The sequence below is a fragment of the Vulpes vulpes genome, chromosome 15, assembly GCF_048418805.1.
Source record: "Vulpes vulpes isolate BD-2025 chromosome 15, VulVul3, whole genome shotgun sequence".
NCBI lineage: Eukaryota > Metazoa > Chordata > Mammalia > Carnivora > Canidae > Vulpes > Vulpes vulpes.
The window spans coordinates 56,471,475-56,590,601 of NC_132794.1; the positions used below are offsets into that span (position 1 = coordinate 56,471,475).

Sequence of the window (119,127 nt, forward strand, 5' to 3'; positions counted from 1 at the left end):
AGGCACTCATAGTAGAACTTTAATACCCCACTTACATCATAGGACAGATCATCCAAATAAGGAATCATTAAGGAAACAGTGGCTTTGATTGATGCACTGAACCAGATGGATTTAACAGATATATTCAGAACTCCATCCTTTTTTTTTTTTTTTTTCTTTTTCAGAACTCCATCCTAAATCAGCAGAATACATATTCTTTTCAAGTGCACATGGAACATTCTTCAGAATAGATCACATATTAGGCCACTAAACTAGTCTTGGTAACTTCAAAAAGATCAAAGTCATATCATGTATATTTTCTGGTCACAATGCTATGAAAGTGAAAATCAACAAGAAAGAATCTGGAAAGAGCACAAATACATGGTGGTTAAAAACATGCTACTAAACAATGAGTGGGTCAACCAAGGAATTAAAGAAGAAATAAAAAATTACATGGAAACAAATGAAAATGAAAACACAAAGGTCCAAAACTATTGGGGTGCAGCAAAAGCTGTTCTAAGAAGGAAGTTTACAGCAATATAGGCCTATCTGGAGAAGCAGGAAAATCTCAAATAAACATAAAAGGCTAGAAAAAAGAACGAACAAAGCATAAACCCAGCAGAAGGAAGAAAATAAAGATTAGAGCAGCAACAAATGACGTAGAAATAACAGCAACAAAAAATAGAAAAAATCAATGAAACCAGGAGCCGGTTCTTTGAAAAGATCAACAAAATTGATAAATCTCTAACTAGACTCTCTAGCTGGGAGTGGGGGGGGGGGGGTCGGAGAGAACTCCAACAAAATCACAAATGAAAGAGGAGCATTAATAACCAACACCACAATATACAAACAATTGTAAGAGAATATTATGAAAAATTGTATGCCAACAAATTGGACAACCTAGAAGAAATAGATAAACTCCTAGAAACATATAATCCATCAAAAGTGAAGCAGGTAGAAGTAGAATATTTGAACAGACCAATCACGAGCAAAGAAATTGAATCTGTAGTCAAATAACTCTCAATAGGTAAAAGTCCAGGGCAGATGGCTTCACAGGTGAGTTCTACCAAATATATATATATATATATATATATATATATATATATATATATATATTTATTTATTTATTTATTTATTTATTTATTTTTCAAGTTTCAGATATTTATTATTCAGTGTAAACCCCAACACAATACACCAACATGATTTCATGCATTTAGAGGGGAAATATTTCCTGGATAAGTGGAAAATTGTGCGGATGGCTTCTGGAAGACCTTCATTCTAAGCAGGTTTATAGTGAAACATTTCATTTAGAAGTCTGGACCTTCATTCTTCAGTTTGCTATAATCTACATTCACTGAGTAGAACTTATATTGATCATTGGGACCCAGTTTGTTCCAAGGTTCTGGGTTATTCTTCCTATCCCAACTGACATCTGGATTGAACATTGCCAAGCACAACATATACAGTGCTGCTCCAGTACCTCCTGCCTCAATAAATATGAAGAGGGGGATCAAGCTCTGATGCTTCTTGGCCTGACCCATGATCTGGTGTAACATGGTTGCGGCAGAGGTCTCCTGTGCAGGGGAAGAAAAAAACCGAGTTTCTGCAAGGCCTGGAACTAAGTAATGCCTCTCTACCAAATATTTAAAGAAGAGTTAGTACCTATTTTTAACTGTTCCAAAAAACAGAAGAGGTAGGAAAGTTTCCAAATTCATTCAGTGAGACCAGTATCACTCTCATACCCAAACTAGATAAAGATACTACAAAAGAGAGAGAGAGAGAGAGAAACTACAGGCCAATATCTTGATGAGCATACATGCAGAAATCTTCAACAAAACACGAGCAAACCAAATCTAACAATACATTTAAAAAAATCATATACCACGACCAAATGGGATTTGCTCCCAGGATGCAAGTGTAGTTCAATATTCACAAAACAAGAAACAACAAGAGTTGATGAGGATGTGGAGAAAAAGGAACCCTCATACGCTGATGGAATGCAAACTGGTATAGCCAGTTTCCTCAAAAAGTTAAAAATAGAACTACCCTATGATCTAATAATCAAAGAACTGAGTACCCAAGAATACAAACACAGTAATTCAAAGGGATACATACACCTCTATATTTATTGCAGCATTTGTTACAATAACCAAATAATGGAAGTAACTTAAGTGTTCATTGATAGATGAATGGATAAACGGAATATTATTGAGCCATAAAATGAAATCTTGCCATTTGCAACAGCATGATGGAGCTAGTGCGTATAATACTAAGTGAAATAAGTAAGTCCCAAACAGACTGGGAATTGACCTCAGTCTGGCTAGATCCCACAACCCTGAGATCCGGAGTTTTACGTTCAATAGAGGCACCCAGCGCCCCCTAATGGCTATTTTTCAAAGTGGTATTTCACTGTGGTTTTTATTTGTATTTCCATATGCAAATTCCATTTCAACATATAGTTAATGAGCATCTTTTCATGTGTTATGGGCCATTTTATCTTCTTCTTTTTTTTTTTTTAAAGATTTTATTTATTTATTCATGAGAGACACACACAGAGAGGCAGAGACGCAGGCAAAGGGGAGGAGAAGCAGGCTCCATGCAGGGAGCCCGAGGTGGGACTTGATCTCGCGTCTCCTGGATCACGTCCTGGGCTGAAGGCGGCGCTAAACCGCTGAGCCACCCGGGCTGCCCCCATTTTATTTTCTTTGGAGAAATAGTTCATTTGCCCATTAAAAAAATATATTTGTTTATTTAAAGGAGTGAGTGAGAGAGAGAGCACATGAACAAGGCAGAGGGAAAGGGAGAAGCAGACTCCTCTGCTGATCAGGGGGCCAGCGTCCAGGCTCCATCCCAAGATCTACGGTCATGGACCTGAGCCAAAGGCAGACACTTAACTGACTGAGCCACTCAGGCACCCCTCATTTGCCTATTTTAAAATTGGGTTGTTTTCTCTTTATTAAGTTCTAAGAGTTCTTTATATATTTGATACAAGTCTCTTTTCAAATACATAATTTGCTAACACTTTCCCCATTTTGTGGGTTGTCTTTTCACTTTCTTGTGGCACAAAGGTTTTTAACCTTGACAAAGCCCATTTTAAAAAATTATTTTGTCATGTGTGCTTTGGTCGTCTTCTTCTTCTTCTTCTTCTTCTTCTTCTTCTTCTTCTTCTTCTTCTTCTCTAAGAGGGAGAGGGGAGGGGTGGGACAGAGGGAGAAGGAGAGAGAGAATCTTAAGCTCCATGCTGGGCATGGAGCGCGACACAGGGTTCCATCTCACAACCCTGAGATCATGACTGAGCTGAAATCAAGTCAGACACTTTGTGGACTAAGCCACCCAGGCACCTCCTCTATGTTTTCTTCTAAGAATTTTATAATTTTAGCTCTTATAATTGTGCCTATGATCCAACTTAAGCAAATTTTTGTGTGTAGTATGAGGAAGGGATCCCATTTAATTCTTTGCATGTGGGTATCCAGTTGTCCCAACACTGTTTGTTGAAGAGATTATTCTTTCCCAATTGGATTGTCTTGGCATCCTGTAGAAAATCAGTTAACTGTAAATGTCAGGTTTATTCCAGGCTTTTAGCTCTACCTCACTGATCTATATGCTTATTCTTCTATCAGTAACACACTGTCTTGATTACTGTAGCTTTGTAGTAAATTTTGAAATCAGAGCATGAGTTCTCCAACTTTGTTCTTTAAGATTGCTTTGGTGATTCTGGGTTCCGCACATTTCTATATAAAATTTAGGAATTTGTTAATTTCTACAAAAAAGCCAGGTTGGATTTTGACAGGAATTGTGTTAAATCTGTAGATCAATTTGAAACGAATTGCCTTCTTTTACAATATTAAGCCTTCTGATCCATGAACATGAAATGTCTTTCCATTTATTTAGATCTTTAAAAATTTCTTTGAGCTATGTTAAGTAGTTGTCAGAGTATAAGAACTAGTGCTGTGGTGGTAGAGTGGGTTGTTGTTGTTAGGATGTTTAGCTTCCCCTATTGCACATGAATTGCATGGGGAAGAGACCACCAAGTAAAAATCTATGTTCTCTTCAGACAGAACAAAAGTAGATACAGTGAGTAGTAATTCCTTAGGCTTGGTTGATAAATTAGGAACTCACAAAGGGAGGCAGAACATAGTTTAACTTTAACTTTTCTTTTTCCTTCTGCTTTTTTTGCAGCTGTGGCACTTCCAGGGTAAGGAAGGATGAATAGATGACTGGTAAATGGGCAAAGGTTAGTGCTATTATGGTTTTCTCTTATCTGTGGAATGCCCTCTATGATCAGGTGTCTCTCCTTTATGAAGCACTTTTATGGGAAACCTGTGGTGGACTTCCACACACCTTTCGATGCCAAAGGTAATCTTTTCTCTGGGTAACTTTGGTGATCTTTCCTCACCTTTTCTGTCCTCTAGTTGTACATCTTCTCTTTTTGGCAGGGTGGAGGTGAGGAATGAGGGGGTGTGTTGGGGGGTGACTGTCATTCAGTGGTCAGTTTACTCAGACAAGTTTCTTTCAGACAATTCACAACTGGCTACCTGTAGTGAGGGTTTCCATTTGGCTTATGCACTCTTGACATGCCTAGTGTTTGAAGTACACTGTAACTAGCTCTGACTCCCCTCTCCTTGTCTTGTTGTCATAGTAGTTCTAGCCAGTCTCTTGCCTTCAGACTTCTCCAGATAAGAATGGGCATTAAGTCTAAGACTCCTGGGAATCTTATCAGGCTCTCTCAGATCTCCCAGCTCTGCTCTGATAGTAAGTAGCCTGGGGTAGGCCTAAGAGTTTCTGTAACTCAGCCAGCATTCATTCAAGGAATAAATGCCAGTATCACCTGTTGCAGGCAATCCCAATATCTGTGAAGATTCTCTTGGAATTCTACGTACTTAACTTGGGGGAGAGTGTGTGGAAGAAGGAAAATGAGCAGAGCTTTTACTAGCCTCTATGACCTTGTGTGAGTTAGGAAAAGGACCTTACTCCTCAAGATACTTTACTGCCATCTGCTGGAAAATTGTTTTAACATTACATAAATTTCTGATGACTGTAGGGTGAATGGTGCCCCCTGTAGTTGTGCAGTGTACATGTAGCACAGCTGTAAAGAGTGTTTCCAAGAGGAAAAAAATCTTAACACCCTTTGCTTCTATGAATCCTTTTCAATGACTCCTTCTGTAGCAAATTTTTTTCTCATTTGTAGATTATGTGTGATAAGGGTTTTTATCTTTTTGTAAATCCTGCATAGATGAATTTAGCACCTATCCTCCCAATGTGGAAGTATTTGTTGCCATTTATCTTCAACTTTGTGGCCTTAGATGAAATTCTGAGGAAACAGAAAATTCCCATTTTACTTTCTGTTATTGCCATTTGTTGGTCAACTCTTAGGCAGAATGCAAGGTAACTTACAGGAGTCCAGAAACAACAGCTCTTTCTAAGTGAAGTACAAAATATCTACAATAAACTTTCCTCTGCCTAAAAAGTTAGTAACCAAATTTACCTGGACCAAGAATGGGTCAAAGAATCTAAAAAAGTCTCAGTTAATATGTTAGAGCCAAGTACATAATTAATGGATATTAGACGAATGAAGAAATGAACAAGAAAATGAATAAATGAATGACAAAATGAAGACCATATGAGAATCTGAGTCATTTGTTTTAATTCATCAGGTTATTTCTGTGAAAATCTACCCCACATCAATTGTATTAGTTTCCTGAGTCTTCAAAAAAAGTTACCACAAACTGGGTGGTTTTAAACAACAGAAATTTGTACACTCACAGTCTTGGGGCCAGAAGTCCAAAATCAAGGTGTTTAGGAAGGTTGGTTCCTCTTGGAGGCTAAAAGAGAATTCATTCCATGCCTCACTCTTCTGGTGACAGCTAGCAATCCTTGGCATCCTGTGGCTTGTAGCTGTATAATTCCAATCTCTGTTTCCATCTTCACACGGCTTTTCCCCTGTATCTTTCTTGTGTCTCTAAGCTTCTTCTCTTTTCCCTTATAAGGACACAGCCATTGGATTTAGGGTCTATCCTAAATCTAGGGTGATCTTACCCTGAGATTTTCAACTTAATTATGTCTGCAAAGACACTGTTTCAAATAAGGTTGCATTCAGGGGTACCAGGGATTAGAATTTAGATGTATCATTTGAGGGTGCATCATCTAACTCACTACCTAGTGAAAATTTCTCATATTTTGGTCTATACCTCTGTCCTGCAATACAAGTGAATGATTTTTTCCATAGCTGCTTTCCAGCAGATCATAGGATTCTATTTGGTCAGTGCAAGTTTGCTTTGACTTTCCACCAATATCACTACCAATTATGAGGAATACATCCATCACTGTACCCACACTAATGAGGTCACATAAGGTGTCTGGACTTTGGATGATAACAAGCTAAAGAAACTCACAAATAGAAAATCATCTTGTCCCTAATATTCTGAGAGATACAGTCATCAAATTAATTGAGATGTAAAAAAAAAAAGTGATAGTCTCTTTGAAAATATAGAGAAACAAGAGGCACATTAGAAGATTCCTTCCTTGTTAGCCCAGTGATTTTTTCCTTACACTAAAAAATTTTAGAGTATTCCAATTTCTCAAAAGCCTCTACTACAAAAATGAAATAAGAAAAATCTTGTTCTTCAGCAAATATGTATAACAATAGCTTCCAAACTAGAATGAACCCATTAAAATACTTTTCTTTTTTTTTCATATATAGTATCTTTTGGTAAGCAGGGAGACCTTGTTTCTTCTCACTGAATTGTGACTGAAAGTGCTTTGCCACTGTGCAGCTCATCTCAGGATCTGAATAGGCATCAGCTTCATACCATGTGCTTTCTAGTCTGAACAGAAGGTGCTCACAGTACAAAAGGATTCCTCCATGAATAACATTCATTGTTTCTTGTCTATTCCTTTTTCTTCTGCTGAGTTAAAGTATTCTTTCTGAAGAATATTCTTTGGGTTTCAAATAAAAATTTTATCAAATATAAACACATAAAGGGATCCCTGGGTGGCTCAGCAGTTAAGCTTCTGCCTTCGGCCCAGGGCATGATCCTAGAGTCCCAGGATGGAGTCTCACATTGGGCTCCCTGCATGGAGCCTGCTTCTCCCTCTGCCTATGTCTCTGCCTCTCTCTCTGTGTTTCTCATGAATAAATATATAAAATCTTTGATCGAGTCCCGCATTGGGCTCCCGGCATGGAGCCTGCTTCTCCCTCTGCCTGTGTCTCTGCCTCTCTCTCTCTCTCTCTCTCTATCATAAATAAATAAAAAAACAAATCTTTAAAAAAAATAAAATCTTTAAAATATATATATATATATATAAACACATATGGAGGGAACACTCACAAAGCCATCGCCAAGATTCTAGACTTAACAATACTTTGTCAACAGTATTATGTAATCTTTTTTTTTTTTTTTGGTGAAATATTTTAAAGAAAACCCTAGACATTGTGCCATTTCATCCCTATATATTTTAGTAATCTCTGAAAATTATAGACATTTTCTTACATATCATACACAACACATACTCAGCAATAATTCTTCAGTATCATCTAATACCCAATCTATGTTCAGATTTCTCTGTCTCAAAAATGTCTTTTTGTGGTTTTGGTTTCATTAAATCAGGATCCAAATAAGACCTACACACTAAATTATATTGTTGTGTCTTTTCAATCTCCTTTAGCACAGGGTTTTTCATCAGTGGCACTATTGACATTTTGGAGCAGATAATTCTTACATGTGTGGGGTGTCCTGTGCATTGTAGGATGCTAAGTAGCATCCTTGACCTCTACTCCTTAGTTTCCAGTAGCACTTTTCACATTGAGACAATAAAAAATGTCTCCAGAAATTGTTAAATGTTCCCCTCAGGACAAAACGTCTCTGGTGAGAACACTGATCTAGCATACTCCTTCTTTTTTTAAAAATTAATTTTTAATATTTTTATTTTTGGGGGGAGGGAGTAACAGAGGGAGAGAAAGAGAAAGAATCTTAAGTAGGCTCCATGCCCAGTGTGGAACCTGATGAGGGGCTCAATCTCACAAGCCTGAGATTACAACCTGAACCAAAATCAGGAGTTGGACATGTGGCTCCTAGGTGGCCCCTCTTTTTTTTTTTTTAATGTGACATTGACTTACAGAATAAATCAGATGAGTTATCTTATGGAACGTCCCACATTCTGAATTTGTCCGCTTCCTGATGGGATCATCTAATTTATTCCTCTCTTTCTCCTGTCATTATAAACCAAGTTAAGAGAGGCAAAATTAGTGTCTCAGGCTCAATATTTTTGATGAAAATACTTCAGAGTTAGTGCCATATTATATCAAATCAGGAAACTAGCATATCTAATTGTGTTATTACTAGTGATGCTAAGATTAATCAGTAGGTTCAGATGGTGACAGTCTGAGCCCTTCATTGTAAAGTTCTCCAACAACCTTTTATTTAGTGGTTTCATTTATTGATGATTTTTACCCCTATCAACTATTTCATTAAGTTTAATTTTAGAGATTTTCTAATTCTGTGCTTTATAATTTTATTTTATTATTATTTTTAAAAGATCTTATTTATTATTACCTACTTGTGGGAATTTTAAAAAATATTTTATTTATTCGAGAGAAAGAGAAAAAGAGAGAGAGAGAGAGAGAGAGAGAAAGGCAGAGACACAGGCAGAGGGAGAAGCAGGCTCCATGCAGGGAGCCCGATGTGGAACTCAATCCTGGGACTCCAGGATCACACTCTGGGAGGAAGGCAGATATTCAATGGCTGAGCCACCCAGGTGACCCTGTGCTTTATAATTTTAACATATAATTAAAAATGTTTAAAGTTTTTATTTAAATTCCAGCTAGGATACAGTGTAATATTAGTTTCAGGTGTACAACATCGTGATTCAACACTTCCATACAATACCCAGTGCTCACCACAAGTGCACTCCTTAATTCCCATCACTTATTTCACCCATCCCCCATCCACCTCCCCACTGGTAACTGTCAGTTTGTTCTGTATAGTTAAGAGTCTGTTTCTTGGTTTGCCTCTCTCTTTTTTTCTTCCTTTGCTCATTTGTTTTGTTTCTTAAATTCCATATATGAGTGCAATCATGTGGCATTTGTCTTTGACTCATTTTACTTAGCATTATATCCTCTATATCTCTCCTTGTTGCAAATGGCAAGATTTCATTCTTTTCTACGGCTGAGTAAGTAAGGTATATATATACCACGTCTTTGTACATTCATCTATCAATGGAAATTGGATTGCTTCCATAATCTGGTTATTTTAAATAATGCCGCATTAAACATAAGGGTGCATATATCTTTTTGAATTAGTGTTTTTGTATTTTTTTCCAGAGGAACTTATTTATTTATATAAATTCCAGAACAGTTAACATACAGTGTTATATTAGTGTGTACAATATGATGATTCAAGCTTCTATTCTATATTATTCAATACGCATCAAGATAAGTGTATTCTTAATCTCCTTCACCTATGTCACCCATCCCCTCACTCACATTCCCTCTGATAACCATCAGTTTGTTCTCTATAGTTAAGAGTCTGTTCTTGGTTTGTCTCTCTTTTTTTTTCTTTGTTCATTTATTTTGCTTCTTAAATTCCACATGGTTGTGAAATAATGTAGTATTTGTAATATTCCATTGTGTATATATACCACATTTCTTTATGCATTTATCTATTGATGGATACTTGGGCTGCTTCCATAATTTGGCTATTTTACATAATGCTGCAATAAACATAGGGTTGAATATATCTTTTTGAATTAGTGTTTTCATATTTTTTGGGTAAATACCCAATAGTGGAGTTACTGGATCATATGGCAAAACTATTTTTAATTTTTTGAGGAATCTCTCTAGTATTTTACACAATGTCTGTACCAGTGTGCATTTCCACCAACAGTGCACAAAAGTTCCTTTTTCTCTACATCCTCACCAACACTTGTTGTTTATTGTGTTTTTTTATTTTAGCCATTTTGACAAGTGTGAGGTTATATCTTGTGGTTTTGATTTATTTCCCTGATGATTAGTGATGCTGAGCATCTTTTCATGTGTCTGTTGGACATCCGTATGTCTTCTTTGGAAAAATTTCTCTGTGTCTTCTGCCATTTTTTAAATTGGATTATTTGGTTTTTGGGTAGTGAGTTGTGTAAGTTCTTTATATATTTTGGATACAAACCCATTATCAGATAAGTCATTTGCAAATTTCTCCTTCCATTCAGTAGGCTGTCTTTTAGTATTTTGATGTAGTCCCAATAGTTTATTTTTCCTTTTTTCCCCCTTGCCTCAGGAAGCATATCTAGAAAAATGTTGTGAAGGCCAATTACTCCCTGTGCTCTCTTCTAGGGGTTTTATGGTTTCGGGTCTTACATTTAGGTCTTTAACCATTTTGAGTTTGTTTTTGTGTATGGTGTGAGAAAGTGCTCTGGTTTCATACTTTTGCATGTGGCTGTCCAGTTTTCCCAACATCATTTGTTGAAGAGACAGTCTTTTTCCCATTGCATATTCTTGCCTCCTTTGTTGAAGATTAATTGACCTCATAATTGTAGGTTTATTTCTGGGCTCTCTATTCTGTTCCATTGATCTATGTGTCTATTTTTCTGCTAATACCATACTGTTTTGATTACAGCAGTTTTGTAGTATATCTTGAAATCTGTGATTATGATACCTCCAATTTTATTCTTATTTTTCAACATTACTTAGGCTATTTGGAGTCCGTACAAATTTTAAGATTATCTGTTCTAGTTCTGGGAAAAATGCTGTTGGTGTTTTCCATTAGGTATTGCATTAAATGGGTAGATTGCTTTGAGTAGAACATTTTAACAATATGTCTTCTTCCAATCCATGAGCATGAAATATCTTCCTATTTGTTCGTGTCATCTTCAATTCCTTTCATCAATGTTTTATAGTTTTCAGACTACAAGTCTTTCACCTCCTTGGTCAAGTTTATTATTTTTTAAGGACTTACTTATTTTAGAGAGAGAGCATGAGTGGCAGCAGGGGCAGAGGGAGAGGGAGACAAGCAGACTCTCTGATGATCAGGGAGCCTGATGCGAGGCTTAATCCCAGGATCCTGCGATCATGACCTGAGCCAAAATCAACAGTCAGATGCTTAACGGACCGAGCCACTCAGGCACCCCTTATTGTATTATTTTTGGTATAATTGTAAATGGGACTGTTTTCTTAATTTCTCTTTCTGCTACTTCATTATTAGTGTATAGAAATGCAACAGATTTCTGTACATTGATTTTGTGTCCTGTGACCTTACTGAGTTAATAAAAACTTTTTAGACCATCTTCAATTTACAGTGGAAAGTACAGCGAGTTTCCATGTATCCCCTGTCTCTATACTCACAGTTGCTTCTGCTATTGACATCCCACACCATAGTGTGTATATTTGTTACAATCTATGAACTCTGTTGTCACCCAAAGACCATAGTTTACATTAGGGTTAACTCTTGGTCCTGTCCATTCTATGAATTCTGGCAAATGTATAATGACATGTATCCACCATCACTATATCAAACTGGGTGTTGTATCTAAAATGTCATTGTCATAGTGCTCTGCCTATTTATCCCCCCCTCCCATGAATCACTTTTGATGTATGTTTTTCTATTTAGGTTCTTACAGTTTGAAGGTAATATGAATTTAGGCTTTATATCCATGAGTGGTACAGGTCTGGGTTATGATTTCTTCAGATTTTAGCTGACAGCAGCATTCACTGCTGCTTCTGATAAAGTCCATTTACCTCAAGGGCATTTACCTCATTTACCTCAAGGGCAGTCCTCATTTACCTCAAGGGCAGTCCTTTGTGGCTCCTGGGGTTATGCAGGGACTTTGGTTTTAGCTCTCTTTCTTTTTTTCATATTAGGATCTTATTTTTAAAGTCTGCATTTACTTAAAAAATTTTTTATTTAAAAAATTATAAAATACACATACTATACAATTTTACCATCTTAAGTATTTTTTTTAAAGATTTATTTATTATTTTAGAAGGAGAAAGCCCAAGCAGGAGGGCCAAAGGGAAAGAGAGAGACTCTTTTTTTTTAATAAATTTATTTTTTATTGGTGTTCAATTTACCAACATAAAGAGAGAGACTCTTTTTTTAAAAAAAATTTATTTATTTATGATAGTCACACACACACACACACACACACACAGAGAGAGAGAGAGAGAGGCAGAGACATAGGCAGAGGGAGAAGCAGGCTCCATGCACCGGGAGCCCAACGTGGGATTTGATCCCGGGTCTCCAGGATCGCGCCCTGGGCCAAAGGCAGGCACCAAACCACTGTGCCACCCAGGGATCCCCAAGAGAGAGACTCTTAAGCAGACTCCACACTGAGCATGGAGTATGACTCTGGGCTGGATCTCATGACCCCAAGATCATGACTTGAGCTAAAACCAAGTATCAGAAACTTAACCATCAGATGCCACCCAGGTGCCCCCGATCTTAACTATTTTTAAGTGTACAATTCAATGGCATTAAGAATGTTCACATTTTTGTGCTACCATCACCACCATTCATCTCCAAAATTTTTATCTTCCTTAAGTGAAATTTCATCCCCATTAAACAGTAACTCCCCACTCCTCTTTCCCCCAGCCCCTGGAAACTATCATTTTACTGTTTATCTCTGCGAATTTGACTATTTTAAGTACTTAATATAAGTGGGATCAACAAATATTATCTTTCTGTGACTGGCTTATTTCACTTAACATAATATCCTCAAGAGTTTGTCCATGTGTCAGAATCCTCTTTCTTTTTAAGGCTGCATAATATTCTATTGTACATATATATATCACATTTTGTTTATTTATTCATCCCTCAATGGACACTTGGGTTGCTTCCACCTTTTGGCTATCGAGAATAATGCTACTATGAGCAAGGATGTACAATCAGCCTCCTGTCTTTCATGGACTTAAGACTTAGTGTCTTTTCCTCATATATGTATTTAAGCCCTATCCCCTCTATCCCTGGGGCACCTGGGTGGCTCAGTTAGTTGAGTGTCTGACTCTTGGTTTTGGCTCAGGTCATGATCTTGGATCATGGGATCCAACCGCCGTGGGCTCTGGGCTGAGTGGGGAACTTGCTTCTTTTCCCTCTCCTTCTGCCCCTCCTGCTGCTCTTGCATGTGCATGCATTCTCTCTCTCTCTCAAATAAAATAATATAAAAAAACCAAAACCCCAAAACAACTCTGTCGCTCAGCCCCTAAGACCTATTTCCAATTTCAAAACCTCTCTGAGTGATGTAGCTTCTGCTCTCACTTGTCAGTGTGACTGAGTACAACTGTGCAGGTTATATACAAAGGCACCTGGGCAAGGTGGTGTGACTCAGTAAAATCTCAGAACTCAGGGGCACCTGGGTGGGTCAGTTGGTTAAGTGTCTGCCTTCAGCTCAGGGCATGATCCCAGGGTCCTGGGATCGAACCTCACTTCAAGTTCCCTGCTCAGCCAGGAGTTTGCTTCTCCCTCTGCTTCTCTCTCTTTCTCTCTCTCTCTCTCTCTCTCTCAAATAAATAGATAATAAGAACTCAGAAAGTTATGCACCCACAAGAGTGAATCTACTCAGACGGTGGTCCATTTTCTGATTTGTACAAAGGCACCTAACAGTTTGGCTACCTTGCTTCCTGTTATGGCTTTTCGTTTCTGCTTCGGGTCTGGCTTCTAGAGTTTCTTCTCTTGTTTTTGAACTTATCTAAATATTCGTTTTGTTATTGTTGTTTGTATTTTATCTTACAGGTTTAGAATAAGAAGAAAAGTATTTTCACTGACTGAAAGTTATGAACTTTATTTTTACTTGAAAACAATGCATTTCTTTGGTATATCTTTTATTCTTCCAAATTTCTTTTATAAAAAAAGAAACAGGGCAGCCTGGGTGGCTCAGCGGTTTAGTGCTGCCTTTGGCCCAGGGCGCGATCCTGGAGACTCGGGATCAAATCCCACATCGGGCTCCCGGTGCATGGAGTCTGCTTCTCCCTCTGCCTGTGTCTCTGCCTCTCTCTCTCTCTCTGTGTGACTATCATAAATAAATAAAAATAAAAAAAAAGACTTAAAAAATTCTTTAAAAAAAGAAAAAAAAAGAAACAGGGGATCCCTGGGTGCCTCAGAGGTTTGGCACCTGCCTTTGGCCCAGGGCGTGATCCTGGAGTCCCCGGATGGAGACCTGCATCAGGCTCCCTGCATTGAGCCTGCTTCTCCCTCTGCCTATGTCTCTGCCTCTCTCTCTCTGCCTCTGTGTCTCTCATGAATAAATAAATGGAATCTTAAAAAAAAAAGAAACAAAAGAGTTAAATTATAAACCCATTAAATTAAGAGCAAAAAGATAAGAGTCAAGTAATGAAAGGTGGATATAATGCTGGGAGCATATTTGTGCTAAGGGGAGCTCCTGAAAATGAAACTTACTTGCCTATTTCAAGGATCAAGAGAAATATGATGGACTATATTTAAGGCATATTATTTGGTTATTGATATGTACACAAAATATAACTTGATAGTCTTTAATTTTCCCATACAAACAAAAAGATAAACAAACCTTATCTTATCCCCATACTATGGAGAGGCACTACTTACTAATTTTTCTGATATTTGAATATTTCTATGTACAAGACTACCTTTCATAAGTTTGTGTTTCATTACAAGAACCAGAACATTCCTGATTTATACAAAGGATTTGTTCCTGCCTTCCCTTGCTATAACACCTGACAGGTAGCTATGGGACATGTTTTCTGCTCAGTCTCATTGGCTCTATTTGAAGTGGAAGGTGAAGTATTTTGTTCTTAAGGCGAAAGATTTTAGTTTTCCTTCTGTCACTTTCTCTTACACAACGACCTAGTAAAATGGAGTCATGACTTTTGCATATCTTGTTTGGATGGATGTGAAGGTAGAAGCCACAGCTTTAGGATCCTAAACCTGCAAGTGAAGTCAGATCTAAGAAGTCAAGTCCTAGTTTTGAGGCTTAAAGTTTTTTTGTTTTCTCTTTTTGTTGGCCACAGAGCATAACTAGAGAGCCTAAGGCTGTTAAAGCTGCCTAAAGGCCTGGCAGCGGGGAGAGTTACTTGAAAGTAACTATAAGCTTCAACGTGGATGGAACTGGAGGGTATTATGCTGAGTGAAATAAGTCAATCGGAGAAGGACAAACAGTGTATGTTCTCATTCATTTGGGGAATATAAATAATAGTGAAAGGGAATATAAAGGAAGGGAGAAGAAATGTTGGGAAATATTAGGAAGGGAGACAGAACATAAAGACTCCTAACTCGGGGAAACGAACTAGGGGTGGTGGAAGGGGGGAGGAGGGCAGGTGTTGGAGGGGAATGGGTGACAGGCACTGAGGTGGACACTTGACGGGATGAGCACTGGGTGTTTTTCTGTATGTTGGTAAATTGAACACCAATAAAAATTAATTTAAAAAAAAAAAAAAGAAAGTAACTATAAGAAAGTCTAGTCTCCCCAACCACGAAAAAAGAGCCTCTCTTCACTGGCAACTTGATCAACCTATGTGTAACGCATCTACATTCAATTTTGCATAAAGTGGCTGATTTCAGAGCAGCCAAAGTAAGGAGTGAAATTAACTTGATGAATCTCAAAACAACATTATAGTGGGAAACTGATCCTCATGCTTTTGGTGGGGTAACAAAGATGACCTGAGATGAGATGGATGTGATCAGAAAGAGAAGGACCAATTAAGAAAAAGAAAAAGAAAAAGAAAAAAAAAAAAAAAAAAAAAAAGGATGGGTCATGGGATACATTAGCAATGTGAAAAAAAAATAGTTTACCTCTATGGCTTTGTTCCCTGGGGAGTTTAGAGATGCAGAATATAATTCTCCCAACCTTAGCTCACTATCCTCATTGTTACCTCTGATATTGGTTTCTTTCTTTCTTTTTTAAAAAGATTTATCTATTCATGAGAGACGCAGAGAATGAGAGAGAGGCAGAGACACAGGCAGAGGAGAAACAGGCTCCATGCAGGGAGCCTGATGTGGGACTCGATCCTGGGATTCCAGGATCATGCCCTGGGCCAAAGGCAGGTGCTAAACCGATGAGCCACACAGAGATCCCCCTAATATTAGTTTCTGAAGTAGTCTTGTAGGGGTGGGACCCAGGGCATAAGATGGTCTGCTACTGTCTTTATCCAGGCTCAGAGAAAGGCATCTTATATATCATATGTCAGAAGAGATTGAAGATTGGGTAGTGATGTTTTCATGAGAACTTAGGTCTGCAAGTGGGCTTGTTTAGCTTCCTTTGATTATAAGGTAGCCTAGGTATTAGCAGTTTCCTGGCTCGAGAAATTCCACTAAAGAAAAATTTAGCCCTTAATAGGATTGCTGCTCCATCTAGGCCACCCTACTCCCTCAGTGGATCCCAACTCATGGTTTACTGGTGATTCCTCTTCCAATTCCTTCATTCTTTTAATTCCCATATCAAGTGTCCATCTAAAACTCCTACATCTAAATTATTGCAGAGTGCCATCTGATTCTTTGGGGAAGAAAAGCAGATGGGAATATGTGCTCCTCCAAGTTCATCTCCCACATTCTCTCTATCACATGGATTGAGTGTACAGCATGAGTTCTAACCACATTTTCAGCAAATCCCTTTTCTCTACTTCATTGGCCATAGGATAATTTTACCTGCAGTACAAATATAACAGCAATTTACATTTTCCTCCCAGTAATTGGCTGTAGGAATCAAACTCTCTTACTAAACTATGCTCACTGTATCATAACTTTATCACAGTGCCTGCCTGCAATGTAATCTGATACTCCCCCCTTCCTGAAAATAATTTTATTCTTGTGCTTACTTTATTCTTTTCAGTACAAACTCCTTTTCATATACTTTCATGTTTTGTTGGATTTATACTGTCCTTTTCCCCTCTTTTCTCAACCGAGTCCAGATGCTGGGGTGGGGTGGGGTGGGGTGGGGGTTAGTGACAGTGACGTTAATTCTGTGCTTCTCCTTTTCTAGTGGATTCTTTCCCAGATCCTTGACTCTTGACTTCTCCTCTCTCCTGCTCTCATTACTGGCATCCCCATCTGCTTTGTCCTTTCTCTCGTTTCCTTTGCCCCATCTCCTAACATCCTCTAAGAAATATGTTTAACAGGAAGAAGGTCTCTGTACACTAGTATTAATTTCTTTCTTGGCTGTATTTTTAGCTTTTGTGTAGTCTCTGAGATTTCTGCTATAACAACATTCCATGGAGGATAGCTGGACACTAGAGAAAGGAGAAGGAAAGTAGGGCAAAAACAGGAAGAGCAGGGAAGGGTAGGGGCCCAAAGAGATCCCAAACAAGCTAACATGGGGCATTAGGGAGTAAACCCTAAAAATAAGCACATCTTTATAATATTTAAGCATTTTTTAAAAAAGACTTATTCATTTATTTGAGAGAGAGAGAGAGAGAGCATGAGTGGGAGGGGCAGAGAGAGAGAGAGAGAATCTCTAGCAGACTCCCCACTGAGCACAGAGACCCGCCACCAGGCTCCATCCCAGGACCCTGAGATCATAACTTGAGCAGAAACCAAGAGCCAGATGCTCAACTGATTGTACCACCCCGAAACCCCTATTTTAGCATTTTAAAAATGCTTTTTACATTTGTTACCTGATTTATCTGGAACATAGGTATGCTTTTTCACATTTTGCAAATGAGAAAATTTGGGCTATAAATTAAGAGTAACAAAAATGATGCAGCTTATAATAGTGGATTTGGGATTTGAGGCTTCTGACTTCAGCTCTATTTCTCTGTCCACAATCTGCAGTGCCAGGAAAGGCAAGGGTTTGAATTTAGGGAGAATGCAAGTCACCTTACAATAAACTGTGCTTTTCACAAATTCAAAAAACCAAAAAGTCAAGACTTAAGCTCTAGATTATCATGATTAACTTTCCTGTGGTAACCGGATAATTTAAAAAATTAGGCATGTTTATAACAGCAGCAAGGAGCAAATTACTTTCCAAATGAGGAATATCCCTAACAGTCAAATTTAGTAGTCAATAGAAGAATGAGTAAAACTGTAGAAGAATCAATCTGCTTAAAAATAAATACAAGATCAGCTTTTAAAAATTCCTGAAGCATTGATAGCATTAGATCTAATTTCCACGTGAGCGGAAAGCTTTGCTACCCTCCTGCATGGAGGCAGGAAGATGAACATAAAGACCATTTGAGGTCCCTTCCAGCAAGGCAAGTGGGGTGAACATATCAGTGGGTCATTTGCACTTTTTGTGATCCCCAAATCTTACAGATTCTATTATTCTCTGTCCTTTCTATGCCTTCGTGAACTGCTCAGTTTGCTTTAAAGCACCTCCAGAATTGCTAGGGCAGACATTCAGAGCAGGGAGTTTACTGAATGTAAGGTCTCTAGGAAACAGACTGCTGTGTCACTGCATTTGGAAAGCAATCATTTTAAGATAGTTTTCAGGTAAGTGAAAGAGGAGCACAACAAACGGATAGAACTGCCTCTGTCATCCGATCTCCTGCAACCATTCAGATGAGAAGTGTGTTCCTGTTAGGAATCTGAGCAGAGGCTCTGGTCAGGAGGTCTCTATTTTGCTTGAATCCTGCCCCAATTTAAGGGTCAAATTGCAGTTCTCCCCCAAAATTGCTATGTAGTAGGTTGTATCATTTAGAAAATTCCACCAAAGCACCAGAATGTCTGAGATAAGAGAGCTCTTTGTAAATTAAGGAGAAAAATAAAGAACATCAGCATAATCCTATCTAACCAAATCTGGATAATGTAAAAGGACTTCCAAATAACACCACTTAACTCCTCCCTTGCCAGAAGTACAAGAATCTGCACTCTTTTTCAGTAAAGCAACTAGCAATCCCTCATGAACTTGCTGTGTAAACTGTGGAAAGGAGAAGAAAACAAAATGGGACTAAAATACAGTAACATGAGAAGATGGCAAGGAAATGTCCCACTCTTAAACATCTGGAAGAAAAGAAAAAGATTTGTAATGCCAAAATCTGCTTCAAGAATGTCCTCAATTGGGGCAGCCTGGGTGGCTCAGTGGTTTAGTGCCGCCTTCAGCCCAGGGCATGATCCTGAAGACCTGGGATCGAGTCCCACATCGGGCTCCCTGCATGGAGCCTGCTTCTCCCTCTGCCTGTGTCTCTGCCTCTCTCTCTCTCTGTCTCTATCTCTGTCTCTCTCTGTCTCTCATGAATAAATAAATAAATAAAATCTTTCAAAAAAAAAAAAAAAAAAGTCCTCAACCCCACCAGGACCCAGAATCCATTGGCCCTGACATCTCTCACCACTCTTCACCTCCATTGTGTCCTTACTTCACTCCTTTCCCAGCTTCCATTCATGAACCTTGCATACACTTCCTATTTCTTTGCCCCTCTTCACTTTCATACTATTTATCTGGCAAAACCCTAACTAATCACAATAAGTTCTACTGACTTTACACTTCAAAGCACTGGGGAGAAACGCACAACCATGCTGACTAGAATCAGTTTAAATTTGAAATCACGGACACACTGTGGCCCTCCATGTTCCCTGGCTATTTCATTGTATCACCTGCTCCCCTAGACAGCTAGTTCACACCTGCCTCCCCCTTTTATTCTGCAAGTTACCTTGCTTACTATCTCTTTATATGAATAATCAGAAGCAACTTTCATGTGCTCCCATTACCCCAAATCCCCAAGACTCAGATTTGTTAATTCCTTGGAAGGTGGCACCCAGTGCTGTCTTCACACTCCTGCTCTTGTCATTTACTTCAAAGGCAGACTATTTACTGGAGGTTAAAACACCACGAAGATAGCACTGTCCTGGGCATGTTCCCTTGCAGCAGTGTCCCTTTGTCTTATGTTGCTGTGTCTCTTCTATCTGAAGTTTCATTTCGTGAGTGCAAGCCTATCTAAACTGGGGGCCAAAAGTTTGTCCCCTGCTTACATTTCTGCTGAACTATGTGCAAGTCACATATTGCCTTGGGCCAGTTCAGGGAGGATGCAAGGCATACAGTCTGCTTTTGGTTCTCACTGCTGTTAACCTTGTCCATCTGCCACCCAGAGCCCTGCCCATGGTTTGCAGATACATGTTCCAGGGGTGGGGTTTGACCATACAGGTCAGCACCTGTTAGGGCTGCCCACTGAGCGCGGCTCTGCTTCCTGCTACCTCCCCTGATGTCTGCCAGAGGAAGAGACCATAGTAGGATTTAGGAAAACAATACTGGGCATATTCATAAGAGCTACTATTTAACAAATACCTTATGTACCAGAAGGCCTACATGCATTAGCTCACTTAATTCCACTGCCACATTCCAAGGTCAGTTTCATTGTCCTCACTTTTGATGTGAACACCCTGCCATTTCAAGGGCCTCAGCTTCAGGTTTGTGGATAGCACCTTCTCTGGCCAGAATATACATTTCCCCAGGCACAAGGCACAGGGTTGTCCTAAACCATTTAAATTTGTATGGAAAGAAAGGAGATATTGCCTCTATCTCAAAAGCAGGCAGAAGTAAGTATAGGCTTAGAAACTAACAATTGTGTTACTAATAAGAATACCTACCTAAGTTTCCTCTGAGAATACCTGCATTTAGGTTTCCTCAAAGTGCATTCCATACCCAGGGAGGCTACAAATTTTACTTTTTGTAAAGGATGCTGTTAGGTCATTTCACCGGAACAAAAGTGACAACAATGAGTAGTCAAGTTTGCCCACTTTCTAGACTGAAAAGCTATCTAGCTTTGAAATACTAGCTTTCTTAGATTCTTTAGTTGCCTGCCAACCCTCCTCCCAATCTTTTAAAAATTTTGTAAGTTCTGGGCATCTTGTTGAAACCACTACATTAAAAAGACTAAGATTTAGAGAGGGTTAATATCTTGCTCAAAATCAGCCAGGACATGGGCCTAAATCTTAAGATATAAATTCTAGACATTCTCCATCATAGAACGCTGTAAAATTAAGCTGCTAAAAACTCACAAAGACTTGGGCAGCCTGGGTGGCTCAGCGGTTTAGTGCCGCCTTCAGCCCGGGCCTGATCCTGGAGACCGGGGATCGAGTCGCGCTCCCTGCATGGAGCCTTCTTCTCCCTCTGCCTGTGTCTCTGCATCTCTCTCTCTCTCTGTCTCTCATGAATGAATAAATAAATAATCTAAAAAAAAAAAAAAAACTCACAAAGACTTTGGGAGACATTCCTTAATAAGGCCCCAAGGTTCGACATGCCTGTATGTATTTTTATGTATTTTTTTCTGTAAAAAAGAAACTGGGCCTAAATCTCCATGCAACTGTAGACTGGAAAAATAAATACTGATCTGTTTTGTTCCTTTAATTCTGAATTCTAGCTCTTAGTAGCTTAGAGTCATAAACAATTTTTAGACATTATTTAGTCCAAATCCGTCATAATTTTTCAGGATAAAGGAAAACTCAGAATAGTCTTATTTAAAACATAGACAATAGCCTTATTTAAAACATAGACATGCTTTTAGATATGATGCTATTTTCACAAACACATTATTGATAAATGAATCTACTGAGACAAAAATAATATTAGAGTAAGATATCTTTGAGGCCACAACTAGTCATCTTTATGTTAAAATTATAGGTTTGAAATATATATTGGGATGAAGGTGAAATAATCTATTTTACAAAGACTATGAAAGTACGATAAAAGTTTTGGCTTTCATACAAGGTTTGAGTTTGTTTTGTAGATTCTTCCTCATAATTAGATTTAGAGTTTAGATTATCTCATGTGACTCCCTTACAAAAACAGAAGTTTTAGCCAAGCACTCACATGCAAAATAAAAAACAAAAAACTTTTCCCTCAGGGTCTAGCCTAGCTATAGTTTTAGCTGGAAGTTTAGTAATGCATCAACACATACACAGTAATTAAATCTAGCTTCTAACAAACTTGAAGTTAAATTTTAATGACCTTTTATAGCTGGTTAATAAATTGTATGTAAATAAGTCATGGATGGAGACCTTAGTTTATATAAATTTCACAAAACAGCACTTATGGATACACTGCAAAGAAAAAAGGCCTGGAGGTCTGTGTTCTAGATCTAACTCTGCCACCATAGATCCTTGGCCATATCAGTTAGCTTCTCTGACCCTCAGCTTCTTCATTGGTAAAATATGCTGGTTACTTTTGGTAATTGTAACTAATGGCTGTAGAGTGCTTACATCCCCAAAGCTCTTTTCCATGCATGTTCTAACTCAATTCTTACAATTTCATGAAAAAAAGAAGGATAGGTACTATTGCCTGTATTATACAAGTGAAAAAACTGAAGCTTACGAAGGCTAAAATATCCAATCAAAGCCACACAGTTTATAAATAGTTTGGCACAATTCTGTGTAGGTAGACAACCATGCCTATCACCTCTAAAAGTCCGATATAATAAAGCCGTGTTTAGTCATTACTCAATTATAACCAGACTTTTAAAGGACCTTAAACACTATTCAACAGGTACAACACGTTCTCTAGCCTGCAGGACTGAATGCTCTTGTGATTCCACTGTAGGAGGATCCAATTAAGTGCTAAGTTAATCGCCAACTTTATAGCCAAGCTAATAGAAAAGCCACATTACACTGGCTCTGTCTTGCCAGACCAGCCACTTTGAAGATTTGGTGCTCATTTATGTCCCTTGATACTAGTTGGAATCTCAAGGCTACTGTAAAAAAAAAAATGCATTCTCTCTCCCATTGCCCTGTTACTAAAATGTGTTAAGTCACGATAGTAGCCAGAGCATTTGCAAGTAAACAATGTAGAATATTCAATTAGTTTAAGAAATGATGCTGTTTATGTGTCTCCCAGCTCTTTCCTCAGATATCTGACCCTAGGCATTTGGTAAATCCTAAGAAGCCATTATTTCAGCAGCTCTTGGTTTCTACTTGAAGTCAAGCCAAATATTACTTTTGCATGGCATACATTTGTATTTTTCAAAGGGCTTTCACACTGGGTATTTCATTTTATCCTTACGCAACGTTAATGTGTAGGTTGAAATTGTTCTCTGTGGTTTTAAAACAGGTATTTATTTATTTAGTCTCTAATTTTTTGACGGCTTTTAACCCACTGGGGTATTACTAATGTTAAAAAATGAATACAGTAGGAGGTCACAGAACTTCCATGTAGAAAATAGAATGAACAGTAACCTGTGCTAATCCCACCTGAAGTTGTGCTTGGAACCAAGGAAGCTACAATAAAATAATAGAGCATTACATTTCAAAAGTTGTAAATCAGCTTTAAAAATATAACCTAGGATCAGTAATCAAATTTAAAAATTTGAAAGGATAGCAAAAAATTGCTAGGAATTGGCAAAAATACCTTTGCAGTAAGAATGCCAAAACACTTAAGGATTCTGAAGGAGGACAGAATAAATTAACACTAATTCTTTTTAAAACATAAAATAGGAAATAATTGAACACAATTTTACTCAAACCCATGGATGTTCATTGTAAGAGAAGAGAATGTGGAATAAGGTTAATAGGTGTCATGATTTAATCAATAGCCCTTTTTATAATAAACTTTTTTTTAAAAGATTTATCTATTTGATAGAGAGTGGGGGGAGAGAGAGAGAGAGCGAGCGCGCAAGTAGGCAAAGTGGCAGGCTGAGGGAGAGGGAGAAGTAGGCTTGCGGCTGAGCAGGGAGCCTGATGTGGGGCTAGATCCCAGGATCCCAGGATCATGACCTGAGCCAAAGGCATTTAACCAACTGAGCCACCCAAATGCCCCTATAATAAAATTTTAACGGTCATTTGAAAGTGTTAGTTTTCCCTTTTTTTTGTTTTTGTTTTTCTTTTCTTTTTTTTTTTTTTTTTTTTTTTTTTTTAAGAGAGAGAGTGAGGCAGAGGGGCAGAGAGAGAAGGAGAGAGAGAGAATCCCAAACAGGCTCCCCACTTAGCTCAGGGCCTGACGTAGGGCTCAATCTCATGACCTGAGATCCTGACCTGAGAAGAAATCAAGTCAGACACTTAACTGACTGAGCTACCCGGGCACTTCAGTTTTCCTTTTTATAAAGAAGAAACATATATTAGTATGTACTTTGGAAAAAATACCTGGAGACATATACACCACTTTATTAGCAGCACTTGAAAAGGAGAGACTATTATTTGTATGGATTTGATCTAATCTGACATGAAAGTTTCTAAATATTCTTGAAACACATGTGAGAGTGTTCTCTTTCATAAGACAGTAAACTTAGTGTCCTTTAAAAATTCCAGCTGAAGAGCTACTGATCCACCCGTAAACTTACTGTCCCTTGAGATATTATTATAAGTCAATGTGTTTCAACCATGGGCCCATCAAAATCTGGCTTCGTGTCTCTCATAAAAATCTAATGGATGAAGAGAAGGAGGAGAGAAGAGAATAAGATCCAGAAATCACAAGATGGAGAGTAAGGTATTATGGTCAGATTTTTAACTTACCCAGGAACAGAGTGAGTAGCATTTTAAGTCTAATGCCAATTATAGTTTATTTCAGAATATTCAGGGCCTCCTAACTGTTTACTATCTGGAAAGGCTCCAAGAAAAAGCCTTATTCCGTTCACTGACCCTTTGGGAGCATCCTGGCTCTGGGGCTGAAGTTGTTTTCATCTGTCCCCTCTGGGTGCAGTTAAGGGGCCACCTAGTGACTGGACTGGGAATTGCAGCTGTCCTAGAGTGCCTCCCCCACGGACTCCACTTCCCCCCCATGCACTCTAGGACGCTTGTCAGTTCAGATGTGGAGTGAAAGCAATGAGATTGGCAAACTTCTCCCGGATGGAGACTCCCTTTAACAACCCACTTTGCAAGTCTGTCTCCTTGTCCAGGCTCTTTCACGGAGCCTTCAGTTCTTACGTTATCTAACAGGATTACCAAGAGGATAAACTAAGTTATGTAAACACATAAATGTAGTTTTAAAAGTTACTGTTATCGTTTTTGTTAGCCAAACCCTTGGAATAGGTCAACAAAGAGTTTTGTTAAGTGCGAGTGTCATAAAATCAGAGATGTTAAAGTAAGCAAGACTTGCAAACTGTGGTTCAGACTCTTTAAGAATGAAGAGACTGAGGCTCTGAGAGGTAAACAGGAGGGACTTCATGGGGGCTGTTCTACTCCCATTCATTTATTTATTGACAGATATTGTTTACTGCATTTCTACTCAGAGCTAGGTTCCAGGGGGGAAGCAAAGATGCACAAGAAGCACAATATCCAGAGGAGAGCCAGACTTGGAAGCAAGTAAAAATGAGTGGAAGAGTGCAGTGGTGGAGCTGTGTAAAGGACCTGCTTGTGCTAGACCCACCAGAGACGCTGGTACCCTGTAAGACAATGTGCTTTAAAAAGCACACAGAATAGGGGCTTCTGGCTGGTGCAGACAGTTAAGTGTCCAACTTTTGGTTTTGGTTCAGGTGTTGCTCTCAGGGTCATGATCTCAGTCAGGGTCATGAGATCGAGTTGCTAATCAATGCTTAGTGCAGAGTGTGCTTAAGAGTTTCTCTCTCTGGGCAGCCCTGGTGGCGCAGCGGTTTAGCGCCGCCTGCAGCCCAGGGCGTGATCCTGGAGACCAGGGATGGAGATCCACGTCGGGCTCCCTGCATGGAGCCTGCTTCTCCCTCTGCCTGTGTCTCTGCTTCTCTCTCTCTCTGTGTGTAAAATCTTAAAAAAAAAAAAAAAAAGAGTTTCTCTCCCTTTCCCTTTGCCCCTCCTATCCACACTGAGGGTGTGTGCTCTCTCTCTCTCTCAAATAAATAAATACATCTTAAAATAAATACAAAAATAAAAAATAAATACATATTTTTAAGAAAGCACACAGAATCAACAAAATGGTATAGCCATACAAAGGAATATTATTTAGATTTAAAAAGGAAGGGAATTCTGACACATACTACAACATAGATAAAACTTGAGGACATCGTTCCAGTCACAAGGGGACAAATGCTGTATGATTCTACTTATATGAGGTATCTAGCCAGATTCACAGAGATAGAAAGTGGAATGGTGGTTGCCAAATGCTGAGGGAGGGGTAGATGGTTAGTTACTGTTTAATGGGGACTAAATTTCAGTTTGGAAAGATGAAAAAGTTCTGATGATGGTTGCACAACAGTGTGAAGGTATTTAATATCACTGGACTGTATGTACACTTAAAACTGGTTAAGATAGTAAATTTTATGTTATAAATTTTTTACCACATAAAAAAAATTACATAGAAGCATCACCTCCCACAAGTCAGAATGGCTAGCATCAAAAAGACAAGAAAAAACCAGTGTTGGTAAGCTTGTGGAGAAAAGAAAACACTCGTGTGCTATTGGTGGGAATGTAAATTGGTGCAGTCACTATGGAAAAGAGTGTGGAGGTTCTTTAAAAATTGAAAATAGAAATACCATATAAACTGGTAAGTCCACTGCTGAGTACCCATTTTATTTCATTTTATTTCTACCCACAGAAAATGAAAACACTAATTTGAAAAGATACATGTACCCCTATGGTTATTGCAGCATTGACAACAGCCAACATATAGAAACAACCTAAGTGTCCATTGACATATGATTGGATAAAGAAGATATAGTATACATGTACAATAAAATATTACTCAGCCATAACAAAGAATGAAATCTTGCCATTCATAACAACATGGATAGACCTAGAGGGTATAAAGCTAAATGAAATAAGTCAGAGAAAGACAAATAGCATGTAATTTCACTTATATGTGGAATCAAAACAAGCAAGCAAACAAACAATAGAAAAACACTCATAAATACAGAGACCAAACTGGTGACTGCCAGAGGTGGGTAGAGGGATGGACAAAATAGGTGAAGGAGATTAAGAGGTACAAACTTCCAGTTATAAAATGAATAAATCATGAGGATGAAAAGTATAGCACAGGGAATATAGTCAATATTGTAATAATAGTAATATTGTAATAACTTTGTATTGTGACAGATGGTAGCTACACTTACCATGGTGAGCATTTGAGTATAGAATTATTGAATCACTATGTTGTACACCTGTAACTAATATAATACTGCATGGCAACTATACTTCAATAAAAAAAAAAAGTTGCGTTGCACACAAAAACGAAAAGTACACAGAAATCAATGAGAATGAACCAAGTATAATTCCACACAATATGACATGGAACTCTCACAATGTTGAGCAAAGAAAACCAGACACAAATAGAGGCAGACCATCTGCTTTCTATATAATGCATGTATTAAGAGTCAGGGTGGTGGTCACCTCTTGGGGAGGCAGAGACAGGACAGCACGGGCTTCCAGGGATCTGGTGATGTTTCTGTTTCTCAATCCAGGAAGGAAAGCTTATTTTGTAAAAATTAATTGCATTGTATACTTATAATTTATCCAGTTTTCTGTATGTATACTAAAACTCAAGTTGTTGCTGTTGTTGACTTATGGGACATAGACAAACTAAAGAAGAATTGGTAGGATAGTAAAGGGACTTCCTTCATAGAAGGAAAGGTTGAATATTTTCAGGGTGGTCAGAGTAGTTTGAAGTCTTCAAATATCTGAAAAAGTGGCATGTGGAAGAGGAAGCCAATTTTGCTTATTATATCCAGAGGGGTAAAACTTGGAAGTGATGGGGAGGGGGTAGAGGAAGACAGAACTCAGGTCATTATAAAAGATGCTTCAATTGCAGGTTAGAATGGGATCTCTCAAGAGATCATACGGTCAAGTGGAATGAGCACTGACTTCCAGGCCAGCTGGAATTGGACATGAACCCTGGTTTTGCCACTTTCTTGGAACTAAGTATGTCACTCTATCGAGTCTCAGTTCCACAACTGTAAATTAGGATTAGTGCTAACTACCTTGATGGGTTACTTTCAGGATTAGTATATACAATATGCCTAGAATAGGTCTTGGCCCATAGGAGGTGCTCAATAAATGGCAGAAATTATTTTCAGTAGAAAATTCAATACAGGAATGAAAAATCAAATTAAATGTAACACATGACATAAATTTCTAAATATCAGTTCCTTTCAACCCCAAGAATCTATGATTCTTTATATCTTTCTTTGTAATTTTCTCAAGGTCATACAGCTTTTAGGTGGTGAGGCCTGCTTTCTCTGAGATGGGTCTACTCTTGTGGGCTGCCTTGGGCAGGGTTGCTAGCAGTAAGTCATTGCCCATCAGGGCCAATTAGATAATCACATCAGCAACAGACTCTGGGGATAGGATCCTGTTCCTTTAAATTCTGAGTATGCTCTGGGAAAGTTCAAAGAGGGGAAAACCTGGGAAGGTTGTTCAAATGGTGAGCTACACACAGAACAAATTACAGCTTGAGGATACCATGGACCTCGGCGTGTGAGGGGGTACATGGAGAATTGTCTTTTAAAAAATAGATTCAAGAAAAAATGTGAAAACAGGCCTAGCCTGTCTCACCATTTTTTCAGGTGTAAATAAGAGATATCACTTTGAAAACTAGTCTCTTCAGTTGTAGGCAAAAGCAGTGTACTCAATCTGCAAAGGCAAGACAAACCTGGGTTGGGCTGAGTTTTCCCAAAGCCTCCTTTTCACCCTGCTTCTTCCCGAAGGAAATGACTTGCTGGAGTGGGGCTTCTCAGATTTACTCGAGGCTCCCTGCTGACCTCTGTTGAATATTTCTGCCTCAGATTTACCCTGGAAACAAGGAGAGCTCCTGTGACAAGAGACCTGAAGAAACAAACACCTAGAAAAAGTCTCTTTGTCTCAGGTATCACACACTCGAGACAGGCTGACCCTTTGAACTTGTGTATTTTCTACAGGCTGCTCAAATGTTATATCTTGGCCCATTCAACTTTTGGTGTGAAATAAAAAGTAAATAGTATGAATTTAGCTCACTATAGCTTTGGCCTTAGCCAAAGGAAAGAAATACCAACAGCTTCCTTTGGCAAGTAGCAACTTATTTTAGCGTTTTCCCTCTTCAGACCAAAGTCCTTGGTAGAAACCAACGTTGCAGTCCAAGCCCACACAAAAACCTCAGATTTTAGTCATATGTCTCACAAGGATATTACATCATTTCTTAGTTTACCAAACGGAAACAATGGCAGGCTCAAAATTACTAACTTGAGGGGAGTGTAATGAAAAGACTATTTACAAAGGTAAACAGGGTTTGGGGGGGAAGCAACAAGGGATAGTATCCTAGGGTGAGTAGCTACAAGCAAAGGAAATGGAGTACAGTAGTTAGTTACAGCAGTGGTTCTCAAATTCTGTACCATCAGAATCTCTTGGAGGGGGACCCCTGGGTGGCTCAGTGGTTGGGCACCTGCCTTTGGCTCAGGTTGTGATCCCAGGATCCAGGATCAAGTCTTGTATCAGGCTCCCTGCGAGAAGCCTGCTTCTTTCTCCCCTTCTCTGCCTCTCCCTCAATCTCTCTCTCTCTCTCATGAATAAATAAATAAATCTTAAAACAAACAAACAAACAAAAAAAGAATCTCTTGGAGGACACAGATTGCAGGGCCTTACCCCAGAGCTTCTGTTTCAGTAGGTTTGAGGCAGTACTAGAGTAACTATTTTTCACATTCCCTGGTGATGGTAATGTTGCTGGTTTGGGGGAAAACTGTGGAGAAGGCAGTTTGACTTGAGCTGTGCCCTCCATAGGGGGTTCAGGCAACCTGAAGAGACCCAGCAGGGAGGATGCTGAACCACCTTCTCTCCAAACCCCTCTGTGGTTCTACTTTAATTAAATTCAACCGGCAGCCAACAGGTGAGGGAGCCCATTGATGTTCAGAAAGCTCAGCCTCCAGAACACGGATCAGATTGGAGAGTGGATCTGAAGGAGTAAATGGAAAATACCTAGCTCTTCAACCCCAAAATATCTTCAAGTACCTCACCATTTTTTTCAAACTATCTTATATTTCTATCGTACTTTCCAGTGTACATAGAACATTCATATACATGATGTAATGATTCTCACAGTAACCCCCTACAGGGTTGGTGGGAATGACATTTCTGCTCATTTATGAATAAGGCAACTGAGGCTCAAAATTGGTGAAGGCTGCACATCTTATAAGAGCTGGGATTTCTTTTTTTTTTATTTTAATATTTTATTCATTTATGAGAGAGAGAGACAGAGAGAGAGAGAGAGAGAGAGAGAGAGAGAGAGAGAAAGGTAGAGGGCCCCTGCACAGTGAGGAGCTGGATGTAGGGCTGAGATCAGGACCTGAGCTGAAAGCAGAACCTTAAGCAACTTAGTGAGCCAGTCAGGCACCCCAAGAGCTGGTATTTCTTCTTCTTCTTTTTTTAAAAAAATATATTTTATTTATTTATTGGAGGGAGAGAGAGAGAGAGAGAGAGAGCGAGTGAGCACAAGCTGGGGGGAAGGGAAGAGGGAGAAACAGTCTCCCTCTGAGCAGGGATCCCAACACCAGGCTCCATCCTAGGACCCTGGGATCACTCCCTGAGCCAAAGGCAGAAGCTCAACCACTGAGCCACCGAGGTGCCCCTTGATTTGGAGGCTTTAAAGAAGACCATAAACTACAGCTCTAAGCCCCTCTATGTTCAGAACGTTTTGAGAAACAGTCACATGAATTAGACATGTTGAGACAGAAGTGTTACCTTTGGTGGGAGTGAGGCCAGAGTGGAGGAGTCACATGTCAGAGCTTACAACCACACTTCCTAATACTCTGCCCTAGACTTCCGGGGAGGCAAGGGTGGGTGTACATGTGTATATTTGGGAATCAGGGTAGGGATGCACTTGTCTGGTGGGCAGGCTACTCCCCGGACAAGGTAGTGAAGGAGCTGAGCATGCGCACTTCCTTCCCCAATGCCCCAAAGTCAGGTAAGTCAGTCCCTCCTTGGAAAGAATTGGGAGAGGATAAGCAGGAAGGCAAATGCTCTTCACAATTCTGAAAAGGTGGAAGTTTCTGTTTTACGGAGCTGGGAGAGGGAGAAAATGGCTTCCTCCAGGAATGATGCCCTTTAAGCATCTCACTCTTATCACTATGTAAGAATAACTGATGTAATTAACTCTGTCATATGATCTAGGTACTGCATTTTTATTTCTTATTTATTTATTTTTAAAGATTCTATTTATCTTTTTAAGACAGACAATGAGAGAGAAAGAGAGAGGAAGCACAAGTGAATAGAGGGGCAGAGGGAGAAGCAGACTCCTGCTGAGTAGAGAGAACCAACATGGGGCTCAATCCCAGGACCCTGGGATCATGACCTGAGCCACCCAGGTGCCCTGGTACTGTATTTTTAAAGACTTGACTCTCATTCTACTACACTAGAATGGCCTCAGGCCTCAATATACTCTCATTTCTTTGGTATGCTACTTTTGTTTCCTTTAACCAAATTCATTTCTGATCCCTTGATCATTTTCTACAATGCTCTGGACCACCGCCTGCTTGAATACTGATAAAGTTCCCATGGTTTCCTTCTGAGAAGATCCTGCTTATCAAATCTAAAGCCTCTCTCTCTTTTGTCCAGGATTGGGTAGACTATTGGGAAAAGTCCTTACAGAGATTTCCTGGGAACTGGAGTTTTAAAACACATGTCTGTGGGAAAATACTCTCCAACTACTGAAGGGGCTCTGTTTTTGCCTCTACTTATTTCTTAAGTTCTTTGGGGAAAAGAAAATATTATAGGTCAAATCTTTTTACAAGTAAGTACCACTGAACTGTTCAAATATGTGGTATGGATTAGAATTTTATTTCATTGACTATAACTTGAATTAGGTTAGATATAAGCTGGGTTGTGGAGGACTCAAATAGTTTTCATTGCAAAGGTACTTGTAGAGGAATTTACCTGGTAAACACCGGATCTCTTCCAGCTAATGTTTTTACCAGACTGATTCAGACTGGGGAGCAGGAGTGGGAAAATGCTGTGGACACAGTCTGCTGGCTAGCAGTCAAGGCAGAGCAAAGAAAACATAGGCAAAGGTCTGTGTGAAATATGAATCTGAGTCACGGAGGGAGAGGAAGAAAATAGCATGTGTCATTCTGAAAAAGCTCTTCTTAGGGCAGTTTCTTTTGGCTGTAATCACTGCCTCTCCCCTGGAGAGAGTCACAGGGCTTCTCTTGGCTCTTCCTGCCACATTTTCAGACTTAAAAGGAAGCCACCTTCAGGCAAATTCCCTCTTCCCCTCAAGAAAATAAAAGGAAATTGAGAGTCTTGGTCTCTGAAGAACTTAGGTCAGGTTTTGAACGAGCTCAGGGCCCTTTCTTCAGGGGTTGGGATTATCTGCAGTTCCAACTGGGGCTTGCTCCTCTGGTGCCCCTTTGAGTATGAGGGTGGAACTGTGTTCTTTAAAGTAGCCTAAATTCCCACAATTGCAGTCCCCAGAACTCTATCCAGTATGTCTCCTTTTCTAGGCCTTGCCTCTCAGTCTGGAGAGTTTCAATTTCTGCTATTTGCAAGCCTTCTCTCTTGAATTTTTTCTCTGGTTGCCCCCTATTTACTGTCATAAAGGTATTAATTTTTCTAAACACGTTCTTTCTCTTTCCATTTCTGCACAAATCTCTAGTCACTAGTTCCAGAAAGATCCAGTAGCAAACTGTCAATAACGGACAAGCATTTCTGAAATTCATTTAACAATTTTACAATTTTATTGAAATATAATTTATATACCATAAAATTCACCCATTGTAAGCATGTAGACAGTGGTTTTTAGTAAATTTACAGTGCTGTGCAACTACTGTTATAATCTAGATTTAAAACATGTCCAAAACCCCATGAAATTCCTTCATGAGTATCTGCAGTCCATCCTCAGTTTCACCTCCAATTTCAAGCTACTACTGATTTGATTTCTGTCTCTGAAGATTTGTCTTTTCTGGTCATATCATAGACATGGAATCATACAATAAGTCAATTTTTATAACTAGCTTCTTTCACCTGGCATAATGTTTTCCAGGTTAATCCATGTTTTAGCATGTATCAGTGCTTCATTCCTTTAGTTTCATTCCAATAGGTGAAAAGTAGTCCATTACATGGACATATGATTTTGTTTATCCACTCATCAAAATGGACATCTGAGTTGATTCCAGCTTTTGGTTATTATGAATAACCAAACTGCTGTGAACACTTATGTACAAGTCTTTGTGTGAACATATATTTTCATTTCTCTTGGGTAAACATCTAGTAGTAGAATTTTTAGATAGTATGGCAAATTTGTTTACCTTTTTAAAAAACTACTTAGCTGTTTGACAATGTGGCTTTTCCATTTTCCGTTCCTTCGAGCAATATGTAAAGGTTTCCCTACATCCTCTTTAACACTTGGTATTGTCTGACCTTTGATTATAGTTCTAGAGGGTGTGTAATGCTATCTTATTGTGGTTTTAATTTGAATTCCCCTAGTGACTAAGAATGTTAACTATCTTTTCAAGTGCCATTCATATATCCTCTTTGGTGAAATGTGCATTTCTTCATTTTTTAATTGGATTGTTACTCTTCTCATTACTAAGTTATGAGTTCTTTGTGTATTTTGGATACAGCTCCTTTACCAGATACATAATTTGTAAACATTTTCTCATGACTACATCTTATCTTTTGAACTTATTAAGAGTTTCATTTAATGCCCAAAAGTTGTCATTTTGATGAAGTCCAATTTATCAGTTTTGTGTGTGTGTATCACACTTGTGATGTCATATTTAAGAACTCTGCATATGAAGGATTTAGCCAATGTTTTCTTCTAGAACCTTTATAGTTTTGCATTTATATTTAGGTCTAAGATCCATTTTGAGGTAATTTTTGGGTATGGTGTGAGGTAAAGGTCTAGAAGTTAACTTTTTTTGTATATGGATATCAAATTGTTCCAGTATCACTTTTTGAAGAGCGTCCTTTATTCCATTGAACTAACTGTCTTGGCTACTTCACTGAAAAACAATTGGCCATAGGGGTGCTTGGGTGGTGCAGTTAGTTAAGCATCTGACTTTTATTTTATTTATTTATTTATTTATTTATTTATTTATTTATTTATTTATTTTAAAAAGATTTTATTTATTTATTCATGAGAGACCCAGAAAAAGAGAGGCGCAGAGACACAGGCAGAGGGAGAAGCAGGTTCCATGCAAGGAGCCTGATGTGGGGACTCGATCCTGGGTCTCCAGGATCACACCCTGGGCTGCAGGCGGCGCTAAACTGCTGCGCCACTGGGGCTGCCCAAGCATCTGACTTTTAGTTTCATAATCTCAAAGTGATGAGATTGAGTCCAGCGTTGGGTTGTAAGCTCAGCATAGAGTCTGCTTAAGTTTCTCTTTCTCTCTACCTCTCCCCACCATGTTCTCTCTCTCTCTAAAAGAACTAAGTCTTAAAAAAAAAATCAATTGACCAGGGAATCCCTGGGTGCCTCGGCAGTTTAACGCCTGGCTTCGGCCCAGGGCATGATCCTGGAGTCCCAGGATCGAGTTCCACATCAGGATCTCTGCATGGAGCCTGCTTCTCCCTCTGCCTGTGTCTCTGCCTCTGTGTGTGTGTGTGTCTCTCATGAATAAATAAATAAAATATTTAAAAAATCAATTGACCATATATATAAGAATTTATTTCTGACTCTCAATTCTCTTCCATTAATATATATATTTCCTGTTTTTACACCAATACCACACTGTCTTGATTATTGTAGTTTATAGTAAGTTTTAAAATTGGCTACTTTAAGTCATTCAGCTTTGTTCTTTTTTTTTTTTTTTTTTTAATTGTTTTGGATAGGGATGCCTAGGTGGCTCAGCGGTTGGCCGCCTGCCTTCAACTCCGGGTGTGGTCCCATGGTCCCGGGAACGAGTCCTATGTCCGGCTCCCTGCATGGAGCCTGCTTCTCCCTCTGCCTGTGTCTCTGCCTTTCTCTCTGTGTCTCTCATGAATAAATAAATAAAATCTTTAAAAAATTGTTTTGAATATTCCACATAAAAATTAGAATCAGCTTACTGTTTATGCCAAAAAGGCTGCTGTAGTTTTTGGATAGAATATATAAATTAGTTTAGGGAGAACTGCAATCTTAACAATATTGATTCTTTCTAATCCATAAAGATGGAATATCTATCTATTCACTTAGATCTACCTATCAATAGAAACAAAAATTGAAAAAATTAAAGGGAGCCACAATAATAGTTTGAGACTTAAATATGTACTTTCCATAATGAATAGAAATCGATAGAAGATTAATAATGAAATAGAGGTCTTGAACAACATTATACACCAGTTAAACTAATAGACATATACAGGACACTTTACCCAACAACAGCAGAATACACATTCTTCCCAAGTGCAGATAAAATAGTCTCTAGGACAGAGTATATATTAGGCCAAACACAAATCTTAATACATTTAAAAAGGTTACACATACATGCAAAGTATTTTTTCTGACCACAATGGAATGAAACTAGAAATCAATAACAGAAGGAAAACTGGAAATATGTAGGAAATTAAACAACATATTGCTAAACAACCAATAAGTCACAGAAGAAATCAGAAAGGAGACTAGAAAATACCTTGAGATAAATAAAAATAAAAGCACAACATACCAAAACTTCTCAGGGGCAGCAAAATAGTCCTATGAGGGAAATTTATAACTGTAACCACATACATTAAAGAATAAAAAGGACTTCAAATCAATAGCCTATTTAAACATAAGGGACTGGGAAAAGAAAACTAAACCCAAAGCTAAAAGAAATAATATACACTTGAGCAGAGATAAGTGCAACAAAGATAGAAAAACAGTAGAGGAAGGGGGAACTGGCTGGCTCAGTTAGTGGAGCATGCAACTCTTGATCTCAGGATTGTGAGTCTGAGCCCCATGTTGGGTGTAGGGATTACTTAAAAGAAAAACAATACAGAAATCAACAAAACTAAAATTTATTCTTCAAAAAGATTAACAAACAAAATCAAATCTTTAGCTAGATTAAGAAAAAAAGAGAGAAGACTCAAATAACTAAAATCAGAAATGAAAAAGGGGGTGTTACAATTGATAACACAGAAATAAAAGGGATTACAGCAGTCCCCCCTTATCTGTGGTTTCCTTTTCTGCAGTTTCAGGTACTTGTGGTCAACCATTGTCCAGAAACAGATGATTCTTCTCAGATATCATCAGAAGGTCAATGGTAGCCTAACACTACATCACAGTGTCTACGTCATTCACCTCATTTCATTTCATTATGTAGGCATTTTATCATTTCACATCTTCACAAGATGAAGAGGGGTGAGTACAGTACCCTTTTTCGAGAGACAGGGAGAGAGATAACATTCACAAAATTTTTATTACAGTATATTGTTTTAATTGTCCAATTTTATTAGTTATTGTGATTAATTTCTTGGTATGCTTAATTTATAAATTAAGTTTAACATAGGTATGTATGTATAGGAAAAAACACAGTATTTGTAGAGTTTGGTACTACCTGTGGTTTGAGGCATCCACTGGGGGCGTTGGAAAGTATCCCCTACAGATAAAGTGGGGACTACTGTGTAATAGATTACTATGAACAATTGTGTGCCAATGAATTGGATAACCCAGAAGAAATGGATATACTCCTAATAACACGCAACTTACCAAAACTGAATCATTAAGAAATAGAAAATTTGAATAGATCTATAATTAGTCGGGAGCCTGAATCCATAATCCAAAACCTCCCAACAAAGAAAAGCCGAGGACCATATGGCCTCACTGGTGAATCTACCAAACATTCAAAGAAGAATGAACACCAATCCTCTTCAAACTCTTCCAAAAAATTGAAGAGGAGAAAACACATCTAAATTCATTCTATGAAGCTAGTGTTTTCCTTATACTAAAGTCAGACAGACACTACAAGAAAATGCCGACCAATATCCCTTATGGACATTGATGCAAAAATCTTTACCAAAATGCTAACAAACAGAATACAATAGCACATTAAAGGGTTATACACCATGATCAAGTGAGATTTATTTCTAGAACGTAAGGATGATTCAATATCCAAAAACCAATCAATGCAAATATATTACATTAACAAAATAAAGAAAACAGCTCATTGAGATTTATAATATAATTATGAATATGCTTGGATTCATGCCTGGCATTTTGCTATTCTCTATATATCACATCTTTTTACTTTTGGTTCTCCTGTTCCTCTTTTATTGTTTTTTGTTATGTTTAATAGCCTCTTTTAATATCATTTTAATTCCTATGTTAATATTTTACTATATATTTTTAGTTATTTTCTAAGTGGTTACTTCACTAAAAATTACAGTATGCATCTTAATATATCACAATTCGCTTCAGATTAATAATAACTGGAATAAAATACAAATCCAGTAAAATATAGAAATTTTGCTCCAATACAGTTCCATTTATAGCTCCTTCATGTGATTATTGTCATATATATTACATCTGTACATGTTCTAAATCCAACAATACAGTGTTATGATTCACTTTATACAATCTTTTGTCCTTTAAAGGAGTTCTTACAAAAATATTATAGTCCTTTATATTTACCACTTCCTGTGTTCTTCATTTTTTTGTATAGTTTGAATTAATGTCTAGTGTCAGTTCCTATTAGCCTGAAGAAATTTCTTTCCCTTTTTTTAATTTTTTATTTTATTTTTCATTTTTTTTAAAACTTTAAAAAAAATTTTTATTCATTTATTTTTGATAGTCACACACACACACACACAGAGAGAGAGAGAGAGAGAGAGGGAGAGGCAGAGACACAGGCAGAGGGAGAAGCAGGCTCCATGCACTGGGAGCCCGACGTGGGATTCGATCCCGGGTCTCCAGGATCGCGCCCTGGGCCAAAGGCAGGCGCCAAACCACTGCGCCACCCAGGGATCCCTCTTTCCCTTTTTATTTTTTTATTTTTTTATTTATTTATGATAGTCACACACAGAGAGAGAGAGAGAGAGAGAGAGGCAGAGACACAGGCTGAGGGAGAAGCAGACTCCATGCACTGGGAGCCCGACGTGGGATTCGATCCCGGGTCTCCAGGATCGTGCCCTGGGCCAAAGGCAGGCGCTAAACCACTGCGCCACCCAGGGATCCCCCCTCTTTCCCTTTTTAAAAAAATAAACTTTATACCCAATGTGGGGCTTGAACTCACAACCCCAAGATCAAGAGTCACATGCTGTAACAACTGAGTCAGCCAACACCCCTGAAGAAATTTCTTTAACATTTCTTCTAAGGTAAGTCTACTAATAACAAATTCTTTGCTTATCTTGAGATGTCTTTATTTCACATTCTTTTTTTAAAAAACAGGAGAAAAGCATACAGATCTATTTAGTATGTTTCATGTAACACAGGAGACTTCATAAGGAAATGAAGTCCCTCACTCTGATTTTTAAAGGTTGATTTTGGGATGCCTGGGTGGCTCAGTGGTTGAGCGTCTGCTTTTGGTTCAGGGCATGATCCTGAAGTCCCAGGATTGAGTCCCACATGGGGCTTGCTGCCGGGAGTCTCCTCCTCCCTCTGCCTGTGTCTCTGCCTCTCTGTGTATCTCATGAATCAGTAAATAAAAGATCTTTTTAAAAAAAAGGTCAATTTTGCTAACTACGTAATTCTTGATTTTTCAGTTCTAAAATTATGATACCAATGCCTTCAGGCTACCATTTTTTCTGATGAGAAGTCAGCTATTAATTGAATTGGTTTTCCCTTTAAAATGACAAATTGTTTTTCTTTTGTTTGGATTTTTTTTTTTTTTTATCAAATAGGAGAAAATTTCAGCCATTATTTAAGTATTCTTACTACCCTACCCTCTTTTCTCGCTTCTTTTGGGACTCTCATTACCTTCATGTTAATATACTTCATGATATCCCACAGATATCTAAGGCTGTTTCTTTTCCCTCATTCTTTTTTCTCTCAGTTTTAAAGACTGAATAATTTCTTTTGATCTTCCTTCAAGCTCACTGCTTATTTCTTCTGCCATCTCAAACTTATTGTAGAACTCCTCTAGTAAATTTTCAACTATTATACTTTTCAACTTCAGAATTTACATTTGGTTCTCTTTTTAAAAATAGATTGCATCTCTTTATTGAGTTATCTATTTGTTAAGTCATCGTTGTCATATATTCTTTTAGTTACTTAAACATGATTTTTTTGAGTTCTTTGAACATATTTATATAATTGCTTTGAAATCTTTGTCTTCTAAATCCAACATGTAGGCCCACTCAGAGACAGTTTATATCAATTGCTTTTCCCCCTGCATATAGGTCATATTTTCCTGCTTTTCTTAAACTCTCATAATTTTGTTGTTGAAAGCTGGACACTTTATGTTTTTATTTTTTAAAGTTTTTATTTAAATTCTAGTTAGCTAACATACAGTGTAGTATTAGTTTCAGGGACACAATTTACTGATTCAACACTTCCATACATCTTGCAGTGCTCATCACAAGTGCCCTGCTTAGTTGCCATAACCTATGTCACCCATTCCCCCACCCCACTCCCCTCTGGTAACCATCAGTTTGTTCTGTATAGTTAAGAGTCTGTTTCTTGGTTTGCCTCTCTCTCCCCACCCTCATCCTCATTTGTTTTGTTTCTTAAATTTCCCATATGAGTGAAATCATACGGTATTTGTCTTTCTTGGCTTAGTATATTCTCTAGCTCTATCCATATCATTGCAAATGGCAAGATTTCATTCTTTTAATGGATGAGTGATATTTCATTGTATACATATACCACATCTTTGTTATCCATTCATCAGTTGATGGACACTTGGGCTGTTTCCTTACTTGGGCTATTGCAGATGTGCTGCTATAAACACTGGGGTGCATATATCCTTTTGTATAAGTGTTTTTGTTTTCTTTTGGTAAATACCTAGTAGTGCAATTGCTGGATCATGGGGTAGTTCTATTTTTTTTTGGGGGGGGGGTAGTTCTATTTTTGAGGACACTCTATACTGTTTTTCAGAGTGACCACACCAGTTTGCATTCCCACCAACAGTGCAGGAGAGTTCCCCTTTCTTCACACCTTTGCCTACGCCTGTTGCTTCTCGTGTTGTTGATTTTAGCTATTCTGACAGGTGTGAGGTGATAGCTCATTGTAGTTTCGCTTTGTATTTCCCTGATGACTAGTGATGTTGATAATCTTTTCATGTGTCTGTTGATCATCTATATGTCTTCTTTGGAAAAATGTTGACTCATGTCTTCTGTCCATTTTTTAATTGGATTATTCATTTTTGGGTGTTGAGTTAGAGAAGTTCCTTATATATTTTAAATATCAACTCTTTATCACATATGTCATTTGCAAATATCTTCTATTTTGTTTTTTTTTGTTTTTTTTTTTTTTAATTTTTATTTATTTATGATAGTCACACAGAGAGAGGGAGAGACACAGGCAGAGGGAGAAGCAGGCTCCATGCACCGGGAGCCCGACGTGGGATTCGATCCCGGGTCTCCAGGATCGCGCCCTGGGCCAAAGGCAGGCGCTAAACCGCTGCGCCACCCAGGGATCCCTATCTTCTATTTTGAAGGTTGCCTTTTAGTTTTATTGTTTCCTTTGCTGTGTAGAAGTTTTTTATTTTGAGGAGTCACAATAGTTTATTTTTGCTTTTGTTTCCCTTGCCTCAGGAGACATAACTAGTAAGAAGTTGCTATAGCTGATATCAAAGAGGTTAACTGCCTGTATTCTCCTCTAGATCTTAATGGTTTCATGTCTCACATTTAAGTCTTTAATCCATTTTTAATTTATTTTGTGTTTGGTGTAAGAAAGTGGTCCAATTCCATTATTTTGCTTGTTGCTGTCCAGTTTTCCCAACACCATTTGTTGAAAAAAATTTTTTTTTCCCCATTGGATATTATTTCCTGCTTTGTCAAAGATTGACCATGCAGCTGTAGGTTCATCTCTGGGTTTTCTATTCTGTTCCATTGATTTATGTGCCTTTTTTTTGTGCTAGTACCATACTGTTTGATCACTACAGCTTTGTAATATAATCTGAAGTCCAGAATTGTCATCCCTCCAAGAAAGGGAGGGATTTTAGGTAAAATTCTGTAGCAAATCTAGTTTCTGATTTCTACCCTTAGTGATAATTGTTGCTGTTTTTTTTTTTTTTTCTTTGTTTAGTAACTTGCCTGGACTAAACCTTTGGATAGCTCTCTTTTTAGAGGTCATCCTGTACCCACACAGCTTAGTGGTCAGCCAGAAATTGATCAAGGTTGCTCAAATGCCCAGAACCAGTAAGACTTCCAATCTCTGCTACTAGATGAATGTGTGGTTTGGAGAGAACTTTCACATTTTAGGCAGTTTTCATGTCTGCCTTTTACTTTCCAACAGGCCTTGTGTCTCCTGCATGTGTGCATGCAGCCTTTGATCAGTTAGGGATGGGTGGAGAGCTACTATCCCTGGCTGTTTCCTGATCTCTCTTTTATTTTTTATTTTTTAAAATATTTATTATTTATTTATCTATTTACGATAGACATAGAGAGAGAGAGAGAGGCAGAGCCACAGGAGGAGGGAGAAGCAGGCTCCATGCAGGCAGCCTGACGCAGGACTCGATCCCAGGACTCCAGGACTGCACGCTGGGCCAAAGGCAAGCGCTAAACCGCTGAGCCACCCAAGATCCCCCTGATCTCTCTTTTAAAATACTGCTGCGTCCTTGATCCATTGCTCACCGTAATCAGGACTGCAACCTCAGGCCAGCAGATACCACTGGGCTTTTCAAGCTTGTCTCCAAAATAACTGAGTTCCCTCCAGCAGTGAAGCTAAAGGAGCATGAATTGCTCCACCCTGACAGTTTACAGCACCAATCAAACTTACAAGGCAGTGGGGCATGGAGAAGCAACCCAGGGAATGACACAGACTCGTCTATTTTTTTTTTTTAATTTAAAAAAATTAGGGATCCCTGGGTGGCGCAGCGGTTTGGCGCCTGCCTTTGGCCCAGGGCGCGATCCTGGAGATCCGGGATCGAATCCCACGTCGGGCTCCCGGTGCATGGAGCCTGCTTCTCCCTCTGCCTGTGTCTCTGCCTCTCTCTCTTTCTCTCTGTGTGACTATCATAAATAAATAAAAATTAAAAAAAAATAATAAAAAAATATTTAAAAAAAAATTTAAAAAAAATTTAAAAATATTTTACTTATTCATGATAGTCACACACAGAGAAAGAGAGAGAGGCAGAGACACAGGCAGAGGGAGAAGCAGGCTCCATGCAGGAGCCCGACGTGGGACTCGATCCGGAGACCCCGGGGTCACGCCCTGGGCGGAGGGCAGACGCTCAACCGCTGAGCCCCCCAGGCATCCTGACTCCCTCTATTTTTACCTGGTGTGTAGTAATGAGTGGACATCAAAGCGTGAGAGGGACCCGCCCCAGCGGCTTCCCCAAGGCGGACCCAGCGTCGTCTGCGCGGCGAGCGGTTTCATCACGCGGAGTCTCGCGCCCTCCGGCGGCCTCTCTCGAGAACGACCCTGTCCTTGTCCGCGCTGGACGCGAATAAAGATTTCTTTTTCAAACAAACAGGAAGTGTCTACGGAGGCCGGGCCGGCGTCTGGGCAGGGGCCGGGCATGAAGGCGGGCGGCGGCCCGATCGCGGGCGGTGGCGGCGGCGGCGGCGATGAGCGACATAGTGGAGAAGACGCTGACGGCGCTGCCGGGACTCTTTTTGCAGAACCAGTCGGTTGGCGGGCCCGCGGGCGTCAAGGCTTCTTTCTCTTCGCGGCTGGGCGGCCTCGTCCGCGGCATCACAGCGCTAACCTCCAAGCACGTACGTGCTCCCGCGGCCGGGAGGTCAGGGGCGCCGGAGGGGGGTGTGGGCGGGGTGGGGAGGCCCTCGCGCTGGGAGGCCTGGCCCCGCCGGAGCTCCGGGGGAGCTTAGGGGCTGCGTTAGGCGTCCAGTCGGTCCGGGCGTCTGTCTGGAAGCGTCAGTTTCCTTCCGGGACCGACAACTGGCAGGCCGAGTTGGCCCTGCCCCTGAGTCATTATTGAGCCTTCTCGTATTTCCTGGAACGTCGACGTGGACAAGTACCCATACGTATTCTATAGGTTGTTTCGAGGATTAGATGGGCCACCAAGCGAGTGAAAACACCAAGTGCCGAGCCAGTGCCAGCTTTGTTTACCTTCTACAAAGTTCCTTTACAGGTCCCTTCACACGCCGGAGCAGACCCTGCCGTCTGAACCTATCGTTCAGCATCCTTGGGGAGCTCGAGGTTCTTAGGTTAGACCAACCGCGGGGGGAGGCAAAGAAAAAGCGTTCATTCTCCCAAAATGTAAAATTTGTTGTCGGCCTCAGGTGGGCGTTGAAAATCAGCACTTGTAATAGAGGGTATTAAGCGTCCGCAGACTTTGGGTAGGTGAACGGGTTGTGCAAGATAAATGTGTTACGTCGTAATTTGTTCAAAATATGCTTATGGGAGAGGTTATGTGTTAGACACTGAGGGAAAAGAATAAAACTTATTTCCTTTTTCCCAAGGAATTGGATGGAGCTTAAGACAGATATAAGCAATATACAATGACAGATAAGTGCCCAGAGAGGAGAAATGACAGAGAAGGATTTCCTTCAAAGTGCCCTGGGGGTTTAAAACATTAAAAAAAAAAAGATTTTATTTATTTATTCATGAGAGACACACAGAGAGAGAGAGGCAGAGACATGGGCAGAGGGAGAAGCAGGCTCCATGGAGATCCCTGGGTGGCGCAGCGGTTTGGTGCCTGCCTTCGGCCCAGGGCACGATACTGGAGACCCAGGATGGAGTCCCGCATTGGGCTCCCTGCATGGAGCCTGCTTCTCCCTCTGCCTGTGTCTCTGCCTCTCTCTCTCTCTCTCTCTCTCTCTCTCTATCTATGTCTATCATGAATAAATAAATAAAATCTTAAAAAAAAAAAAAGAAAAAAAAAAAGAAGAAACAGGCTCCATTCTGGGAGCCCAACGTGGGACTCCATACAGGGACTCCAGGATCACGCCCTGGGCCAAAGGCAGGCGCTGAACGGCTGAGCCACCCGGGCTGCCCTAAAACATTTTTTTTTTTTTTTTAATGTGAAATAAGATGATATGCCACTGGATGCTGTATTTCTGCTTCACATTCAGAAATCATTATTATGGACATACTATTGCTTGTCTCAACGCTTTGTCCTTTACTAATTTTTGTGAGATTCTGAGTGAAATTTAAAAAAAAGAATTATTTTTGATATTAAATTGCAGTTTGAAGCTGTACATAAGATATCTAAATGTGGAAATGTGGCAGTACTTCACTAGTGGTTCTTGATAAGCTACCTAATGGACATCTGCTGATCCAATGTGTAACTTTTTTTTTTTTTTTTTTAAAGATTTTACCCATTTATTCATGAGAGACAGAGAGAGAGAGAGAGAGGCAGAGGCACAGGCAGAGGGAGAAGCAGGCTCCGTGCCGGGAGCAAGATGCAGACTCAATCCAGGACCCCAGGATCACTACCCAAGCCAAAGGCAGATGCTTAACCACTGAGCCACCCAGGCGCCCCTGATTCAATGTGTAATTTAAAGATAGCATTATGTTAGCCAAAAATGAGACCAATATTCAAGTGTGCTAAGGAGGTGAAACACTGTGCAGACAGAAGTGATCACAATGGTGTATTTATTGTGTGTATGAGAGAGATGAGAAGTGAGAGAAAGGATGTAAGGAATAAGGAGAAAATAAGAAGGAAGCATATGGCTCTTATGCTACTTGTTATTCTATGAAAACTTTTTACTTTTATTTGTTTATTAAAATTTTTTATTTTTTTATTATCTCTACACCCAATGTGGGGCTCAAACTTGGAACCATAAGATCAAGAGTTGCATGCTCTACTGACTGAGCCAGCCAGGCGCCCCAGGACTTTTTTTTTTTTATTTTTTAAAGATTACTTATTTATTCATTCATGAGAGACACACAGAGAGAGAGAGAGGCAGAGACACAGGCAGAGGTAGAAGCAGGCTCCGTGCAGGGAGCCTGATGCGGGACTTCATCCCAGATCTTCAGGATTGGGCCCTGGGCTGAAGAGAGCACTAAGCCACTGTGCCACCTGGGCTCCCCAGGACTTTTTACTCTTAAAGAGAAAGTGTGAGAACCTTATCCTGGACCAATTCATGAAAAATTTCTTTTCTTCTTTCTCTCCACCTTTAATTCAAAACAAAACATTTTCTGCTAAACTGTCCTTGAGGGCACAATAATTAAGTGAAGGAAAAAGGCATGATGGATTATTCTTTCCAGGAATGATTGGGAGGGTTTGGAGAAATGCCTTTAGGCCAATGTTAAGCACATAATTTTTATAACTGTCCTTCAAAATAATGTGATTTTTTTTTTTGTCATTGAAAGTATCATATTTTTCCTTTCAAGAAATATTGTTACAGTTTGGAAAGACAGTTATTCATGCATTTAAATACTTTCATTTTTTCAGGAGGAAGAGAAATTAATCCAACAGGAATTGAGTAATCTGAAAGCAACTGTTTCTGCTCCTACTACAACACTGGTAAGTCTGTATAGCTAGTGCCAGCACATTTTATATTTGAAATCTGGTCCACTATGGAGTCTATAGTGGCATCTAATTGATCAGTTACTAAAATCTAATTTGTTATGGTCACAGTCAGTTATGGATGATAGCAAGTCAGACATCAGCTTGAGCTTTTTATTATTGACTGGTGACACTGAAGCAAGACTTGCTTGACTGATGACAATTCAATACCAACGTGATGATAATTACATAAATGTGGCAATACTGATGGGACTCCAGCGCCTTTCTTATTGTTTTAATGTTGTGCACTGGGAAAAATTTACCATATATCATCTGAAGTAATACTTTCAACCCTGAATTATATGTGAACAAGGTAGAAACATGGTTTTCTTACTGTAAAACTATATTGCACAACACCTAAATCGAGTTCCAGTTATTTTAGAACTTGAGTTCCATGTAATTTGATTTTTCAAACAGCATTCATTTAGCAGCTGTTTAATGAGTAGCCGCTCTATGCAGGTCACTGTTTCTACATAGTTAGATTAAGACTTAAATTTTTTTCCTTTTAATTAATTTTCATGTTTCATATAATGAGATTTTGCCAAGCAACATTATTCAGCAAATATTTAGTGAGTACCTCCTGTGTGTACATCACTGTGGGAGTATTTTCCCTCTTCTAATAAAAATATTGGGGTGATCATTTTGCATGAACACATGCTTATGTACATAAATAACACTTTTAAAGTCTAAGAGTGTATATATATCCTTTTATGATCATAGTAATGTGGACAAATGAAGCTCAAAACCTAGCTTAATCTGATATATTTATGTGTATATGTATAGATATGTCTGTGTGTGTATATGTATGAAATCATTGTGATATTTATTCATGATATTTGATAGAAATGTAGCAGAAGTGGTTTCTGTCTTTTTACTTTGTTTTATTTCTATTTTTTATAATTGACATACCTGGAGAAATAAGATAAGTTAGGGAGCCAGAGTTCGGAAGGAAGATTTTATAATCATTATGACCATCCAGCTCTGGACATGCTTTCTTTTTCTTTTTTTTTTTTTTTTGAGAGAGAGAATGAGAGAGAGAGAGAGAGGGCGTGATGGGGTAGAAGGAGAAGAAGAGAATCCCAAGCAAGCTCCACGCTCAGCATGGAGCCCCAGGCAGAGCTTGATTCCATAACCCTGAGATTATGACCTGAGCCAAAATCAAGAGTTGGGCACTTAACCGATTGAGCCACTCAGGTGCCCATCTGGGCATGCTTTATAGTCTGTCCCTGAGGTGGTTGTGTAGAAGTTGTATGACAGTTTGGTAGAGAAATTATAAAAAAAATTTCTGTATTGGGAAATGGACTTCTCTAAGAGAATAATAATGTATGCATGTATAATTTTAATAAAATAGAGCTCATCATGACTTTTGAAAAACTCTGAGATAAAATGTTTGAAAACCAGGATTAGTACTTAATAGATTAGATGAACACTTTCACTCCTAATTGATGTGGAAGCTTTTGAAGAGGGACTTCTAGTATCTTTTAAGCTTGTTTTTTCAGTACTTAGTAGTCTTAATATACTAATGATTTAACTTTTATTACTTTAAACATAAGTGACCTGTATTAAAAATCTTTTTCTCCAAGCTTGATTTTCCTATCGTTTTAAAAAAAAACTCTTCATATTTACATATATAAATATGATATACGTACATAAATATGAATGAAATATTAAATATTATTATCCTTGCTTTAAAATATTTGTTATTTTCCAGGTATTTTGTGTAATATACTAACCTTGATTAATTTTTATATATTAAAATAGGTGTGAGCTTATTTTGAAACACATTTTATTTATAATTTTATTTATGATTAAAACTTATTATAGATATTGAGAATGCAAATATTATACTGAAAACATTTATACAATGCCTTAAACAACTTAATTAGCTTATATTTTAAGTATTGAAAGACCCAGTTAAAAAAATTAAATATTGTTTATATAATAGCTATACCAGAGTTGTTTAAAAAGAATGTCTGTAAAACAGACTATTGCATATTACGTACAACAAAATAATTCTGAAGAAAGTCCGTGTGTAATTTGGTTTTTAAATGTGAAAGTTATTTTCTTTACAAATTATTACCAAGTTGTGGGAATTTTTTTTTTAATATTTTATTTATGAGAGAGAGAGAGAGGGAGAGAGAGAGAGAAGCAGAGATACAGGCAGAGGGAGAAGCAGGCTCCATGCAGGGAGCCCGACGTGGGACTCGATCCCGGGACTCCAGGATCACGCCCTGGGCTGAAGGCAGGCGCTAAACCATTGAGCCACCCAGGGATCCCCGACTTGTGGGAATTTTATGGATGTTTTTATTTGGCAGAGTATATTAAAATGATGTGTTCCATTCTAGAAGCCAAGTCATATTACTATTGGTGAAATTTTGTCTGAGGACCATGTGTCTCACATTATAACCAAATTTACACATTTAGAATTAGACATAGCTACAATTAGGGTGTGCCTGGGTGCCTTAGTCAGTTGAGCATCTGACTGTTGATTTTGGCTCAGGTCATGATGTTGGGGTTGTGAGATTGAGCCTGGTGTTGGGCTCTGAGTCCAGCATCGGGCTCTCCACAGGGAGCCTGCTTCTCTGTCTGCCTATGTCTCTGCCTCTCTCTGTGTCTCTCATGAATAAATGGATAAAATCTTAAAAAAAAAAAAAGTTAAAATAATTTTACTAAAATCAATACTGTTGGTGAGCTAAGTTTTGGAGCAACTTTTATTTATAAAGTTTGACTTCAGGTTATGAATTTATAATATATGTATTGGTTATTTCTTTAGTGCCAGGATTAAGGGATTTCCCCTGTGAAATGATTGCAATATAATTTAAAAAAACAAAACATTCTACTTATTTATGCAATTACTGGTTATTTTGCTTTGCAGAAAATGATGAAGGAATGTATGGTGAGACTTATATATTGTGAAATGCTTGGATATGACGCTTCCTTTGGCTATATACATGCAATCAAGTTGGCACAACAAGGAAACCTTTTAGAAAAAAGAGTAGGTATGTATGTGTTTAAGATTTTTTACTTAATACTGTCCTTAAAGTTCTAGTTACTGTGTGAAATGAGTGGTAGCAGGTATATAGTGTTTTTAGAACAGTGCCTTGTAATTTTCAAAGCTTTAGAAGAGAACACTTCAAAAACTTAAAGCCTATAAGTGAAATCAGTCTTACTGATTCATGGCATTTTAGAGTTATGGAGAAGATTAAAATTTGCCTGATTTTGGGATAGTTAGATGACTATATGTATTTTTCAAAACTCATTAAACTATACACTTAAAAATGAGGAATTTTCTTATGTATAAATTATACCTCAAGAAAGCTGATTTAAAGTTTGTCTCACCTAATCAGTTTAATGATTAAAAATGTTTCTTTATAGAATAAAAACTGAAATTGACTTGAATAATTTAAAAAATACTGTTCTCAGTTTCATAAATGTTAGCTGTGAAGGTTAGAGGTATCTTTGGAAAAATTTTGTCTCTTTAATCAAACTATTAGGAAATGTCCTTTAAATTAAGGACTTAAATCTTTTTCATGTAGGTTTAGCAGTGTATCAGAATCCAAGAAGAAAACACTTCAGAGTAATATAGGAGTATAGCATGTTCTTTATTCAAAGGAGTTGGTAGTGTCATATTTTCAAGGACCAGCATTCTTCACAAATTATATTCACCTGTGCTGTCAGATGCTGGGGTGGGGAAGATTCTGAGACTAGGTGCACCCAGCATTTTATTTTTATTGAAACTCAGTCCTCTCTTCTTCTAGATTTGTTGTGTTCTTCCCTCCAAGGGAAATGTCCTCTGGCATCCTGTCTCTCCTTTTTCATATTCCAAATTAAGTTTTAACTTTTTGGTGATCACTTGGGTGGCTTTTACCGTCTGTCATCTTATGGTGTTGTCTTTTCGTATATTAATGATTTAGCCCTCAAATTAATTCTAAGATCTCTAAAGGCCAGGAAATCTCAAAAACAACAGATGATCAATATCAGATGGTTGGTGCTATAATTTTGTACAGGTGTTGCTATGTTGTACTTCTTAGAATTTAATATAATTTTTTTCATTTTCTTTTTCTTTTTTTTTTTAATATTTTTTTCTTTCTTTCTTTATTTATGATAGTCACACAGAGAGAGAGAGAGGCAGAGACACAGGCAGAGGGAAAAGCAGGCTCCATGCACTGGGAGCCCGACGTGGGTTTTGATCCCGGGTCTCCAGGATTGCGCCCTGGGCCAAAGGCAGGCGCCAAACCACTGCGCCACCCAGGGATCCCAATTTTTTTTCATTTTCTATTTAATTTTATTTTAAAAATATATAAAGTATTACATTGTTTAGAAGTTAAGACCTTATAAAAAGGTATAATCAAAGAAGTCTCACTTTTATCTCTATCCTCTTCCCCTTTTACCCAGGTTGGCCCTTATTCCCATAGGTAATATTTTCATTAGTTTCTGATAAATCTTTCCGTTGTTTCTTTTTTGCAAAACAAGTAAGTGCACCAGTACACACTCAAACACTCTCTTACACAAAAGATAGCATGGCTATATAGATTATTTTACATTTTGTTTTGACATCTTTATTTATACAGTTGCATCATTTTCATTGGATGGGTGGATTGCCCATAGTTTTTCCACCAAGTCTCTATTGATGGACATATGAGTTATTTATTCTTTGCTCTTGTAAATAGTGTTGCAGTGAATAACCTTGTACGTGTTATTGATAGTTATAGCAGCTTATTTTAATAGTGACCTCAGAGTCATTTTTGTTGAGATTTATGACCTTAGGGAAATATTTTATTGCCTTGTAGAGGGACATATGTCTGTAGGTATCAGACATTTTTTATGTGTGCTAATGAGTAGAAGGTTTATTTAAAAAAAATTTTTTTTTTTAAGATAGCATTTAAACTTTCTATATGTATTCACTCTGGTCCTATTGCCTCTTCAACTCCCCTGAGATTTCTGAGACTAGCTTTGGTGCTTTCTCTGTTGGAGATGGCTTCATATTTTTTATATGAATTTTGTTGAAAAGTTACGTTTCAGTACCTATTAAGTCAGGCATGTTAGGTACTTTATCTTGTGAGATAGAATATTGAGGCTCAAAGGTTAAGTCACTTGTCCAAGGTTATACAGTTAATAAATGGTGGAGCCAGAATGTAAACCCAAGTTTCTGTGAGTCAAAGCTTATATTCTTATCCTATATGGCACTCTTTTATATCAAACATATTCCATAATCATAGTCATTATTCTTTGTCTTCTGGAACCTTTTCATTTTTTGAGTCACTAAATATTTTCACATTTCCTGACTGTCAAAATAGTTAGGGTATTCTTTGTAACAGATAGAGGTAAGGTTTTGTTGAGATAGTCTTTGAATTTGTTCATCTTCTCCTACCTTGATATTGGTGACTTGGGTGTGAGTGATAACTTAGCTTATCACATGAGTTCTCCGCAATCTGGTAAGACCTAATCTCTTTAAATGCTGAGGTTTTTCTCATTTCTTTCTTGCCCCTGGTTAATTCTATTTTCTTTCTCATGCTCTGCTCCTCTGATCTTCAGTAAAGATGTTGAAATGGGTTATGCTGCTATTTCTTGGTTTTGAGAATAGGTAGTTTCTAACAGTTTGCCCATGATTTCCAGCCGATACACACATTATCTGGGAAATGATGGGATAGTTTAACATTAGAATTCTAATGAGAGGACTGAAAGAATTGAGAAGAATGGAAAGCAGTAAGGGTGGGAGGCAGGGAATAGGGCCTCCACATAGACTGTGTGGAGAGACAGGACAGCATAGGTATTAAAACATGAGCTAACTTTGACTGGCTGGGTTTGAGTGCTGGCTCCACCATGTAATAGCTATAGATTTTGTGCAGTTACCCTTTTAGGGCCTCATATTCTCTTTGGGATAATAATACTTCATAGAGTTGTGAAGATTGAATGAGGTGAGGCTTGTAATGCACTGTTCCATAGTAATTGTCTAACAAATGTTATCAGTGTGAAGAGTGACAGGAAATGACATGGAGTATCTAGATTCCATATATATATATATATGGCCTTTGTCATAGTATTATTGTATTTCCTCAATTCTAAGATGTACTTTTTTAATGTTTTGATATTGAAATAAAAATATTTACTTAAATCAGTGATTACATATAATGTGGTAGACCGTGTTTCTTCCCTCAACAACTGTTATTCTGTCAATAGTGTATTTTCATATTAAGAAAATAGGGTATTGTTTATGGTTTAAAATGTGATTTACATCATATGGGTTGGTATTAGGTGGCTCATTTCTTTTTTAAGATTTTATTTATTTATTCATGAGAGATACACACATAGAGAGAGGCAAAGACACAGGCAGAGGGAGAAGCAGGCTCCATGCAGGGAGCCTGATGTGGGACTCGATCTCGGGACTCTAGGACCACGCCCTGGGCTGAAGGCAGGCGCTAAACTGCTGAGCCACCCAGGGATCCCTAGGTAATTCATTCAGTTGAATAGTTGCATGTTTGGCTATAAAATAGAAAAAATATATACGTATTTTAAAGATTTCATTTATTCATAGGAGACACAGAGAGAAAGGCAGAGACATAGACAAGGGAGAAGCAGGCTCCCTGTGAGGAACCTGATGTGGGACTTGATCTCAGGACCCTGGGGTCACAACCTGAGCCAAAGGCAGATGCTTAATCACTGAGCCACCCTGGTGCCCAGATAGAAAATATTTTGATTGCTTGTGTAGACATATGCACAGAAGATAGAAGGCATGTATTTCTCATGTCATGTATAGGAGTTCAAGGTGGTACATATAGCCTCTTTTCTGTTTCAGGTATATCCTGTGAAATACATGATTATGACGTATTTCAGGATAAAGCATACCTCCTGAAATCTTCCTTAAGTTTTTGAACCTCATATTTTACAATCTGTCTTTATAGTTATTTATAGCTATTATCTTTGACACTTAAATTTTGGAATGTATTATTGTTTTATTTAATTTATTGGGAAAAGTTCATTTTTGGCAGGTAATAATGAGACTTTTTCCCTCAAATTTTATAGGTTATTTGGCTGTTTCTTTATTTTTACATGAAAGTCATGAACTGCTGCTTCTCCTTGTGAATACAGTTGTAAAGGTACTGTATTATATGTTAGTAAATATGAAAATTATTTCCATAGGCATCTGACATTTTGCCTCAAACATATTGAATCAGATATTGTTGGAAGAAGCCAGGCTTACAGAATGGACTTAGAAAGATCTTTTAGATCAGTTTCTGAGTTTATAAAATGAGGCTAATAATAGAATTTAACCCAGTTGTAAGGGTTAAATGAAATATTTAACCCTCTGCTGCTGTTATTATGGTTTCATTTGAAAGCAGATCTCCTTCAGACTTTTAGTCTGATACACTTTTCTGGCTGTTGTCTTTTTCTCTAGATCTGTTCTGAATGTACAAATTAATTATAAAGTTAGTAGAAGACTATTAAGTACATAGGACCATTACAATGTTGAATTTACTAATCCTAAGTTTCAAAATTTGCACTGAATGTTTTGTTTGCTTAATTATTACGTCAGGATTTGCAGAGCACTAATCTGGTAGAAGTATGTATGGCACTTACTATTGTCAGCCAGATTTTCCCTCGAGAAATGATTCCAGCTGTTCTTCCATTAATTGAAGATAAACTTCAACATTCTAAGTAAGTCCATTTTTTTTGGATACGGGTCTATACTATATTTTTCAGAATAAAAATTTATACTAAAACATTTATTATAACTTTAATTTAATGCTATTAGGGTGGAGGATATCCTTTGACTGCCAGATATTAATGCAAAAATCCTTGATAGCATCATGCTTTATTTTATGTGGGTTCGAGAAAATGTCAGGCAGTTTTCTAAAGTTAAACTGAGAGTCAATGAGGTTTAGTGTCAGGAATCTGTGGCTTTCCTCTCAGTTCTACCGCTAACCAGCATTGGTCCTGTTTTTCCTTTGGCTATATGGGGTTGGTTGAAGTGTGTTAGTTTTCACAAAGTTGTTTTGAGGATAAAGTGAAATGAAAAAAATCTGGCAGTGGTTCAAGTGCTATGAATGCAGAACTTCCCCATATTGGGGTTGCTTTCATAGCAAAATTGCAACATTCAGATTCTATTTTATAGCAGAACATATCCATATAAACCTTATTAACTTGTGGTATTTTGCTAATCTTGTAAGATTCCTTACAGCTTCACTATTTTAGTTATATAATCTTTAATATTTTTTTGTTATTCACACAATATTTATTTCATATGTCTCTTTAAGCTAGTATTTTTGGTGTTCTGAGATTATAAAGTGTTGTCTTATGGTTTGTTTTCTTTAAGAAATTTTGGACCATAAATTATCTGGCTAAAATGATAGCTTTTACTAAGAATTATAGAATAACTTCATAGGCTTTTCAAACTTGTTTTAATATTTTATCTAGGTCAGATCTGTGTTCAGAACAAATGATGGCTATAGACACTTAATTACTAGAAATAAAGTACTAGTTTTTCTTAGATAATTACAGGTTGATCTGATCATAGCAGAGCATTATTTTTATGTAATTTTTCCATACCCTCATTGTTTTGTGGTAATCATACTTATAGAGTCTTTGTATGAAATCCTTCTGAGAACTGAATTTTTTCCTTTTTGCTTCCCATGTACTCTAATTTCAAATCCTGGCCTCTTTTCTCTCCCCCCAGTTAGACTGTTTGAAACTGCTTTCGCAGTTATGGCCATACTTAACTCCATGTGGAAGAACATGGGTCAGAGCTAGCCATAGGTAGGCCAGGGGATGACACAAGGAAGATGTGGCTTGCACTTGACTTTTGAATTTCACCATGCCAGACCTATAGCCTCAACCCAGGTCTCTTGATGTCTTTTGTTAGTGTCACCATAGAGGGCCAGGCCTTCGGATTCCTGAGCCTGTTTATATTTTATTTTACCTCATTTACCTACTTTCTTAGAACTGAAAAAAAATTTTTTTTAAAGATTTTATTTATTCATAGAGACATAGAGAGAGAGAGAGGCAGAGAAACAGGTAGAGGGAGAAGCAGGCTCCATATAGGAAGCCTGACATGGGACTCGATTCCGGGTCTCCAGTATCACAGCCCAGGCTGCAGGCAGCACTAAACCGCTGCGCCACTGGGGCTGCCCCATAGAACTGAAATGGTTAACACTCAATAGCAATACACCGAGATATGGTTTCCAGTCATCATAGTATTAATACTACTAATGGCAAATCTGTTGTTAATCTGCTTTTTCTTTCTCTGTAAAAAAGAAGTTTCCATCATGCTATAGTTTGCCTAGGAGGATAGTAAGTTGCTTATTAATGGAATTTAGCAGAAGCTGAATTTGACGTTTGTTAGGAATCTTCTAAGGGATATTCTTGAGTGGAACACAGAGGATTGCATTGAGTAATCTCAATTTTGAGATTCTATGATTTTAGGTAACAAATATGTGTTAAGAAACCCTAAAAAAAAAAAAAAAAAAAAAAAGAAACCCTAAAAATAAATACTTCACTTTTGTGACAGACATTGCTGCTGTTTGAGTACTGCCAGCATAGCCTGCAAATATGAAATATTTAGAAATAGGCATGAGTGAGAAGAATAAGGAATATGCTTCCTTGGAAATTATATTATGAATATAGTATAGCGACTTAATATTTTTGCTTCTTGTGTGCTAGACAGTATCTGTTACAAATTAAGTGTAATACTAGTGTATACTTTCCTCTTCATTTTTTATAAAAAATATTTTATTTGAGAGAGAGTATGCAAACACAGGGGTGGCATGGTGTGAGGGAGAGGGAAAGGCAGAGGGAGAAGCAGCCCCTGAGATCATGACCTGAGCTGAAGGCAGCCTCTCAACCCATTGAGCCACCCAGGTGCTCCTACTTTCCTCTTCTTATATTTTAGAAACATGAGCTGGGCAAGGGGAAGGGTAACATCTTTTACTGTGAATCTCCCTTCCTATTTGGAGTATTTGGAGTCCTCTAGGTTGCCTATGGTACAAAAAAAAAGAAATATTAAAAGGTAGAATGTTACTGAGATTTTCAGTATTAATAAAGAGGTTTAATTTTGCTAGCCAGAATTACCTGTTTAAGCTTTGAACTGTTGAAACTTTTCACAGTTTCTAGAGAGATGGCTTTCAAAAATGGAATTAGGGAGTTAAGGAATATGTTTATCTTCCTTGTTTATTCTGGTTTCAAAATAAATACATGCTTATTGCCAAAAATTATGTAACTAGAACTATATAACATGAGCAGTTAGTCTCTTGAGGTCTTACCTCCTGGAGAGAACTACTTTTTATAGTTTGGTGGATTAGAATAAAGAAATTAGTATAAATGTATAATTCATTCTTTTTATATTAAGGCAATAGCTGATATTTTGAAGTCATCTCATCTATAATCTTTTTAAACTAAATGTCTGACAATTCAGATGATTTATTTAGATTTTATTTTTTATCTTTAGGGAGATTATACGAAGAAAAGCTGTTCTGGCATTATATAAATTCCATCTTATTGCTCCTAATCAAGTACAGCATATCCATATTAAGTTTCGGAAAGCACTTTGTGACAGAGATGTTGGGGTCATGGCTGCTTCTTTGCACATATACTTTAGGATGATTAAGGTAAGTTGGAAATTTCAGGAGGTACTGAGTAGTTGCCATTAGAAAAATGTAATTATGGAATTAAAAGAAAACTCACGTTTTTTAGTAAATGCTTAATTAACATTTCAAATTTTTATAATTGACTTTTTTTATAATTGACTTTTTAATAGTAATTTTGCAAGTTTGATAGCGTGAGTTGTAGGCATATTACAGGATTAGTCTCTTTTTTATTTATTTATTTATTTATTTAGTCTCTTTTTTAAATGACTAAGTTTTTTTGTGTTACTAAAGATGTATGGAAAAATGATACCTTTGGAAGGTGATTGAAATTTGTAACTGTGGTTTTTCAAGCAGTGACTTTCCTTTAAATTTTTTTTTTTTAAGATTTTATTTATATATCAGAGAGAGAGCACGAGCAGGGAGAGGGGCAAAGGGAGAGGGAGAAGCAGACTCCTGACTGAGCGCCAGGTCTGACACTGGGCCTGACTCAGGGCCTCACACAGGGCTCGATCCTAGGACCCTCAGGTCATGACCTGAGCCAAAGTCAGACACTTAGCCAACTGAGCCACCCAGGTGCCCCAAGGAGTAACTTTCTTTTATACAAATTCCTGAAATATGTGTGACAGCTTATACAAATGAGGAGAGTGGATAGGGGTTGTGCAAGGTATATGGACTACTATGTTGTCTCCTTCCATCGATACTGTATCAGATCAGAAAGGAAGGTTGAATGGTATGGTAAAATTTTCTAAATGGTCATGTAGGTTTATATTAATTCAGCCCCAGTGCCTGAAACCCCTTTGTGTGTTTTATATATATGTGAGAGACTCCATGAGTACTATAAAACAAAATGGCATATGTTACTGAATTCAATTTACAACTACAGGTTGAAGGGTGTCTTCATTTTTATGCATTGTGCTCCAAAATAGATTGGTATAAATAGATAATTGATGTTAAATCTTATTTTTCTCTAACATTTATTAAACTTTCAAAGAGCTGTTATTTCTCTTCCAAAAGTGTGTCCTTGATAATGAAATAAAAATTACAATGAATCTAATGTTTGAAGAATATGTATGTCATTTCCCCAGTCTAAGAGATTCATCAGATAAGTAACCAAAGCACACTCATTCAGAAGCACAGGTGTGTTTAAATACTATAGGGTTAATTAATTTTTAAAAGGCAGATGCACTGATTTTGGGAGGTTTGAATGTTTGAGTGGTCTTGACTGCCCTGTGCTCCTCCACCCAGAACACACTTAGATTACTTACATGAGAAGTCTTTTGCAAACAAAATTCAGAGATTGCAAACAGGCTTTGATTTTCATCAAAAGTAGTGGTAATGCTGCCCCTTTTCAATATGCCGGTTCTTTTCCCTTTTTGATTTAATTGCTGGTATTGGCTAATAAAAGTTCTATATAAGATGTAATTATGAGAACTTATGAAATGTGATTGAGACTGTGTGGGGATAAGTAGAGAGTGGTGCAAGCTTTTGAGGGATGATTCAGCTTTGGATCAAGTAGCCAGAGTAGTTTCATCATGGAAGAAATCAAACAGATTAGAGCACTGTTTGATTAAATGTGAACCTGAAACTTCTAAGTGAACATATATTAAGTTAGATTCTGTATGGCATTTCAGCCAAATCTATTTTATATTTGATAAGACATTATTCTTAACAGAATATTTTTTGTTTTTGTTTTTTGTTTTTTGTTTGGTTATAGGAGAATTCATCTGGATATAAAGACTTGACGGGGAGTTTTGTGACAATTTTGAAGCAAGTAGTTGGAGGAAAGCTCCCAGTAGATTTCAATTACCACAGTGTGCCAGCGCCATGGTTACAAATCCAGCTCTTGAGAATATTAGGACTACTAGGAAAAGATGATCAAAGGTAAACTATTCTAAGTAAACTTGATGCTCTGATAGCTCATCACCTAGAAGTTTCATACATCAGATTATCCCAATGTTTAATTGACTTAATAATGATAAATAAGCCATTTTAAGAAGTATATAACAGGTTGCTGGGATAATCCTGGCCCTCTGCTTATCTAAATTCTGCTCATAGGGAAAGGTACCTCTGAGGTTCCTTTTCTTCCGTGATACCTTCTTAATCATTCTAGTGTAGGGATTGGGAAACTTTCTGTAAAGGTCCAGATAATAAATATTTTAAGTTTTATGGATTGTATGTTGTAGCCATTTAAGCCTGCTGTTGTATAGCTCAAAAACAGCCATAGACAACATGTAAATGAATGAACATTGCTGTGTTCCAAAAAAACTTTCTTTGGACATTAAAACTTGTATTTCATATAATCTTTATCTGTCATGAAATATTATTCCTTTGGAAAAAAAATTCTTCCTTTGATTTTTTTTCCTCCCCAGTCATTTAAAAATGTAGACCATTCTTAGCCTGTAGTCATACAAAAACAAATATCCAACCAGGATAGGCCTGTGGACGATAGTTTGCTGACTCTTGCTTTAATTGAATATGAGTACTTCATCTTAATTTCTTTGTCTGGGTTATTCTTTTAGCCAGTACTTTATATTAAATTTTTTATGGGTGTCTTTTTGATTATATATATATTTTTATAGCTTTTTATTTTGCCATAGTTTTTCAAATTTAAAGGAAAGTTCCAAGAATAGTACAAGAAGCTTCCTTGTACTCTTTACCTAGAGTCATCAATTATTTGCATTTGTCTTACTGTTCTTTCTCACTATATATGTACATACATATTTAAAATTTTTTTTCCTGAAGTGTTCAAGAGCAAGTTGAACTAGATTTTAGTTCCCTTGAGAGCAAGGACCATGACTTGAGTTTCTGTCTTAAGAAAATATTTACTAAAAAAAAAAATTTGCTGATCAGTGTTTTGACTTTGTGAGATATGGTTCTCCTCCATGTAGTAGGGTACCTTCTAATTCTTTGGCCTAGCTTTACAAAGGGATTGTCTTCTAGGCTCTTGCTCCTACTAATTCCTTGTCAGTGTCATGTCACTGTCCATCTGCCTGTGAGCTGCTAAGGAGAGCTAATTGGACTTTATCACTCTTGGTATTGCTATGTTACTTTTTCTGTGTTTCTGAATCTCAATTCCTGATCAAAACCTAAGTCAAAAAACTGGAGGTGATGGAAGTAGATATGCACATTAAAAGTGTTTGTCCTAATTTTATTGTATATAATCCAACCTATCCTGTTGTGTAGCTCTAGTTGGAGTTCACTGGAATTCTGTTTTAAAATCATGAATTTCATAATAATGCAACCAGACCTCACTGATCTAAAAAGATCCAGTGACAGTATGTTTTCATGAAGTAACTTTGGAGGCATTTAGTGAATTTACTAAATTTATTAACTCATTATCTTCTTTCCTTTATGAATGAATGTGTGGAATACATACAAAGTTACAAACAATACAAACAGAGTGCTTGTCTCCACAGAGAGCTCAGTTGGCATAGACTTATTCGAAATGAAATGAGTAGAGTGGAACTCTTTACTGATGCTGTGGAACATTAAAATATTTTTTCCTTTGTCCCAACTCTGAGATTTTATGTTAACACAAATCTTGTATTTTTAAAGACATGATTAGCTCAGTGTGGCAAAGTAAAAATGTTATTTTATAACAGGATTCTAATATATTTAATTGAAAGAGATAATTTACTGGAAACGTCTTACATTTATATTCTTTTATGTCTATTGTTTGAATATTTTCTTGTGTTTTATAGCATTCTTCATCTTAGGTTATTAACATTGCTTGATCATGTCTGCAAACGTTTCCACATTTTCATGTGGTTAATTATGACTCTTATGCCAGACATTGGCTTTTAAAATTGAGAAACTAGACTGTAATCTAGGTGTAGTATTACCAAATTTGAGGTGGGGGAAGGGTTGTAATGTCTGCTTTGTGGTTATTGTCTGGAAAAAAGTGCTTACACAATAAAATGAGGGATTTTAGAATATGGTTCTGGATTCTCACTGGATAATTACATGTTAGTCAAGATAGAATAAAAGTTATGTACTTAAAATTAAATTTTATAGTTGTATATTTGGATAAAAGAAATTTTCTGAAAAAGAAATGTTGATATGTTATTTGTGTAGTCCTATGTTATTTTTTATCTTTTTGTTTGTATTACAGTATAGTTTCTCTGCAAGACTACTGTGTGTATCGTATGTTGATGGTAGTTTTTTTTTTTTTTTTCTGTTAGTCCTTTTTGAACTTGTAAAATATAGACAGAAATGCCAATTTAGGAGCCATAGTTTCACACTGACTTCTTAGAGGGACTTTTCTAGGTTTGGAGGCAGAATGCTCTAGAAAGCACTGCATTTTCTTACAGTAGCTACCTCAACCCAGTTACTGTAATTGTAATCAGTAACCATAAAGACATAGGAGTGGTACAAACCTGTTTCACAAAATGAAATTTCTTTACATTTAACATAAATGAAAGTTGAAATTTTTTCCCAGAGAACCTGGTGCTGCTCAAAGAAAGACGGTATTTGAATATTAAAAAAAAAAAATTACATGGTTACCATCTGGAATAATCTGGATGTGTGAGGTATTACTGTAGTAACTTGAAACAGGTAGCATATTTTATTATAAATAAAATTATAAGAGGTAGTATGCTCAATGAAACAAAAGCCTGATTTGTAGACTAGGTATAGGTAAAGAGTTGATTGACTTATGGATATCTCTGCATTGACTAGTCAGCTTTTATAAAACAGGAAATTAAACTCATGAGAAAGAGCAAATGGATTCTTGAAGAAGTGAAATTTCCATATCTTCATAAAATGAATTTTTTTCACTTCTTTTCTGTAGATCCTCAGTTTTAAAGAGAGAGAAGTTTGAAAAACTGTTTTATTGAGTTATAATACTATAATTCTACTGCAAATAAAATATCTTTTAAACAGGACAAGTGAATTAATGTATGATGTTCTTGATGAATCCTTACGAAGAGCCGAGTTAAATCACAATGTCACATATGGTAGGTAACATATGTAAATGCTACTCTAATGATTAACAGTGCTTTTTGGTATTTTAGCAAAATGTGTGTTAGACTACTATAAATTCCAAAAGAATTTTGTATGTTAATTTTTAAGATGGTTCTTTGGGTTATTTTTCAATGTAAGCATTGGATAATAGAACTACTTTGAAATTATGACTTTGTTTTAAACATTGACCTGAATTAAAATTCTCTCTTTTTAAAATATTTTATTTTTAAAGAGAAATTGTTTTTATACTAAAAATATTCACTAAGCATCTAATTGACTGTGAAGGTAACCCAGTAGATCTGTTCCATCCTTACCTCTGGATGATCCTTACTGACACAGGTGGTTAGGCTAGGAACTGTCAGACGATCCAGAGAAATGTCAGAGTCTTTGCAGGTAGCCAAGATAAAAAGTTTTACTTGAGATATACTTAGTGTGTAGGATAAGAGTGTGAAAGACTTCCAAGGAATTCTGTTTACAATCAGTTAAGGATCTGCTTTTCTTTTTCTTGTAGAACTTTTTTTGTTTTTATTTTTGTAATTGACATTTCAGCTTTAATTTTTTTTTTTTTTGGAATAGGCAATATTTGCTCATGGTTCAAAATTCAAAAGGTACAAAAAAGTATACAGTGAACAGTAAGTGTCCCTTTGACCCTTACCACTACCACCCAGCTCCCTTTCTTGGAGATAACCACTGTTACCCATTTCTTTTCACTTGGAGAACACTGTATACCCGAAAGAAATATTTTTTAATGTTTCCCACAAGGGCACCTTTCTTTTATTAAAATTTCTGGGAACACCAGCAAGTTTGCTTCTTTGTAGGCTGTTAGTCCAGTGTTTCACCTTGCCATGGAAACCTTATAGTTTCTGTTGTTTTGTTTATTTCTTTTATTAATCTTTCCCTCCTTGGTAAGGCTTCCCTCCTTTTGTATTGATACAGTTATAACTGACAGTGATTTTGTCAATGGTAGACTATTCTCTCATAGTGCTACCATAAAGAGTTAATTGCTGAAGAATGTGCATTTGAAATTATGAACTTCTTAAGGGAAGAGACTGAGTCTAGCCCAGTATCTGGTATTGGGTTAATCAATAATTAAAATGTTTTAGTTGAGGGATGCCTGGGTGTCTCAGCGGTTTAGCGTCTGCCTTTGGCTCAGGGTGTGATCCTGGAGTCCTGGGATTGAGTACCACATTGGGCTCCCTGCATGGAGCCTGCTCTCTCTGTGTGTCATGAATAAATAAATAAAATATTTTTTAAAATGTGTTTTAGTTTAATTAAAGAAAAAGAAGATTACTTTTATTAGTTATCTGATTGGATTTTGGCTTTATACTTTCTAAACCATATTTTTATGAAAGTTTCATTATTATAACTTACCTTAGTGTTAAGTCAAAACATAAACATACCAAAGACATTTATTGACTGCTGTTATATACCAGACATTATACAAAGTGATATAGAGTATATGAAGAAGTATAAAATATAATCTTTGCCTTCAAGGAATTTAAAAGATTTTATTTGTTCATGAGAGACTCAGAGAGATTGGCAGAGACATAGGCGGAGGCTTCCTGTGGGGATCTTGATGCGGGACTTGATCCCAATGACCCTGGGATCATGACCCGAGCCAAAGGCAGATGCTCAAGCACTGAGCCACCCAGGCGTCACAGGAATTTACAATATAATGGGAGAAATAGCTTATTTATGAAAGCATAATACCCAGTATAAGGTAGAATGCTAAGTGGTGGTGCAGGGAATAAATACTGTAGGAGTCCAGAGGTGGTAGAGATCACTGTGGGCCTGAGGACTACACACAAGGATTTATTGAGGTAATGGGGCTCTGAAAGGTAGGTTGGATTCAGATAGTCAGAAGGGAGGTCTAGGGGGCTCAGGAAGAGGAAACATGAGAGAAGGTATAGAAGTAGGGATGTTTAAAACTGTTTCAGAGAATATTGACTTACCAGCAGCCTGCATGGACATTTCATAGTGGGAACAGTGGAAAGGCCATATTGCAGAGGTCCTCTCATGGCAGCCAAGTGAGTTTGGCTTTATACTGTATATAAATCCAGAGATATGGAAGATATTTAGGCAGAGTACTGATAAGATGAGAGTAACATTTTTCATAAGCTATTTAATAAATCAGGAGACTTCTATATAATGGAGTAGAAGGAACAGAACAATCATTTCCCTGTTTTTCCCCTCTTATGGCTATTATATGTAAAATTAACATATGACTCTGAAAGGTTGGAGAAATGAAGGTAGACTGGTTTGGGACCTTGTAATGCAAGGAACAATGTCACAGTGAATACCTTGGGTTTTCTTTTTGCCTCATAGTCCCCAAACTGGGTACAGGAGAGCCAGCAACCTGGAAACACCGACAGGTGCAGACAAAAATGCCCCAAGAAAAAAGCCTGCTGTCTAGCTAAAGGACTGACAAGAAAAGGGCAAAATAGCAAGATAGAAGACTTAGACAATAGCCTATTTTTAAAAAAATTTGCATTTATTCTATGCAGAATTTACTCCTGAGCTGTGTTTGTTTCTTCAGTTTCTTCTGGGATGTTTTTTTCTGTATAACTTCCTCTTCTGGTTTAGGAGCAGTCTGCTCTTTTTCAGCAAGGATCATCTCGATGTGGCAGGGAGAGTTCATGTATGGGTTAATCCGGCCATGAGCCCTGTTGAGTTCTACGCTGCATCTTGGCTGCTTTGTTCACCTGGATGTGCTCAATGACCAGAGGATCTATCTACATGTAAACCCTGAAAAGTTCAGCATTACTCTGCATTTTTAAAGCATGTGCAGTAAAAATTCAACATTCTTCTTGGCCCACTGACCCTGTGTCCAGGCCCACTGTTTGGCCTGGGCACACCTACCAGCTCCACCATTGTAGTGACGGAATGGCACACACTGCTTCTGCAAAGTGACATCTTTCATATATTAGATGGCTTTTAAGATATGCATACCCTTGATGGCCTGGGTAGTTTCATGTGTGTCCTTAAAATGAGTATGAAGATTTGGACCTCTTGATTTGCATGATTTTGTAGGGTTTTTTGGGTCGAGTGAATAGCAAACCATTTTCAGAGGTTACCTCGGGGCGCTTAGGGGAAGAGCTAGCCTCTCTATCCCAGCCAGCCATCACACATGGCAGAAAAGACTGAGTGGAAAGCCAAGATTTCCCCTTCACCAGGTATAACTAGCTTCCCAACCCTTCCACTGGACTCATGGTGGAGAAGCCCAAGAGGAGAGCAAGAACTTCATCCCTCCCAGGTGTTGAAGGGGGTCACCCCTCCCTTGCACTGTCAGTGGAGATGATGTGGGGAAGCTGGGATTTCTCATATTTAGGAATAGGGAGTTAACGAAGTACTTCTCCTGTCTTTGCTGGGGTGGTGTTAGAGGAAGCCTCCTAGAGAGTTGGAGCTTTTACCACTGGTCAGGGATACTCAGGCCACGCTAGCAGTATCAGTGGAGGCCACGTAGGGAGTACTAATGAAGTAATGCCCCTTACTTTCCCAGGCAAGATAGTATCAGCAGAGATTCCCATCCCCTACTCAGAGGGAACAAGGATCCCTTCTCCTAGTGTCAAAGGAGGCAGAGTGGAGAACCTGGACTTCTATCCCATTGGGTGATACCCACATCTCCTTGCCAAAGTGGGGTCAACAGATAGAGACTTAACTTACTTCATATGAAAGTAAAGTCTAGTCTGAAGGATAAGGTGTCAGTGGAACCTCTTCAGATTTTGTGCATAATTGAATACCTATGATAAAACCACAGTATTACAAATGTCAGAATGTTATTTTTAATTTGATAATTTTTACTTGATAATTTGGTTAGGACCTAGGTTGCTTTGGAAGAGAAAATAAAACTTCACATTGTGTTTTTACATTTATTTAGAAATCCTCAGAAGCACTTTTTTGAAACCTCTGTAGAGGGGAGACATTAGGGTGGCCGCTATTTCATTTGTGGACTTAGATTTTTGTAGAGCAATGGAATAAAGGGACTTAGCTCCAGTGGAAAAATAATTTAAAAACCTATTAAATTCATTTTTAGCTCATTTATGCCTAAGTTGACTAAAAAGTGTAATTTTTGAACTAGTAATTTTACCTGTACTAGCTTTCCAGAAATCTAAATAAGTTTAGATTTTAGGTGGGTAGAGAAGCTTTTGTAGTAACACAGTTTGATAGCAGGAGAGTTCTGAATGGTAGGAATCTGTAAAGGAAACCATGTCAGTTACAACAGAAGATGGAGAATCTTTTTTTTTTTTTTTCCAGAGATTTTATTTATTTATTTGAGAGTGGGAGAGCACACGAGTGGAGGGGAGAGCAGATAGAGAGGGAGAAATGGGTTTGCCACTGAGCAGGCAGCCTGACTTGGGGCTTGATTTGGGGATCATGACCTGAGCTGAAGGCAGACGCTTAACCGACTGGGCTACTGAGGTGCTTGAGCAGCATTATTTTTAGTCTTACTTAGGGCTGCCTGTTAATTCAGGGTTTTTGGCAAACTTTTTCTGAAAAGGGGTCCAGGTAGTAAATATTTTAGGCTTTGTAGGTAATATAGGTTTTCTTTTAAAGATTTTATTTATTTACTCATGAGAGACCCAGAGAGAGGGTCAGAGACATAGGCAGAGGGAGAAGCAGGCTTCTCAGGGATCCTTATGTGGGACCTGATCCTGGGACTCTGGGATCACATCCTGAGCCAAAGGCAAACTCTCAACCATTGAGCCATGTAGGCGTCCCGGTACCATAGGTTTCTGTCAGAAACTCTCCTTTGTTTGCTTTGTTTTTCTTATAACCTTAGTTTTTAAAATTTATTTTTATTTTTAAAAAATATTTTGTTTATTTTAGAGAGCAACAGAGTAGGGAGAGAAAGAGCAAGTGACCAGGAGGGAGCGTGAGGAGCAGGGGGGGAGTGGAAGAGAGAGGGAGATGGGGAAAGAATCTCAAGCAGACTCTCTGGTGAGTGGGAAGCCCATTTTGGGGCTTGATCTCAAGACCCTGAGATCATGACCTGAGCTGAAACTAAGAGTTGGACGCTCAACTGACTGAGCCACTCAGGTGCCTCTTTTTCAGAAACTTTAAAAAATGTATTTGTACACCTGAAACTAAAATAAGTTGTATGTCAGTTATATCTCAATTTAAAAATGTAAAAATCATTCTTAGTTTACAGGCTTGCAAAAGTAGGCCAAGGGCTAGACTTAGTAATTTATCCACTCCTGCCTTACTTGGTTAGTCACTTGACCAAGCCTCTCTTTGTTTAGTTCATAAAGTCATATGTTTGCTTTTTTCATAACATGGAGTAAGGACAACTTACAGCACAACATCTGAATATACAGTGTATCTTTTTAGGTTTAATTAACTTACTTTGTAGATTTTCTTTTAAAGTCAGTTCCCTTCTTAGGGAGAAATTTATATTTCTGATTCATTTTCTCTTTCTTCTATAGAAAGGGTTTTAAATAAAGCTTCTTACACAAAATCTGGGTGTAAATTGATAGGCAATTTAGCAGTGTAAAACATAGCTAGTTGAATATTCAAGATCTGTCTTGTACACAAAAAAGTATCTGATTGTTTTGTTTTAGGCTTTTGGAAATAGAGAAGAAATGATTCTATCAAGGACACTTGGATATGCTTCAATTTGTAGTAGAATTGTTAAGTCTGTTGGATTTCATATCTCACTTCTCATTGCTGTAACTCCATAGCACATGCAGAACTTAATGATACTTCACTGGTTTTTCTTTACCATGGCGATGGTCCACCTCCTTGACTTAGGAACTTTAAAAAAGTTTGAAAAAAAATTTTAGTGTCCACTTTGATCATCTATCATATTTATCAGAGCTTTGACTATATTAGAAAATCAAATTTGAACACTGTCAACAAGATGTTCAGTTTCAGTTGATTGTTCTATGTTTTTTGAGACTGGTTTTAAAGGACTGACTTGATTTTTTTTGAAGTGGTCCTACTTTGAAATGAATGCTAAAGCATCCTAAAATGATTATATTAAAATAAACTATATATATTGGTTCTGTGTATAAGTGGTAGAAACTGCTTGAGAACAAGTTATTTTAAAGCATTCAAGGAGTGTTGGACATAATGTTTATATAAGAACAATGAGTGTGGGCAGCCCCGGTGGCGCAGCGGTTTAGCGCTGCCTGCAGCCTAGGGCGTGATCCTGGAGACCCGGGATCGAGTCCTACGTCAGGCTCTCTGTATGGTGCCTGTGTCTCTGCCTCGTTCTCTCTCTGTCTCTCTCTCTCTTTCTGTCTCTATGAATAAATAAAATAAAATAATCTAAAAAAGAAAAAGAACAATGAGTGTATTACTATGTGTACATTAGAATGTGAACTCCATAAAGGCAGGGTTTTCTGTCTTACTTTTTTTTCCCCACTGTTGTATCCATACTGTTACAACAGTGCCTGGCGCACATAGGAGGTATTCAGTAAATACTTGTTGCATGAATGAATGCATCATTTCTATCTATCTATCTGTCTATCTATCTATCTATCTATCTATCTAATCCTCTTTAGATTGTGCTGTGGTAACATAATCCTGATAAGTGTGTAAGCCTGAAAATATCAAAGTTCCTGTCTTTGAAAATTTTCCATAGATAAGATTTTTTACTAAAACTGACCTTTTAATCTGTTTTGTTATGAGTTCTATACAAGTATGTTCTTTTATTATGCCTTAAAATGATCCCTGATATTTTATATTTTCTTTCTCCAGCGATTCTGTTTGAATGTGTGCATACAGTTTATTCTATTTATCCTAAGTCAGAATTACTTGAGAAGGCTGCCAAGTGCATTGGAAAATTTGTTCTTTCACCTAAAATAAATCTCAAGTATTTAGGTAAGATGATTAGTAAAGTTTTAGAATATTTTATTTATTTATTTATTTGAGAGGGAGGGAGCACTGGCCACTTGCGCATGAGTGGGGGGAGGGGCAAAGGGAGAGGGAGAGAGAGTCTCAAGCAGACTCCTTGCTGAGCATGGAGTCTGATGCAGGGCTGGATCTCATGGCCCTGAGCCACCCAAGTGCCCCAAGATGATTAGATAATATTGACAGAAATTACAAAGAGGACTCTTGAAATTTGCTGGGTATTTGTTTCCAGTCACTTTATATAATGTAATCTTTGTTTTTAGGACTGAAGGCTCTTACCTATGTTATCCAGCAGGATCCCACTTTGGCTCTTCAGCACCAGATGACAATAATTGAATGCTTAGACCATCCTGATCCCATTATTAAAAGAGAGGTAAACTGATATTTTGAATAGTGTATGCAGAGTGTTAATAAACTTTTTTTTGGTATTATGGAGAGAATTAAGTAGTTAGCAATGTGTATGTGCGTGTATATGTGTTTACACACATGTATTTTAACTTTTGAGTGTATTTTATTTTTCTACTAAAGTTTAAGGAGCTTTTCTAAAAATTCCTATGTCAGTATCCTCATGGATGGATTTAAACTATGAGTTGGAGGAGTTAGGTTCAGTTACCTGTATGGATTCATTAATATCTTCTTGGTCCAAGAGGAAAACTAAATTCTCTTTCCAGGTCTTTATGTTAATACAATTTAAGATGTAATTTATGACTATTAAGATTTTTTCATATTCTGCTTAACATCTGTAAAGTGGACTAATGCAGTCTCTATTAAATATGTAGGAATATTAAAAGAATAGAGATATCCCCAAAGTGATTTGAACTGCTTGGGAGGAAAGGTGTATAATTTAATTAATTTTTTTCAACTTTTCCCTTTTGTCCACTGGGTGTCTATATAAATAGTTCTATTAATTTTCGTTAAAGAAATCAGTCTGTACCTTCATTTAAAATGGAATATGGGACCTAGTTGAGTAGGTAGTTCTATTTTTGATTTTAAAAATAATAAAGATAATTTACTGAACATCTAAGTTACTTAAAAGCAGTGAGTTCAAAATAGTTTATTGAAAGAACACTATTTCATTGAATAATTTTAAAAGATAAAATTATAAATTTTTAATTTAAAAGGTACTATTTTTGAAACAAAAATAATTTTAAGAAGTCAAATACATTTATTTCTTTTCTTTTTTATAAGAGAGAGAGAGCAGAGAGGGAGGGGCAGAGATAGAGGAAGAGAGAGACTGTTAAGCAGGCTCCACACTCAGCATGGAGCCAGAAGTGGGGCTCCATCTCACAACCCTGAGATCATAACCTGAGCTAAAATCCAGAGTCAGAGTCAAACGCTTAACCAACTGAGCCGCTCAGGTGATATATATATATATATTTTTTTTCATTCATATTTTTATTCTTTTGAAAATTGTTACCTGTCTCAAATGAATATGGGAAGTTCACAGATACATAATTTCTTTGTGTAGGCATCATAGAAAAATGAGAAGGTGACAAAGGAAAATAACAAATAATTACATGACTCTTGCACTTTGAACAGATACAGAGCATGCATTTTCTTTTTGTGATTGGCTACTAAATTGAACAGAGTTGACTTAGTACAGTTTTCTTATTGCTGTATTTAATTTGAGGGCTCTCATTTAAAAATGAGAGTCAAAGATAAATAAAAATGAGAGTCAGAGGGAAAATAGAATTCTGATCTGCTTAAAATTACCTGCAGTGAGAAACGCAGTTTTAATTCTTTGGGGAAGATACTGAGTTTCAGTGGTGCCCCACGAAGGCACTGTAGTACTGTCTCTTTGAATGCTGCTGTCACATCTAATCTCTATAAGTAATTACATAAACTTTAGTTCTTGGGTGTGGAGTGACCTGTTGCTTCAGACTGGGATTCCCTTTTACCTGGTTTTATTATCTTTCTTTCTGACAGGGAGAAAGAAGGCATAGAGGAGCTAACATAAAGGACCTCTAGCTAGTCATGCAGTTCCTAACACCATATCCCATGGAGTCCTGGAAATGCTAAATTGCATGGTCTTAGAGTAGGAAATAAATTGGGTGTAAATTATCTAAAAATAGATAGTTTAGAGTGTATAGGGAGCATGTCTGAGACAGCTACATAAATTGGAAACTATTGATACAGGACTTGTGTTTTTGTAGATTTTAAATAGAGTTTAAGATGAACTGAAACCATTGTCTTTTGTACCTGAAATCTTGGCTGTAAAGATTGAAAAATTACAAAGAGCCCTAAAGGTATTTTGAACAAGTTTGACAAGGAGGATATGTGGAAATTCTCCTGACAGCTAATGTTGATTCTGAAATACCAGTAAATATTACTTTTTCAGTATTGCTTTTGGTCTCATATTGATTTCTGGGAGTTACAATATTTTTAGCACCTTAATATAGGGCCTCGGAAAGCCCAGCCAAATGGGAGCTTACTCTGGTACCAGTCTTCCTTCATCTTACTTGAGGAAGCAAGAGGTATATCCCTGAGCGTTGAGAAAGTGGCTATAACATGGTTTTTCCTTGCTGCCTGAGATTCTGACCTTAAGCCTTGCTAAGGCTTTGAGGCACTTGAGCCACCAACCGTTGTCTATCCACTAGAGGCCATTTGCCCTCAACTGACAAACCCACTTAGGGGCTGTTTTCTATTGTTTGGGTACTAGAGAATAAAGTTTGCAAGACTGGATTTTTAGATATGTATGTATGTGTATATATACACGTGCACATACAGGCATAAGTAATACAGGTTTAAGAAGCTGTTACATTTTTAGAAAATAGATTATAAGCCTTTTAAGTTTTTGGTCTTTACGTGGCCTCTTATGAAGGTAGTCAGATTATAATTATTGATATCATGCCTCTTATGAAGGTAGTCAGATTATAATTATTGATATCAGTTAGAAGGCTTTTAGACTTTGGAATTGATCATAATTTATTTTTTTGACACTAGGTTCTACTTTTCTTAAGTTCTATTTCAGTTAAAATGTGCATTTCTTCAGCACCTATTAACTCTGACTGCCCAGTTGATCCATGTAAAAGTGGGAGAATCAACTGTTGCTATAAATCTGTATATTGCTGTATTTATTGGCATTATCATTCATAAATGATATTATTTTATAATACTGTTTTTATTCCTTTTTCTTATAGACACTGGAACTTCTTTACAGAATTACTAATGCACAGAATATAACAGTGATTGTCCAGAAAATGCTTGAATATTTACATCAGAGCAAAGAAGAATATATTATTGTTAATTTGGTTGGCAAAATAGCTGAGCTTGCTGAGAAATATCCTTTGTTTGGACCATGAGTCATGAATGCCTTTGGTTACATAGTAACTTTAGAATGATTGGTTTAGGTATAGTCTCTTGCAAATTGAATTCGGAGATGCAACAGTAACTTTTCCCATACCTGATAATTAAGTGTTTCTTATCAAAAATGGGAATTGTGTAGGCTTCTTAGTGGATGGCTTTTTCCTTGGTTCTTTTCATTTGATTGGTCAGTATTATGAGCAGAAAGATAAAGGAACCCCTGCCTGATTCCTCTTTCAGTGCCTCCTTGTCTTTGACTTTGCTTCATACTTCGTTTGTTTTCTGGTTAAAGTTCTTGTTTTTTGCAGGGGGCCTTGGGAGTAGGGATCGGTATGCTAAAATTTATCCTTTCCACTATTGTTTATACTGGAACTTGTCACAGTAAGGTGGTTGGGAACTCCATTCACGTGTCACTTTTCACATTTCCTTTTTAATTTAGAATAAAGTTATAGGTCACAAGGATATTCTATTCTTTTTAAGATGTCTGTTATTTAAAAGAATAAATGCAACTGCTAATCCAGTTGTCTTGGAAATTGCTTAAGTATAGTTTTGTGCTAGCCAGTGCTATAGCTCTAGCCAGTGGAATGAGAGAATTTTAGAACTGAAGTGAAACAGATTAGAAAAGAGGTTAAATAGCTTGTTCAGGTAGATACACCACATTTAGCCTCTTTGAAGTGTAGATCATTTTCCATTATTTGTCCTTAGTCAGCAGGACCATTTCTTTAAATTATTTCACACTTATTTATTGGATGCTTAGTTATATGCAAGGCACAGTGCTAGATAAAGCAACGTGAACTTAGTTTATTAAGCTTATTATATAAGCTTTTACTGAGCACCTGTTTTACATAAAACTAGAATATAGAACAATTTGTTTGCAGAGGTTAAGAATAAAAATGCCAAAGTAGGATGGGTTGGGGATTATTCTTTAAAGATTGATGCAGAAAAGATGATTTTAATAAGTGGCATTGGAAGTGTACTTGTTCTTAACACTGTGGACACATATGCCCCTGATAATGCATGGTTTATTCAGACCATGAATGCTGTGTTTTCAGTGGGAGGAGATGTCATGCATCCTGATATTCCCAATAACTTTTTGAGACTGCTGGCGGAAGGTTAGTATATTACTGCATTCTATAAAATAGAGATCTAAAAATTAAATGTTTTTATTACAGAGTACTTAGAGAATTTAGTGGAGGTTAAAATGATGTATCAATTTCTTGTAGGTTTTGATGATGAAACAGAAGACCAGCAATTAAGACTTTATGCAGTTCAGTCTTATCTCACTTTACTAGATGTGGAAAATGTGTTCTACCCACAGAAATTTCTTCAAGTTATGAGTTGGGTGAGCAAAGTACATTAGATCATAAGTATTTATAACATTGTCTTTTATACAACCAAATACTAACAATGTATTTCCTTCAGAAGTCATTCAGTTCTACTCTGCTCACTCTTTCAGCTATCAATTTTTCTCCCAGTGGCTAGTTTTTATCACTTAACTATCTACTTGTCTATTCATTTTCTTTGACATCCCACTTGTCTGATCCTTTAAGTATAGATAGTTGGTTTGCTATCTTTGTGTGTCTGCAATACATTTGTTATGTTTTTTTGTGAATCTGTGTTAGAATATGTGAACACTCATGCATCTGTGTTATATTATTTTTCTGTTGCTGTATGTTACCACAAACTTAGTGCTTAAAACAACAGAAATTTATTATCTCAGTTTCTGTGGGTCAGGAGTTGAGACATGGCTTAGGTGGGTACTCTGCTTAGGGACTCTCAGGGTTGCAGTCAGGATGTTGGCTAGAGCTGCTGTCACATCTGAATCTTGACTGGTGAAGAATCTACTTCCAAGCTCTTGTGGTTGTTGGAAGAAATCAGTTTCTTCCAAGGACTGAGGGTTTGAAGTTCAAACTGTTGACTGTAGGCTACCCTCAGCTCCTAGAACTGCCTTTAATTTCTTACATTTGGGCCTCTCGACATGCTTCCTTACTTCATCAAAGCCAGGAAAGGAGATCATTCCTTTATAAGATGAAGGTCATATTTTATGTAATATAGTCATAGGTAATTGCACACATACTGTCACCTCTGTGTATTCTTTGGTGTGCATATGGGTGAGTTTCTTTTTTTTTCTTTTCTTTTTTTTTTTTTTAAAGAGCACTGCTTTATTTATTTATGATAGTCACAGAGAGAGAGGGGCAGAGACACAGGCAGAGGGAGAAGCAGGCTCCATGCACCAGGAGCCTGATGTGGGATTCGATCCCGGGTCTCCAGGATCGCGCCCTGAGCCAAAGGCAGGCGCCAAACCGCTGCGCCACCCAGGGATCCCTGGGTGAGTTTCTTTAGGGGGAGATTTGGTGAAGTACAGCTGCTGGGTCATAGGATATGCATATCTTAATATTTTATACTTTGGCCAAATGTTAGCATGTTAACTTAAATTTTACCCAGACTTTTATTTAAGATTTTTTTTTTTCTCAGGATGCCGGGGTGGCTCAACATCACCTTTGAGAGTCTGCCTTTGGCTCAGGGCATGATCCCGGTCCAGGGATCGAGTCCCAAATTGGATTCCCTGTTGAGGAGCCTGCTTCTCCCTCTGTCTATATCACTGCTTCTCTCTGTGTCTCTCAGGAATGAATAAATAAAATCCTAAAATTAAAAAAAATTTTTTTTCTCAACTACAGGAAAGTTGAGAGTCTAGTGTAATAAATATCTCCATCTTTTTCATCTAGAGTCCTAGTTAATATTTTTAACCACATTTGTTTTACTATATCCATATCTATCTCTATCTATATGTGGATCTACCTCTATATAGGTGTTTTCTATCTGTATACAGATTGTTTTGCTGCGTCATTTACAGTTGAGTTGCAGATATCATGATATTCATAAAAAATTCAAGGTGAATCTTCTAAGAATGACATTGTCCTCTCATAGAACCATTTTTACACCTAAGAAATGTAACATTAATTGATTAATATCACTTACTATACAGTCCATCATCACATTTATCTATTTGTCCAAAAAATGTCTCTTATGGCTGTTTTCCTACTATTCGCAATTCTGGATCCAGTCAGGATTCACAAATTGCATTTAGTTGTCTTTTTTAGCCTCTTTTGTTTTGTACTGATCCGCAGTTTCTGTCTCATGACACTGATTTTTTGGATGAGTTCTGTTTACTTGTAGAATGTCTGACATGCTGAATTTGTCTTTTTTCTGGTTTGATTAAACATTTTTAGCAGCAATACTACATCAACTATATTATGTACTTTCCACTGCATCACCAGGACACGTAAAATATCAGTTTTTCCAGTTTTTGGTGATTTTAAGTCTCATTGTTTGGTTAAGATGATCACTTTTAGATTTCTCCATTGTAAAGGTACCCTTTCTCCTTGGTAATTTATAACTAATCTGTAAGGTGATTCTATGTGGTTCTGTATGAACATCTTTTCCTCAACTGTCTTTCATGGTTTTAGTATTAGAAACCTTGCCTAAATGGGTTATTGTATTTTTCCTCCATGTCACTCCATATATTTATAGTGCTTATATTTCTTTCTGCAACATACAGATACTGTCCAGGCTTTGTTAGATTTATACTTAAGCATTTCATTTGCTTTAGGGCAGTAGTAAAATAAGCTGTATTTTTATTTAGGTTCCCACATATTTGTTGCTAGTTTATTCAAATAAAATAGATTTTTGTATTTTAATCTTGTCTTTGCAATCTTGCTTTGCAACCTTTTCAATCTTGTTGATCTCATTAATCTAAGGTTTTTTTTTTTTTTTTTTGAGGTCTTGAGACCTTGTTAAGAATTTTTACATCTCTGTTCTTGAGATTTTTTTTTTCTACTCTGTTGGTTTAGTTTTTATATCAAGTCGGGAATGTTCTTTCCTCTTCCATGTTCTGGAAAAATTGTATAGAAGAGTGTTTAGTTTTTAAGTGTTTGGAAAATTTCCTGTTACTGATTTCTAGTTTGATGCCATTGTCGTCAGAGAAAATACTCTGAATTCAGTTCTCTTAAGTTTGTTGAGGTTTGTTTTGTGGCCTAAGATATGTCTTACTCTGTGTTCTGTGAGTGCTTGAAAAGAATGGGTATTCTGCTGTTGTTGGATGGTGTGTTCAGTAAATGTTGATTAGATTCTTTTGGTGATGGTGCTGTGACACAGGTGTTAAGATTTTATATGGCCTCCACTGATACTGTGAAGGGGTTGTCTTGTATGGCAGAGCAGTGGTGAAAGTCCTGAGTCTCTGCTAGGCTTCTTCCGACACCACCCCAGGGGAAGAGGGGAGGGATCCCTCTTTATACGTGGATAGAGGTAGAGGCTTCATAAGTGGTCTTCGTGGACACTGTGGAGGAGTGGATCTTGGTGGGGATGAAAGTCTTAGCTCCCCACTGGGTCTTCTCTGTCATCACCCTTGTGAGGGAATTGGGGTGCCTCTTACAGCTTGGTAGAGGTGGAAGTCTTGGCTCTGTTCTGCCTTTGCTGGTGTGGGTGGGTCTATAGTTTTTATCAGTGTAGTGCTTAGCTGGAGTAGAAGGGTTATTATTGCCTAAAAGTTTTCTGGCCTCCTGGCTCTTTGGCTAGAAGACAGGCTTTTCTTGGGTCCAGTTTGTCTGTGCCCATTGGTGTTTCCAGGTTGCTGGTTTTCCAGTGTCCAGTCCAGGGTGTATGAAGCAGCAGATTACCCACTATACTGTCCGGTGTCCTTAGCAGTCAGCCTTCTTTTCTCCATCCGTCAGTCTCTTTTTGTGTGTATTTTATATATAACATCAAGGGTTTTTAGGTGTACATATTGGGAAGAATAAGGGAAAATGCATCTACTCCATCTTTCTATTAATTCTTGAGCTGGGTTTAGATTACTGGGTTTTCTATAACTATCTTTCATCTTGGTAAACAATTTAAATATTATCTTGCTACTTTAAAAAAATGATTTTACTTAGAGAGAGAAAGAACACATGCACGAGTGAGGGAGAGGGAGAAACAGGCTCTCCACCAGGGAGCCCCATACAGGCTTGATCCCAGGACCCTGGGATCATGACTGAAGCTGAAGGCAGCCGCTTAACCACCTGAGCCACCTGGGTGCCCCTTATCTTGCTACTTTAAGGATTGAATTTATTTAGTTCTATTTATTTTTCCTCCTCTTGTTATTAGCTGTAAATTTTTCTTCCCTGCTGATGCCAGTATTACACCAAAGACGTGACAATACTCCATAAATAGACTTAGGAAAGATCTCACACTCCATGAATTATCAGTTTATTAATGATTCGGATTATGTATCACCTAAATAAGTTAGATGTACGAAAAAGGATATGTAACATAGATCAGTGTTCTTCTGTGGATCATCTACATCAGAATCAGCTTGATGCTGGTTCAAAATATGTATTACAGATCCCTACCACAGACATACTAACTCAGCATATCTCAGGGGAGAACCTAGAAATCTATATTTTTATGAAATACTTTAGGTGACTCTCATGCATACTAGTATGTGAGAACCACTGGTTTAAGTGCTTATTGCAAAATAAATATGCTTGTAAAAAGCAATAACCAAACCTGAAGTTCAGAAGAAAGCAAACTTGTCAAGGTATGCTGTTTTGTATATTGTTAATGATTAAGATGTGGAAAACTTTTTATATTGTGTTCCAATTCTTACATAATTTTGAACCTAAAATATATGATTTTTACCTTTAATAATTTCTACACCATGAGAGTATGGTCAATCTAGAGTAAATTGACTCTAGCAGTAGCTACTTTGTTTGGATTTCTGAGTACAATTTGCTGTAGCTTGATATTCCAATATGAATGTCTCTTTGTTTTACTCATAGGTGTTAGGGGAATATTCCTACCTCTTAGATAAAGACACACCAGAGGAAGTTCTAACCAAGCTCTACAAGTTACTTATGAATGACTCCGTTTCTTCAGAAACAAAAGCCTGGTTAATCGCTGCTGTTACCAAGCTGACGCCCCAAGCACACTCTTCTAACATAGTCAAGAGATTAATCCAGGAATTTACCATATCTTTGGATACTTGTATGAGACAGCATGCATTTGAATTGAAACACTTACGTGAGAATTTGGAACTTATGAAGAGTTTGCTTCCAGTTGATAAAAGCTGTGAAGACATGGTGGTAGGGCATCTGTATTTTAGCTCTGTTAAAATTGCATTGTCTATAAACAGAATAATTCTTGCATTTGTGATATAATATGGAATATATCAAAATATAGTTTCCATTACATTCAAGATGAAGGTTGGAGTTTTCCTTCAGGTCAGTAGTGATCCTAAATAGGAATCGAGGAGTGTCTCTTCTGGAGGACTGTAGTGAAGGCATTTATATCCAATGACAATCTCTTTTAACATTTGGTAATTCAAGAATTAAAAAATTTTAATTTCCTTTGAACTGCTTTAATATGTCATTTAATTATTATTGTGTTTTCTTTGAGAATGTAAAAAATAGTTCTCTTTTGCATTTTGTACACCTGGTATCTAACATCTTTCCTAGAGAGTGTGGAAGCACTGATAGCCCTCTTAGAAATGAAGTTCTGTTTTTCACTTACAAATTATTTTTAGGGCATATGGATTAAAATTATTATGTGATTTTATAGTCTACTCTCTTTAGGGTGAATTTTTTTATTTTCTAATTTTTGCTTCACTTTAATACAGGTAGATGCTTCTTTATCTTTTCTGGATGGTTTTGTGGCTGAAGAACTTAGTCAGGGGGCAGCACCTTACAAACCTCACCACCAACGGCAGGAGGAAAAACTTTCTCAGGAAAAAGGTAATTTTTCTTGGGTCTGTAACAAGCGAAATTGTAGGGAGATCATTTTTAATGCAATTGTTATTACAGTTACATAATATAAATAATTGAGGATGTTTCCTTTTATCATCCCTCCTTAAATCCCTCCTTAAATCCTTAAAGTACTTGTGACTTATTTATCCTGATTAGGTCTTTGGATAACTAGAAAAAAAGAAGTTAGCCTGGAGGTATTCCCAAAGTCACTGGGTCCATATACATAAGTGCCTAAGATAGCCATTCTGGAATTTTGAAAGAATTCCAGAAGTGGAATTATCATATTGGGTTACTGTGCTCAAGAGAGGGCTGATGATACTCATGTGAGCATCTCTAGAAAAGTTTGGGGGAAAAAATGTGGTTATTGTAGACTAGTGAGTTTCATTTTCATTCTGAGCACACTTATATAAACTGTATGAGAATGCTTCCTCCAACAAAATATCTGATCAATGAAGTTAGAAACTAAGAAAAGAAAGAATAACTTTACATTTCAGAAATGTAGCCTGTCAGGGAAAGGTGCCTGTTGTGATTTTGGCAAAGAGGAAATCATTGAGATGTTTGGATGGTGGATGGAAAATAAGTATATGAATAAAGAGAGACCATTGAATATTTTAGTTCAGAATGGTGGTACTGAGAAGTTCAACATTGAAAGCTCTTTTTCTCCCCATTCATCATCTAATGATTTTGTCGAGTACTTTCCCAGCTCTGTGGTAGGCATATGAGTATAACTAAATGGTTGATCTAAAAATGACACTGAAAAAGTAAAGTTGCAATTCAGCCATCTGCTTCCTTTACCTGACTCTTCTGCATACTGTTATTTTCTTCTGTTTCCCACATGCACATGAACTCTGATATATCTAGTAAACTTTTAAAAAATCTTTGGCCCTTCCAATCATTTACCTCTGTAAAGATCTTGTGAAAATTTCATGGAATAATGAAAATGATGTGGTTTGAAGTTCATTCTCAGCCTCGAGCCTTTCCAAGGCCTTCCTTAGATGACAATGTTTAATACTGTTGTCTCAGGTTTGGAATTTTATCTGACTCTTCTCCAGATGCTGTCCCCTTCCATGCCTAGTTTTTTTTTTTCTCTTCACTATTAAAGTCTACCTCTGATTTTGACTTCTTTCTGCTCCAGTTCCCGGAAGTCCTACTGGTGAGGCATCAAAGCAACTCTTGTCATTCCAAAAATCACCATTTGCCCTTTCCAACAAGATCTTAGAAAGTCTCTTTGGTGGGGTAGGAGGATGTCTTACTTGGACACATAATCTCAGCCCAAAGGCTTCCAGTATGTGCCCTTCCAATATGTTTCAGGGCTCTTTTTATTTTTACTGACAAATCTGTCATTACAGCAATCCCCTATTGGTCTTTTATATTAAACTCTCACTGTGCAAAAAAAAAAAAAGAATTCTTTCTGCTCTTTGCTTAAACTCTATCTTTACTTGATATTTGCCTTAAACTTTGTTTTTGCTTGTACATAGGAAACATTTCTTGAGTTCTTCACTGCTACTTTGTTATCCAGAGGCTGGATAACTGTCACAGATGCTATTAAAAAGAGGTCAAAATAGGATAGAAAATTAAATTACATGATTGAGAAGCTTAAAATGAGAGGATTTTCTAGTTGAAAAGGACCTTGGAAGGATTTAGGGAAATAGTTTCCAAACATGATTATGTATCACAGTCCACAAAGAAAGTCTTTAAAAATGATACAGATTTTTGAGCCCTACTCCTCTATCTTTTGTATCTGAATCTCTGAAAGCTTGGCTGTATGTGGGAGATTCTACAAAGTCACTTGATCCTGGTTATCAAATCAGCATTTGGAAACTGCTGATATAGCCTGAACCCTTCACTTTACAAAGAAATTTACAAAGAAAATTACAAAGAATTTACAAAGAAATTAAGGTCTAGTTCATGCACCCAGTTAATACTCAATGTACATCGAGAACTGAGTTCTTCTGATTTTTATTTTTTATTTTTTAAAAGATTTTATTTATTCATAGAGAGAGAGGGGGGTGGGGGGGCAGAGACACAGGCAGAGGGAGAAGCAGGCTCCACACAGGAAGCCCGACGTGGGACTCGATCCCGGGTCTCCAGGATCACACCCCAGGCTGCAGGCAGCGCCAAACCGCTACGCCACTGGGGCTGCCCGAGTTCTTCTGATTTTTAATTAGCCTATTATTTTTTTCTACATGTTTATTTCTCTTCTGTATCATTCATTTAGATAAATAATTAATTTATTCTATCCTAAACTGATTTATTTAGTTGTCTTTGGGTTAGGTGCTGTCTCTTTTGGAGTAGACAGTATAATATAATGCTTGAGAGTAGAGCTCTAGAACCAGAGTATCTGACTTACCTTGCTCTATCATTTTTCCTATTTTTGTGATCTTTGGTAAGTTCATGGCAAACTCTGCCCCAGTTTCTGTATTTGTAAAATGAAGATAATAATTATAGAGGTTCACATTATATTTCATATAAAATATATATAAATAAAAATATTTTATATTTTTTATGATTTAAAAAGGTCCATTGTATTATGATCCAGATTGTCCAAAAAGGTAAATATGCCAGTTAGGATTAAGTATAGCTACACAGCATATTAGAAAACAAATTAACAAAATGTGGCCTTATACAAGGCAGAAGATTATTGCTTCTTCTTGTTAAAAAAGATTCCAGAAGTAGGCAGCGTAGGATTGATGATGGCTTCATGAATGTAAAGGAGGAAGGGAGAGAAAAAAGATGTTTTTTCTTGTAGGCAGATTCCTCCCAGAAGTTGTGCACAGAATGTGTATGTAATTTCATTGGCCAGAAGTCAAGCATATGGCAGAAGAGTCTGGAAATGTCATTTCTTTTCTGGATGGACATGTACCTAAGATTAAGGGTTCTATTACTTAGAAAGGAGAGTGGATATTGGCATCAGTTCTACCACAAGGACAATATGAATTTTTATGGCTCATGATTGAATTCATTTGAGTATACAGATTCAAAGGAATCTGAACCTGAGTAAACCTTGTTCTTTTTAATAAGGGAGATTTCACATTGAGGGTTCCATTAGTCCATTCAGTATAGGAATGTGCCTAAGAACATTTTGTTAAGCAAAAACAGGATCATCCCTTCATTCATAGCTCATTAAACATTTTTGTCTGGGGACAGCAGCTATTCAGTAGACCTGATTTATCAGTTTTCTTTCCTAATTGGATCCTACTTTAGCTTCTAAGGGAGGTGAAAAGGTAAAAATAAAGTACTGTTTGCAGACTATAGCAGACATTCAATAAATCATAGCTACTTTATTATTACTGCTATAATTATTTGATTAGATCATCTCCAGTGTCCCTTCCAGCTTAAAAATTGTTATTGGAGGAGTGTCTCACTAACTCATTTGGTGAAGCATGTGATTCTTGATCTTGGGGTTGTATGTTTGAGCCTCATGTTGGGTATAGAGGTTACTTAAAAAAACAAAATAAAAAAAATAAAAATTGTCATTGGATTCTTTTTTTTTTTTCTTTAAAGATTTTATTTGTTTATTTGAGAGAGATAGAGAGCATGAATAGGGAGAAGGGCAGAGGGAGGAGCAACAGCCTGCTGAGAAGGGAGCCCAGTGTGGGGTTGGGATTACAGGACTCTAGAATCATGACCTGAGAAAGGCAGATGCATAACTCAGCCACCCGGGTGCCCCCCTTTCATTGGATTCTAATCTTCAGTTATTTTATTTCAGGAGTGAATGATAACTGATAATTTCTTTTTTCCCCCTAACTTTTGCTTTGTTTTAAATACGAACTTCTGTTATTGTTTTAAAATTCTAGTTCTCAATTTTGAACCATATGGACTCTCCTTTTCTTCATCTGGCTTCACTGGACGACAGTCTCCTGCTGGCATTTCCCTTGGTTCAGATATATCTGGGAATAGTGCAGAGACTGGACTGAAGGAGTAAGTTCTTTTCTTATTAAAATCGAAAACATAGGAGTATTTAAATGTCTTTAAATGTAGGAGGTTTCCTGAGAGCTAAATTCTGCATGGGCTGTTGTTTCAGTTGTTTTCTGCTTATTGCTTTCAAGGTGTACAAGAGAACTTTTAAGAGAGTTTGCTTATTTCCAAGATAGCATAATGTGTATAGGCTTCTAACACATAATGATGGTGTATATGTTATTACTGTGTATTGTGTGTATATGTGTCTATGTATACATGTTTGTTTAATACACATATATTTGTACATATATATGTATACGTATACATTTTTTAAAGATGTGAGAACTTTTATACACAGGTGAATATATTTGTACATATATATGTATACACATATATATGTGTATACATATACATTTGTATATGTGAGAACTTTTATACACAGGTGAATATATTTGTACATATATATGTGTATACATATACATTTTTTAAAGATGTGAGAACTTTCATACACAGGTGAATATTCAGCATATCATTCTACATTCCTTATAATCTTACAACCATTTCATTGAAAGATTGACAGAGATGAACATAAAATAAGATGACTGACTTCATTTAAGTAAGCTGGATACTTTCTTCAAAATGTTTTCAGAGCTTCTTTCCTGCCACCATGAAAATTGGTAATACATTTATCTAAACGTCTTATGTGGAGCTAAATCTTCAACCATTTTAGGTAGATTTTGATTTTGGAAATATAAATAAATTTTAGAAACATGATTAAGTTAAAAAGTGAGATAATATATATACAGTGCCTCATAAAATCCAATGCATAGTAAGTGATTGATACATTGTAGCTGCTATTAATACTGATTGTCATTGCCATCATTATCAATATCCAATAGCTCAGTTAACCAAATGAAATTAGTGATCAATCCGGATAACTTTGGTCAGTATATTGATGTGACATAAAATAATAAAAATGGTGCTTTGTGAAGGAGCTTCAAAAAGAGTTAAAACATTTAAAAAATTTTTATTTTTATTCCAGTGTAGTTAACATGCAGTGTTATACTAGTTTCCGGTATACCATATAGTGATTCAACAGTTCCACATATTACTCAGTGCTTATTAAAAAATGTTTTGAGTAATGGCAGCTTTGTTGGAATAAATGTAATAAAATCTCAAAGGTGACAGCTTTGAAAGATGATATTTGAATTTTGAGTCCTCATATGTTCATTATAGAGTCAGTCACCTTATTTTATTAATGTTCATCTTTGCATTTGTCAGTCTTCCAGCATAATGGTTGGAAGAAGTATTTATCAGAAGAATGACTCATAGATTATGAGGAATATAGGATGATATGCTGAATGAAATTCTTTCTTAGCTTCTTTTTCCTGCTCTGTTGACATTCTTTTCTTTCCTAGACATTTAATTTTGATATTCCAAGTATGGGGGACAGATGATTTGTGAGCATTTGATGGTAGAGGTGGTAGCAATTATGTGCTCCAATCAGAACACCAGGACAAGGGAAAGAGGGGACAGGCAGCCTCTAAACCCAGGGAGGAAACTTAGTCTCTTTTACAGGCACAACAGGTGAGAGCATCTGTTTGTTTAGTACTGAACTAAGATCTGGAGGACTTGACAATCTTTGTAAATCCTATACATACACATGTACCATACTCTCAGAGAAATGACATTTGGCTGAGCTGCTAAAGAATTATACATATGCTGTGTTACCATGAAGTGGAACATGAGGGATGAATTTAAAATTCCTTTCCAAAGAGGACCACAGCTCACACATCATTTCAGATTAGGCACCTGTGTTGTAATTAACAAGGCAACTCAGCTTTAGAGAGGAGACAGTCGCTCTTCTGCAATCTCTGGCAAGCTGAGAATGAAGCAGTAGCAAGCTCAATTTAGAATTTCTTATCTTAGGCCCTATTTGGGGGCTATCTTAAAAGGGAATTCCTAGAGCTGAGTTAAAGTATATCCCTAATCTTTTGAAGGTTAGCTTGGCTAGAATTTACATTTGTGTTTGAATGATCTGTTTAAAAACAATACAAAGGTATACTACGTAAAACCACGAATTACATTATTGTTGTAAAAACCCAGGCAAAGATGACTCATGTTTAAAAAAATTCTTTTACAGAAAAAAAATTATTTTACAGTATGTTTCATATCATAAAGAAGCATATTTTGTGCCCTTATTTTTCCTGTTTTTTAGATGGCTGATATGTAATCCACGACAGAGAAAAGTTTTTTTTTAAAGATTTATTTATTCATGAGAGACAGAGAGAGAGGCAGAGACATAGGCAGAGGGAGAATCAGGCTCCATGCAGGGAGCCCAATGCAGGACTTGATCCTGGATCCCAGGATCACGCATTGGGCCAAAGGCAGACACTCAACTGCTGAGCCACCCAGGTGTCCCCACGACATAGAAAATTTATGTTGATAATAGGCATGTATGCAGATGAAATATGCCAGAAAAATCTTTAAAGTAGCTTGAGGCTCCTTTTAGGTTTATCTTTCCTCTCCTTTCCTATCTTGTCTCTTGTTGTGAATTGGATTCCCTGGGGTGTGCATTCCATGATGGATTTAGCATCAGAATATTGAGTGGCACAAGAGCCTAGGTGGCTCAGCAGTTTAGCATGGCTCAGTGGTTTAGTGCCGCCTTCAGCCCAGGGCCTGATCCTGGAGACCCGGGATCAAGTCCCACGTCAGGCTCCTGGCATGGAGCCTGCTTCTCCCTCTGCCTGTGTCTTTGCCTCTCTCTCTCTGTGTCTCTCATGAATAAATAAATAAAATCTTAAAAAAAAAAAAAAAGAATATTGAGTGGCCTTGTGATCACCACCTGTGGAAGGAAGGAGAAACAAGCAGGTGTGGGCAGAGGAAGAAGTTAAGATGCAATGCAGTCTAACAGCAGCCTCTGCTGACCCCATGGGGAGCTCAGAGGTTTGAGTGGCCCTTCAGAGTTGTCCTGGGTTAGTCCCACATATGTGGCCAGGACTCCATACTTCTGTTCAACAACCCACTAGTGTGGGCTGCCCAGGAGGGGATGGTCTCAGGCGAGGTGTCCCTCTGCAGCTGAGGCTGTCCCAGAGAGGGCTGTACTCCCAACGAAGAGGGCAACATGTCCTTTATAGAAGAATGATCTGGATAGGGCATCCCAGTGTTCATCACACTTAACCTTTTTGTTAAACTGATATTTAAATTATTAGTAAAACTTGGAGAGTTGGCCTTTTTTCTTCTTAAAGAATATGTTTTGATAAACAGGGTTACAGAAACACTGTGGGCATTTATGAATCCCTTTGAGTTGCTGCTGTTGAGCATCCTAGAGATGCCTGTCTTGGGGCTCAGTCTCATGACCTGGAGATCATAACCTGAGCCAAAATCAAGAGTTAAAGACACTTAACTGACTGAGCCACCCAGGTACCCCTGAAAGCTGTTTTAAGAGGCCATGGCAATGATGTGTTTTTAAAAATGCCTCAAGAAAGTTACTCTTCAGGAGTTATTAAGTTGACTTAATTGTATTATTAATCTCCTTAGGACAAATAGCTTGAAGCTGGAAGGTATAAAGAAATTGTGGGGGAAAGAGGGCTATCTTCCTAAGAAGGAAGGTAAAACTGGGGATGAAACTGAAGCTCTGCCTGTTCCTCAAGAGAGCATAATAATGGAGAACGTAGACCAAACTATAACAAAAAAGGATCAGTGTCAAGTCCTTACCCAGTCGAAAGAGGAGAAAGAAAAGCAGCTGCTGGCATCATCATTATTTGTTGGGCTAGGATCAGAAAGTACAATCAATTTGGTAAGTAGTCTGTTTTATTCTTCTGAGAATCTGTGTCCCTGCCTTGTACAAAAAAACTGGCTCTATAGAAGTTCTTGGCTGTCACCTTACACGCGGTGGGAAATGGCTTCCCCAGCTGCAAAGCCACCAATGACATGCTTTATATATTCCTGAGATAAATTCTAATTGGTTTAGCTTGAGTCAGGTATTTTCTGTAGTCCATTCAGCTGGGGCAAGGGTCAGGGTCCAAATAAAGTTACAGATATGACCACTGGTATTACACCCATGGATGGATAGGACAGTTCTCAGTGGGAAGGGGGCTTGATGGAAGTATTGGCATTAATAATAGTTCAACAATTTTGATATGTCTATGGAAAAAGTAGTTCTCAAAATGGTATTTTTTTTTTTTCAAAATGGTATTTTTAATAGTAAGAAATAGATATCTAACAGTAGGAGAATGGGTATATAATTATGTTCGCTCAGAATATTACTCAGCCATTAATTATGATAAATCTTGCATTTATTTAAAATAAAACATACATGTGATATATTAAGCAAAAAGGCAGAATAGAAAGTTTTATTTATACTTTGTTCATAACTGTTAAGAAGATAAAAGTTATTGGGGATCCCTGGGTGGCTCAGCGGTTTCGCGCCTGCCTTTGGCCCAGGGCGCGATCCTGGAGTCGTGGGATCGAGTCCCGCATTGGGCTCCCGGCATGGAGCCTGCTTCTCCCTCTGCCTATGTCTCTGCCTCTCTCTCTCTCTCTCTATGTCTATCATAAATAAATAAAAATAAATCTTTAAAAAAAAAGAAGATAAAAGTTATTGAGACAAAGAATTATGCAAAAATGAAAACTACACTCAGGCATTATGATTTTCAAAACTTTTTATGCTGATATTATTATTATAATTTTTTATTAAAGAATGAAAAATTGGAGTAAAGGACAGGTGCTACTTTTGAGCATCTGAGAATTCCATGTAATTTTCCATCTGGTGGATTGATGGACCTACCTGGTACAAAATTGTGATTAGAGCTCCATTTTCTTCAGTTGTTTTTTTTTTTTAAGATTTTATTTGTTTACTCATGAGAGACACAGGGAGCGAGAGAGGCAAAGACACAGGCAGAAGGAGAAGCAGGCTCCATGCAGGGAGCACGATGTGGGACTCCATCCCGGATCTCCAGGATCACACCCTGGACTGAAGGCAGTGGTAAACCACTGAGCCACCCAGGCTGCCCAATTTTCTTCAGTTTTAGATCATTCCAGTTCTTTCATCTTTCTCTGTTGGTGGAATTTTCCCTCCATTCCTATGTTTTTTGCCTGTTTTCTGTCTCTTTTCTGGACCTCATTTCTATCAGCCTTGATATTCCCTCCTAAGGAAAAAAAAATCAATTTCAAACTATTAATAAGTAATGGATCTTAATGCTGTCTCAGCATTTGCATTTCAGCAGTAAGGTGACTTACTTTGGGTTTTTAAGATGTTCCAGCTGGCTGCGGTAAGGGTACCTGTGAATGCCCTAGACCCGTGGGGTGAGTTCTTAAAGATCAGCATGCACCCAGGCTACGGAGCCCTGATTTGTGAATCCCCTGGCTGCTGTTGAAGGATTCCTGCCCTCTCGACAAAGTGCAGAGCTTTCAGTTAAACAGTCTTTCTCAAGAGAGCATTCAGTGTGACAAATTAATTATTGGGCTTTTTTTTTTTTCTTTTTTTGGTGGTGAGCTTGATACCAGAAATATAATTAGGTTGTTTTTCCACTTATGGTATAGTAGGTCCTTTATGGGTTAATTTTTTTACATAATTCACTCTAAGGATCAAGGCTTGCTTTTTTTTTTTTTTTTTATTCCCCTCATCCTTGCCCTTTATTTTATCTTTTTTTTTTTCCAGTTTTTATTTAAATTCTAGTTAACCTACAGTGTAATATTAGTTTCAGGTGTAGAATTTAGTGATTTAATACTTAATACAACACCTGGTGCTCATCACTACAAGTGTATTTCTTAATCCCCATCATCTATTTAACCCATCACCCCATATCTCTCCCCTCTTGTTAACCTTCAGTTCTCTATAGTTAAGAGTCTGTTTCTTAGTTTTCCTTTCTCTTTTACGTTCATTTTTAAAAGTTATTTTCTCTGAGGTCTAGGTTGATTATTTCTTTTCTTTATTTAACAAAGATGTCATTCTAGTGTCTTTTTTTTTTTAATTTTTTTTTATTCTAGTGTCTTATGGCTTGTGTAGCTTCTGATTAACAGCAGATTAGACAGTACAGAAGAAAAAAAATTAAACTTGAAGACGAAGTATCAAAAATACCCAAAATGAAACACAGAAAAGAGAAAACAAAAAGCAAATGAAAAAACTCAGAGTATCAGAGACCTGAGGAACAATACTGAACAGTCTAATATAGGTCTAATTCGAGTCCCATGGCTGCTTGAAAATGGAAGTCCTTCACCCACCCCCTTGTTTTCGCTTTTGTGCTAATAGAATTTTAGTTCTTGTTTGAGGACTTCTGAATTGAAAGATAGGAGACAAATTCACTGCCAAGAGTTGGAAGAGGTATTGGGACTTGAGGGAGTAAGAGGGCATGGAAGAAGAACTAGAATGATGTGAATGGTGGCCACACTGCCCCAGGGAGGATGGAAATGTGGATTTAGAGTAGTGCCTGCTGCGCTGATTTTATATAGAACTTTGGAAGGCAAGGGAGAACTGTAAGCATCACTCTACTTTTCTTACATAGATTTATAGACCATTCCCCAGAAGTGTTGGTTCAGGGATGGCAAATTTGCCATTCTCATTTCCTGAGTCAATAGGAAACATCACTAGTCACTTACAGAGTTCTTGCCTGTATGTGTGTGTCAGCCACTGCCAGTTGGTTCTTGAGGTAAAACCAGTTTTTCTTCTCTGTTCATTGACTTGTGTGCCATAAAATCATGGTTACTATAGACTACCAAACCAGAGTTTGAACCATCCTGTATTTGAGGTTCTCTTCTCTTCTACAGGGCAGATCTGGAAACTCAAAACATGACTAGGTTTCTCATTGTTTTTATTTTATTTTAAAAATTTTACTGTTTTTAAAATTTTTTTAGATAGTACATGTATGAGCAGTTGGGAGGGGACAGAGAGAGAGAGGGAGAGAATCTCAAGCAGACTCTGTGCTCAGCACAGAGCTGATGCGGGGCTCAATCTCATGATCCTGAGATTGTGACCCAAGCCAAAATCAAGAGTTGGACACCCAGTCAACTGAGCCACTGAGGCATCCCTCACTGTTTTTAATTTGTGCAGTTCTACACTCTAGCATTCTGAAATTGAACAAGTTTTTAGAATTGTTCACAAATGACTTTTTGACTTTCTTTTTTTGATTTTATGTGTTTTTAATGAGAACTAAGATTTAGCTGATAGTTCAAAGTGAGGTAGCTGTCAGAATTTTAGGGCTTAACATTTTATTCATCTCCGATGATTTTGTTAACCTATGCTTTATAGATAGAATTTTAACAAGTTAGTAAATTACTCATTTGAAATTATAGAAAAATGTTTAAAACTCATGACTGGTAGAATGGATTTTTAAATATTATGTTTTATTTTTGCAGCTAGGAAAAGCAGATACTGTATCTCACAAATTCAGAAGGAAATCAAAAGTCAAGGAAACCAAAAGTGGAGAAACAAGCAGTGCTCATAATATCACCTGTTCTTACTTTAGTTCTTCATCAAATGCAACTTATGAAGATGATTATTATTTGGATACTTTGCAGGATAGAGAAGACAAAGAATTAAATAAATTTTCTCTCAATTCTGAACTTTTGGATTCTGAGTCACTCACAGAACTACCTTCAGTTGAGAAACTCTCCAATTGCAAGCTGTCTTCACCATCTTTGTTTACAGATAACAACATGGAAGGTTTTCACCCTTCTCAGCCTACTGCACCCTCAGTTGCTAATGAAACCTCTTTAGCTGCTTCTTTATTGGAAGAAACCTCAGAGCACATGCATTCAGATCTTGTGGAGGTCTGTCATAATGAAACCATATCAATGTCTTCTTACAAAATTTGGAAAGATGATTGTTTATTGATGGTATGGTCAGTTTCTAATAAGAGTGGTTTGGAATTGAAAAGTGCTAACTTAGAAATTGCTCCAGCAGAATATTTCAAGGTAAGGTAATGAATGGTTCCTTATTTCTGTCTTAAATGGACAATGCTTACTTAGTATTTCTGCTGTTGGCTCTTCTGATGGTTTTAAATTTCATCCACATCCTTTTCTCTTTAGCACAAAAAACCCCAAAGGTGTGACAGGATTTTTTAATTATTTTTGAGTAGGGGTGAATTATGCAAAAGAGATAAAACATCATAAAGATTTTCCAACTGTACTGGGGAAGGCCATAAATACAAAGCGAGTATTGATAGGGCATAGTAGTTAAGAAGGGAGGCTCTTGACTCAGATTGCTTGGCTTTGAATCTTGCTTCTGCTACTTATTAGCTGTGTTACATGGTCAGGTTATGTAACTGCTTTGTGGCTTTGAGTTTCTTCACATTTAAAATGAAGATATTAATAGTGTCTGCCTGTTACTGTAAGGAGAAAATGAGTTAATATCTGTAAAATGCTTACAGCAGTACCTGGCACATGGTGTTACTGTGTTATTATTTTCAGTGTATATTTTGTGATTTTTTTTGCACTCTTTAAATGTCTCATTCATTCTTGTTATAAATACCGAGACAGAGTTCTCAGTTTAACAAAGCAGAACATCAAGGAATAAGAATATTAAAGAATAAATGTGTATACTGTCTACTGCCTTTTTCTTTCACTGATTTATTTTTCTGTACTGAGTGCTTGGGCACCAATTTTATTTCTTCCCTAGCTCTAAGAGATTGCCATTGTGATTTCTGGAAATATGTTTAATTATATTATGGTATGGATATGATGTCCTTGGTGGAATTATAATGAGATTTGACCAGTAGGTCAGTTATTTCACAAGACTGACCCAATTTCTCCTATGAGCTACAATGTGTTGAATGGGATATTACCTGAGCCACTGACCAGGGCAGAAGTTCCTGACTCTAGATGGGCATTAGGATCACCAGTGGAACTTAATAAAATAAAATAAAATCCAATCTAGTTGCTTGGGCAACTCAACCCCCATAGCTTGAGTAAGAATGTAGATTGAGAAGGGAAGACACCTGTGTGTGTGTGTGTGTGTTTTAACTCTCCTCACTTTAAACATATGGTGCTAGCCAGAGTTGAGAACCAAAAGCTTAATAATTTTTTTACTATTGTTGCTAAATTTTACAGATTTTCACTGTAATTTGTTACACAACCTTTACCTGTATTCTATTTCTTAATTACCTGTGTTAGTGAATTTTTCTCAAGTGAAGTTGTCATTTTCATAATGTGGTTTGTTTGTTTTTTTTTTTTTTTTTTTTTTTTTTATGTGGTTTGTTTTTAATGTCTCACAAAAGTGTGTTATTCAAACTTCAGTGAAATAGAAAATTGGTATTCATATGATAGTCTGTATTGATCCCTTCTTCAGTACTTTTATTACTTTTATTTACAGATCACTGAGCAACCTGGATGCTGCTTGCCTGTAATAGAAGCAGAAAGCATCAAAACCTTCCAATATAATGTGCAGATGGAGAAACCTTTTACAGACGGGAATCTTACTGGTTTTATAAATTATCAAATGATGGATACTCATTCTGTTCAGCTTGAATTTTCTGTAAACTTATCGCTATTAGATTTCATTAGGTAAATATTTTCTGGAATATTAATTCAAGGTATTCATTCATTCAGCAAATATTTATTAGGCCTTTTCTCTGGACAGAAACATTGTGCTAGGTGCTAGAGAATATAATTCAAAATTAGATACAGTTCCTTCCTTTAGGGAGTGTTCAGTCTTAGAGCAGAGAACACATCACATGAATGCATATATAGTCTTGAATTGTGCTGTGAAGAGAAAGTAAATGGCACGATGAGCAATTATAATATGGGACTTGATTTAGGTTGAGGTTGATTAGTAATCTTGGAAAACCTCTAAAAGAATGTAATACTGAACGAATGTTTAATCTGAAATAACTTTAGAGAATCTGCCTGGCTTTTTAAAAAAGCTTTTGAAGCTTCTCTCATTTATATTTCATATATTTGATTAACTCTTTCATAAAATCTGTTTATTAAGCTTCCGAGATCTGTAAGCAAATTACTCAGGGTTATTAAACTTCTATTAGAGATATAATAAGTATTTAGCATCATACTAGGCACTCTGTAGTGTTACCAAATAATTGAAGACAGCTTCTTCACTCTTCCCTCATTTAGTTTTATGGTAATATTGTACTGTATTCAGACATTTTTTAGAATGAAAACTATGTGAACCAAGAGTGCAGAATACGCATGAGTATCTGTAAAGTTCTTTAACCTTCACACATTCACTTGTGTTATACTGCTGTAATTTTTGCCTACTCTTTAAAAATCTTTTAGTAAGAACATATTTCTCTCTCTGTCAAAGAGTGTTTCTGCCTTTGGTGCTGAATAACATAGAATCCAGCCTTCTAAGAACTAACATTCTCTGACTGTAGGGGTGTATCCCGTGGTGAGCATTAGTAACCTGACCAAGCACAATACATATGATAAACAGGTCTTCTGTGTGTATTAATAAAATCCTGTGTATCTTTAAAAAATATTTTTCCTAATTAAAGAATAAATGTATAATTATTATAAAAATTCAGATGGTATAGAAAAATATAAGTAGAATATAAAAGTTCCCTATAATTCTACCCCCACCCTAGAGACCCAACGTTAACTATTTGATCTTAAGTGTCACGAGACATTTAAAAAATACATTTGTTAAAATCCTTTCCACGGCCTAATTTACATAAGGTGCTAGATCTTTGTATTCATACTCTGTACATGATGTAGATAGTGTCGTCTTATCCCCAAATCCAAAGTATATGTGAAAGAAAGTTTTATATTTGAATGATTCATGAAATCACTTTGTAAAATTTTACTGAAATGACTAATACTCAGATAAAGAGAGAACTGAGTGATTTATTGAAAAGACATTTACACCTTAATAACATCTTTTTTTCAGTATTTTCATCAGTTTGGAGTATGACGGTAAGCATTCTTAACATAGTTAGTTTAAAAACATAAATTTTGTGGGACCCAGATTTACAACGATTGTTTTATTCTCATGAGTCATTTGAAATGTATTTGTTTGTTTGTTTAGAATTAATTTCATTCTTTTGGACATAAATCTAATTTTAAAAATTATTTTCAGACCGTTAAAAATCTCAACTGAAAACTTTGGCAAACTCTGGTTATCCTTCGCAAATGATGTGAAGCAAAATGTAAAACTGTCAGAATCTCAAGCTGCTCTGTCTTCTGCCCTAAAGACCCTGCAACAGAAACTAAGACTTCATGTTGTTGAAATTATAGGTTCGTAGAGTTACATAAAGACAATCTTGTGTTATAGGGGCTTTCTCACAGAGCACAAATCAACTTTTATGAGTATCAAATTTCTTAGAGCTGTATTTCCTGTTATGAGTATCTTTCAAATGAGTGTGTTCAAACTTTAAGTATTTTTTTGTGTGGTAATACATAACAAAATTTTCCATTTTAACCAATTTTAACTGTACAGTTCATTGACATTAAGTACATTCATATTGTACAACTGTTGCCACCATCACTTCCAGAACTTTTCTTCTTCGTTAACTAAAATCCTGTGCCCTTTAAACACTAACTTATCATTCCCTCTCCCTCTCTAGCTCTTAGTAATACCATTCTTGCTTCTGTCTCTATGAATTCAACTACTTTAGGTGTCTCATATAAGGGGAATTATGCAATATTTGTCCTTTTGTGACTGGCTCATTTCACTTAGCATGATGTCTTCAACGTTCATTCATGTACCATGTGTCAAGATATCTTTCCTTTTTAAGCCTGCATACTATTCATTATATGAATATACCACAGTTTGTTTATCCATTCATGTGTTGAAGGACACTTGGGTTGCTTCTGCCTTTTGGCTACTAGGAATAATGCTGTTGTGAGTGTGAGTGTACAGATATTTGGTTTCAAGTCCCTGCTTTCAGTTCTTTTGGTTATATAATTCTATATTAATTTTTAAAGAAACTACCATATGATTTTCCACATCATTTGCACCATTTACATTCCCACCAGCAGTGGACAGAGGTTCCCAATTTTCCACATCCTCACTAATGGTGGTTATATATACATGAAAGTATGTGTGTATGTGTATGCGTGTGTGTGTGTGTATGTATATGATATATATATCATATATATATATATACACACACATATATATATATATATATATATATATATATATATATGAGTAGTTCCTTACATTTCCTTACTGATCAGTGATGTCAAATATCTTTTCACGTGCCTATTGGCCATTTGTATATCTTCTTTGGAGAAGTGTCTATTTTAGTTCTTTTGTCTTAGGAATTTTTAATTTTTGTTTTGTTGTAGGCAACGAAGGGCTTTTGGCCTGTCAGCTGCTCCCATCCATCCCCTGTTTGCTGCACTTTCGAGTTCATGGTGATGTATTGGCCCTGTGGTTCAGATCCTCCTGCTCTTCTCTTCCTGACTATTTACTGTATCAGTGTCAAAAGGTGATGGAGGGATCCTAGCAGAAGCTCTGTGGATATTTTACTCCATCAGAATAAATGGTTTACATAGATAAACTTATTTACCAAAGTAAAAAGAACTCTTGGTACTTCTAATGAAAATGGGGATTATTATAAGCTGTGGTTCTATGTGTTTTCTTTATGAATCCTGATCAAGAAAGGTCCCCAAGAAACTGTATCCTTAATCTTTTACTCAGGATTGTACAGTATGTTTGGGTCCCAAAAAAGTGACCTAATGTTATAAACTGTTAATGATTTATATGTCACTTAATGTAGAGGGACTGAAAATATTTATTTTGTTATAAATAATTTTATAGCAAATTTACTGTAGTGTTGATTTGTAGTAAAACCAAGTCTCTGTTCTCCACATTAATGGAAGGGAGATGGACATGGCCTTGATAATCCCAAACCTAATTCGTATTTGGTTTTGGAATGCAGTATTAGCTTTTTGATAGGCAAGTCATTACTTTCAATTATGTTTTGCTTAGATTGGTATTGAACTAAGTTGGCACAGTACACACTAACAATTCAGGAGATCCATGAGCATGCTGGATATTGGGGGGATTCAGTCTGTGATGTAGTTTTTATTGTGGATAACTTGTTACACATAATTGCAGATAATTTGGCTACAGAATTTGTCTGTTTTCCGCTTGCATTTATTTTTAAAATTTAAAGTGAATCACCGTATTCTTATTTTAGAAACCCAGAGCCATTTACAAAATATTGTCATATGGAAACACAACCCATAAGAACACACAGTACTAAAGCAAATAGATACAAAAGAACTTTTTAGTTATGGTGAATATCTTAGTTACCAGTTAGGTCCAGTTAGGTCCTTTTGACAAACTAATTTTGTGAGTATAAATGGCAAAACCATCTGTCCTGGCTTTTGAATCCACTAGTACTGAGTGGGTACAACCAAAACAGTGACTGCTTAAGTATACCATACAAGTTCTTCAGTAAAATTTATCATTTTCGTGTTATTGTTTGCCTTTATGGCCTGTGTCAGAACTCTTCTTAGTAAAGAAGAAGTTAAGCCTCATATGAATGATGGACCACCATCTTGAGATTGTATGTTAAAGTTAAAAACCGAAATAGTAAGTATTTTATAAAATCTTATGGTGCTGTGGAAAATATTTATTATTTCACTTTTTCTGACACTTCACCATGGGGACTGTTCTAGTAATATAGTTTTAAGTCATCGCAGTTAGTTTTCTGGTTAATTGGCACTGCTTATCATCCAGGTGTAGAATTTTGGTTTAAATGATCTCACTAATCATAGCTGATGAAGATTATTAAGGGAGTTCCCCAGAGATGATGGATTTCATTAGTTTTTCATGTCTAGTGTTTTCCTTCCTAAAAACAAAAGTACTATTTTTAAAAATTAATTTTAATGTTATTCATTTAAAAAAATGTGATATCTTGTTAATTTCATGCTTTTAAAAACATGCAGTAAAACCTTGCTACAAGAGCAATGATAGGTGACTGGGATTTCCTGCTTAGGTATCCTTAGGTATCTCCTTTTGGGTAGAAAATTAGAATCATCTTCAAGTTCCCAGCAGTGTCATGGTGAAGGGAAAGAGGTTGGTCTCTCTGGGGTGTAGTAGACACTGGTGGCTAGACTTAACAGCTTCTTTATTTCTATCTCTGTCCACAGCTTCCTGCCCCCCCCCCCCCCCCCAATTCTGCTCTTATTCTGACAAAGAAATAGGATGTACCCTCTCACTTTGTAGAGAAATGCAGTGTATGGCAAAAGAGGTGCTCCGGTTTTTTCGTATCCTTCTGTGCATTAAGGCTGGGTTGAGTATGGCGCAGTGGGTGGAAGGTGCCCAGCAAGCAAATGGACAACTACCTAGGAGAGATTACAGTGAGCTGCAGTGCTCCTTGGTTGCAAGGTTGTTCATGAGTGGCAGCATCAGTTGTCATGAAGGACATGGCTTGGCCAACAGAGCTATCTGATGGTGGGAGATGTGTAATAGTGGGTTGGGGCCGGGGCCATCACTCTGGCCTGCCAAAGGAACATAGTGCCACTTTTGTTCTTTCTGAACTCACTAAATGAAAAGTAGGGTGAGTTTCCATGGAAAAAAAAGTAGTAGAGTTTCCATGGAAATATTTAGTAGAATGTTTACAATGTTTATATTTTTACAGTTTTAAAGCAACAGTAAGAATAGGTTTTAAAGAGTTTCAGAGCAGCATATATTCTGCCTAAATTAACTCAATGTTTTAAATTCTAAATCAGGTGTCACCAGCCTTTTTTGCGTTGCAGGAGATGTGACTACAACATAGGGAGAATGATTTTTGTGGGTAGATGATTTCTTTGCCTTCTAGTCACAGTTGAGTCAGGTGAAGGGGCGGCATCTGGAGTAAGGGCGAGGGTGCTACGCAGCTGTGGGAGTTCTGTGCCAGGCTCCTTCACGGAGCGTGCAGGTGGCAGCAAGCATGGGTCTTGAGGGAGGCCGGGGGGGCGGCACCTAGCAAAGCCTTAAGAGCAGATGAATGGAGTAGGATCAGGCACCCACCAGAGTAGTCCATGTGGAGGCGGACAGATCGGCTCAGGGGAGAGTGAGCCCTGAGGCAGGGTCCTGAAACTGCAGAGGGAAGCCAAGCAGTTACGAAGCGCTAATGTGCCAAGCATGCCAAGCACAGCATGTGCTCTGTAGAGAGGCAGTATTTTAAACTGTAAAATACTAGCCTCTACCAAAACAATTGTGCTGAAGATGCAGTATTGTGCTTTTTCTTTTCTTTCATGTCAGTAATATTGTAAAATATTGAGCTCTTTGTCTTCTTTTTTTATGGATAAATGTGGTCTTTGTCTCATGATCGTGAGCCCCTGAAAGTGCACTGAACCTATTCGCGTGTCTTTAAGGTGTTTTGCTGTGTTAAAATTTTAGGAGAGACAAATGCAAGTGAGAATAACAACCTAGTAGGCGTTAATTACCTTATTTTGGAGTTGAATTCTGTAATTGGAAAAAATTCAGTTAAATATGTAATAAATACAAAATGATCTATACTGTTCTTTGGTCTGTGTATTTTTTTGTTATCTAAATAGCTGAATAATAAGTAAATACTCTTCAGTAATTTGATAGGGTTAGTGAAAAAGAAAAGAAGCAACTGGAATAGGATGAAAAGAGTAAGTTACTCATCACAGCCCCAAAAATTGTGGTCTGATTAAAAGAAAGATATTGGTTTCTGTGTAACATTCAAAGAGAACTTTGTGGGCTTCAGACAGGTTAGAGTGTAGATTGATCTCAGTTGCAGGCCTCCTCTCCCTTTAAGAAGCCCTTCAAGACGTGGCAGCCCTGGTGGCTCAGCAGTTTAGCACCGCCTTTGGCTCAGGGCATGATCCTGGAGACCTGGAGTTCAAGTCCCATGTCAGGCTCCCTGCATGGAGCCTGCTTCTCCCTCTGCCTCTCTCTCTCTTCTCATGAATAAATAAATAAAATCTTTTTAAAAAAGCCCTTCGAGACACTGAATCTCGTGGCATCTCTGCATGTGTATCCTAAATCACAGAGCTAGATCAAAGATGGCATTTGAATCTCACCGATTTATGTCTACTATTGGCTATAATGTATAGCAGACAAATTCTGAGAGTTGAAGCCCCATCTTTGGAGCATTGAAGGTAAAGGAGGCTTAAATGCACCACACCCACTGCAGAAATTGAGAAGAGGGGCCTCTTGCAGGGAGGGGAGGGACCTGCTGTCCAGTGGGCCAGGGTTAATGATTGTATGGAAGTTACTTGTTTATGTGTATGCATAATGAGACTGTGAATTTTTTGTGGTTAAGGACGATGTGTATGTTTTATGTTCCTTTTGCCTGATACATAATAGGTATTCAGTAATAGGGGCTCAGCTTACTGAATGAATAAGAAGACTTGTCCCCTCAAAATAAAATAAGTAAGCCGAGACCAGGTAATACACAGGGATTGATTTTAGCAATCCTGTTGCTCTCCTAGAAGTAAAGAAAAGTGATCTGACCTAGTTTATAGTTAAGGGGTCAGCAGAAAGGAGTTCTGGTGAAACTAGCTTGTGCCATTTTCTACCAGGTGGGAGAGAGGAAGCACAAGTGCTTGATGGGACCATTACCGGCCTGAGGGCTAGGATGTCTGAAAAGTTGCCATGCCATTTAAGAGCTCTCTCTGCAAATACAGTGTGATTACAGATAGATTTTATGACTTGGAGGAGGACTTTTCTGCATTATGGCAGATGTCCATGAAGTTGTACTGATCTAAAAGAACTTGTTCTAGGACAGAAAGCAGTGGACATTCGATCAGTGAAGCTAAAGATGGGTAGCTAATGAATATGGTAAGGCAGATTTACCAGCTAAGTTAGCATTACCTGTTTCTCTAGAAGAGTGAGCCCTGTGGTAATGGGAGGGACAAATATACATTGGCAAGGCCAATAGCATCAGGAAAGTTGGGGAAGAACAGGTCTTCCGAATAAAGCAGCAGGAGACAATTACTTAAAAGGAATTGTGCATTTTCATATGCATCACATGGGAAACTTTGTGGTAGGTGCCTGGATCCAAGATTGGAGGGTACCCAAAAAGATGTGTCCAGAGAACCTTGAGAATTTAAAGATTGTGGCCTGGATACAGGGAAGACGGACCTGGGCAGGGGGGAAAGGCAGATTATGTCAAACACCATGAGTTTCTTGGAGCATTCTTTTTAAGTGGTTGCAGCTAGATTGCGGGCTTCTTTCCAAGAAAGGAATCAATTTTCTTTAGTTATTTTAAACTATTTTCCTAAGTGGATGAGTACTTTTCATTCCCCAGAACACATTGCCGATGCCACTAAACAGTAGTTGACCTTAGAACTACTTCCTTGATGCGATCTGGTGGGACATGTGCCAAATGGGCAGAGACTTGAGCCCAGAGATGTTTTGTATTTCAGTGAGAGAAAAGTACTTGGAAATCTGTTTGATTTCACATCTCTATCCCTTACGTTGTGTGACAAGTTGAAAGTAACAGAGGCAAGGTGTGCTGTATTCTTAGGGGCAGGAGTTTGGTCTGAATTACTACTATAAAATTTAGTGAAGTTAAGGGCAAAACCAGTGACTGGAGCAAGCTGGTCCCCACTGGTGATGAACGTGTAAGACCTGATCGGTCAAGGTTAAGAATTTATTTTTTCCTCTTAAAAAATAAATTGACTGATTAATAGTTGCTGGGGTTAAACAGAAAGAGTTACTGTGAGCTCTGGGAAAAATGAAACAACTTGGATCCAAATATCAGACCAGTCTTCATCTATATAAGTGATAAATGTCTTTTGTTATTCATAAGGAGCCTTTTGCAGTACATCTGATTTTATGCCAATGAAGTGACTTATAGTGGTGTGCCTATAGAGCCTCAGGATGGGTTGGTCACCAGAAAGACCCAAGTGATTAGAGGGGTGGAACTTTCAGCCCCACTCAACCTCTGGGAAGCGCAAAGGGAGGGGCATTTCCATGGCTGGAGATGAAGCTCTGTAAAAACTCTTGAATGGGATTTATGAATTTCCCATGTTGGTGATGCATCCCAGTTCCACAGGAACAGAAGTTTCCCATGTTCAGGACCCTTTTGGACCTTGTCCTATGTACTTCTTCATCTGGCTGTTCTTGAAATGTGGCCAGTCAGAATTCAGATATGTTTGAAGTATAAAATGAAGATGTATTTGAAGTATAAACATTGGATTTCAAAGACTTAGTGCAAAAGTAAAAGAATTTTTATATTAAGGATATTGAAGTAGTATTGTAGATATATTAGACCAAAAGTATGTCATCAAAATTAATTTCACCTGTTTCTTTTTCTTTCTAATGTGGTTAGTAGAAATTTTTTAAAAAATTAATTAATTAATTTTTACATTGGACAAACTACTTTATTTTTTTTATTGGAGTTTAGTTTGCCAACATATACCATATCACCCAGTGCTCATCTTGTCAAGTGCTCCCCTCAGTGCCCATCACCCTGTCACCCCAACCCCCCGCCCACCTCCCCTTCCAGTACCCCTTGTTCGTTTCCCAGAGTTAGGTGTCTCTCATGATTAGTAGAAAATTTAAACTCCATATGTGATTGCATTATATTTCTGTTAGTGCTATCTTGGATCTAACACTCAACCAGGATCTTGATTTATAGCCTTATAAAGGCCAAACCTAGAAAAAACCATCAGTTGTGGTTCTGTCTCTTCCTGCTAATCCTCATATTAAATCCTTTATTCTTAAACTTTAAAGGCAATTCAGAGAGAATTGGAGTCTGTACTGGTACAGTTAAGTTACTTGGAATCAGTTTGGTCTTTTCAATACCTGCTTTTAAGTTTTCTTAGGCTGAGTCCAGAGCAGTCTTTAGGGTTAATTTTTCACCATTAAGACAACAGCCTTCTAAAGATACAACGCTGTCTCACAAGGGCACTTTGGCTGATGGAAACAAACTGTTTCAGTCCCAAATTCTAGCCATCCTGGCCTCCCTGATCTCTTAGGATTTTTCCTTCCCTATCCTGTGCCCTGGAACCTACTTCCAGGCAGTTAGCTGGGACAGTCACAGGGTTTACCTTGGTTTTTGTTTCCCTTCTTTCAGTGAAATCAGAGTCCTGCCCTGGTTGTTTTTCAATGTCTAAAAATCATGATTTCGTGTAATCTCTCTAGTTTCCCAGTTTATGGCAGGAGGGTAAATTTAGTTCTTTTTACTGTCAGAAGAGGTAGTACCCTAATTAGGTTTTAATTTCATGAAGGACACATTTCTACCTCAGGGATTTCTGAGGCACTTGATCAAATTCAGAGAAGGAAGAAGCACATTTTACTCTGTGGAGACAGAACCAGAACACTCCTCTGTGTGTTTTAGGTTTGGCCAGGTTATTAATGATAATGTAGTGGGGCGCCTGGATTTTGGCTCAGGTCGTGATCGCAGGGTTGTGAGATCTATCCTCCCTGTTGGGCTCAGCACTCAGTGCCGAGTCTGCTTGTCTCTCTCCAACCCCCGTCTCTTCCCCCACACAAATAAATAAATAAAATCTTAAAAAAAAATTACTCACCATTGGGGGATGCAATTAGCATGAAAAGGAAGAGCCCCTTACTGTGGCAGTTAAGTGCTAGTTAAGAAAGCAGAATGGAGGGCAGCCCGGGTGGCTCAGTGGATGGCTCAGTGGTTTAGCGCTGCCTTCAGCCCAGGGTGTGATCCTGGAGACCTGGGACTGAGTCCCATGTTGGGCTCCCTGCATGGAGCCTGCTTCTCCCTCTGCCTGTGTCTCTGCTTCTCTCTCTCATGAATAAATAAATAAAATTTAAAAAAAAAAAAAAAAGAAAGAAAGAAAGCAGAATGGAGTAGAAGAGGACTTCTTAAGTCTTCCCTTCAGTGTGAAGCCTCACTTGGGTTGACAGTGCTGAGCAGCCCCAGGCTAAGAGCTCTGTAGGCCAGCCAGAGCTGAACTCACTGGGAGTGGTATTTGGGAATGTTCTTTGTGGGATAATACTGTGGACTTTGTACTGCTGATTTGTGTGTGCAGAATAGTAGGGGGGTTTTTTGGTGGTGGTGGGGGATGCAGGGGAAGAAGGTTGTCATTTCTTAAATAAAATTTCCTTCCGTGGACATTGAACTTCTGAACATGTCAGCTCATGGACTCTCTAACAGAGTTGGTCTCTCCCAGCCTCTTCCTTGGATTTCAAGGGCCGAAGTCAATAAAGTAGGATATCCCCCAAGAGTTGTCCCTGTAATGCCATATATCTTACCAGTATTGGCATTTTTCTTTGTTAGATGTGTGTGTGTGGGTTTGTGTATTTTAATGAAGTGATTCTCAACTAAAATTCTCAACTAAATTATTTCTTGGTTTAAGAGGTACTATTCCTTGTCTGACTTTCTTTTGAAGTTCTATTGTACAGGTGCCCTGTATTGTACAGGTCACCACAGGTGGGTCCTTTGTGCACTGATCAGGAATGGCACTTGCCATCACGATTCTAAGGTCAGGACAGATGTTGCCATCTATACATCCCTCCTGCCTCTGGACTCCAGCGTCAGTTTCAGAATCCGTCCTACTGTAGCCCTACAGGCATCCACTACTAGGTAGTCTGAACTGTCACTCAAAATGAAGCCTATTTGTCCTGTCTTAAGTACTATATAATTTGTTTATAACCACCTCCTTCCCATTAGGGGATTCTCAACCCGTAGAGTGCCAGTAGCTCTCCGCCTTAGCTCTTCCACTGACTTCTCTCCTGTCCACAGTGATTGTCTAGCCCTAATTAAATCCAAGAGGCCTCCAAGGAAAAGTAATTTGCTATCACAACAAGGTAACATTTATTGAGTGTCACTGGGTCAGAAACAGTACCAAGCACTTTTTTTTAAAAGTATTTATTTATTTATTTATTTATTTATTTATTTATTTATTCATTCATTCATTCATTCATTTATGAGAGACGCACAGAGAGAAGCAGAGACCTAGGCCGGGGGAAAAGCAGACTTCCTGTGAGGAGCCTGATGCAGGACTTGATCCCAGGACCCCGGGATCATGACCTGAACCAAAGGCAGACACTCAACCACTGAGCCACCCAGGTGCACCCCTGTTCTAAACTCTATTATGTGCTTAATCTCCCAAACACCTGTTTGTATTTTCCTATTTTATTGATGAAGAAACAAGCTCAGGGAACTAAAGCGACTTGCCTGAAGTCACACAGGTATCTAGCGGTAGAGTTAGGACTTTAGGGGTTTTGTTGTGGCCCTTGAATGCCCTCTGCCTATTTTCTTATTTCCTTTTCTTCTTCCACACCTTGTGGCTTTGGTGAGGAGCAGTTGGCCCTTTGGAAGTTCCGCCAAGCAGAGGGTGCCGTAACTTCTGTGAGCAGACTGATAGGGATTTTCTTTTCTGACTGGAGAGAGACATATTTTGTTTTTTCTTTTCTTGGTTACTTACAGATTTGGAGCCATTCTGAATGCTGAAAATCCAGCTAGTCTAAAGAAAATTGAGAAATTACAGCAATTTGTTTTTATTTTAATTTGGCAATTGGGTCAGGAAATTAAATAATGCTGTGATGATTTTATTTAATTGAAGCAGGTAGTTATAAAGCCACAGGAAACCTATCTTCAACAAGTTAACCACTGATGATGGATGATTGTTTTTATTTTGTATTAGGAAACAATTATTACCGAAAATGAGGGATAAGCAAATTAACCCAGCCTACATATAGAGATTCACACACACAGAGGTACATATATGATTATTTAATGAAATAAAGATGTTTGAAATTGTTAACTATTGTATTAGATGAAATATCTTTTTAAAATCAGTGAATTATTTTAGGCACACCAACTTTTTTTTTTAGAGAGATTGTGCACGTCTGTGCAAGCACTGGGGAGGGGCAAGGGGAGAGAGAGAGGATCTTAAGCAGGCTCCATGCCCAATGCAGAGCCCCACTCCAGGCTTGATTTCATGACTCTGGGATCATGAGCCAAAATCAACAGTCCAACTGAACCACCCAGGCATGCCCCCAGCCACATCAACTTTCGAGGAGGTGCCTTTGAGTATAGTGTCTCAGCCAGTATGTCCTGGTTGCTGCTCCCAGCAGGGCATGGTGTAGAATCATCAGACCACCAGTTCCTTACTGGAGTGCTGGGAGCAAGCCCAGGGCTGCAGGACCAGAGTTCAGGGGGTGACGGGGTGTGAGTCTGGGGGCACCGAGATGGGCCAGCTGACTGAGGGCCAATGTGAGGCTTTACTGAGTGGTTCAGAAAAGTACAGCTGCCAGTCCCAGAAGCCCAGAGAGGAGAGGGGGCAAGGCTGGTCATCATGCCAGGCTTCACACAGTTCTCTCCAGACCCTGTGCTAGAACAGAGTGGGGCATGGCCCCTGCAGGATTGGTACTTTCAGAAACTGAGCAGAGTTGACAAAAAGTTGTAATCTTTCCTCTGTCCCTTTTCTTTTGTCATTTGAGCATCTTTTTTAGGTCAGTCAGTCATGATGCTAGGTCCTGGGGAATGAGATGAGGTCCTTGCCCTCCAGAAGCTCTTGATTTAGGGGAACTATCTGGATGGCAGAGCAGCGAGGGTGGGGATACAGATATCTGCAGGAGCTCCACGAGGTGTTCAGAAGGGACTTCTCCCCAGGAAGAGTGTAGTATCTTGGTTCCTCAGGGTACAAAGGGGCTATTACCTGTTATTCTGGATTATTTCTAAGTAGGGTAACCATGTAATTTATGGAGGATACTGAGATACTTTTGAAAGTGAATGAGTGCTTTATATATAATTTAAATTATAAAATTTAAATTTTGAAATACTCCTTGATCTGAAATACTGGCTTATTATATTGGTAGATAAATAAAAAGATGTTTCCAACAATTTTTTGGAAAAAACAAAATTACATCACAGCAAAAGTTTAATGTCTTTATATTGATTATATGATCATTTAAAAAAATCACATAAGCTAGGCAGCCCAGGTGGCTCAGCAGTGTAGTGCCGCCTTCGGCCCAGGGTGTGGTCCTGGAGACCCGGGATCGAGTCCCTCATCGGGCTCCCTGCATGGTGCCTGCTTCTCCCTCTGCCTGTGTCTCTGCCTCCCTCTTTCTCTTTCTCTGTGTGTGTCTCTCATGAATAAATAAAATCTTAAGAAAAATAAAAAATCACATAAGCAGAATTGTTTTTCTTGTAACATATTCACATTTCTTAGCTATTTCTGTGCTCAAAACATGTCACAGGTGTTTTTCTGAAGAATGCATGAAAGATATAGCTTACTAACTTCTTTCTTAAAAGTGGCTGCAATCATCAGAGTTGCATTTTATAGTTAGGAAGTTTGAAATTGTTGATATTATTCGGTGAAAACTATAATATATTCCTTAGATTTTTGCAGTTTTTAATTGAGATATAATTCACATAACATATAACCCGTAATTTTAAAGAGTACAATTCAGTATTTTCTGACATATTAACTATGTTGTACAATCATCATCTCTATATAATTCCCATCAACCCAAAAGGACACCCTGTGTCTACTAGCACTTAGTCCCAATTTCCCCTCTTCCTAGCCTCTGCAACCAGTAATGTTCTTTCTGTGTCTATGGATTTACCATTCTTTTATTTTTTTTTATTTTTTAAAATTTTATTTATTTATTTATTTAATAATAAATTTATTTTTTATTGGTGTTCAATTTACCAACATACAGAATAACACCCAGTGCTCATCCCGTCAAGTGCCCCCCTCAGTGCCCATCACCCATTCCCCCACCCTCCTCCCCTTCCACCACCCCTAGTTTGTTTCCCAGAGTTAGGAGTCTTTATATTCTGTCTCCCTTTCTGATATTTCCCACACATTTCTTCTCCCTTCCCTTCTATTCCCTCTCACTATTATTTATATTCCCCGATTTACCATTCTTGAACATTTTATAAAAATGGCATCATACTACCTGTGGCCTTCTGTGTCTGGCTTTTTTACTTAGCATAATGTATTCAAGGTTCTTACATATTGTAGCATTTAACAACACTTCATTCCTTTTTAAGGCCAGATAGTACTCCTTTGTATGGATATACCAGATTTTGGTTATTCTCTTCAGATGATGGATATTTGGATTGTTTCTACTTTTTTGGCTATTATGTTTTATTTCTATTTTTTTGAGAGAGAAAGAACAAGCTCGTGCGGAAAGGACAGAGGGAGAGGGGGAGAGATGATTTTAAGCAGGCGCCATGCCTAGCACAGAGCCTATCATGGGGCTCAGTCTCACCACCCTGAGATCATGACCTGAGTGAAAATCAAGTCAGATGCTTAACTGAGCCACCCAGGTGCCCCGCTTTTTGGCTGTTATGAATCATTAATGCTACTATGAACATTTGTGTACAGATTTTTTTTTAAAAGATTTTATTTACTTATTCATGAGAGACACAGAGAGAGAGGCAGAGACACAGGCAGAGAGGGAAGCAGGCTCCATGCAGGGAGCCCGGTGTGGGACTCGATCCTGGGACACCAGGATCCTGGGACACCAGGATCATGCCCTGCGCCGAAGGCAGATGCTCAACTGCTGAGCCACCCAGGTGTCCCTATGTACAGATTTTTATGAGAATATGTTTTCAGTTCTCCTGGGTATATATCTAGGAGTGGAATTGCTGGGTCACATGGTAACTCCATGTTGAACTTTTTGAGGAAGTACCACACTGTTTCCTATAGTAGCCACACCATTTTACATTCCCACCGGCAATGTGTGAGAGTCAAGGCAGCCCAAGATGGAACACGCTACAACCTAAGAAACCATTCTTTACCCAGGTGAATGACAGTGACCTCACCCCAGGTCACTGTCACACTTATATATAGCCCTGGCCACCTCCCTCCAGGGTCAGCCTCCTCTTAAAAAGCCACCCAGAAATTCCCCAGAAGAAAGAATAATGCCAAACAAAGTGACTACAGTGAACAACTCTTCCAAAGCCCTAAAAGCTGTCATTACCCAAAATAGCCATCCAACATGTTCATTTATGACTTGCCATAAATACCAGCTCTAGCAATATTATCTTCATATGATGGGTTGACTTCATAGCACTTTAGAAAGTTACAACATCATAAATAATCTATGAATATGTTATTTCATCTGCTCTCATAATTTGTCTGCTCTAACAGAGTTCTGGCCAATTTTAGAAGTTTCCATGTAAATATATAAATATAATGGCAAGAAAAACTTGAAAATTGAACAAAATGAGGTCAAGTAGCACATTTAATCTACAAATATTATGATAGAATATGAAATTGTTTTATGGGTGGCTAAAGTAAATCTGTTTGGGTGGGAGGAGAGGAGATGACATGTGTGTTGCCACAGTCCAAAAAGAAAGAATGCCTAATAGGGAAGCAAGCAGCAGGCCTCTTTAGAACGTCTTTTTCTCTAGTTAATGATGTACATCATTATAAATGATTTGGGGCTGTCCTAACATACTAGGACTTTTATGTACATACGAATTTATACTGACACTCTAAGAATAAGAAAAAATATTATTTTACAACACGTAATGCCTTGTGACACATCTGGAAATGTGCCATAAAAGAAAATTAATTCTGAAGTGGAGTTGGTTCCTGTCAATTGTCACTAAAAGTCATTCAGGTGAAAATGAACAGCTTGGACCTGATTCTATGAAGGTGTTAATTAAGGGCACAATTATGAAAATGGGTTAACAATTATTGTTCTCTCTAGTTTTATTAAAAAATATGCATAGGGTATGATCTGTGGTTCTTCTTTCCTTGAGTCTGAAATCCTTTCCTGCTGTCCTTTTCCAGCTACTTGGGATTTTCTGGGGGGAACTTTCTTGATGTCTTTGATTCCCAGATGTGCTGTGAGTTTGGTGCAGGTAGGTTTCAGGTTAAGGAGGTTCAAGACTAGTACTTGGGACACAGTGGGGAGGGTTCGGCTGCTGTTGGAATGTCCATGTTATGTAGGTAAATTGGCGATAGAGTAGGTTAAGAAATCACTGCTTAGTGGTTTGCTGGTAACTCACTTCCTCTCCAAGGCTCCAGGTGGACTCAGTATTATTTCCAGGAAGGTATGGAAGTGGAGGTAGTAAGAGTATTGGTTTGGAGGACACATGGGACTGAGAGGAATTGCTTGGTTCTCTTTCCTCCTGAGACTTCTGTTTATAAGGGCAGGAGATTTGGCTTTGAAGGGCAGATACCTGCCATGTTATCTGCTGTGGAAGTAAGAAGCAACAAAGGGGGAATGGAATGAAAAAATCTGGGCACCTGGGTAACTTAGTGGTAGAGCATCTGCCCCGCATCAGGCTCCCTATGGGGAGTTTGCTTCTCCCTCTGCCTGTCTCTCTGCCTCTCTCTCTCTGTCTCTCATGAATAAAGGAAAAAAAAAAAAAGAAAAAAATCAAATGCGCAATTCATCATAAAAGAAACACACATCTTAATATCTCACTGATTCTTTAAATTTATTTATTTATTTTTGTAACAGTGGTAGTTCCAGGACCACTTTGGATAGTGAATACCAGTGACCAATACCTTTTATTTATTTTTAAAAGGTTTATTTATGGGATCCCTGGGTGGTGCAGCGGTTTGGCGCCTGCCTTTGGACCGGGGCGCGATCCTGGAGACCCGGGATCGAATCCCACGTCGGGCTCCCGGTGCATGGAGCCTGTTTCTCCCTCTGCCTGTCTCTGCCTCTCTCTCTCTCTCTCTCTGTGACTATCATGAATAAATAAAGAAAATCTTAAAAAAAAAAAAATAAAATAAAATAAAAGGTTTATTTATTTATTTTAAGAGTGGGCGGAGGGGGGGCAGGGTAAAGGAGAGGGAGAGAACGAATCTTAAGCTGACTCCTTGCTGATTGTGACCTGAGCCAAAACCAAGAGTCAGACACTTAACCAATTGAGCCACCCAGGCGCCTTGACCAAGACCTTTTAAATACCTCCTGCTGGAGAGTTTTTCTCTCATCCTGGTTTCAGTGGAAATTCAACAACCTCTGGGCCCCTTTATAAAGCACAACAAAGGGCTTACAAGAAAGAGGACGGGGTTAGGAATTCCCACAGGTAGATATATCGGACAGGTAAGGGATGGAGGGAAACACACCAAATAGGAAGGTTTGAACACTGAAAGTGAGGTTTTTATAGAACTTTTATAGAACTTGGTGGAACTCAAGGAACCATCTCTGAGATAAACACCCTTATTCAAATGCCACAGACACACTGTTTCCCTAAACACAGAGGCTTGAGGCCTAGCAGTTTTTATGCTGCAGCAAAAGATTTGGGTCAGAACCAAAGTTTTAAAGACTTTTTATTGAAGAAGTTCAAAGATTCATTGGCCAGCGGCCAAGTGTGGTCTGATTTGTTTGCATTTCCTCTGGGAACTCTCAGGCAAGTGAGGAATTGGCCAGCCACGACTGTGAGGGTCACCCACTCCCCTGTGGGTCCGTCCTTCCTGGCATTTACAATGTAGGGGAGGAGAGTCAGGAGGAACCCATTTCCTACAAAGGCTTGGTTTCAAAAGCCCAGTCAAGCTGCAGTTTTCTCCTGGGTAAAGGGGCTACAGTCTCCCCTCACATCAGCTTGGCATTAATTAGTCCACAAATGAGACCAATATCACTCAGGGTCAGAGACCGAGAGAGGAGAGGTGGGAAGTGAAATGTCACCACTGCTTCCCTCCGCTAGTGGTGGTCAGAGGACCTGCTTCTGTCGGGGAGGTACCACGAATGTGTGCTCATGGGACTGGTTTTTCTTGTTTATGTTCTTGGAAAGCCTAATGTCTACCAAGAATCTTTCAACCATTCCTGAATTTGTCAACTGGATTTGATTTCAAAAAATGAAAAAAAATTTTTTTCTGTTGTTTTGGGAATTTGAAAAGAAGGTGCTTGTGTCCCACCCTTGGATATACATATACATACAGCATGAAGACCCTTCTCCTTCTCTTGGCATTTTGAGCACATTGGTAGGGAACTGGGCAAAAAAATGTGAAAAAGATACCTGATTGCAAAAAGAGGAGGAGGAAGATTTAAAGAGGTGGGTCTTTGGTTCTCCTGGACTGATGAATCCAGGAGATTCACTGCTGAGCAGAATTCACAACCTCGTCAGTGGTCTTAACATCCATGCAGGTGGTGAAGCCTGAAATCTGGAGGTAATACATACAGAGGCATGATAGGGCATGGGGTGAGACAGGGCAGGAGACCTAGAGTGAATGTGCCGTTAAGGATTCTAGGAAGATTGTGGAACAAGGAAGCACCAGGAATGTGTCTCCCCAGCTAAACAGCAGTTGAACTGGAAGGATCTGTCTGATGTATTTTAGAGCCCTGGAGTCTATTTAATAAGACCATCTTGCAACTTCCAGAGGAAGACTTGGATGGTTAATTTTAGCTGTTAGTACAGTAGCAGTTGCCCCAGAGATTACACAAAAACCCTGTTAGAACTTGTATATGGGGGATCCCTGGGTGGCGCAGCGGTTTGGCGCCTGCCTTTGGCCCAGGGCGCGATCCTGGAGACCCGGGATCGAATCCCACATCAGGCTCCCGGTGCATGGAGCCTGCTTCTCCCTCCGCCTGTGTCTCTGCCTCTCTCTCTGTGACTATCATAAATAAATAAAAAATTAAAAAAAAAAAAAAAAAAAAAGAACTTGTATATGGGGATCTCTGGGTGGCGCAGCGGTTTAGCGCCTGCCTTTGGCCCGGGGCGCGATCCTGGAGACCCGGGATCGAATCCCACATCGGGCTCCCGGTGAATGGAGCCTGCTTCTCCCTCTGCCTGTGTCTCTGACTCTCTCTCTCTCTCTGTGACTATCATAAATAAATAAAAAATTAAAAAAAAAAACAAAAAAAAAAACGAACTTGTATATGGGGATCTCTGGGTGGCGCAGCGGTTTAGCGCCTGCCTTTGGCCCGGGGCGCGATCCTGGAGACCCGGGATCGAATCCCACATCGGGCTCCCGGTGAATGGAGCCTGCTTCTCCCTCTGCCTGTGTCTCTGACTCTCTCTCTCTCTCTGTGACTATCATAAATAAATAAAAAATTAAAAAAAAAAACAAAAAAAAAACGAACTTGTATATGGGGATCTCTGGGTGGCGCAGCGGTTTAGCGCCTGCCTTTGGCCCGGGGCGCGATCCTGGAGACCCGGGATCGAATCCCACATCGGGCTCCCGGTGAATGGAGCCTGCTTCTCCCTCTGCCTGTGTCTCTGACTCTCTCTCTCTCTCTCATTGTGTGCCTATCATAAATAAATAAAAATTTTTAAAAAAAGAACTTGTATATGAATTCAGCAAAGTAGCGAGATACAAAGTCAACATGCAAAAGTCAGTTGCATATCTATATGCTAACAATGAACAATCTGAAAAGGAAATTATGGAAACAATTCCATTTATAGTAGCATTAAAAATAGGAATTAACAAGGAGATGAAAGACTACAATGAAAACTACAATGAAGTGCTAAGAAAATTAACACCAAATGGCTCAAAGACCTAAATATAAGACCCAAAACTATAAAATTCTTAAAAGAAACAGGGGGCAAAAACTTTATGACATTGGATTTGGCGATGATGTCTTGCATATGACACCAGAGGCACAGGCAACAAAAGAAGATATAAACAACTGGATTTCACAAAAATTGCCAAAAAAAAAAAAAAATGTGTGCATCAAAAAACACTAGCAACAGACAAACCTACAAACCTACAGAATGACAAACCTACAGAATGGGAGAAAATATTTGCAAATCATGTCTGGTAAGAGATTAATATCCAGAATATAGAGAGAATTCCTAAAAACAACAAAATCAATTCAAAAATGGGCAAAGGACTTAAATAGATATTTCTTCAAAAATATACAAGTGGCTAATAAGCTCATGAAAGATGCTCAACATCACTAATCAGTAAGGAAATGTGAGTTAAAACCACTAAGACATAATATTTCACACCCATTCAAATGGTTATTATCAAGAAAAACCCCAGAAAATGACAAATGTTGGTAGGGCTATGGAGCAATTAGAACCCTCATGTTCTGTTGGTGGGAATATAAATGGTACAGCTGCTGTGGAAGACAGAATTGTGGTTCCTCAAAAAATTAAAAATAGAATTACTATATGATCCAACAATTCCACTTTGGGGTGGAATAATCGAAAGCAGGTTTCAAAGAGGTATTTGTATACCCATGTTCATAGCAGTATTCTTCACAATAGCTAAAATGTGGAAACAACCCAAGTGCATGTGGATGGATGAACAGATAAGCAATATGTGGTACATACACAATGAAATATTATTCAGTCTTGACAGAGAAGAAAGTTCTAATACTACAACATGGGTGAATCTTGAGGACACTATGCTAAGTGAAAGAAATCACAAATAGACAAATACTGAATGATTCCACTTATATGAGGTACTCAGAGTAGTCAACATCATAGAGACAAAGTAGAATGGTGGTTGCCAAGGGCCAGGGAGAGGGGTACTGGGGAGCTATTGTTTAGTGGTTATAAAGTGTCAGTTTTACAAGATGAAAAGAGATGGATGGTGGTAATGGCTGTATGACAATGTGAATGTATTTAATACACTGAGCTGTACATTTAAAAATGATAGAGATGGTAAATTTTGTGCTATGTGTATTTTACTGTGGTAAAAAATTTGGGGAAAGAAAGTGAATGTGGTTGTTATGGTGTGGAGAAGCAAGACAGAAACACTCTGAATTCCCTGCCCCTGATAAATAAATGATGAGGGAGGAGGCCTCCATCTACACAGAATGGAGGCAAGCAGCCCATTGATTTCAATTAACTCAATTTCATTGATTGAATTTGAGGAATAATCAGGGTATGGCTTCACAATCTGAACCACTGTTTGACTGGTTGGCAGCAGAAATGAGCTGCCATTGTCAGATCAGAGGCGAGAGGTCATAAGCCCTCACTTTTGTAGGGCCTTCCTCCGCCCCGGCCCGTAGGGGCCTACTACACCGGCACCTTAGTTCTATCCTGTGCTAGTGGACCCAGAGGGTACTTGGCTCTTTGGGGGAACTTGTGAGCACTCACCCCCACAAAATGGCTGAAGCTCCCTCATTCCTTTCTTTCTTCATTGGCTGTAAGGTCCCTTTCTGAAAGGAAGCCTCCATTGTTCTTCCTCTGGCAAAAAGCCATCTCCCCTTTGCTGCAAGAGACCTTGGATGGGGGCCACTGGAGGGGCTGGATAATCCTGATCAACTTGGAATCAGGTGGGACCAAACGTCCCATGCCTGGGAGCCTCTCTCTTGTGTCTGTGTGTGCCCTGGCTCCTCTCTTCCTGTCTGGGAGTCCCATGGATGGCTAGTTTGAGCCCATGTTTGACTTTAAGATCATTTTGCCATGAGCTAAGAGAAAGGCAGGTCTTTCTGCTCCCTTTACCTCCAGGTTCCAGAAGAACCCTGCCCTTCACCCACATTTCCCAAGGGGGCCTTGGAAAGAAAGGGCCCAAGATGGCCTGAGCAGAGCATGCCATCTTTAATGTGCCCGTGAGGCACTCTTTTCTTGGAGCAACTTGGACCAAATATGATTCTGGAAATTACATTTCCAGATCAGCATCCCAAGTCATTTTCCTTAGAAGAAAATTTTCAGAAAGCTGCCTTAGAAGATAATTCATTATATAAAAGAAGGGAAAAGAAATGTTGGGAAATATCAGGAAGGGAGACAGAACATAAAGACTCCTAACTCGGGGAAACGAACTAGGGGTGGTGGAAGGGGAGGAGGGCGGGTGTTGGAGGGGAATGGGTGACGGGCACTGAGGTGGACACTTGACGGGATGAGCACTGGGTATTTTTTCTGTATGTTGGTAAATTGAACACCAATAAAAATTAATTAAAAAAAAAAGAAGATAATTCATTAATTCAGAGATGAGAAATAGAAAAAAAAAATGACAAATGTGAGACTCAGAGCATGGTCCAGACAGCATGGGTCGTCTCATGCCACCTTCCCCACAGTTCCCGTGGCTCTTGGCATTGGAGGTCACTGAAGGTGTCTGCTGCAGTGAAGACAGCTGTCCTTCAGGCCCTTGCAGCCGGTGAAGACAGGGCTTGTGAAAGCCCCAGGTAATGGCATAAGTGAGAACAGCCAGTGTCCCTCGTGGACACAAAAGGAAAATGAGAGCGACTCAGTCTCAAAGCTGGAAGAGGTGGGAGGAGAAAACACATCCCCTGAGAAGCATAGAGATGCAAAGGATTGCAAGTCAAGCCCTCTCAGCAAACTTTCTGTGTCTAAAAATCACCAGGGAGTCTGTTCATAATACAGATTCCCAAGCCCCATCTCCAGAGATTTGGCTTAGGTGGTTTTGGGGGTGGATCCCAGGACTGTGCATTTTTAAAGGAACCATTCCTTGTCCCTGGGAATTCTGATGCAGGTGGTTCAGAGTCCACATGTGATACCTGGGCTCCTTCTGCAGCACCCCCAGCACATGGCCACTGACTGCATCCAGGGCTGGGGCAGCAAAATGACGGGGAGCTGCCAACTGCAAGCATCTTGTCAGCCTGCCATCCTTCCACTTAGCCGGATCTACCTCCCCAGGGAGGCCACCCAGGAGGAGGCTGCCGAGGCATGTTCCCACTGGAACCGCACCCGTGATGCTGGAGGTTCAACCTGGTTCAGCATGAGTTCTAGCCACACAGGCCACTGGGATGTGCTTGCTCTGAATCCATGACCATAGTGCACTTCCAATATTGAAAAATTATTATTGTGATATTGGGCAGGGGAAGAGCAGCTTCAATATTGCTAGTAAGGCCGGAGTGGGGGAGTAACATGATAGCTAAAGTACCAGGTTCCCTTCTGAGGGGTTTCTAAAGTTGTGTCCTTAAGGTTACACACATCTGTGAATATAGCCCAATCCACTGAATTGTGCATTTTATTTTATTTTATTTTATTTTATTTAAATTTTTTTATTTATTTATGATAGTCACAGAGAGAGAGAGACAGAGGCAGAGACACAGGCGGAGGAAGAAGCAGGCTCCATGCACCAGGAGCCCGATGTGGGATTCGATCCCGGGTCTCCAGGATCGCGCCCTGGGCCAAAGGCAGGCGCCAAACCGCTGCGCCACCCAGGGATCCCGAATTGTGCATTTTAAATGGGTGTATTATATCTCAATAAAACTGGTTAAAGAAAAAGTTCAGTACACCAGGGTGCATGAAACACATTCTAAAGACACATTAAAAATGTTTCGAAGAGTGCTGTTTGTATATACAAATATAGGGTTATTTTAGTGACACAATGTGTTTACCACATAGAGGGAAATAAAGTTTTACCAGCTGAGGGCAAAAAAGGTCTGAGAACTCCATAAAATCTCATTTGTTGGGGGAATGGCTTTATTAATATACTCTAAAATAATTCTGATAATTTCTTATGGTACTTGACTCAAATCAGTAATGACATGTTTACAACTTTGCTTATTAACCTGTTATCTCTACAGAGATACATTACCGAGTCTGACACATCTCAGTTTGAAACGTATGTCTCTGTAGACAGTTGGTCCTGACATTGACTCCCAGTGGGCCCCAGCTACGCTGGTGACTAACTGGCCTTCGTGAGCCAACGTGTGTGGGCTCACGTTCCATTCTCTGGTCCTTTGGAATCCTAAATTTTTAAAAAGATTTTATTTATTTGAGAGAGATAGGGGAAGATTGAGAGATTGAGACAGTATGAGTGGAAGGGGCAGAGGGAGAGGGAGATAGAGAATCTCAAGCAGACTCCATGCTAAGTGTGGAGTCTGGTGTGAGCCAGTTCCCTGGCCCCTGAGATCATGACTTGAGCCAGAACCAAGGGTCAGACACCTAACCAACTGTGCCACCCCAGCACCCCTGGAGTCCGAATTTTAGCCTGCATTTTCTAGCTTAAAGCTTTTCCCCTCTAAAATCATGAACTTCTATCTATGATCCAGAGTTCTAAAGGGGATCATTGAGGAGTCATTTCTCAGTCTACTTGGAGCTATTGCTTCATTTAACTAATGAATAGTTTCCCTTCTAAGAACCATACAAGGAAAAAAAATGCCTAGAGCTTCTCTCCTACGATGCTCAGAACACAGAACTCTGAGCTAGAAGGATTCTTAGAGATCTTGGGTGGCTCTGTCTGTGTTCACAGCCTGAGGGAGGTGACGTGCAAAGAAACCACAGGTAGCAGGTGAACTGAGACTAAACCTTCTGACTCATGGCTTGTCCCATGTTCTATGCTTTGCACTGCCTATGAAAGCCACAGAGAAAAACCTCCAAGTACCTGTCTCCCCAAAGCCAAACCCGCAGTCTATTTTTCTTTTTTTTTTTAAAGATTTTATTTATTTATTTATTTATTTATTTATCTTTTTTTAAAAAGATTTTATTTATTTATTTATTTATTTATTTATTTATTTATTTTTATTTATTTATTTTTTTACTTACTTATTTGTTTGTTTGTTTGTTTGTTTATTTGAGATAGAGCATGAGCGAGCTCAAGCAGGGGGTTAGGGGCAGAGGGAGAGGTAGAAGCTGACTCCCCACTGAGCAGGAAGCCCAGATGCGGGGCTGGATCCTAGGACCCTGGGGTCATGACCCGAGCCCAGGGCAGATGCTTAACGGACTGAGCCACCCAGGCGCCCCCTACCATCTAGTTCTTTTTTTTTTTTTTTTTCTTTTCTACCATCTAGTTGTAAAATCAAGTTGTAGCTGTGTCTGATCCACAAAACACCCATGCCCCATGCCACCACTGAAGGAGTAAGACCCTTTTGTTGGAGAAACGCAGCTCTGGGAGGTGGAAGGAGCTCAGTCACACAGAGAACCAGCCCCCAGGCCCCTCCTTCCCAGTGACAGAGCCTGGAAGAGTTGCTTTTCTCCGTCCACAACATAACGAATTGCCGCTCCCCGGCTAGCCTCCAGCATTCGCTCCGTGCCAAGCGCTGGCTTCCATCCAGCCCCTCCTTGGGAGCCAAACCCCAGACTCTCTTGTCCTAGGAACTGGTCCAGAAGGGCTTTGGCAGTCGGCAAGGAGGAGCTTTATACCATGGCCTGGGGGGCCTGGCGGGCCTGGCTGCCCACGCCCTGGCTGCCTGGGTGGGTGGCCGGGACCCCTACTCTGTAGAGATCTGCCCCAGCACTGCAAAAGAAGGATGGGGAGGGGAAATGACAGGTTAGTAGCAGCGCTGAGGGGCTGTTGGGGTGGGCTGTGAGAGATCACTTACTCTGGCTGGTTCTTCCTTCTGGGTGTGGAGGAATTCAGTGACACCAGTACCTGAGTGCCATGTGCCTTATTCTTAAGTTCAGCCAAGGAATTAGCTCCTGGGATCCCAGAACCACACATCCTCTTCATGCCTGGGATTCTGTACTCTAGTAAAACTGGCACTGGGATAGAATGTGAGTGGGTACAGGCAACTTCTCTTCTCTGCAAGGTTTTTCCTGTTCCTTTCCTCAGAGGGAACAGTACCCAGAGTCTCTAGTGATGCCTTCTCTTGTACCTTTGAGTTTCATTATTAGGATTGCCAGGCCATGTAGGAGTCTGCCTCTTTCTGCAGGAGGCCTGTGTGTCCCTCAACTGTTGAAAGTCACCATCAAGGGCAAGGTGACATTCGTTCTCTGCAAGCCTACACTTTCATATGTTTACATTTCTCAAAATTGGAAACCCATGGACCCCAAAGACCTACAGACCCAACCTATTGCAAAAATACATCCAGTTAAATTCTTTCACTTGAGTTGATCATTCAGCATGAACAATGCTGGAAACAAAAAGAGAAGCTCAGACCCTGAGGTGAGGTGGGATCATCCAGCTATAAAGTCTCATCCCCACAAGATTCAGAAGGTACTTATATTGATGCTATTTAAAAAAAAAAAAAAGGTGCAAGAATGAAACAAAAATCCAAACCTCCCTTTAGAACTCATGGTCTCTTCCCTCTCCCATGCTACCACCCCATCTTTCCCTGCCACACCACCACACCCCTACCAGAAATCTTGGGGATTTCTAGATGCCATTTTGAGGAATGAGTTGAAGAAGAATCTTCCCCCTAACAAAAAAGACCTCCCTCTAAGGAAAGAGCAGGAGATGGGTCTGCCCTGTGCCCCCGCAGACTAACTAGGGAAAACTGGCCACACAATTTGGAGTTGAGATTCATCTGATTCATGACTCTGTTGTCAATGTCCTTGTCCATTATTGGTCAACTCCTGCTAATGCAATGTCTTCATAGCCAAAGTTAGCTGACCTGGAATTTTCAACAATTAGGTATGCTCTTGACACCTGAGACTGTTGAATTAAAATCAACCCCCACCCCCCAAGGATAATAAGGCTGAGGGCATGCAGGCCTGGTTTGAGATTTTTAAGATTTTTTAAGCTTATGAAAGAGAACGCAAGGCCGGGTGGGGGGGTGGGCAGAGGGAGAAGTAGACTCCCTGCTAAGCAGGGGCTCAATCAATTAGGGCTCGATGCCAGGAACATGGCCTGAGCTACCCAGGCACCCCAAGTTTCTTTTTTAAAAAATATAGATATAAGAAGTTCATTGAGTAGCCAGTGAATGTACTGATTTGCTTCTGAAAAATGTACAGATGGGGGAGATGGGAGTTCAGAGAAGAAGCACAGATGGAGAAGTCTTTTCATTTTGATTTGTCACTGAGAAGGGACCTGGAGTTGCTGAGGGTGTCAAGACTCACAGATGCAAACACGGGGAGGAAGGGTGACACAAACTCACGGCAGGCACAGCCGGCAGGAAATGTGTTTCTGTAGGGCTCAGATGCCTGAGGAAGGACACATAACCAGGGATGGGGTAGGGATTTCAGCACAAGTCTGCTGTCCTCCCAGGGGACCGACCTGAGTGTTCACAGATGGCTGAAGACCTAGGGATGTTTCCAGATGACTAAGGCAGACTGCTCCTGCCAACCCCACTCTTAAAGAATGAGTGCTGTCTGTGACTGCTGAGGCAGGCATTGCTCTCTGTAGTGCATGTGGGGCTGGATCAATTGGGCGATTCTGCACTGTTGCTTCTCTTGGGATTGGTTTTCTTTTTGGTGCCACCTGAATGTAGATATTCTAACTTTGCTTTTATGGGTTCTCAGTTTCGAAAATTTTGTAGCGGTCTGAGCACAAATGCACATCTAGAGTCCTATTTTGGAAAGCATCTAGCATCTGCTGGTCATTTTTTTTTTGTCCAGGCAAAACAGTCTTTCAGTGGTTGAGTGTTTGCCTTTAGCTCAGGTCGTGATCCCAGGGTCCTGGGATCAAGTCCCACATTGGGATCCCCGCAGGGAGTCTGCTTCTCCCTTCACCTGTGTCTCTGCCTCTGTGTCTTTCATGAATAGATAAATATTAAAAAAAAAAACTTAAAAAACAAAACAGCCTTTCAGGGCCATGGAGTGATATGGTTAGAGTCCTTAGGATAAACCAATAATGCATTTCTTTTTTTGGTTCACTAGTTTGTTATGTAAAGTGTTTGAAATTTGTAAGCTTTTCAGTTGGTTGATGAAACTTGGTAATCACTTGAGTTTATATGCCAATGCTATGTTTAAAACGTACACATGGGATTGGTTTGGGCTATTTTTAGAGTTGTGTGTGGGTTATTTTTGCCTAGGTAGCTCAGTTCCCCTTGGCTACTGTTGATAAGCTTGAGATACACCCAACTGGCCATGCAGTAGAGAGCCCCTTGGCCACCTCAGTAGGGAGGTCTAGGGCAGTAGAACACATTTTGGTCTATACCCTGCTTTTACACTCGCTGTGGTAAAAGTGCTTGTCCTTCTCTGACAAGAACAAGGAGGACCCAGTTTCCTTAGGGACTCATGGACCATCAGAAACTGATGTGTGTGGTGGCCTGCAGAGTGGGGAGCATCTG

The 119,127-nt window shown here is 38.4% G+C and overlaps 1 protein-coding gene, 1 long non-coding RNA gene and 1 pseudogene across 2 annotated transcripts; 1 reads left to right on the plus strand and 2 right to left on the minus strand.

Moving 5' to 3' along the window:
* Positions 1 to 1,125: 1,125 nt before the first annotated feature.
* LOC112919819 (cytochrome c oxidase subunit NDUFA4 pseudogene) lies at positions 1,126 to 1,535 on the minus strand (annotated as a pseudogene).
* Positions 1,536 to 25,681: 24,146 nt separating this feature from the next.
* LOC140595632 (uncharacterized) lies at positions 25,682 to 42,581 on the minus strand. The gene is made up of 2 exons (XR_011997385.1): positions 41,990 to 42,581; positions 25,682 to 28,484 (listed from the first exon to the last, which is right to left on the minus strand). It is a non-coding gene; the product is annotated as an uncharacterized lncRNA (long non-coding RNA).
* On the plus strand, positions 42,193 to 96,971 carry AP4E1 (adaptor related protein complex 4 subunit epsilon 1). The gene is made up of 21 exons (XM_025998703.2): positions 42,193 to 42,431; positions 45,074 to 45,145; positions 48,063 to 48,186; positions 52,211 to 52,284; positions 52,722 to 52,843; positions 55,629 to 55,788; positions 57,482 to 57,648; positions 60,649 to 60,722; positions 67,429 to 67,551; positions 67,845 to 67,954; positions 70,722 to 70,861; positions 71,884 to 71,996; positions 72,108 to 72,226; positions 76,701 to 77,003; positions 77,537 to 77,651; positions 81,461 to 81,584; positions 85,104 to 85,362; positions 88,920 to 89,477; positions 90,874 to 91,064; positions 92,590 to 92,747; positions 93,804 to 96,971. Exons 1-21 carry the CDS (start codon positions 42,282 to 42,284, stop codon positions 93,962 to 93,964), a joined length of 3,417 nt encoding a protein of 1,138 aa, XP_025854488.1. The 5' UTR covers positions 42,193 to 42,281; the 3' UTR covers positions 93,965 to 96,971.
* Positions 96,972 to 119,127: the final 22,156 nt, after the last annotated feature.

What these genes read in the sequence shown, in the direction of transcription:
- AP4E1 (XM_025998703.2), top strand. Translation starts at nt 42,282, where the DNA reads ATGAGCGACATAGTGGAGAAGACGCTGACGGCGCTGCCGGGACTCTTT. An exon ending in CTAGGAAAAGATGATCAAAG is followed by an intron (nt 57,649 to 60,648) that starts GTAAACTATTCT and finishes TCTTTTAAACAG; the next exon opens with GACAAGTGAATTAATGTATG. An exon ending in TTCTTCAAGTTATGAGTTGG is followed by an intron (nt 72,227 to 76,700) that starts GTGAGCAAAGTA and finishes TTTTACTCATAG; the next exon opens with GTGTTAGGGGAATATTCCTA.